This window comes from Rhinoderma darwinii, chromosome 12 (genome assembly GCF_050947455.1).
Source record: "Rhinoderma darwinii isolate aRhiDar2 chromosome 12, aRhiDar2.hap1, whole genome shotgun sequence".
Lineage (NCBI taxonomy): Eukaryota > Metazoa > Chordata > Amphibia > Anura > Rhinodermatidae > Rhinoderma > Rhinoderma darwinii.
The window spans coordinates 44,589,884-44,734,062 of NC_134698.1; the positions used below are offsets into that span (position 1 = coordinate 44,589,884).

General features: G+C 42.0%; 1 long non-coding RNA gene across 2 annotated transcripts; it reads right to left on the reverse strand.

Moving 5' to 3' along the window:
- Nucleotides 1-25,377: 25,377 nt before the first annotated feature.
- On the reverse strand, nt 25,378-86,274 carry LOC142664547 (uncharacterized). 2 transcript variants are annotated; one of them, XR_012851311.1, is made up of 5 exons: nt 86,041-86,274; nt 85,739-85,925; nt 66,232-66,374; nt 65,275-65,379; nt 25,378-25,553 (listed from the first exon to the last, which is right to left on the reverse strand). It is a non-coding gene; the product is annotated as an uncharacterized LOC142664547 (long non-coding RNA). The 2 variants fall into 2 exon arrangements; XR_012851310.1 differs by lacking the exon at nt 25,378-25,553 and adding an exon at nt 57,168-58,221.
- Between the last annotated feature and the right edge of the window lie 57,905 nt (nt 86,275-144,179).

Below are 144,179 nucleotides of genomic sequence, written 5' to 3' on the forward strand. Positions count from 1 at the left end.
AGGGAGTGAAGGGGCAGGGCCCCTTAAATAGTCCAGAGTGATTGGGGCTAATTTAAAATAAAATTTATGTGCGTGCTGGCCCTTTAAGGGACAGTGCCGAGCGGAGCGGAAGCAAGTGCTGGCGTCTCCTAGGAAGGAGATGCAGGCGAGCACTCACAGATCCATGCCCGCGGCTACTATGTGTACAACCTAAAAAGGCAAAATTAAAGGTCTCATATAAGTCTTGCAAAGTCAATATTCCATGTTCTTGCAATTGTTTAGAGATAGATAAGGTATAGCATCTTTCAGAAATTCTAAATGGGCTGTTTTAGTGAACATCATGTGTTTTTGGGAGTCGAGTCAATGAGTTGTTTCCAAGATTTATCAGAGGTTGTAATGGAAGAAAGGTAAGATGAAGGGAGAGCCAAATTCTACATTGGCGCCAACAACCTAGACCTCAACGAAGCATTGCCACTGAAATTGCGTTCTATTTCTACCCAGAGTTTATCTGTGTTTCTGTGCCACCAGTCTATGATCATCAATAAATTCTAGTTCTACACCAAACCATACTCTAAGACAAAAATCACACGTACGTGTTTGTATTGTGCGAGTAAAAAATGCAGCATTTTTTTGCGCGTTGCAGTTCCGTGTCTCATAAGTATTTGGTGCGTGGCTGCGTGATTTACACGCATATGGCATCCTTATGGCACGCGGTTTAGATGCTTAGAAACTGCAATGAATGTGGTGGTTTTATTTTTTCCCTTCATTTATTTAACAACTGTAGCGCGAATCACGCGCGGCACACGGAAGTGCTTCCGTGTGCTGTGCACGATTTTCATGCACCCATTGACTTCAATGGGTGCGTGATGCGGGGAAAACGCTCAAGTATAGGACATGTCGTGAGTTTTATGCAGAGGACACACGCTGCGTGAAAATCACGGAATGTCTAAACGGCCCCATTGACTTACATAGGTCCTTGCGACGAGCGTGATTTTCACACTCGTATCACGGACGTTAAATACGCTCGTGTAAATAAGGCCTAAGTTAGAGATTAAAAGTTCAAACGGAATACAGCAACATTCCAGGCAATATACATTTTGTTGCTTGATCAGCAATTCCAACTATGTTGCAACCATCCTCCTCAGGGTAAACTAAAACAATAGCGCAGACAAATGCAATAAGACGTAAATTTGATTGTTCTGTTCTCTTGTATTTCACCTTGATCTGATGGAAGCCTTAGGCTACATTCAGACGAGCGCGTACGCTTTGCGCACGTAAAAAAATGCAGCGTTTTTCCTACATTTCATGTCCGTGTGCGATGCGCATTGGCATCAGTGTGCTTTGCGTGTGGCATGCGTTTTTCACATCTGTCCAAGCACAACTTTTGTTTTTAATTTCTCTACTTTTCTATGTAACTGATGCGTGAAACACGGACATCCCACGGATGTCGTCCGTGTGCTGTCCGTGGTTTCATTTGCCCATAGACTTCAATGGGAGACTAGGTGCACAAAAATGCACCAATATAGGACAAGTGGTGAGTTTCACACAACGAATACTCGCATGGCTGAATAGGCCCATTGAAATAAATGGGTCCGTGTGTTGTGAGTTATTTCAACGCACAGCACATGGACGAGTATAACGCTCATCTGATTGAGCCCTAATGGGTATGTTCACACATAGAAAAAGAAGTGGATGAAAATTATGGAGCTGTTTTCAAGGGATAACAGCCTCTGATTTCAAGGCGTTTTTTGAAGCTAAAAATGAAGGTTTTCTTCATTTGCAGTTTATTTTGAGGTGTTTTTCATATTGTCAGGCTATGTTCACATGCTGAACAAAAAACGGCTGTAAAATATGAAGCTGTTTTCAAGGGAAAACAACCTCCGATTTTCAGCTGTTTTTTATGCATCAGGCAATTTTTGATGCGTTTTTTACGGCCGTTTTTGAGCTGTTTTTCTATTGAGACAATGCGCTTCTTTTGTACGGGGCACGTAAAAAAAACGCCCCGTGGATACGAAACGCCAGTTTTCCCATTGAAATCAATGGGCAGATGTTTGGAGGCGTTTATATTTTTAGCCATTTTTCGGGGTGTTTACATTCCCCAGTATTGGGGATTTTGTCAATTAGTGAATCCTGAGGAAGATGGTTGTAACATAGTGGAATTGCTATTCAAACAATAAGAACACTTATATTGCCTACTAAACCTAAAGCAGAGATCAACCAAAAGACCCCCTCTACCATAACGAGAGCAATCCCATATTTGTAACCAATATGTAGGGGGAGGTATATAAATTCCTAATATTAGACAAAAATAACAAATAATGTCATTTAGCTCAAAATAGAGAATAATAACCTATAACGAAACAGAGACTATGACGCTCCAAAAATTATAAAAATATAATTTTTTATTAGATCCAAAAATATAAAAACACATATATCTCAATATAAAATTCAGAGATGACTAATCACTGTGTGGTAGTGGACACCAAATAGCAGCAATTAATAATACATAAAGGTATAAAAACCTACAGATATCATGTACATGGGTACAAAGGAGGAGGTTTAAAATGTAATGTAAATAACATTTGGTAAACTACAATCATATATGGTGTCACACCCCGTTATATTGCCTGTAAGGTTTCTAGATTCATTTTGGACTTTTAACCTCTTACTTATACAGAATGGGTTGGTGTAGCGCAAGGGATTAATGATTGTGTTTAGTAAGCGCTACATACTAGCAATTTACTGTCTTTTTTTTATGTATCTATATTTCAAACACCTACAACACTCTATGCAAACATTCACATAACATATTTTGGGGTTTTCCAATCTTGGCTTCAATATGAATGTAAATCACTCTGGCATAGAAATCCAATTAAAAATCGTACACTTTCGAGATACAATATAAAGTCCTGACCCCATCGCACATACAAAAGATTTATTCTTTTGCTTTTTTCCTATCTGTTTATTAATCAATAGATAGCAGGTGTTCTCGAAAGCTGCCTTTGAATTATCACTCTCATCATTGCTGATCAATAACCATGCTTGCGGTTTACTCATAGACAAATAAGTTTAGGCTCCTTTGCCATAGTAAAGTCTTCATATTTGTATTAGCCCAAAAGCTAGAGTCCTTTTACAGGCAAATATGAAAGGTAATTAACATCACACAGATGTGAAGGAATGGAGTCGGAATGAAATGAAAGACTGAGCGGCAGTAATGCAGTTGCCTTATAAAGGAACCCTAGTGTTCTTCAGGATCAACTTGATGGGTGATACTTTGACCTAACATCTGATCTTTGAATAGAAAATACAGCTCTCTTGTGAAGATAATGAAGAAGCAAAATGAAACACAAGTATTAATTACTGTCTCTGTGTGCGGCATTGTACCAAATCCAATCATACAGAGGCCACCAAAACAATGCAGCGCTGGCTTGGAAGAAAAGGATGGCATGGAAAAAAGAAGTTATTATCCGACTAATGTACTGCCATTATCTAAAGAACGATAGTGACGGAGCTGGCTGAAAAGCCTTAAATACAGCATGCTACAATGAGATTATCCGATGCAGTGCAGGACACCAAAAGCACAACTATGGGAAAAGAAAAACAATGTAATGGCTTAAAGTATATTCTAGTGGAAAATGCAGGGAAAGGAGCCATTTGTTTAATTCCTTGTAATCACGGCTGCATTAAAATATCTTTATGGCTTATAATTAATCACCTATCTTAGTTTGCCGGATCTTGACATCTGTGCATTCATTTTATCCTGAAGACATTTGTGCGCTGTCTGCAGGGTGGATCATAAGCGTAATTAGAAATCGTCTTGTTTTTCTTGTTAAGAGTGTGTTAATGTATTATATCAGGAGATTGCAGAGCCTGAATGCCCGCAGCGTATATGTCACTGATTGCAGAAAACCCTGACTAACTTCAACTTAACAAGTATTTTGCTTAAAAGATCAAAAGTACATGGATACAATTTCACTTTGGTCAGAGACGGTTCTTACATTGTTTGATCAAGTGTTTTATCAAAGAATTAGGTTGTAAATGAAATAATAATGACATTTGTGGTGGTAAATTTTATGCTGCCAAGAAAATAGAATATGTCGTTACAGTTTAGTGTGGAAATACTGGGGATGGTGAGGAAATTTACTGTGGTATTAAAAACTGTAGTGTATCTTTCTACTGATCTGTTGGGTACAAAATGCTGATTCTCCTCCTTCATTTTTACCCTTAGGGGAACCCTGGGGTGATTTTTTTTTCACTGTGGCCCCCGTTTGGAAAGAACCCTCATTAACCCCTTCCCTCTTTGGGCACTTTTGACCTTCCTGACAGAGCCTCATTTTTCAAATCTGACGTTTCACTTTATGTGGTAATAACTCCGCAATGCTTTTACCTATCCGAGCGATTCTGAGACTGTTTTCTCGTGACACATTGGACTTTATGTTACTGTCAAAATTTGCCCGATACATTCAGTATTTAATTGTGAAAAACACCAAAATTTAGCGAAAAATTGCAAAAATGAGCATTTTTCTAAATTTAAATGTATCTGCTTGTAAGACAGGCAGTTATACCACACAAAAATTTTGCTAATTAACATCCCCCATATGTCTACTTTAGTTTAGCAGTGTTTTTTGAACATCATTTTATTTTTCTAGGACGTTACAAGGCTTAGGACTTTAGTAGCAATTTCTCACATTTTCAAGAAAATTTCAAAATGCTATTTTTACAGGGGCCAGTTCAGTTGTGAAGTGGCTTTGAGGTCCTTAGATATTAGAAACCCCCAATAAGTCACCCTATTTTAAAAACTGCACCCCTCAAAGTATTCAAAACAGCATTTAGAAAGTTTCTTAACCCTTTAAACATTGCGCAGGAATTAAAGTAAAGTAGAGGTGATATTTACAAATTTCATTATTTTTTTGCAGAAATTCATTTTTAATCCCTTTTTTTTTTGTAACATAGAAAGTTTTACCAGAGAAACGCAACTCAATATTTGTTGCCCAGGTTCTGCAGATTTAGGAAATATCCCACATGTGGCCCTGGTGCGCTTATGGACTGAAGCACAGGCCTCAGAAGTAAAGAAGCACCTAGTGGATTTTGGGGCCTCCTTTTTATTAGAATATATTTTAGGAACCATGTCAAGTTTGCAGGGCTCTTGCGGTGCCAAAACAGTGGAAACCCCCACAAGTGGCACTATTTTGGAAACTACACCCTTTGAGGAAATTATCTAGGGGTATAGTGAGCATTTTGACCCCACTGGTTATTTGCAGAAATTTTTGGAATTAGGCAGTGAAAATGAAAATCTAAATTTTTTCAAAGAAAATGTAGGTTTAGCTAATTTTTTCTCAATTCCACAATGACTAAAAGAGAAAAAGTGCCACCAAATTTGTAAAGCAATTTCTCCCGAGTAAAACAATACCCCACATGTGGTCATAAACGGCTGTTTGGACACACAGCAGGGCTCAGAAGGGAAAGAGCGCCATTTGGCTTTTGGAGCTCAAATTTAGCAGGAATAGTTAGCAGAGGCCATGTCGCATATGCAAAGCCCCTGAGGGGCCAAAACAGTGGAAACCCCCCACAAGTGACCCCATTTTGGAAACTACACCCCTTGAGGAAATTATCTAGGGGTATAGTGAGCATTTTGACCCCACAGGTTATTTGCAGAAATTTTTGGAAGTAGGCCGTGAAAATGAAAATCTACATTTTTTCAACGAAAATGTAGGTTTAGCTAATTTTTCTCAATTCCACGATGACTAAAAGAGAAAAAGCTCCACCAAATTTGTAAAGAAATTTCTCCCGAGTAAAACAATACCCCACATGTGGTCATAAACGGCTGTTTGGACACACAGCAGGGCTCAGAAGGGAAAGAGCGCCATTTGGCTTTTGGAGCTCAAATTTAGCAGGAATAGTTAGCAGAGGCCATGTCGCATATGCAAAGCCCCTGAGGGGCCAAAACAGTGGAAACCCCCCACAGGTGACCCCATTTTGGAAACTACACCCCTTGAGGAAATTATCTAGGGGTATAGTGAGCATTTTGACCCCACAGGTTATTTGCAGAAATTTTTGGAAGTAGGCCGTGAAAATGAAAATCTAAATTTTTTCAAAGAAAATGCAGGTTTAGCTAATTTTTTCTCAATTCCACGATGACTAAAAGAGAAAAAGCTCCACAAAATTTGTAAAGCAATTTCTCCAGAGTAAAACAATACCCCACATGTGGTCATAAATGGCTGTTTGGACACACAGTAGGGCTCAGAAGGGAAAGAGCACTATTTGGCTTTTGGAGCTCAAATTTAGCAGGAATAGTTAGCAGAGGCCATGTCACATATGCAAAGCCCCTGAGGGGCCAAAACAGTGGAAACCTCAAATTTAGCAGGAATAGTTTGCAGAGGCCATGTCACATTTTCAAAACGCCTGAGGGGCCAAAACAGTGGAAACCCCCCACAAGCGACCCCATTTTGGAAACTACACCCCTTGAGGAAATTATCTAGGGGTATAGTGAGCATTTTGACCCCACAGTTTTTTTGCAGACATTTCTGGAAGTAGGCAGTGAAAATGAAAATCTACATTTTTTCAAAGAAAATGTAGGTTTAGCTAATTTTTTCTCATTTCCACGAGGACTAAAGGAGAAAAAGCTCCACAACATTTGTAAAGCAATTTCTCCAGAGTAAAACAGTACCCCACATGTGGTCATAAACAGCTGTTTGGACACACTGCAGGGCTCAGAAGCGGCATTTGACTTTTGGAACTAGGATTTAGCTGGATATGTGTGTGGACACAATGTTGCTTTTGACATAATAAAGGGGTTAATGAATTATGAAATTACTAATTTATGGATGTATGGTACTCTTTGAAGCAATCCTTGATACACAGGCCTGGTTTTTCGGGGCAGGTTTCACAGTGGTAAATAGTGTCTTTTCTTATTCCCCTTTTGGAACACACTCTGCACCTTTTTTGTGTCCTTCCCTTCTTTGCAATTTGTGGCACTTCATTGGGGAAATGTTGCCCTGGTACAATGCGTGGAGTATCGCTACCAGCAGATGTGCTTGGGCCCTCCCCTGCCTGGTTCCCAAATAGACGTGCCTTGATCACCACCTCTTGGAAGTTAAGGAATGTCCCTGTCCGGCCTGCACATCGGGATAGTACGTAAGCATTATACATTGCCATCTGTACAATGTGCACGGCCAGCTTTTTGTACCATGTCTTTGTTTTCCGTAGGGCACTATAAGGCTTCAGTACTTGATCAGAGAGATCAACCCCGCCCATGTACTTATTGTAGCCCAGGATGCAATTTGGCTTCTGGGTCACTGTGGTGGTACCTCGTTCAGGGACAGGGGTGCTGCCGCTGCCATCAATTGTGGTCAATATAAGGACATCCCTCTTGTCCTTATATTTGACGAACAGCATGTTCTCGCTGCATAGTTCTCTGCTCTCACCCCTTCTGAGGCTTTGGCTAAGCAGTGTTTTAGGGAGGCCTCTCTGATTTTTGCGCACAGTACCGCATGCTACAGTACTTCTGGCAGAAAGGCACTTAAAGAGTGGGATGCTGGTATAGAAGTTATCGACGTAAAGGTGATAACCCTTGTCCAGCAATGGGTGCATCAAATCCCACACTATTTCCCCACTAACTCCCAGGACGGGGGGGCATTATGGGGGTTCAATAATAGAGTCCTTCCCTTCGTAAACGCTAAACCTGTGTGTATACCCAGATGTACTCTCACACATTTTGTACAATTTAATTCCATACCTTGCCCTCTTATTGGGCAGGTATTGGCGGAATTTAAGCCTCCCCTTAAAATGAACAAGGGACTCGTCTATGGAAATATATTTATCGGGGGTGTACACTTGTGAAAATTTGGTGGAGAAATGATCAATGAGTGGCCTGATTTTAAAAAGACGGTCAAATGTGGGGTCGTTCTGGGGCGGGCACTGTGCATTATCATTATAATGCAAGAATTTTAAAATGGCTTCAAAGCGAGTCCGGATCATGGCCATGCGGTAAATTGGGGTGCTGTACAAAATATCCGCACTCCAGTATTGCCTAAGCTCTGGCTTCCTCACTAGTCCCATATGCAGCACAAGGCCCCAAAATGTCATCATCTCCGCTGCATCTACTGGGGTCCACCTAACAAATGATGAAGTGGGGTTTTGGGTTAAAAATTGTTGGGCGTACAGATTCGTCTGGGCCACCATTAAATTAACAAACTCCTCAGAGAATAAGACCTTGAAAAAGTCCATTTCTGTGAGGCCTTCAGTCTCAAACTGAATTCCTGAGCTGCCTATAAAATCAGGAATTTGAGGCTCATAATTTTCGGGGAGTGGAGTCCACACGGGTTCAATCATTGGGGTTGGCTCAGCTGCTCTCCTGGGTCGCCTTTGGGGGGGTTCCTCATCACTGGAGGAGGAAGAGGAGGAAACTAAAAGGAGTGGGGCATATTCTTCCTCTCCCTCGCTGGCCGACTCAGTGTCAGAGGCAATGATGGCGTATGCCTCCTCGACTGAATACATCCTTCTGGACGATTGAGACATTTTGATTTATTACAGGGGGTTGTGTGGTGTTTTTACACGTGTAATCAACTTTTATTTTTACACAGGGGGGTGTGTGTATGTGTGGTGTTTTTACACGTGTATAGTGAACAGAAATTAGAAGATAAGAAAGAAGAGAAGAAAAGGAAAAAAAATATATAGAATTTACTGTACGATCGTCAGTTAGAAAAAAACAACTGAACGTCCGTCAGTAACTGACGCTATCTATTACTAAAAAAAAACTGTAGTCTAACTAACTTGCTACAGCAAAACTAGGTTCTAAAAATTTACTGGACGAATGTCAGTAAAAAAGCAACTGAACGTCCGTCAGTAACTGACGCTATCTATTACTAAAAAAAAACTGTAGTCTAACTAACTTGCTACAGCAAAACTAGGTTCTAAAAATTTACTGGACGAACGTCAGAAAAAAGCAACTGAACGTCCGTCAGTAACTGACGCTATCTATTACTAAAAACAAACCTGTAGTCTATCTAACTTGCTACAGCAAAACTAGGTTCTAAAAATTTACTGGACGAACGTCAGTAAAAAAACAACTGAACGTCCGTCAGTAACTGACGCTATCTATTACTAAAAAAAAACTGTAGTCTAACTAACTTGCTACGCACACTATGGAAAGCTGCGGGTGAAAAAAAGACCTAAAAAAACCTGCGTAAAAAAATTACCACAGATGCTGATAACTAATCAGCAGTTTGTAGCCGCAGGTTGCACACAGATAGATGGTGCAAATTTATAATTGGAAAAAAATGACAACAATAAAAAATTCCTGGACCAAAAGTTGAGCACAAATGCCGATCAGTGATGGCGGTCACTGATCAGCGCTCAGCGGTCACAGGACCCACACAGGTAATTGGTGTGGGTGAAAAAAAGGCACATAGAAAGAACCTGCGGGAAAAAAAAAAACACGGATGCTGATCAGTGATGGCGGTCACTAATCAGCACTTCGTGGCCGCAGGGCGCACGCAGGGAAATGGTGCAAATTAAAAAAAAAAAAATCCTGCGCCAAAAATTGAGCACAGATGCTGATCAGTGATGGTGGTCACTGATCAGCGCTCAGTGGGCACAGGACTCGGACAGGGAGGGGGTGGGGTAGATTGGGACAGGGAGGGGGTGGATTGGGACAGGGAAAGGCCCAAGGGCAGAGACAGGCCCAAGGACAGGGACAGGGCCAAAAAAATCTGTCTGATCACAAAAAAAAGCAGACAGAAGCAGCAAAAGGGCTTTCTTATTTTTCACACAGTAGTGCAGGATGCACTACAAATTACAGAAAATCCGCAGCAGACACACTCTCAACCGCTCTGCACGCTGCCTCAAACTGGAATGGCGGCATGCAGAGCAGTGTCGATGTACACAACACTGCCTGGTGCACTGATTGGTCAGTCGTGACAGACCGACCAATCAGATCGCTCCTAGAGGTGGCATCACTGCCACCTCCCTAGGTGACGTTGGTGGCGATGGGTGTTGTCTTAGACAGCACCAATCGCCACTGTCTAACTGTGCCCTGTGACTCCAGGGCGCAGTTTTAACAAAAATCCCTGCTATTGGCCGGTCAGAATTGACCGGCCAATAGCAGTGATCGCCGATGCGGGGGGGCCAAAACGGCACCCTGGGCAAGTAGTAGAGATGGCCTGCTGTCATGGACAGCAGCCATCTTTACTTTGTCACGGTGCAATTAGCACCGATGACCGTTTCCCGTTGCACCGTACATATACGGCGCTTTGCGGGAAGCACCTCCCGACAGCACCGTATATATACGGCGGATGTCGGGAAGGGGTTAAATGGTAGGTCTGTTTATCCTCTTACCGGGTGCTTTGTTGCCAAACTATCTCCAACATTATGTCACGTGTCCGCAATGTGGATACAGGCTGATAGCAATAGCGGAATGGAATCAGATGGAAACAGGAATCTTTGCAGGACACAACTAGTTTGCTCCAACGTTGCTCAGGCACCTAGTGGATTGTGGAGGTGCCTTAAATAGCACAGGAACAAAGAGGGATTGGTGAAAGAGTTTGGCCCTTTAGGAGGCAGCCGGAGCGACCTGGACGGGGAGCAGAACCAGGCCCTAGTCAGGGAAGTTTTGGGACCGCCGTCAGGAGCAGCGCTCGTTCCCGGTTTTACACACTGGACTACTGAAAAATGTATGTTTTGCTATACTATATATTAATTTATTTACTTAGTTCTTTTTTTTCTCTCTAAAACTTCTGGGCACTGACTAGGAAAAGAAAGACAAATTGAGAATGGTGGATAATTATTCTGTAAGCCAACCTTGTCAGAGTGAAGCAATCTGTAAATCAGATGAGCACAATGGTCTCTTTAGTCTGTGTAACAGCCTGTACTATTGAAGAACACCCATTTTTCTGTCTGTCTTATTCTGTTAGAGAACTGCTGAGAAAACCCACCAGAGAGTCCCTTAATTAAGAGGGGGCAGTGTCACCCATGATGGATCACCTTAGTACCAGAGCTTGACGTTCACTCTTGCAAAAAAAGTGTTTTTCTAATGATTTATTTGCATAGGCTCTGATCAACAACTCAGTTTTCCAGTGTTTGTTCTTTGCGCTGAACAATTCCTTAGCATATAAGGGTTTACCTTCATTATTAAAAGGATTTTGTTATTTCTATTTCCAAAAAGGAGATGTTACTTCCGCTTGCTACAGATCCAAGTATGTTATATCTTTATACAGTTAATATTATCATTAGCTAATAGACACCTAAATGTATTAAAAGGAAAGTGCACTTTATTATATGAAAATGCCCAGCCTAGACTTCTACTGAAGCCCCCCACTGTGTTGTGTTATGTGGCACACTTAGTCACTATGTGGAACGAATGGAAAGCCGAGACCCACATTTTGTATGTGACTTAAAGGTACTTGTACTAATACCCATGTGATAAAAATAGAAAGTAATTCCATTTCCCTTCACCTCTTTACTGCCACAGGGGACTAATACATTAATGGATTCAACTAAGTGTAAGAGTAGTATATTTTCTAAAAGGAGGGGAAGCAAAGAGGAAGATGTCCTGCTGTTAAGACAGATAGTAATTGAAATAATGAAGATATATCTAAGTATACCTGATTGTAAAGTAAATGGCCAGAATATACTTCTGTATTGGTGGAGATCTTGCTCGGGTAAATGACTTGTGCACCTATATGTCAAATTCATGTCGCTGGTATCGGGAATGTGTAATTAAAATGACTAGAAGAGGGGGCGTGGCTTGGACTGCAGACCGAATGGTTGCATAAGCTCGGAGCTCTGGTGCATCGGAGCTAACTCATCGACTTTAAACCGACTGACAGCGGCCAAACTATCTTCCAGACCAGGGGAAAGCTTCTATTTCTCTGACGGCGGGACCAAAGATGGTGCCGCTGACTCTCCTGTACTGACTGCAAAGGAGTGGGACCGCCCTTCTTCACCCCAGAGATGTGCGACAGAGTGTACAGGTATGCCGGCTGACGTCCCTGCTGTACTGCACAATAGCCAATTCTCCCTGAACGGAGATTGGAACTCACCAGCCACGACACCCTCTGCTAGTGTGCCCTTGCCCAAACGAGGGGACCCGGCTTCCTTGACACACGAGCCCGCGACCGTAGGAGAGAGTGTGTCACCTGCCTCTACTCCTAGCAGCTCTCAGTCACCAGTCTCTAGTCCAGTGAAGCAGCGTCCGAGGCTTTCAGATCCTGCTGAGGAGGAGTGGAATACTGTATCTCAGGATGCCTCAGACACTTTCACCATGTTTCAGACATCTGACAAGATGGTGTCTGAATCTACCCTTAAGGCCATGCTTCTTGCACTGCGCAGCTCCCTTCATAAGGACTTCACTAGAGTCATTTTGCTATTTCAAGCCACAATATCGGAGCTGGGGGACAGGGTCTCCCATGTGGAACACAAGCTGGACTCTTTTGCATCGGCTCACAATGAGGTGGTGGACTCCCACAATTCTCTAGAAGATAAATTCTCCAAACTACAGGCCAAAATGGTAGATTATGAAGATAGAAATCGGAGAAACAACATTAAATTCAGGGGGATACCAGAAAACGTTCCCTCTGTGGACTTGCAATCCTACTTGAAAAAAACGTACTCAACGTCTGCTGCCGTCCTGTGCTGAATATGAGCTTAGTATTGATAGAGCACATAGAGTTCCTAAGCCCAAAAATCTTCCGGACTCAGTGCCTAAAGATGTATTAGCCCGATATACATTTTTTACTACTACGGACCGTCTTATGGAAAAAGCAAGAAAATACCAGCCACTTGCAACGCCATATGCCAACGTCAAACTCTTTGTAGACCTATCCGCGGCGACTCTTCAAGCAAGGCCGGACTTGGCACATATCACTTCTCCACTACGCAAACATGCCATTGCCTACAGGTGGGGTTTTCCCACTAAGCTCCTGATCAATCGTGCTGGTGCCATCCATGTCGTCTCGTCTCCTGAGGAAGGTATTACCCTTCTGAAAAGCTGGAATATCCAAGTGACGCACCTGACTTCCACTCCTAGGGTTGGATCCCCTCTGCGTCGTCTGACCAAAGAGTGGACTGTAGTCGGTGGTACCTGATCCTTCGCTGATTTGTTTACATTACTTTTGAGTGTGGACCGAGCACCAAGTATTGTTGATTCTAAATTGTTCTTTTTCCCCCGAACTATTGGTTCATTCTGATACCAAGGCACTACGGTGCGGTAATGTATGTGCTCTGTTTCTGTAAAATTGTTTTATATATCTGTTCTAGTTATGTTGTGTTCGACCTGATATGTACTAATCTTCACTCACCTAGACATGGTGTTCAACTTCATATTACTGTGCAACGGGTAACTGGATCCCCTACATCTTGCCTAGTGCATAAGCATACAAAGCACACCTCCTACATACGATCACATGGCCCTTAAGTTCTTATCACTTAACGTAAAAGGCCTCAAGAGCCCCTTTAAGAGATCCACGCTATGGAGAGAACTGACGCAACAACAATGTGATGTTGCGTGCATACAAGAGACCCACATCTCGAGTACAGGGCAGTCGAGACTGAGCCACAAGGCTTTTCCTACCATCCTATACTCTTCATTTCCTAAGAAAAAAAGAGGGGTTCTTATTGCATTCCGTAGCACTCTCGCTATTCAGATTCATCAGTCGGTGGTAGATCCGCTCAGCAGATATATTATAGTACATTGTTCTATTAATGCAGTTGAATATGCTATTGTAAACCTGTATGCTCCCAATTGTAACCAACATAGCTTCTTGAACAAACTACTAAAGAAAGTAAACACCATTAAGAAAGGCCTGTTGGTTGCTTATGTGTGGTGACTTTAACGCTATTTGTGATCCATTGCTGGACACCTCCTCATCCTCACCACCACAGAGAAACACAATTGACACGTTGAAACAGAGAGAGAATCTGTACGATATATGGCGTCTACTCCATGATAGTGAAAGGGACTTTACATATTATTCAGCTAGGCATAAGTCATACTCCCGGATAGACATGTTTTGGATAGATCAAAGGTTGATAGATCGAGTGTCCTCAGCCGATAAAGGTACGATCCATTGGTCTGACCATGATCCTATATCAATTACATTAACGGAGCAGTTCCCTCGAAACCAACTGATTCCACTTCCAATTATCGACCCATTTCCTTATTAAACGGTGATGTGAAAATATACGCTAAAATACTAGCTAACCGGTTATTGTCTATAATCCCCCTCCTTGTTAAAAATGATCAAACAGGCTTTGTACAGGGTAGACAGGCTTCAGATAACACCAGAAGACTCCTCTCCTTATTGCAGATAGTTGAGAAGTCTCTATCTCCCGCTGCATTCCTCTCCCTGGACGCGGAGAAGGCGTTCGACAGGGTGAATTGGGATTATGCTTTTTCTGTTTGGATGAGATTTGGGGGCCCAATATATTCTGCAATTCGGGCTTTATACTCCAACCCAGCTGCTAGAGTCTATGTAAATAGCACCCTGTCGGATACATTCGATATAGCAAACGGTACTAGACAGGGGTGTCCTCTCTCCCCAATATTTTTTATTTTGTCCATTGTACCCCTGGCAGAAATGCTTCGAAGTTCCACTAATATATCTGGGGTTCGGGTGGGTGGGTCCACACATAAAGTAGCATTGTTCGCAGATGACGTCATGTTGGTGTGCACAAATCCCCTAGCCTCTCTTGCTGCAACCTTTGATGTGCTGGACCAATATAGTCGAGCATCATATTATAAATTGAACAGGGACAAATCTCAGATTCTACCCATGCATGTGTCTCCGCACCTTCTCTCAAGGTTGAAAAGTAAATTTGCATTGGATTGGCGTAGGGGGGGAAATTTCTTACCTTGGCATTAATTTGACCTTCCCTTCCAACAAGACCTACCAGAAAATTTTTCCCCCAATGTTGGCGGTCCTACGTGAAGACATTTCCAAATACTCTAAATTTATCATACCCTGGTTCGGGAGGGTGGCAGCGTATAAAATGCTGATTCTTCCTAAGTTCCTCTATCTCTTTAGGACCCTACCGATTCACATTCCACAATCCTTCTTTTCGCAAGCTCATAGCATGCTTTTAAAATTTGTGTGGAACAACAAACATCCTCGTATTGCGGCGGCACTCCTTACTAAACATAGGAGGGTTGGGGGCCTTGGGATGCCTAGTCTCAAAGACTATTATAGGGCCTGTATTCTGGACCAGATATCCTTTTGGTGGAAATACCCTGGGGACAAACAATGGGTGGATATTGAGATGCATATCAGTGGGTGCACATCATTACAGTCCCTTCTGGTGAACACTCTATGGCATCGCGTGAACGAGCCCACATGCCTTACTTCAATCACAATAACCAACAATATATGGCTTCACTTCATGTCTACATCCTCACAAGACTCGCGGGTCCCGCTAAAACATGTTCCTCTATCCTTCCTGGAAGATCAGATCCTGTATCTTGATCTATCTAACTGGAGAGATTTGGGTATTGGCTCAATACATGATCTATATGACAGTCATGACACACTACATTTCCAAGACCTTAGGACTAGATTGGGCCTCTCTGGTGGGGAATTCTATAGGTTTTTACAGGTGAGAGATTTACTCCAGCGTTCTGTCCCCAAATCCAATTGTGTTGCGGGGGAAGTTGTTCGGCATCGTTTCCTCTCGTAGGAAATGTAAGGGGATCTCGTTTTATTATAATGTACTAGGGGAGAAGTGTGAATTTACTAAAACTGCTGCCATGCTTAAGTGGGAAAGGGATTTGGGGTTGTCCTTTACTGATGACCAATGGAGGAGAACATTCCAATGTGTGTATAAGCTGTTTAGATGTACCTCATTCCAGGAAGCAATCGTTAAGACTAGCATGAGATGACACTTCACTCCCTCCAGAGTTCCCAGCAACCTGTGTTTTCTGTTGGAGGAGATGTGGAGACCCAGGAACTCTATTGTGAACTTGTCTGACAATTAAACCATTATGGCTAGCGGCCCATCATGTAGCACAATCGGTTACGAAACAAAGTTTTCCCCTTACACCAGAATTGGCATTATTGCTAATAGGCATAGGAGACTTCCCGGGCACCGCGCGGATGATCATTGCACATATCTTTATGGCTACCAAACTAATCCTAAGGAGACATTGGAAGTCTAATGCTCAACCTCATGTGCAAGAAATTATTAATTTGGTCAACTCGATCTGTATGCATGAAAGAATGATCGCATCTCAGCATCTCCAATCTTTCAAATTTAAGAATGCTTGGTCCTACTGGGTCCAGAGTTCGCATTATAGGGAGTAGGAGGTAGTTGCTTGGGTGGTACCCTTTATTCCAAACGAGAGGAGTCCTGAAATGAGGTGGATGACCGGCGGTACTTGTTTTATGCCGGGCGGGTGGGCGTCTCTGATTGGTCTTGACTTCTCCATGTCGGGGTCATACAAGTGCTCTGGCCTGCATAGTTTGAAGCCAATATGTCAATGTATTGATGATGATCTGTATGGTGTCAAACGTCAGCACATGTTATGTCATTGGTACTTCTGTTTTCTGTGTTATATTCGCTTATTGGTTATGTGAATATTGTTATGTTTATGCATATCTTCAAAATAAAAACAAAAATTTCGTGATTTAAAAAATGACTAGAGGAAACAGAATGTGAAAAAAGACCAAAACCATGTGCAAATCTTTGAAAATACATTGAACAGTAGCTTCTAGCTAAGTGATGGCATCCTGGGTCTGAGTGGCCTAAAAGCTCCTGTGTCACATAAAAAGACACAACTATTATAGTTGGAGTCCTTTTTTTCACCAGATTTTGCATTGCGACTTAGAAGCTTCGCCCTTATTCCCAATGCAATGCATGAAGTTACGCCTCTAGTCTTCACTTACTGTATCTTAGTGTATCATCATTGTGGAAAAGAGCACTACACATATTATGGAGTGTACTGACACTCTATACTCTTCTAGTCTTCTCTACATTAGGAAACCTGTTTTTTGTACACTAGTGAAGTCCACTTTTTTCCTAATTCTTCTATGGAGTGAACAATGAAATAACAATAAATATATATTACTATATATTACAAAAACATGTCTAATACAAGTATTTGGCATTTCTTTAATGCTTTATTTTACGGTTGTGTCCAGTTGTTACTTTTCAGTAAATGGGAATTTATGAATTCCCATTCCCACATGGCTTAGTGAAAACTGTCTAGAGGGTCTCATCTGGATTGATCTAGGTAACTTTCCTCACTGACTTCATTGGGGAAAAAACACAATGGCAAATCCCTGCTTTGACATGCAGTACATCACATGTTATCTACAAAAATGAACAATTCTCGTGAACAGTGCTATAGGAGTCGCAGCGGTCGCAATTGCGACCAGGCCCTCAAGACATAGGGACCCTGCACCACATTTATCAGTAGTTACTGTAGTAACTGGGGCCAATGTAGTAAACTACACGGGCCCCTATTACTACAGTAACATCTTATAATTACCCTCTTCGATCCTTAGTTGGGTCCAGGTGCAGTGCTGAGTCATGAAGCCTTTCAGCATCACAACATTATGTGCACCACACACATTGTGACGCTGAATGGCATCAGGACCCCCACTGCGCCTTGAGCCAAAGAGGACCCGACTTAGGAGCCACGAGGGTAAGTATTAGAATACTGTCTGCTGAGGCTCTGTATCTAAACTTATCATGTGTGATACTGTCTGTTGGAGCCCTGTATCTAAGCCCATTATGTGTGATACTGTCTGCTGAGCCACTGTATCTAATCCTATCCAGTGGTGAAGATTTAGGGGACTATATACAAATAAAACATCATTTAAGACTTTCGCAACACCACTGGCTGCTAGTGCTGCACCGATGGGTCACTTAAGAGACCCAGCAATGCTATTGGCCATGGAGAGAATTTTTTAGGGGCCCAAGTAGAACTTTTGCTCCAGAGTCCATGAGCTTTTAGCTATGCCCCTGCTAGGGAAATTTCCCAGAACGTTTACTTTAATTAAAAATTAATCACTAACTACAGAGAAAAGCACAGTGGAAAAAATGTTTTTGTTCTTTTCTTGGTGCGATAATAATTTGGTTATTAACAGCAAAACTGTCACCCATGTGTGATTCCAGCCTTGAATTGGCAACACAAAATTCTATCAGCAATGAAACGTCTTGTGGAACCTGGATATAACTGTGGCCTCCTGTAACAGCTGTTACTGCATCCACATTGAATTTATCATTGCTGCTTGTTTAGTTCTGACACAGCCTCAATGACAAAAAAAAGAAAAGACATTAAGATAAAATAGATTTCTTTGTTAAAAATATTATTTTACAGCATAAAACCTATATATATATATATATATATATATATTATTATTAAGGGCACAAACTGTTGTATGACATATTCAAATCTGGATTTTAACTGGTACTTTTTTCTCTCCAGTGCGTAAAGTTTACTGATAGCAAAGCTACTGTCATATAATGCAGAAGGAAAAAGTCTACTAAAATGTAATTTTATTTTACATCCTATCCTATCTATTTATCTATTCCTGCAATTTCCAATTCTATTTCTTTCTTTTGTGTTATTATTTGCTCATTTGCTTTGCTTACTTGTCATTTTAATTGTTTGTTACTTCTCCATTTATAAATATTATTATGTAGTATTATTACCTTATGCCTGTCTATCTATCTATCTATCTATCTATCTATCTATCTATCTATCTATCTATCTATCTATCTATCTATCTATCTATCTATCTATCTATCTATCTATCTATCTCATATCTATCTATCTATCTATCTATCTATCTATCTATCTATCTATCTATCTATCTATCTATCTATCTATCTATCTATCTATCTATCTATCATCTATCTATCTATCTATCTATCTATCTATCTATCTATCTATCTATCTATCTATCTATCTATCTATCTATCTATCTATCTATCTATCTATCTATCTAAAACCAAAGGATACCTTGAAAAAAACATATTTATATATAGGATATACATGAGCTTGTTGAAAGCAGGAATGTTTTTATATATTAAAATGTAAATGACAAAACAATGAATCCTATCACATGGTCATTGGAATCTTTCCTTCAGAATGTCTACTTTATAAAATTAGAATAATACCCTTAGAATGCAGATTTGTGGTCCAGATAACACCTGTTTCTGTTGACATTGACAGCTGTGCAGAGATCTAATCCTGCGGGTGTTCCAGCTCAGACTGATGCGCTAAGAGGCAGGCAATGAATCAGTAACTCATTCATGGCCAGAAAGGATTATAATACCTCCACAAATGGGAATGAATCGGCGTCATCAGAGTAAGTCCTCAGTTCTCCCTATGTCTCAAACTCAAGAAAATGAAAAAACAGAATCATATATAAGGACATTCTGTCCTTCTTTTTCTATGTACTTCAAAAGAGGAAAGTCATAAATTGTTGGCCAAAACACAGAGATAAACCTTATTATAAAGGGTTAAATAAACCACTATAATATTGTATCTCCCTCATAATAGATATGCCTAATTTATTCTTCTCAAGGTCGCAGGGTGACCGTCACCATAAAAAAAGAACAAGGTATGGATAATCGATGGTGTGTTACAAGAAGAACAGTGGATGCCAGGGACAAGGCATGGGAGACGTAGACAAGGAGCTGCATAGTTTTGTTTTACCTGACAGACTCAATAATCACGGGAAAAGCTTAACTGATGACACTTCATTAGCATAATGAGAAGAAGCTGGGAAAAGGGGAGAGACGATCTATCACTACGCAGATCACGTACACGCACATATCTACAGCTCAGCTTTACTATCACATTCTCTGTTTTTGTTCAGCAGAAACATTAATTTTCCTCAAAGCTGCCTGTGACTCGCTATGAATATGTCTGCGGTTATTACTCTGCATTGTAATAGCCTGAAGAGAAGCAGTTCCCTTACATTTTAGTGTCTTCATCTACAAAAAATTCTCAGGAAATTTTTTGGGGGATCATGATAATAGATGATGAATAGAAAGACTAAGAAGCGATACATAAATGCAGACATCATGAATTATGATGTAATGGAGATTTAAAGTGATAGTTAAATATACATGTAGTCCCTTGGAGTCATTGTGCTTTTATACCCCTCGGTACATATTTGCAACAACATAAACTCAAAGTGGTAAAACAAAAAAAAGAAAACCTCTCTACTTACACGTATCCGTTAAACGGATGCCTGTGGTGTATGCCATACAGTAGCATGTCACCCATAGGTTCCAATGCTAAACTTATACTGCACTGTAAGTTTTTTGCAGGATACAGTGCATTGGAATAGTGTAGTCTACTACCCTATTCCATCCTGTAAAAAAAAAAAGTATACCGACTTATAATAACCTGACGGCAGCCAAAAGGACACTCTCAAGGCCCCTCATCAGGCTAGGGAGAATTATAGACACGTTTAGCATTCACGCTAAATACGCATTTTACATTCGTACTAAATGGACATTACAGACATAGTTGCATAGTTATTAGGTTGAAAAAAGACACATGTCCATCAAGTTCAACCAAGGCATAGGAAAAAAGGGAAGGGATGAAACAAAAACTCAGTGACAGGAGCTGATATTTTTTAATTCTAGGAAATTATCTAACCCTTTTTTAAACTCATCTACTGTCCCTGCTGTGACCAGCTCCTGCGGTAGGCTATTCCATAGATTCACAGTTCTCACAGTAAGGCCGGATTCACACGAGCGTGTGCATTTTAGGCGCGTGTGTCATCCGTTTATGCTGTGTGTCTGCGTTTTTTACACGTGTATGACTTTTGGTTTCTCTCCATAACGCCAGTCTACAAAAAGGCACCCTTCACAAACACATGCTTGATGTGTGCACATGTTCTCTTAGTGTTTGCAGCTTGCAAAATACTTTGGGTACTTTACAGTGCTTACAGGCTTCTTTTCTCCGACTCAAAATTATGCCGTATACTCTGCTGGGCCGTGTGCTGCTAGCGTGGATGGTTTCTCGGCGATTTGGCGAGAGCCGTCCCATGCTACAGGACCAAACGCGGAGAAGAGGGAGGATTTGGGTTCAACCTCTTGTGGCACAACGCACCTCCAAAGGCCACTTTCATATCCTCTATGATGACCTCCGGCGTCACCCAGAGAAATTTAGGTCGTTTTGCCGCATGTCTGCGGCCACGTTTGATATTCTGCTGGAGGAGATTCGTGCAGGAATCACCTACCAGGACACAAACATGCGGCGCTACATTTCCCCAGAGGAGTGACTCCTAGTGACCTTGAGGTATGTGTGTTTTATACAATTAGTGGTTACAGGATGGTGTGTGGGTGTCATGTCCTACATAATTGTTGTTTGGTTTTTGTGTTTTTTTCTCACCCATGTAGATTTCTTGCAACAGGAAATAGTTACCATTCCTTACATTTTGAATTTCTTCTGGAAGTGAGCACCATTTCAGGCATTGTGACATCCACCTGTGTTGTGCTGTGGCAGAGATTAAAGACCACAGTGATGCCTCAGCCCACGGCAGAACACTGGCTTAGTATTTGCGAAGATTTTAGTAGCGGCACCCAATTTCCTCATTGTATTGGTGCCCTAAACGGGAAGCACATTCGTGTGAAGAAGCCCCCCCACTCTGGCTCCAGATACTATAACTACAAACAGTATTTTTCCATCGTCTTGTTGGCCTTGGCCGACAGTAATTATTATTTTACAATAGTAGGCGTTGGGTCGTATGGAAGCTCTGCTGATGCACGCATATTTCGCTCATCCAGAATGGGCCATCTTCTTATGAGCAATCAACTTTCTTTGCCTGAACCGACCATCCTCCCTGGCTCCAGCGGACCACCATTCTCATATGTCATCATTGTAGATGAGGGTTTTGGCCTGACAAGCCAAGTAATGCGTCCATTTGCAAGAAGGGCTTGGATGACCGTAGGCGCATCTTCAATTACCAGCTAAGCAGAGCTCGAAGATGTGTTGAATGTGCGTTTCGCATAATGTCACACAAATGGAGGGTCTTTCTCACAACAATGCAAATGACGCCGCAGAATGTGACCCGTGTCATACAAGCGTGTGTAGTTCTTCATAACTTTACACGCATACATGATGCAAGTTTTGATGCCGAATATATCCTAAGAAATTCAACCACATCAACCATTGTGCGGCCAATTCCACTAGGGAGGGAACAAACATCTGGTATCCGAGTGCGTAAAATACTTGCAGAATATTTTGACAGCCCTGCTAGAGCACTACCATGGCAGGACGATTCATTGTAAACGGTGGCATAGTTCTGAGTATTCTCAAAATAGATCATTAGTGACCCCAATGTATTTTGTTTTGGGGGGGATTGTAGTATTAGGGACTCGCAATACATGAGGACCCTTGACGTGGGTTGCGAGCTTATATCTTTTGGGGTTTCGATGTAGTATTTAGCAGCCAAACACATAATTGTATGTGAAGCACATTGCCAATCCCAATGTTCTGTAATACAATCACAACTGTCCTTTGTGCGTCAAATATGATAGCACTGCACGGCCGCATAGAAGTCGATTTTGATTCGAGCAAAACCCCAACAGATAAACTAATACCTCAATTATGGCGTGCAACAATATTGGGCCCTGTCCACCGTGTGGAAACGTTACACAAGGACATGATTGACAAAGATAGTGAAACCAAAGAAATTTAGGAAAACACACACACTTTTTTGCTAAAACAAAACCAGACTTTATGTTGATGTCACACAAAATCAGAACATACAACATATGCTAAACGTAAGAGAAAGCATCACACCAACATGATGCACATTCGCAAAGAATTAACCCAAACAGGCCTAAATTATAACATCAACTATTATGCAGGCACAGCACTACAACTCCTGATATCGATGAGGCGGTGAGGTGTAGCTGGCCATTTCAGCACCACTATGCTGTCCATGGGCCTGCAGAGAATGTTCCTTAACAGCATAGTGGTGCTGATGCTGCGCCTGATAGCCGTGATGTGGGGCCTGAGGAAAGCTTTCCACCGCTCGACTGTAGCCAGGGAAATGTCGCTCACGCCCCGGCACATGACAAGGAGACATACATGACGCCATTGGGTGATAGTAATGTTGGCGTGCCAAGGGGGTGGCAGGCTCGGATGGGTCAGGTGCATTGAAGGCCACTGACGGCTCTGGCAATCCACGGCAATGCTCAATTGCGTTGAAGCACTGGCGTGGATTGTTTGGAGGTGTGGCACTGTTAATCAGGGAGATAATGGAGGACTGGAGGCGTGCCATCCTATGGTCGGGTACCTTCCGCAGTAACGGGGCAAAAGTGCGGTCAAAGGCGTCACAGGCGTCCTCATCTGCGCAGCGCCGCAGGTACTCCAGTACCCTTGTGTCCACTTGTTCACCTGCGGAACCCATGTGGCTGCGCCTGCGCCTGCCTGCTGCGGTGGTTTGACGACGCTCGTCTGGTGGCACCTGTGGTTTACTGGATGCTTGTGGGGCTGGTTCGGGAGCTGTCGGCTCGGGTGTTAAGGGCAGCAGGGGATTTGCATCTTCTGGTGCGTGCGGCTCTTCATGGGCAGGCTCCTCTTCTGTGTCTTGGAGATTGTCACTGCTTCTATAATACAAATGTAGAGTGATTAGTAACATTGCCAAAAGGGACAAACACCCTGTTTGGATTAAATGACATGTGAACACAGACATTTCTTAAACGTACAGTATGATTACTTACGGTCGCATCTCCATGATGTCCTTGAGGAACATGAGCTGCTGGGTGTACATGTAGTTCCGTTTTTTGCTCGCCCCATCACCACTTCGGCCTCTGGCCCCATATTCCCGGCAGAATTGATCCCGGGTGCTCCTCCACCGGGTCTTCACATCATCTACTGTACAAAGGATGATAAAAAAAAATGTTCAGTCATGATGTTACAGAACACAAATCTCTACTTGTTGTAAACTTTGTCATTCCGTTACACACCAACATACATTACAGAAGCTCAATGATGCTGTGACACAGACGCTACGTTGGGCATTTGGAAAATTTTAACACAAGGACACACTACAGCATGTGGGTTTTACATAACATCTGTAAAGAAATGTACTTACCAATGATCTTTCTGTCGCGTGTGTGGCGTTTAGCCCACTCCTGGCTGAAGAGCGTCTGCGCGATGTGATCCTATGCCACTTCTATGCCAATGCGGTCGTGGTATGCCTCTGCCCGTGTGTCCCACAACTCTGGCCTCTCCTGGACAAGGCAGATCAGTTTCTCCACGTCACAAACCCTAGGCATGGCTGCAGTTGTCCGTGTCCAGCTCAGTATGTGCCAAACAAGTGCAAAGCAACTTCCTGGTTTGTGCTTGTTTGGACAAGTTTTAAAACTCATTTACATACACTTAAACAAGTCTTGCGTGAAAAACGCATGTCCCACGGAAGTGCTTCCGTGCCCCACGCACCCATCGACTTCAATGGGTGCTTGATGCGTAAAATACGCACAAAGAATGAACATGTCGTGAGTTTTACGCAGCGGACTCACGCTGCGTAAGAATCACGGACTGTCTAATATACGCCAGTGCGAGGCGCGTGAAAATCACGCGCATTGCACGGACGTATATCACGTTCGTCTGAATAAGGCCTAAAGAAGGCTTGTCACCTCTGCAGATTGAACCTTTTTTTCTCCAGACGGAGGGAGCACCCCCTTGTCTTTCGGGGGCATTTTACATGGAACAGGTTTTCACTATATTACTTGTATGGGCCATTAATATATTTATATAAGTTAATCATGCCTCCCCTTAGTCGTCGCTTTTCAAGACTAAATAGGTTTAATTATTTTAATATTTCCAAGACGCCGCACAAGCACACTAGTAAGGAGGAACAGAATGGATGATAAAATGAACACAAGAACTAAGCACATCAAAGGTCATGAAACAACCAATGAAAGGAATGGAGATGCAAAAAGCATCCCCTGATACTTAAATATAAAACCTACGTAGCTTAGTGCAGTCACTATTATGCAGAAAAGCACACTAGTACAGACAGAATAAAAGTATATATAGAGAACCATATACTAATATAATAAATAAAAAAACACCATTACAGTATAATTCAATTTACATTATATATAGGAACAAATATACATACAGTGTATAAACAAGGACATGCAATACAATGCAATGTTATATAACATGTCCATTCAGTGCAAAGTAGACATGTTATAAGAAGTATATTCATAATGAAAGTGTATAAAACAGTACTAAAAGCAACAATACAGTCAAATGTTAGTGCATATTATTAGCATAAAAATGATATATTTCCTAATAAAACACTTAGGGAAATAGCAGTGTATAATACTAAAAAGGTGAACACGCAGTGAGCGAAAATTATAAGAAATAATAATAACAAAGAAGGAGTGAACAAAGTATGAATAGTCTAAACCCAAATATCACTATATAAAGTATAAGACCAAATATAATGATCTTAAAGGAATATCATCAAGTGAAGATGTATCCAATGGTGGATGGTAATATATTTATCAAAGTCCTGTGCCATCTTCATCATACACGTATAGAAGAAACAAATTTGCACAAAAGAGAGGAGTAGGAGCCATGTTGAACTTGTATGGATCTGTGGGACATAAATAAAACAAATACAAAAATTAGTGAAGTTAAAAGTATATAAAACCAACTTAAAAACACAATTTTCAAAAACTTTGGTATTGGTGATATGGAGCATCAGTAAAAATAGATTATATCGATCAAGCATAAACTTACAAGGTGGTTATAAATATTTGGAGAAAAGGGAGCTATAGAGGAAGAGACCACAATCAGTATCATATTGTCACAATACAAAATATGTTGTGATAAAACATAAGACTTTTTAGCTATAGGAAAGGTGCAAAACAAATTTTTTAATTTAATCCTTTAGTGCAGGGGTCTCAAACTCGACCCGGTAAGTGGGCCACATATATAAAAAATGGGAAGTTGACGGGCCGCATTACTTTCAAATTTGATACAATACAAAATTATTGTTAATCAATTAGTTATTTGAACTACTATACTATAATACTAATACTACATTACTATAATAATACCGCTAGGTTTAAAATGTGTGAGATTTCTCCAAATGCTTATTTCAACAATCCAGTTTTCCAGTTTAAGTGTCGCTAAATGCAGTCCGGCGGCTCAGTTGGCAGCGTCTGGCAGACACACATGTCAAGATTGGGCAGCCCCTTTTTAGATAATGCCACAGTGCCCTCTGTAGATAATGCCATAGTGCCCTCTGTCGATACTGTCACAGTGCCCTCTTTAGATAATGCCACAGTGCCCTCTGTAGATAATGCCACAGTGCCCTCTGTAGTTGCTGCCACAGTGCCCTCTGTAGATGCTGCCACAGTGCCCTCTGTAGATGCTGCCACAGTGCCCTGGAAATGCTGCCACAGTGCCCTTTGTAGATGCTGCCACAGTCCCTCTTTAGCTGCTGCCACAGTGCCCCCTGTAGCTGCTGCCACAGTGCCCTCCGTAGATGCTGCCACAGAGCCCTCCACAGATGCTGCCACAATGCCCTCCGCAGATAATGCCACACACACCCCAAGTAGATAGCTCCATTGGTGCTCCCTCTAGGAGTGGAATCCCCAGCCAGAGCGTTACCAACGCTTTGGCTTGGGATTCCTCTGCTGTTGGAGCCTCTGAAGTCACTGTCCATACACTGTGACTTCAGGGGATTCTCATGGACGGGAATGTGATATCAGGGGCAACTACAGAGCCGGTTTCCCGGGCAGAGCACTAGTAGGCTCTTCCTGGGACTCCAGCAGTGCTCCTGACATCACTGGGACTCCTGCTCTGGGGAAACGCTTGACATCACTGTTGATGTATGGACAGCGATGTCAGGGAATTCCACAGAGTCCCGGAGCAGAGCCGATACTAGCGCTCTGCACGGGACTCCAGCTCTGGGGAAGCCCAAGACATCACTGTCAATATGAGCACAGCGATGTCAGGGGATTCACCAGATTCCCGGAGCAGAGCCTGTACTAGCGCTCTGCTCGGGACCTCGCTCTTGGGAAGACCCTGAGAGCACTGTCCATATATGAACAGCGATGTCAGGGAATTCCACAGAGTCCCGGAGCAGAGCCAATACTAGCGCTCTGCACGGGACTCCAGCTCTGGGGAAGCCCCAGACATCGCTGTCCATATGTGGACAGCGATGTCAGGGAATTCCACAGAGTCCTGGAGCAGAGTCTGTACTAGCAGCTCTGTGTCCCACGGTCCGTGTGCTTGAGACCCCTGCTTTAGTGCAAGCAGTATCAAGTATATGAATCCATCTGGCCTCTTTCTGGGACAAAATTTGCTTCCAATCACCTCCCCAACCATTGATTAGTACATGATCAATCCTCTTACCTGCAGATGTTTACTGTTGCAGCTATGATGTATCTTAAAATGCCTAGGTAGAGTCTTCAACTTCGATAGACCCGTTTCATTTTCTGCTGCTTCGATATCCAAGACATGTTGCCTCACACGACATCTTAATTCGCGTGAGGTTAGTCCGACATAGATTTTATCACACGGACAAGTCGCATCGTATATTACACAAATTGTGTTGCATCCAATGGAATGTGTGATTTTAAATTCTTTGTTACTATCTGAATTGAGGAAAATAACAGGAGTTGTCACATTTGGACATTCAACAGACTTCCCACAAGGATTGCAGCCCCATTTGGGGCACTTTGTCCCAAAGATTTTACCCGGGACCTTACCTGGATAATAACTCCGGACCAATAGATCTTTCAAATTCTTTGATCTTCGAAATATATTAGAGACAGTACCCTTGGTATATATCGATTCAATATCTCATCTGTGTGTAAGATATCCCAGTATTTGTTAACCCCTTCCCGCTCCTGGACGTATTATTAGGTCATGGTAACCATAGCGTTCGCGCTCCATGACCTAATAGTACGTCACAGGAGTAACGGCTGTTTCGGCCGTCCTCCCGACACATACAGGAGCTGTGACAGCTGCTGTCTCGTACAGCAGCTGTCACAGCTCCTACAGCGGGGACCGATCGCTGTGTCCCCGCTGATTAACCCCTTAAAAGCCGCGTTCAATAGAGATCGCGGCTTTTTAGGGGTTAAGCTACCATCGCCGGCCTGCTACACGATAGCGGCCGGCGATGGTGACTATGGCAACCGGACACCAAACAATGGCGTCCGACTAGTGAGTAGCTGACAGCTCTAATACACTGCCCTCAAGTCCCCTAGTGGGACAAAGTAATAAAGTAAAAAAAAGTTTAAAAAAGATGTGTAAAAATAAGAAAATAAGCGTTTTATAAGTAAAAATCCCCCTTTTTCCCTTATTAGTCCTTTATTATTAATAAAAATAGATAAATAAACAAACAAACTATACATAATTGGTATTGCCGCATCCGTAACGGCCTGAACTACAAAATTATTTTGTTATTTATCCTGCACGGTGAACGCCGTAAAAATAATAATAAACCGTACCAGAATCACAATTGTTTGGTCACTTCACCTCCCAAAAAATGGAATAAAAAGAGATCAAAAAGTCGCATATACCTAAATGGTACTGATTGAAACTACAGTTCGTTACGCAAAAAATAAGTCCTCACACGGCTTTATTGATGGAAAAATAAAAAAGTTCTGGCTCTTAGAATAAGGTAACACAAAAAGTGAATGATTTTTTACAAAACGTATTTTATTGTGCAAACGCCATAAGACATAAAAAAACTATAAACATATGGTATCGCCGTAATCGTATCACCCCGCAGAATAAAGTGAATATGTCATTTATAGCACATGGTGAACGCTGTAAAAAAAATAGAATAAAAAAACAATAGTAGAATGTTAAGGATCTGCCAGGCACAGCTTCTGTATCCACGCCCATAGGTAATCAGTCTGCACCTGCTTCTATGTCTGTGAGACTGACTCCATCTTCCACCACTCAGGATGGCAGGCTTAGGAGTGGGAGAGCCTATCACAGCCTGGCCAGACGGAGCTAGCTCCCGCCCTCTGTCTATTTATACCTGCCTTTCCTGTTCCTCCTTGCTTGTGATTCTTCTCTGTTTGTTTCCTGGCCCTGCTGCAGCTTCTTGAACTACTTGTCCCTGCTTCGTATTGACCCTGGCTTACTGACTACTCTCCTGCTCTGCGTTTGGCACCTCGTACTCTCCTGGTTTGACTGGGCTCGTTTACTACTCTTGTTGCTCACGGTGTTGCCGTGGGCAACTGCCCCGTTTCCCTTTGTTCTGTGTTTCCTTGTCTGGTTGTCTGTCATGCACTTACTGAGTGTAGGGACCGCCGCCCAGTTGTACCCCGTCGCCTAGGGCGGGTCGTTGCAAGTAGGCAGGGACTGAGTAGCTGGTAGATTAGGGCTCACTTGTCTGTTTCCCTATCCCTGTCATTACATAATCACAAGCCCATATACCTACTCTACCCTGGTCCCTCACACCACTATGGACCCCCTTGAGACCCTGGTTCAGCAAATGCAGGGTCTCTCCCTACATGTCCAGGCCCTGGCTCAGAGGGTCAACCAGCCTGTTGCTACCATGGTAGTGCCCCTCACCTCACCTCTTGAACCCCACCTCAAGTTGCCTGACCGGTTCTCAGGGGACCGGAAGACTTTTCTCTCCTTTCGGGAGAGTTGTAGGCTCTATTTTCGTTTAAAGCCCCACTCCTCAGGTTCTGAGAGCCAGCGGGTGGGTATAATTATGTCCCGGCTCCAGGAAGGGCCCCAAGAATGGGCCTTCTCCTTGGCTCCTGACGCCCCTGAACTTTCCTCCGTTGATCTTTTCTTTTCTGCTCTCGGACTCATTTATGACGAGACTGACAGGACTGCCTTTGCCGAGAGTCAGCTGGTGACCTTATGTCAGGGTAAGAGACCTGTTGAGAAGTATTGCTCTGACTTTAGGAAGTGGTGCGTAGCTTCTCAAATGGAATGACCCTGCCTTAAGGTGCCAGTTTAGGTTGGGTCTGTCGAACGCCCTGAAAGACCTGCTAGTTAGCTATCCCTCTTCTGACTCCCTAGACCAGGTTATGGATTTAGTGGTACGACTTGACCGACGTCTCAGGGAACGACAACGTGAACTTTTATGTGTTTTCTCCTCTGACTCCCCCATGATGCCTCCCGAGGTTCCGTTGCTCCGTTCTTCCACGGAAGACTCGGAGGTACCTATGCAACTTGGGGCCTCCGTGTCCCCCCAACAATGTAGAGAGTTCCGCAGGAAGAATGGTCTCTGCTTCTATAGTGGGGATGACAAGCATCAAGTGAACACCTGTCCTAGGCGTAAGAATAAGCAGCCGGAAAACTTCTGCGCCTAAGTGATCATCGGGGAGGTCACTTGAGCGCACAGGTATTTCCCGTAAATATGAAACGTAATAAAATCTTGCTTCCCTTTCAGGTCTCTTTTGGTGGTAGGTCTGCTACCGGCAGTGCCTTCATGGATTCAGGGTCGTCTGCTAATATCATGTCTGTGGAATTTGCTATGTCTCTAGCTATGCTTTTGATTGATTTGCCTAAACCTGTCCCGGTAGTGGGTATCGACTCCACTCCTCTTGCTAATGGTTATTTTACACAGCATACCCCTGTTTTTGAACTCCTTGTTGGCTCCATGCATTTGGAGCAGTGCTCTGTACTGTTGATGCAGGGATTATCGTCCAATTTGGTTTTAGGCCTTCCCTGGTTGCAGTTGCATAATCCCACGTTTGACTGGAATACTGGGGATCTTACCAAATGGGGTAATGAATGCTTGACGTCATGTTTTTCTGTTCATTCTATTTCACCCCCTGAAGAGGGGAAGACGCTACCTGAGTTTGCTCAGGACTTCGCTGATGTTTTCTCTAAGGAGGCCTCTGAAGTGTTACCTCCTCATAGAGAATATGATTGCGCTATCGATTTGGTACCAGGAGCTAAGCTCCCTAAGGGTAGGATATTTAATCTCTCTTGTCCCGAACGTGAAGCCATGAGAGAGTATATCCAGGAATGCCTGGACAAGGGTTACATTCGCCCCTCTACTTCTCCGGTAGGTGCTGGCTTCTTCTTCGTAGGGAAGAAGGATGGTGGTCTTAGGCCATGCATTGACTACCGTAACTTGAATAAGGTCACTGTAAGGAACCAGTATCCCCTTCCTTTGATTCCTGATCTCTTTAATCAGGTTCAGGGGGCCCAATGGTTCTCTAAGTTTGATCTACGGGGGGCGTATAACCTTATCCGCATCAAAGAGGGGGATGAGTAGAAGACTGCGTTTAAAACGCCCGAAGGTCATTTCGAATACCTTGTCATGCCCTTTGGGTTGTGTAATGCTCCCGCGGTCTTCCAGAATTTCATAAATGAGATTTTAAGAGATTACCTGGGGGTATTTCTTGTAGTGTACCTTGATGACATACTTGTGTTTTCCAAGGACTGGTCCTCCCACATTGAGCATGTCAGGAAGGTGCTCCAGGTCCTTCGGGAAAACAAACTGTTTGCGAAGACCGAAAAATGTGTGTTTGGGGTGCAGGAGATACCATTTTTGGGTCAAATCCTCACTCCTCATGAATTCCGCATGGACCCCGCCAAGGTTCAGGCTGTGGCGGAATGGGTCCAACCTGCCTCCCTGAAGGCGTTACAGTGCTTCTTGGGGTTCGCTAATTATTACAGGAGATTTATTGCTAACTTCTCGGTCATCGCTAAGCCTCTTACGGACCTCACTCGCAAGGGTGCTGATCTCCTCCACTGGCCTCCTGAGGCTGTCCAGGCTTTTGAGGCCCTTAAGAAGTGCTTTATCTCGGCCCCGGTGCTGATTCAGCCCAACCAAATGGAGCCATTTATCGTGGAGGTTGACGCGTACGAGGTGGGAGTGGGGGCTGTCTTGTCCCAGGGTACCAGGTCCCTCACCCATCTCCGTCCCTGTGCCTACTTCTCCAGGAAGTTTTCGCCCACTGAGAGTAACTATGATATTGGCAACCGCGAACTCTTAGCCATTAAATGGGCATTTGAAGAGTGGCGCCACTTCCTGGAGGGGGCTAGGCACCAGGTAACGGTCCTTACCGACCACAAGAATCTGGTTTTCCTAGAATCGGCCCGGAGGCTAAACCCGAGACAAGCTTGATGGGCGTTATTTTTTACCAGATTCAATTTTTTGGTTACCTATAGGGCTGGGTCTAAAAATATTAAGGCTGATGCACTGTCTCGTAGCTTCATGGCCAGCCCTCCTTCGGAGGAAGATCCTGCTTGTTTTTTGCCTCCAGGTATAATCATTTCCTCTATTGATTCTGATTTAGTCTCCGAAATTGCTGCTGATCAAGGTCCAGCTCCCGGGAACCTTCCTGAGAATAAGCTGTTTGTTCCCCTGCAATTCCGGCTAAGGGTACTTAGGGAAAATCATGACTCCGCACTATCTGGTCATCCAGGCATCCTGGGTACCAAGCACCTCATTGCCAGAAACTATTGGTGGCCTGGATTGCCTAAAGACGTTAAGGCCTACGTCGCCGCTTGTGAGGTTTGTGCTAGGTCCAAGAATCCCAGGTCCCGACCAGCGGGCTTACTACGTTCTTTGCCCATTCCCCAGAGACCTTGGACCCATATCTCCATGGATTTTATCACCGATTTGCCTCCATCTCAAGGCAAGTCGGTGGTGTGGGTTGTAGTAGACCGCTTCAGTAAGATGTGCCACTTTGTGCCCTCAAAAAACTACCCAATGCTAAGACTTTAGCTACCTTGTTTGTCAAACACATCCTGCGTCTCCATGGGGTCCCTGTCAATACTGTTTCAGACAAAGGGGTACAATTTGCTTCTTTGTTTTGGAGAGCCTTCTGTAAAAAGTTGGAGATTGATCTGTCCTTCTCCTCTGCCTTCCATCCTGAAACTAATGGCCAAACCGAGAAGACTAATCAGTCTCTAGAACAATATTTAAGGTGTTTTATCTCTGACTGTCAATATGATTGGGTCTCATTCATTCCCCTCGCCGAATTTTCCCTTAATAACCGGGTCAGTACCTCATCCGGGGTCTCCCCCTTTTTCTGTAATTTTGGGTTTAATCCACGGTTCTCCTCCCGGGAGATAGAGGTCGTTCATCGGGAACTGTGCACAGTCTGGGCCCAGGTTCAGAAGAACCTAGAGGCGTCCCAGAGCATACAAAAAACTCAGGCAGATAGAAGACGTTCTGCTAACCCCCTGTTTATGGTCGGGGATCTGGTGTGGCTATCGTCTAAGAACTTGCGCCTTAAGGTCCCGTCCATGAAGTTTTCTCCCCGGTTTATAGGGCCGTACAAGGTCATTGAAGTCCTCAATCCTGTCTCCTTCCGACTGGAATTGCCCCCATCTTTTCGAGTACACGACGTGTTTCATGACTCCCTCCTTAAACGCTGCTCCCCATCCTTGGCTCCTTCGAGGAAACCTCCTGTCCCCGTTCTCACCCCTGAGGGGGTAGAATTCGAGGGGGCCAAGATTGTGGACAGCAAGATGGTCCAAGGCTCCCTCCAGTACCTGGTCCATTGGAGAGGATACGGGCCTGAGGAGAGGACGTGGGTACCCGCCCGTGATGTTCACGCTGGGCTATTGGTCAGGAGGTTCCACCTTCGTTTCCCCAATAAACCAGGTCCATCTAGAAAGGGTCCGGTGGCCCCTCATAAAAGGGGGGGTACTGTTAAGGATCTGCCAGGCACAGCTTCTGTATCCACGCCCATAGGTAATCAGTCTGCACCTGCTTCTATGTCTGTGAGACTGACTCCATCTTCCACCACTCAGGATGGCAGGCTCAGGAGTGGGAGAGCCTATCACAGCCTGGCCAGACGGAGCTAGCTCCCGCCCTCTGTCTATTTATACCTGCCTTTCCTGTTCCTCCTTGCTTGCGATTCTTCTCTGTTGGTTTCCTGGCCCTGCTGCAGCTTCTTGAACTATTTGTCCCTGCTTCGTATTGACCCTGTGTAATGACGGGGGTAGGGAAACGGACAAGTGAGCCCTAATCTACCCGCCACTCTGTCTCTGCCTACTTGCAACGACCCACCCTAGGCGACGGGGTACAACTGGGCGGCGGTCCCTACGCTCAGTAAGTGCACGAGACAAACAGACAAGGGAACACAAAGCAAAGGGAAAGGGGCAGTTGCCCACGGCAACACCGTGAGCAACAAGAGTGGTGAACGAGCCGAGTCAAACCAGGAGTGCACGAGGTACCAAACGCAGAGCAGGAGAGTAGCCAGAAAGCCAGGGTCAGTATGGAGCAGGATCAAATAGATAGAAGCTGTAGCTGGGCCAGGAAACCACACGAGAAGAATCACAAGCAAAGGAGGAACAGGAAAGGCAGGTATAAATAGACAGAGGGCGGGAGCTAGCTCCGTCGGGCCAGGCTGCGATAGGCTCTCCCACTCCTAAGCCTGCCATCCTGAGTGGTGGAAGATGGAGTCAGTCTCAGAGACATAGACTCAGGTGCAGACTGATTACCTATGGGAGTATCCACAGAAGTTTTGCCTGGCAGATCCTTTACACCCTGGCTTACTGACTACTTTTCTGCTCTGCGTTTGGTACCTCGTACACTCCTGGTTTGACTCGGCTTGTTCACTACTCCCCTGCTCTGCATTTGGCACCTCGTACTCTCCTGGTTTGACTCGGCTCGTTAACTACTCTTGTTGCTCACGGTGTTGCCGTGGGCAACTGCCCCGTTTCCCTTTGTTCTGTGTTTCCTTGTCTGGTTGTCTGTCGTGCACTTACTGAGTGTAGGGACCGTCGCCCAGTTGTACCCCGTCGCCTAGGGCGGGTCGTTGCAAGTAGGCAGGGACTGAGTGGCGGGTAGATTAGGGCTCACTTGTCTGTTTGCCTATCCCTGTCATTACAAGAATTGCTGTTTTTTAGTCACCACGCCATCTAAAAATAGAATAAAAACTGATCAAAAAGCCACATGCACCCCAAGAAAACTGAATTCCTCAAGGGGTCTAGTTTCCAAAATTGGGTCACTTTTGGGGGGTTTCCACTGTTTTGGCACCACAAGACCTCTTCAAACCGGACATGGTGCCTAATAAAAAAGAGGCCTCATAATCCACTAGGTGCTCCTTTGCTTCGGAGGCCGGTGCTTCATTCCATTACCGCACTAGGGCCACATGTGGGATATTTCTCAAATTCCAGAATCTGGGCCATATGTATTAAGTTGCGTTTCTCTGGTAAAACCTTTTGTGTTTTAGAAAAAAATGGTATAAAAAGGATTTTCTGACAAAAATAAATATGTCAATTTCACCTCTACTTTGCTCTAAATTCCTGTGAAACACCTAAAGAGTTCATAAACTTTCTAAATGCTGTTGTGAATACTTTGAGGAGTCTAGTTTCTAAAATGGGGTGTTTGATGGGGGTGTCTAATATATAGGCCCCTCAAAGCAACTTCAGAACTGAACTGGAACCTAAAAAAAAAAAAAATGAGGCAATACTTTGCTTCTCCTAATGAGCATTGCATACTCTAAGACGACCCCAGTTTTGACCATTTGTATAAACGCAGACCCCTATTGGACCGTTTCAGTGCCCGGTTTTCCCAAGCATACACCCCCGAGAATTGTATTTCAATTGATGAGTCCTTGGTACATTTTAAAGGGAGGCTTCAATTCCGCCAGTACCTGCCGGGTAGGAGGGCAAGGTATGGCGTGTAGATGTATAAGCTGTGCGAGAGTGCATCAGGGTATACCTACAAATTTAGGATATATGAAGGGAAGGACAGCAGTGCTCAGCCCCCAGAATGCCCCCCCTTACTGGGAGTTAATGCAAAAATTGTGTGGGATTTGGTGCACCCACTGCTGGACCAGGGTTACCAACTCTACCTGGATAATTTTTATACCAGCGTCCCACTCTTCAAGTGCCTCGCTTCCAGAAGTCCTGCGGCATGCAGCACTGCTAGAAGAAATCTGAGAGGCCTCCCTAAGACTCTGCAGGGCAAACACTCAGAAGCGGTGAGAGCATGGCACAATCTAGCAGCAACATATTGTGTGTCATGTACAAGGACAAGAGAGATGTCACACCAGTACCCATGTACGAGGTACCAGTACAGAAACCCCCAAACCAGACTGCATCCTGGACTACAATAGGTACATGGGAGGGGTGGTCTTGTCAGATCAAGTCCTGAAGCCCTACAGCGCCATGCGGTGTGGTATAAGAAGCTGGCCATGCAAGAAAAATGTTATTTGCAAATTTCACCTCTACTTTGCTTTTATTTCTGTGAAATGCCTAAAGGGTTAAATAATCATTCTAAATGCTGTTTTGAATACTTTGAGGGGTCTAGTTTTCAAAATGGGGAGTTTTATGGGGGTTTCTAATACATAGGCCTCTCAAAGCCACTTTCGAACTGAACAGGTACCTTAAAAAAAAGGCTTTTGAAATTTTCTTAAAAATATGAGAAATTGCTTTTTATGTTCTAAGCCTTGAACCGTCCAAGAAAAATAAAAGAATGTTCAAAAAATGATGCCAATCTAAAGTAGACATATGGGAAATGTGAACTAGTAACTATTTTGGGTGGTATAACCGTCTGTTTTACAAGCAGATGCATTTAAATTCTGAAAAATGCTATTTTTTTATACATTTTCTCTAAATGTTGCAATTTTTCTCCAATAAACATTGAATATATCGTCCAAATTTTACCACTAACATAAAGCCCAATGTGTCACGAGAAAACAGTCTCAGATTTGCTTGGATAGGTTTAAGCATTCCGATGTTATTACCACATAAAGTGAAATATGTACACATGACGTCCAGGCTGGATTTCATGTGTATTCATTATCAGGACACTACAGTAATGTTAGGGTTTGTGTATGTAGCTTCACATAGTGATATAACTATATCGCTAGTGCAGTGTAAATGAATGGAGAGGAGTGCATGATGCCGATTGGTCAGCGTCATGCACTCCTCTGTACAACGCCCACTTGGTCGAAAGTAAAAGTACGCCCACTTGGGCATTAAGAAAGCTCATTAGCATAAACTTAAATCGCTCCTAACTTTGTGAAAAAAGATTGTTTTATTAAATGAAAAGCATTACTGTCACCTACATTAAAGCGCCGATCTCCTTATGTAGGAGATAGGGCACTTATAATGTGGTGACAGAGTCTCTTTAAGGCCAAAACAAGGCTGCGTCCTTAAGGGATTAAGCGCTGCTCTCAATTCACAACATCTGTAATTATATGTCAGGTTGTTGTTTAACAATTCTCCTAGGCATCAATAGGTCACCCCGTTTTGGGTTTTTTATAACCCTGTCTTCTTGACCATTCACTACAGCCACGGTTGTCAAAACACCTCCTGAGTTCAGTGTCTTGGTTTTCAAAACTACAGTTATCAGAGCAGATTCTTCGTATTCTCAAAAATTGACCTATAAGTATAGTGTTAATCAAATTAATCAGATGAGATGAATCGGCATGTAGAAGGGCATTCACTGAGGTGGACTTCCTATGTACATCAGTTTCCATTTTGTCCATCGTTGGTCACATGGAATTGTACATCTAGGAAATCCATCTTAGTCGATATATATCAAGATAGGGTAAGCCGCGCCCTCTGTTAGATGTCTCCACTCCTCCAGAGCCAATTTGATGGCCAGTAACTCAATAGAGTAATTGCGCTCTGAGGGAGAAAAAAAGTCTAGAATAATAGCCACATAATACTGCCTTCCCTTTGGAACCTGGAAGGATATCCTCTGGCATGTAGACTGAAGTGGATCTGGCACTGGTTCAGAAATCCTCTGCAGGTACTCACTTCTCCGTCGTAGCGAGGAGGTAGTGGTAGCGAAAATTGGGAGTCGACACCCGTACAAACAGGAGGTGTAGTAGGAGGAACAGCTGGAGCAACAGTAACAGGTGCCGTGATGGCTGCAGCTTGCGCATCCAGTCGCTGTGCAATGGAGTTCACTACTAGGAGGAGTTGGTCTTGTCGCAACTGAAGGTTTTCGCAGGTCTGTCTGCATGGCTTGTGACGTCGTCATGGTCTTGGGTTGACCATGGCCTGAGCGTACCGTCACGATCCGTGGGTATGTGGACCCACTAGGCCACACCGCCATAGCTGAGTAGCAGCTGGCCAAACAACAGTCCTAGTACAATAGTACCTTTAATAGTCCAGACAGTAATGGAGGCTCGGCACAGATGAACTTGTAGACACTAGACGTGGTGTATATCAGCAGGCTTGACCGGTGGCAGAACACGACTCCAACAGGTTAAGGCAAAGGAACAGATATAGCACAGGATTCAGGTAGCAGGGCACGGGAACAACGGGAACAGGATAACACTAAGGGACCATTTGCTAAGATTAAAATGGATAAACACAACGCTCAGGAAAGGAATGAAAGGGCAGAGCCATTTTTACAGTCCAGGGTGATCATGGACTAATTACAGATCCTACCCATGTGTGTGCACTGGCCCATTAAGGCCGGACGAGAGCGTGTGCGCGCACCCTACGGGAACCAGGGCACTGATGCGGAAGTGAGTGCCAGCGTTTCTCAGGAGGGAGATGCCGCCCGGCACTCACTCGTCCATGGCCGAGGCAGGTAAGAATGACCGCCCGCAGCTGTGGATGTTACACTGCGTAGCATGCTATATACGTTTGTAGTTCTTCTCTTAGAATACCCTCAAATATTTAACATACCACAGATGTCAAACTTACTGTACGGTAGTTACTTGATTCCACCTTCTTACCCTTCATAAATATTGGTACCAAATCAGCCGTCCTCCAATCCTGTGGTACTGATAATGTAAAGCTGGGTTCACACGACCATGTTACGTCCGTAATGTACGGAACGTATTTTGGCCGGAAGACCCGGACCGAACACACTGCAGGGGGCCGGGCTCTTAGCATCATAGTGATGTAAGACGCTAGGAGTCCCTGCCTCTGCGTGGAACTACTGTCCCGTACTGTAATCATGATTACAGTACGGGACAGTTGTCCTGCAGCGAGGCAGGGACTCCTAGCATCGTACATCACTATGATGCTAGGAGCTCGGCCCCCTGCACTGTGTTCGGTCCGGGTCTTCCGGCCGAAATACGTTCCGTACTTTACGGACGTAACATGGTCATGTGAACCCAGCCTTACAAGAGAGTCTAATAGGATGAGAAACCATGATCTTTGCATTACACAGCTCAATTCTCTTAATACCCGTGGATGAATGACGTCTGGGCCGGGGGCTTTATCAATATTTAATTTGCTCAGACGCAGCTGTACTTCCTCCTGTGTTAAGTAGGTAATATTGGGTGGGAAATCTTAATTATTGTCCTCCTAATAAACCTTGCTGTACACTGGATATTCCCTTTTAAAAGACAAATTCACTGTTGAATGTTAAGTTTAAAGGGAAGTTTGTATTAGAAAATTGTATATACAAAATCAATATAATATATTCCTTATCTATAAGCCTAATATAGGTAATCTGATCAACAGGTTGTCTCTTTAACAGAAAACACATATTCGTCGGCTAGCAGTGGTCAAGGGAATAAAAATTATCCACAGCTTCCGTGCTCTGTTATTGGACTAGGCCTTCCTAAAATATTTATAGGGGTTGTTCTAATTGGAGACCCTTCATATGAAAGCTGCGCTGGTGATCAGCTACAATGGGTCTGACTGTTAAAACCCCCAGCCACCAACTGTATTATTTTGGGCACACATTTTGCTGCATGGGAAATGTAGTATTCCATGGTGCCCATTCAAATGAGTCAGTAAACATGTAATAATTGATCGTGCCTGCAACACGGCTTCATCAGTGACTCAGGCTGCTGCCCTGTATCTCCCTCATGCTTTTATACTAAAACTCTGTACTTGGCTACTGTGTATAAGCGCAGGTTCTGCTCAAGAAGTCAGTGCATGTTGATATGGTTTTTCTTACAACATTAATATAACCTACGAGGAACTAAACCTCCAGTGAGAAAAAAACAACAACCGGGTAATTGACATATAAATACTAAGCCATAAAAGTCACAGTAAGGGAGGAAACCTGCGGGGAGACAGAATGGCACACTATGTTATTGTATGTCTAGTGCAGGGGGTGATACATGACACATGGTGCACTGTGTCATGCACCACCCCATCCGGCCCTGCACTAGCCATGACATACCATATATTTCGGACTATAAGACGCAGTTTTTAGCAAGAATAAATCTTGCTAAAAAGGCCCTGTGTCTTATAGTCGGCAATCAAGGGACCCGGCATCACCAGACCCCCTGACCGCTCCTTACTTAACCCCTTCCCGAACCGTGATGTGCCAGCACATCATGGAGCGGGGAGGGGACGATGTATGGAGCAGGCTCATTTGCGGAGCCCACACCATACACTGCAGGTGTCAACTTCTGACATGCTGCATTAACGGCCAGGAACAGCGATGGCACTGTTCTTTAACTAGTTAAATGCCGTGATCAATAGCGACCGCAGCAATTATAGTGGTTTTCCCATAAATGTCAGATAGATGCGGGTCCCACCTCTGGGACCCGCATCTATCTCTAGAATGGGGTCTCCTAAACCCTGTTCTATCTTACCCGGCTCCGCTGTCTTCTGGCCACTTCCTGGTTACATGGTTGAGCTATGGAAACAGCGTAAATCGCTATGTAACTCCCATAGAACTGAATAATAGTTACGGAAACAGCTTAGCATGCTACGCTGCTTCTGTAACTGCCATTCACTACTATGGGAGTTATGGAAACAACGTAGCTCAGCGAGTTACGCTGTTTCCGTAACTCATCCATGTATTGCAGTGTATTGTACCAGCGATCTAATGATCACTGCTTCAAGTCCCCTAGGGGAACTAATAAAATGTGTAAAAAAAAAAAAGTTAGATACATTTTCAGGAGTGTAAAAAAAATTTGAAAGTAAAAAAAAAAAAAACCTTTTCCCATTTTTTTTGCACAATATAAAAATAAAAAAATAATAAGAAAATTGTATCGCTGCATCCGAAAAAGTCCGAAACTATTACACTATAGCATCATTTGACTCACACAGTGAACAGCGTAAGAAAAATAAATTTAAAACCCCAGAATCATTGTCTTTTGGTCACCATAGCGCTAAAAAGTGCTAAAAAAAATCGTATGTACCAAAAAATGGTGCTAATAAAAACTACAGAAGGTCCCACAAAAAATAAGCCCTCACACCGCTCAAACGTTATGGTTACGTTAAGTTATGGCTCTCAGAATGTATTTTTTTTTACCCAATAGTTTTTTCTTTGTATAAGAAGTAAAATAATTTTTTTCCTATTTTCTGTTGTCTAAAACCTGGGTGCATCTTATAGTCAGGTGCGTCTTATAGTCTGAAAAATACAGTACTGTATCAGTTGTGCACCTTTTATTAGTTGCTACTATTATGTGTCATTATGTCATGTCATAATTTTTATGTTGTTCTTGTATCCCTGCCGTCTGTTTAATGTGGGACAGTGAAAAAAGAAAGATGATAAACCCATGGCCATTTCCATGGGATGAAGGACCATGGAAGAAAGTAGTTAATCTACATTGAAATGCTAAATTAGGTATTTCCAAGTTTAAATTCATGTATCTCATAAGGACCGTTTTTTTCCCCTACACTTGACCTTCTTGGGGTGAAGAAACTTTTTTACAATATTGTGGTTTGTTAGGGAATAGGGACTCCTAAAATTATTTGGCAAACATCTAGACAGAATTAAAGGAGCATATCAGATGCCATTTCATTTGGTCTTAGCTGATATATTACAATTTTTCATGAATATTGTATCTGGACAACTATAAAATGCACACAAACTAAGAAAGCAGTAATAACTAATTCATTTTCCCATAAGGAGACTTATATTTAAAATTTCAAAAGGTATTTACAGACTCTGGATCCCACCCCCTTCCTACCTTCAGATTCCCTAAACTTTTTGAGTCTGTCAGGCTTCTGCGGGTATAAAAAAAACGTGATACCCCGCTCTCCCTGAACCCTTCTGGACTGATGTCCTGCACCCTCTACCTTCCCCTCTAAAGAAGTTACTGTCTAAAACTTATTCAGACATAATTCTCTGTGAAGCCCCCAGCAAACCCGGCTATATGCTAGCTTGGGAAATGGAACTTAATATGACCTTTGATGACCATGAATTGAAACAGATACTTTGCAGCTCCCATGCGTTCAATAGATGTGTTTGAGTTTATATGAGAACTCATTTAAAACTGTCACCCGATGGTATAGAACCCCTGAATTCTTGTTTAAAATAGGTTTCATTACTAGTGACCTATGCTGGCATTGTAATAGAGAGACTGGTGTTAGTACGGTTGAAAAAATACAAACAGTGGATATAAAAAGTCGACACACCCCTGTTAAAATGCCAGGTTTTTGTCATATCAAATAATCAGTACAAGATGAATCATTTCAGAATTTTTTCCACCTTTAATGTGACACATAATCTGTACAATTCCATTGAAAAACAAACTAAAATCATTTAGAGGGGGGAAATAAAAATAACAAAGCTACAATAATGTGGTTGCATAAGTGTGAACACCCTCTTATAATTGGGGATATGGTTGTGTTCAGAATTAGGCAATCACATTTAAACTCATGTTAAATAGTAGTCAGTACACAGCTGCCATTATTTAAAGTGATTCTGAGTAACCCCATATAAAGTTCATCTGTTCTATTAGGATTTTCCTTACATTTTCTTTGTTACATGTGACAGCAAAAGCAACGGTCCGTAAAGAGCTTACAACACATCAAAGGGATCTGATTTTTGAAAGACATCAGTCAGGAGAAGGGTACCAAAGAATTTCCAAGGCATTAGATATACCATGAAACACAGTGAAGACGGTCATCAAGAAGTGGATTACATTTGGCACAACAGTAACATTACCAAGAGCCGGACATCCCTCAAAACTTAATGAAAAGACAAAATGATAATTGGTCAGGGAGGCTACCAAGAGGCCTATAGCAACATTAAAGGAGCTGCAGGACATTCTGGCAGCTACTGTTTGTGTAGTGCATGTGACAACAATCTCCCAAATTCTTCATATTGTATGTCTGGGCTGTGAGTTAGGGTGGCAAGACGGAAGCCTTTTCTAACAAAGAAAAACATCCATTTGTATATTTGTTCCTATATATAATGTAAATTGAATTATACTGTAATGATGGTGTGTTTTTTTATTATATTAGTATATGGTTCTCTATATATACTTTTATTCTGTCTGTATTAGTGTGCTTTTATGCAGAATATAGACCGCACTAAACTTCGTAGGTTTTATATTCAAGTGTCAGGGGATGCTTTTTGCATTTCTGAACCTTTCATTGGTTGTCACAAGACTTTTGATGTGCTTAGGTCTTGTGTTAATTTTATCATCCATTCTGCGCCTCCTTCCTCTTCTACACTAGTGCGCGTGTGGGGTGCTTGGCCGCTCCCCCATTTGCATCTCCCTCCATCTTCGTGGTGGGGCGGGCATCTGGGGATGGCGGCCATGCTGTTATGATTGGCGCGTTCCGGGCAGCTGACCATGCTCCCACTAGCCTGCCCATCCCTCATTGAGGGAGGGACCTGTGTGATTATGGTAAGCTGCACCTGGTAGATGTTTGCTACGCAGCCTCACAGACTCATGCCCTCATAACCTTACATAGTGCTATGATGAGAAGTCTGCCAGTGGGATTACATCTTGTAGAACTTTGAGGTAATTTATTACCTATGTTACCAGCTGTATGTTTTGTCATTCATTGGTGGGTTGTGCTTTATATACCCATACATTCTTGACCTTTGGTATAGCCCCCAGAAGAAGCTATGTGCGAAACACATGTTGGGATTTGGATACCCTCATAGCTTTGGTCTGTATGCCTTCTTATATAGTTTTTTTTTGTGATCTGGCTCTCATCATATAATATAAACTCCTTTTTTTGGATGTTTTCTTTTCCATTTTTTACTTTATGATATATGTACCAGTTCCCATATGCACTATTTGCACTTTATTATATAAAGCTCTTGGACCCGACCTACAGTATGTGGGGATACTTCTTCATGGGTAATGTTACTGCTAATGTACTTGATTTTGTCTCTCAATAAAACATTGTTTATTTTTCTCTAGAAATGTTTCATGTGTGATTTCTTGTATAGGTATTCATATGTGTATGTCACACGGCTCATTAAGTTTGCTATAAGCATGTATTGGTCTAATTGTCTCAGTTGGTGTCACACTAATGTTTTGTAAAGTGGTAATATTATAGCCTTGTCCCGCGAGTCCATGCCTCTTTTAATGCACAACAATATTTTGCTGGTCTTAGAAGCAGCTGATTAACATTGCATGCTGTTATTTAGTTTATGATCTACAAGTAAACCCAGATCCTCCTCAACAAGTGACTTTCCCAGTGTAGCTCCCCCTAGGACATATGATGCATGCAGATTGTTGGTACCCAGATGCATAACTTTACACTTATCTACATTAAACCTCATTTGCCAAGTGAATGCCCAAACACTCAGTGTGTCCAAATCGGCTTGTAATTTATCAACATCTCCCATAGACTGAACTATATTACATAGCTTGGTGTCATCTGCAAAAATAGAAACAGTGCTATTAATCCCATCCTCTATATCATGATGTGAACATGGTCTAACTAGCTGCCAATTATGCATTAGATAGGAATCCAAAAGAATAATGCAAAACTCCAACATGTTTGAATTTTCAACCATGCATATAGATTTTGAGCTAAGCTTACAGAAAATTGTGAGGTCTTTGGAAAGTAACCAAATGACTATGGTTTTTTTTTCTGTAAAGTTCAGAATTTACTTCAGGGGTCTAATATGTAGTTACATATTATGATTGAAAAACAAGGCACAAATCTGTCAAATATTCAACCAGACATAAATCCACCCTAATGTATTGCTTCACGGAGGTTAATCCAAATCAAGGCAAAGGCAATATCCCTATGAGATGACAATGTATCCTAATGGCAGGGAAAACAATATTCCTTAATAATTTCTTAAATGGAAATCACAGTTAATCACTGGATCAATCATCTATAAATTTATATTTGTTGGGATATGGAGCTTAGTCTTAAAAAAATGTGGGTGTGTTGGGCGGAATTGACAAAGATTAAGCTATGAATAATGATAGCATCTACAGAAATACAAAATTGTGCTTAGTCTAATATAAATAACTGGATATAGGAAAAAAATGCAACTACAGAAGATCGCTCAAAGCTCTCAGGCCTCTCTCATTGCAGAAAATATATAGATGCTAGAGACAATCTGGCATAGAGTAGTTTTGCATATTTTTGCATAAAACAAATGAGGGACTCTGAAATAACATGCAAAAAATATTTCTTAAAAGGTCCTAAAGAAAAAAACAATAAACTAGAAGTGGGAATGTACACAAGATGCTTAAGACCAATAATCAAAAGAAAATAACAATACTACAATAACTTACAGAAAAGTTCTAACAGGGAATAAGCCTCCATGTGAATCTCCCTGTGGCTCTCTCCACTTATGCAGCATTAAAATAGACAGCTGCCCTTGTTCTAGGACTAGGGAACAACAGTTATCTTGCTGCCTTACTGGTGCTGGAACAAAAATACTGCAGGTGAGTATGAATATGTGAGGTCAGCACGTAAACTAAAGGAGGCATGATGTCGGTCCGCATGACAAAAGGAAACTTAATATTTTTTTTACTTTAAAACCTTTTTCCCCCTAATGTGGTCTGCTCATTCCCTGATGAGTCTAAGTATGAGATGTGTAGGTACCGTAGCATAGGGGCAGTACTGTAGCATAGGGGCAAGAGAGGGTTATTCAATGGTACATCTCCTAAACTGAATGTGAGCGAGGGACTCACTCACAACAGGTCAGTTACCTCTCTACTAAGTCTCTGATTTACCTTTTACAATCTGACTTCTGTGCTTTACATACTCCTGAAACTGCATTAACTAAAGTATCTAATGATATATTGTCGGTCAAATACAATGATCAGTACTTCCTTCCAGATCTATCAGATCTGTTATGTTCTGGCTTCCCTCCTGTCTTTCCTAGCTCACTCTACGTCCTCTCCACTTCCTCTCTCTGTTGGGTTTCTCCGAGGTTCAGTGTTGGGTCCCTTGCTCTTTTTTATTCTACACAATTCCAGTCTGGCATAAGCAGTTTATAAGCAGACTATAAGCAGGTTTTGTTTCCAGTACCAACTTCATGCTAATAACACTTAACAGTCTTTTTAAAACTGGGCTCCTATTATCTCCTTTATCATCTTCTTCACCTAAACCTGATAACTTCATCCCCGTCTATAGTACCACCATCCTCCTTAGACATTAGATCCGATGTCTTGGAGTTATACTTGACTCTGATCTGTCCTTTCACATTCAATCCGTTGCCAAATCCTGTCACCTTCACCTAAAAAAGATTTCTCATATTCAGCCCTACCGCAACACTGACACTGCTAATACACTAATCCAGGCCCTAAACATTTCTGGCCTAGACTACTCTAACTCGTTTACTAACTGGCATTCCACTAAGCAAACTGACTCCACTTCAATCCATAATGAATGCAGCAGCCAGGTTGATATTTCTGTCTAGCAGTTATACTAACGGCTCGGCTCTCTGTCACTCACTAAAGTGGTTACCTGTTTCTCACCCTAAATTCAAAACTCTCCTCCTAGTCTACAAAGCTCTTCACAATGCTGCACATTGTAAATCTCAACTCCTAGGGTATGTTCACACGCAGTGACCAAAAACGTCTCAAAATACAGAGCTGTTTTCAGGTGAAAACAGCTCCTGATTTTCAGACGTTTTTGTAGCAACTCGCGTTTTTTGCTGCGTATTTTACAGCCGTTATTGGAGCTGTTTTTCAATAGGGTCAATGAAAAACGACTCCAAAAACGTCCCAAGAAGTGACATGCACTTCTTTTTCGTCTTTTTCATCTTTTTGACAGCGACGCGTAAAATTACACCTCGTGGGAACAGAACACTGTAAAACCAATTGCAAGCAATGGGCAGATGTTTGTAGGCTTATTAGGGGCGTTTTTTTTCAGGGGTAATTCGAGGCGTAAAACGCCCGAATTACATCTGAAAACACTGCGCGTGAACATATCCTAATACCAAACCACTCAGGCTTTCCCCTCAGTCAATGACCTAGGAGTCTCTTTATATTTTATTACATCCTCTTTATCCCATCAGCAGGACTTCTCCCATGCTGCACCCATTCTGTGGAAAGCACTGCCCTTGGCCATTAGACTTGTTCCTAACATTTCTGGTTTCAAGCATGCCTTGAAAACTCATTTAGTCTACGAGTCCTATGTCACACACCCATACTTCATGACCCGTATACAACCTGACATGGTCGCAATTATGGAAACTCTACCCTGTACTCAAATGTTTGCCCTATCACATTATATTCACGTCAGGTGCATTACATTTAGCAACATTAAATTTCATCTGCCATGTTTTTGCCATGCTTCTAGCTTATCTAGGTCTTTCTGTAATATTGTATAATCAAGCTGAATTTTAAGTATCCTACAAAGTTTTGTATTGTCAGAAAAAAATTATATCAATCCCATCCACAAGCTCAATAATATAGAGATTAAAATTAATTAGGCCTAACACCGATCCCTGCGGTACCCTACTACTGACTTCAGCCCATTTTGAGTAAGTACCATTTATAATGACTCTTTGTTTTCTGTCCCTTAACCATTTCTTTACCCACATGCATACATGGTCATCCCAGTCCCTGCCTCTATAGTGTCAGAACAAGACTGTTGAGTGGAACAGTATCAAATGCTTTTGCAAAATCCAAATACAGATATAGCCATCTTTAACTTGATTCTGAGGACTTTCTGCAGCGTGATATCACATAACAAAAGCCATTGAAAAGTCATTGAAAAAGTCAAGATAAGAGATCTAGCTATTGTTTATTTAATGCATTAAAAGTCAAGATAAAGACGACTACATCTGTAAATCACATCAGCCACATGACCAAGATCCAGATTTGCACTTACCTCCTCATAGAAACCCAGCATGTTAGTTAGGCATGACCTGTTTTTCATGAATGTTACAAGAGATTCTAAGAATATAGAGGATGAGAAACCATGGTCTGTGCATTACTCAGCTCAATTCCCTTAATACCCGTGGATGAATTCCGTCTGGGCCGGGGGCTTTATAAATATTAAATTTGCTCAGACGCAGCTGTACTTCTTCCTGTGTTAAGTCGTTAATATTGGGTGGGGAATCTTTATTATTGTCCCCCTAATAAACCTTGCTGTTGCAAAAATAAAAGTTGCTGTATGCTGGAGATCCCCTTTTAAACCACAAATTCACTGTTGAATTTTAAGTTTAACCCCTTTGTCGTAAGTATACGCCATGGAAAGCGAGTGCTTCCCGCAAAATGTTGTATACTTACGACAAATGGATGGCACCGGCTCAGAAGCTGAGTCTGTGCCATTATCCCCGGATGTTAGCTGTATCTTACAGCTGACACCCTGCTGTAATGGTGGGGACTGAAGTTAGCTTAGATCCCCACTATTAGCCCCTTAAATGCAGTGGTCAAAAGCGATGGCTGCATTAAGGGGGTTAGCAGCTCACATAGGTAGTGCAATGTATTAGAATTTTTTTTTTACAGTTTGACCTTCAAGTCCCCTAGTGGGATTAAAGAAAAGTGTAAAAAAAAGTGAATAAAAAAGTTGGAAAAAATATAATAAAAGTTTCAAGCAATAAAATAAAACACAATCGCCCTTTTTCACTTATCAAGTCCTTTATTATAGAAAAAATAAATAAACCATACATATTTGGTATCGCCGCGACTGTAACGGCCTAAACTATAAAAAATATGTTATTTAATCCACACGGTGCACGACGTAAAATAAAAACGTAAAAAACAATGTCAGAATTTCATTTTTTTGGTCACTTTGCCCTACTAAAATTGAAATAAAAAGTGATAAAAAACGTGCATGTATCCAAAAATTGTACATATAAAACTATAGCTCGTCTCACAATACATCAAGCCCTCATACAACTCCATCAAGGAGAAAATTAAACCGTTATGGTTCTTACAACTTGGCGACAGAAAAAATACATTCTTTTTACAAATGTAATTTTATTGTGCAAATAGTTGTAAAACATAAAAAAGTGCTATAAATTTGGTATCGCCGGAATCGGACTGGACCGCAGAATAAAGTTAACATGTAATTTATAACGCATGGTGAACGCTGTTTAAAAAAACCCTAAAAAAACTATGCCAGAATTGCTGTTTTGTGGTCACCTTGCTTCCCAAAAAATGGGATAAAAAGTGATCAAAAAGTCGCATGTACCCCGCAATGGTACCAATAAAAATTACAGCTCATCCCGCAAAAAAAACATCCCTTATACCACTACATCTATGAAAAAGTAAAATTAGCTAAGGCTCCAATAAGTCAGGAAATAAAAATATGCGGTTGTGCACGCCGGAGGGGAACATTTCTTCTGTTTCAAGAGGCGATTTATCGGGGCCCTAAAATTAGGGAACCAGGAAGGCGAGGGCCCAGACATATCTGCTGGAAGCGAGGGTGCCCATATTATACAAGGACAACACTTCCCAGCAAAATTCCCCAAGCTGCAAAGGTGCCGAGTGTGTACAAAAAGGGGGATAAGATAGGACATCATTTATCAGTCTGTGCAGAAAGGATTGTGTCACAGCGTAACACACATCTATGGATTTATTTATTTATTTTTTTACCCCATTATTATACCACCTGACTACATACTCTGCCTGTTTACATGGACCCCCACATTATAAACTGAAATACCAGTAATACTCCAAACAAAACTACTACCAAGCAAAATCTACGCTTCATAAGCCAAATGGCGTTCCCTCCCTTCTGAGCCCTACAGTGTACCCAAACAGCAGTTTACGTCCACATATATGGCCCCGTCATACCCTGGAGAACCCTTTTAACAATTTTTGGAGTATGTGTCTCCAGTTGCATAAACTGGGCATGACATATTTGCCACTGAATTGGCATATCTGGGGAAAAATTGTTTTTTTTTACTTTGCACAATCCGCAGCGCATTCATTTATGGAAAAGACCTGTGGGGTAAAAATGCTCACTACACCCCTTAAAAAATCCCATTTTCACTCTGCAACATTGAATGCACACTCATTTCTGGAAAACCCCTGCGGGGTTAACATGCTCGGTACACACGTAGGTGAATACCTTGAGGGGTGTCGTTTCCAAAATAGGGTCACTTCTGGGCGTTTCCACTGTTTTGGTCCCACAGTGGCTTTGCAAATGCGACATGGCCTCCGTAAACCATTCCTGCTAAATTTGAGCACCAAAAGCCAAATGGCGCTCTTTCCCTTCTAAGCCCTGCTGTGTGTGTAAACAGCCGTTTATGACCACATGTGGGGTATTGTTTTACTCGGGGGAAATTTCTTTACAAATGTTGCTTTTTCTCCTTTAGTCCCTGTGGAAATGAGACAAAATTAGCTAAACCTACATTTTCTTTGAAAGAATGTAGATTTTAATTTTCACAGCCTACTTCCAATAAATTCTACAATAAACCTGTAGGGTCAAAATGCTCTCTATACCCCTAGATAATTTCCTTGAGGGGTGTAGTTTCCAAAATGGGGTCACTTTTGGGGGATTTCCACTGTTTTGGCACCATAAGACCTCTTCAAACCTGACATAGTGCCTAAAGTATATTCTAATAAAAAGGAGGCCCCAAAATCCACTAGGTGCTCCTTTGCTTCTGAGGACTGTACTTCAATCCATTAGCACGCTAGGGCCACATGTGGGATATTTACGAAAGCTGCAGAACCTGGGCAATAAATATTGAGTTGCGTTTCTCTGGTAAAACTTTGTGTTACCCAAAAAATTGATCAAAAATGAATTTCTGCAAAAAAAATTACATTTGTAAATTTCACCTCTACATTGGTTTAATTCCTGTGAAACGTCTAAAGGGTTAAGAAACTTTCTAAATGCTGTTTTGAATACTTTCAGGGGTGATGTTTCAAAAATTGGGTGACTTATTGGGGGTTTCTAATATATAAGGCCCTAAAAGCCACTACACACCTGAACTGGTCCTTGAAAAAATAGCCTTTTGACATTTTCTTGAAAATGTGAGAAATTGCTGCTAAAGTTCTAAGCCTTGTAGCGTCCGAGAAAAAAAAAAGGATGTTCAAAAAACAATCTTAAGTAGACATATGGAGGATGTTAATTAGCAACAAGTTTGTGTCATATAACTGCCTAACTTACAAGCAGATACATTTAAATTTAGAAAAATGATAATTTTTTTAATTTTTCACTAAATTTTGGTGTTTTTCACAATTAAATACTAAATGCACCAAGCAAATTTTAACAGTAACATAAAGTCCAATGTGTCACGAGAAAACAATCTCAGAATCGCTTGGATAGGTAAAAGCATTCCGCAGTTATTACCACATAAATTGAAACGTGTCAGATTTGGAAAATGAGGCTCTGTCAGGAAGGTCAAAAGTGGCCAAAGCGGGAAGGGGTTAAAGGGAAGTTTGTACTAGAAAATTGTATATACAAAGTCACTATCATATATTCCTTATCCATAAGCCTAGCATAGGTAATCTGATCAACAGGTTGTCTCTTCAACAGAAAACACATCTTCGTCTGCTGGCAGTGGCCAAGGGAATAAAAATTATCCAGAGCTTCCCTGCTCTGTTATTCGACTAGGCCTTCTCCTAAGGTATTTATAGGGGTTGTTCTATTTGGAATCCCTTCACGTGAAACCTGCCCTGGTGATCGGCTATAATGGGTTTGACCACTGGCGTAGCTATAGGGGTCGCAGCGGTCGCAATTGCGACCAGGCCCCGGAGCCAGGGGGGCCCACGGCCCCCCGCACCACATCAATAAAAAATTGCTATAGTAACTCAGGCCGCGGGCCCCTGTTACTATAGTAACATACTTTACTTACCTTCCTGGTTCCGGATCGCAGCGGAGGTCCTGACGTCAAGGGCTGTGCGCAGCGCATGACGTCACAGCGCTATGCGCCGCGCACAGCATCGAGACGACAGAACTCCCGCCGCGGCCGAAGAGGAAGGTAAGGTTAGCCCTGACTGGCGGGGTCCGACTCCTGATTTGCGGGTCCCGGGCGACACATCAGCTATTGATGGCCTATCCTGTGGATAGGCCATCAATGTTTAGGGACTGCACAACCCCTAAGCCTACGATGTAGCAGGCTTAGGGGGCCCATGAGACAGGATCACAGATTGTGTGATCCTGTCTGCTGGGCCCTGTATCTAAGCCAATCACATGGTAGGCTTAGATACATGGCCCATGTGTGATCCTGTCTGCTGGGCCCTATATCTAAGTCAATCACATGTTAGGCTTAGATACATGGCCCATGTGTGATCCTGTCTGCTGGGCCCTGTATCTAAGCCAATCACATGGTAGGCTTAGATACATGGCCCATGTGTGATCCTGTCTGGTGGGCCCTGTATCTAAGCCTACCACACTGTAGGCTTAGATACATGGCCCATGCGTGATCCTGTCTGCTGGGCCCTGTATCTAAGCCAATCACATGGTAGGCTTAGATACATGGCCCATGCGTGATCCTGTCTGCTGGGCCCTGTATCTAAGCCTACCACACTGTAGGTTTAGATACAGGGCCCCAGCACACAGAAATCTTATACTGTATAAGATTACTGTCTGCTGGACCCTGTATCTAAGCCTACGTTGTGGTAGGCTTAGATACAGGGTCCCACAGACAGTATCACACATGGGCTCTGTATCTAAGCCTAACACATGTGTTGCTAATCATTTTTTGTGTGTTTTCTTACAGGTTCGGTCGTTGGACTACGACGGATTCCAGGACTACTTAGATGACAGCTGGTTAATGAGGTTAATGAGGGTTGTGTGGGTTTTTTTTTTATTTCAATAAAATATTTTTTCTATGTCTTTGTGGTTTTTTTTAAACTATATTACTACCGCCTTAGTAATGGCCGCCGGCTCATTGACGACGTCCATTGCTAAGGCAGGGCTTAGTGTTAGCCGGTGCAGAGGCGAACACTAACCCCCTTTATTACCCCGGTACCCACCGCCACCAGGGGTGCTGGGAAGAGCCGGGTACGATCCAGTACCTGACCATCTGTAGTGATGGTCGGCCACTGGGGTGGCCGCAGGCTGGTATTATCAGGAGGGGAAAGGCCAAAAACAGTGGCCCTTCCCACCCTGGTGATGCTAGGCTGCTGCTGCTTTATTGTATCTGGCTGGCTATGAAAAATGGGGGGGACCCCACGTCATTTAAAAAAAAATAATTGGAAAGAACGATGTGGGGTCCCCCCCAATTTTCATAACCAGCCAGATGCAACACAGCAGCAGCAGGCAGCATTACAAGGGTGGGAAGGGCCACTGTTTTTGGCCTTCCCCAGCCTAATACTACCAGCCTGCGGCCACCCCAGTGCCTGCCCGTCACTACAGAAAGTCGGGTGCTGGTTCGTACCCGGCTCTTCCCAGTACTCCTGGTGGCGGTGGGTACCGGGGTAATAATGGGGGTTAGTGTAGCCTCTGCACCGGCTAACATTAAGCCTTGCATTAGTAATAGAGGTTGTCAATCAGCCAGCGGCCATTACTAAAGCGGTGATAATAAAGTTTAAAAAGATACAAGCACATAGAAAAAATATTTTATTGAAATACAAAAACAACCCTCATTAACCATTTTATTGAGAATAAAAAAAACGCCGTCATTGAAGTCCTCGAATACGAAGTCCAACAACCGAACCTGTAAAAAAAACACAAACACACAAAAATAATCAGTAACACATAAAGAAGCAAAATTATTATTCTTACCTATCCTGGGTCCAGCGCTGGAGCCGCAATGTCAGCGAGCTGTGCCCTGTATCTAATCCAATCATGTGTGATACTGTCTGCTGAGCTGTGTATCTAATCCAATCATGTGTGATACTGTCTGCTGGGCCCTGTATCTAATCGTATCTTGTGTGATACTGTCTGCTGGGCCCTATATCTAATCCGATCATGTGTGATACTGTCTGCTGAGCCACTGTATCTAATCCTATCATGTGTGATACTGTCTGCTGAACCACTGTATCTAATCCTATCATGTGTGATACTGCCTTCTGAGCCACTGTATCTAATCCTATCATGTGTGGTACTGTCTGCTAAGCCACTGTATCTAATCCTATCATGTGTGATACTGTCTGCTGGGCCACTGTATCTAATCCTATCATGTGTGATACTGCCTTCTGAGCCACTGTATCTAATCCTATCATGTGTGATACTGTCTGCTGAGCCACTGTATCTAATCCTATCCATAGTTTATAGGGTCGTAGTGCTATAGATATACTATGCTGTCTCCTATACACACATTTTTTTTTGGGCGGACACATATGTATTGGGGCTATTTCCCCTGACATATTAAGCCCTGAGGGTATGTTCACACGGCAGCGTCCATTACGGCTGAAATTACGGTGCTGTTTTCAGGAGAAAACAGCACCGTAATTTCAGCCATAATGGCATGTGCAGGCGTCTTTCGCTGCATCCATTACGGACGTAATTGGAGCTGTTTTTCTATGGAGTCCATGGGAAACGGCTCCATTTACGTCTGAAGAAGTGACAGGAACTTCTTTGACATGGGCGTCTTTTTTACGCGCCGCCTTTTGACAGTGGCGCGTAAAAAAAAATGACCGTCGGCACAGAACATTGTAAGACCCATTCAAATGAATGGGCAGATGTTTGCCAACGCTTTTGAGCCGCATTTTCGGACGTAATTCAATGCTAAAACGCCCGAATTACGTCCGTAAATAGGGTGTGTGAACCCAGCCTTAGTGACGCCCCCGGCTGCTAGTGCTGCATTGTTGGGTCACTTAGGAGACCCAGCGATGCAGCTGAAAGCTGCGGACCGTCGGCCATGAGAAGTTTGCGGGGGGGTTTGACTGTTAAAACCCCCAGCCACCAACTGTTTTTGGGAAGCTGGGCACACATTTTGCTGCATGGGAAATGTAGTATTCCATGGGGCCCATTCAAATGTAATAATTGATCGTGCCTGCAACACGGCTCCATCAGTGACTCAGGCTGCTGCCCTGTATCTCCCCCATGCTTTTACACTAAAACTCTGTACTTAGTTACTGTGTATAAGTGCAGGTTCTGCTGAAGTTCACCAAAAAGTCAGTGCCTGTTGATATGTTTTTTCTTACAACATCAATATAACCTACGAGGAACTAAACCTCCAGTGAGAAAAAACAACAACAGGGTAATTGACATATACATACTAAGCCGTAAAAGTCACAGTAAGGGAGGAAACCTGCGGGGGGGGGGGGGACGACGACAGAAGGGCACACTATATTATTGTATGTCTAGTGCAGGGGGTGCAGGGGGTGATACATGACACATGACACATGATACATGACACATGGATTCTTTCTTTGGTGCTCTGTGTCATGCACCACCCCATCCGGCCCTGAACTAGCCATGGCATAGTGTATCAGTTTTGCACCTTTTATTAGTTGCTACTATTTCGTGTCATTATGTCATGTCATAATTTATATGTTGTTCTTGTATCCCTGCCGTCTGTTTAATGTGGGACAGTGAAAAATAAAAGTTGATAAACCCATTTCCATGGGGATGTAGAAACATGGAAGAAAGTAGTTAATCTACATTGAAATACTAAATTAGGTATTTTCAAGATTGAAGGCATGTATCTCATAAGGACCTTTTTTCCCCTACACTTGACCTTCTTGGGCTTAAGAAACTTTTTTACAATAATGTGGTTTGTTAGGGACTCTTACAATTATTTGGCAAACATCTAGACATAATTAAAGGAGCATATCAGATGCTATTTCATTTGGTCTTAGCTGATATATTACCATTTTTCATGAATATTGTATCTGGACAAGTATAGAATGCACACAAACTAAGAAAGCAGTAATAACTAATTCATTTTCCCATAAGGAGACTGACTTTAAAGACAGAAGATTGACACCCGTCTAAACTTTGGCCCCACGTTTCCCTCAAATAAAGACTCAACTACCATTATGGTGTAAGGCCATAGCAGCCATATTTATTAACAAAAATTCTCATAAATAACTTTTGCATAAATAACTTTACATAAAATACAATGTAAAATGACAGGTAATCAACAAAAACATCCTAGAAGGTATTACCCTATTCTATCTTCTCCATTTTGGGGGAAAAACGATCCTTAGAGGCAGTCTCCATTTTTTAACCCTTACCCTCCAAGTAAGGTAAAAACTCCTTACCCCTAGTCGTCCACACCAGGCCTAAGGGCACCGAATACAACTATCCAACTATTCCTGGGAGACTCCTTCCCCCAGGACTCCATTCGTTGTATTACAGCTTAAAGTCAGATACACGGCCCGTTTTCGTGCATCTGACCATAACCTTTCTGCCTCCAAGGACCCCTTCTCCCCGCTACTAACCTACTGCTATGATAAAAATAACCCCTTACTTGTACTGGGCGGGTGGGCGGGAACTGCTCTTCACTGGTACCAACTGAGGTACAATCCCCTTACCACCTCCTTTATATAACCCATCCCAGGCCCTACCCATACCCCCATCTAGTGGCCAAAATTAAATATTGCAGGCCTCCATCACTAAAATCCCACTATTCCCCATTAATGATCCTGCTACTTCTCCCATAGTCAAGCCGCACTACGGTTTCACTCAGCTCCATTGCTCTCCTTATATTTAAAATTTCAAAAGGTATTTACAGACTCTGGATCCCACCCCCTTCCTACCTTTAGACTCTCTAAACCTTTTGAGTCTGTCATGTTTCTGCGGGTATACAAAAACGTTGTAAAAAGATACCCCGCTCTCCCTGAACCCTCCTGGACTGATGTTCTGCTCCCTTTACATTCCCCTCTAACAAAGTTGCTGTCTAAAATCTATTCAGACATAATCCTCTGTGAAGCCCCCAGCAAACCCGGCTATATGCTAGCTTGGTAAATGGAACTTAATATGACCTTTGATGACCATGAATTTAAACAGATACTTTGTAGCTCCCATGCGTTCACTAGATGTGTTTGAGTTTAGGAGAACTCATTTAAAAATCTCACCTGATGGTCTAGAACCCCTGTTTAAAATTGTGGGCCCGCACAAGATCCGCACGCTCATCTCCTGAAATACTCTGTGCTGCTGTGAACTCTGCTCTTACCATTACGTGGTGACTTGCCAATCATGTGAAGGTGTTATTGAGGACAGGAGTGGAGGAGAGGTAACAGACAGAGCTACGTAATGGTAAGAGTAGAGTTCACAGCAGCACTGAATCTGCACGCTCATCTCCTGAAATACTCTGTGCTGCCTTAAACTCTGTGGACAGGTCAGGATCCTGTTTCTTTTAAAGGCTGCACTGTAGCGCAGCCTTATATAGTGGATCGAGCTGGTTCCCCAGCGGCATTTAAAAGAAACAAGATCCTGACCTGTCCACAGAGTTTAAGGCAGCGCAGCACAGAGTATTTCAGGAGAGGAGCGTGTGATTGGCTGCAGAGGCCGGTGCAGCCTGTGATTGGCTGCAGAGGCCGCTGCAGCCTGTGATTGGCTGCAGAGGCGGTCACGTGGGATGAAGCGTCATCCCTGGAGGCCGGCCTTATGATGTCATCCTGACGTGCGTGACCGCCACTACAGCCTGTGATTGGCTGCAGTGGCGACATGGATGAAATGTCATCGCTGGAAGCCGGACAGGAGGAATGTAAGTATGAACGTATTTATTTATTTTTTTATTACATTAAAATTGTATTTTCCGCGCGCCGAGCATGTACTGTCAAGGTTGCTGAAAGGGTTAGTGCAGCCCATTAATTCTATCAGCACCCTGGACAGTACCATGCTCGGCGCACGGAAATTACAGGTTCGGTCCGAATCGATCTTTTTCGTGAAATTCGGCGAACTAGCCAAACCGAACTTTTCATAAGTTCGCTCATCTCTACTAGTGACCTATGCTGGCATTGTAATAGAGAGACTGGTGTTAGTACGGTTGAAAAAATACATAATGTATGTCCATCAAGTTCAACCAAGGAATGGGCGAAAGGGAAGAGATGAAACAAAAAATTCTACACATTAACATAGGGGCTGATATTTTTTTGTTCTTGTAAGTTGAAGAAGGCAGAATAAAGAAGGCTTGTCGCATCTGGAGATTGAACTTTTTTTCTCCAGACGGAGGGAGCGCCCCCTTGTCTTTTGCGGGCGTTTTACATGGAACAGGTTTTCACTATATTTCTTGTATGGGCCATTCGTATTTTTCTATAAGTTAATCACGTCCTTCCGTAGTCGTCTCTTTTCAGGGCTAAATAGGTTTCATTATTTTAATCTTTCCTTATAACTTAGAATCTCCATGCCCCTTTGTACATTAAACCTCATTTGCCAAGTGGATGTCCAAACACTGAGTGTCTCCAAATATGGCAGTAACTTATGAACATCTTCCATAGACTGAACAATACCGCATAGCTTGGTGTCATCTGAAAAAATACAAATAGTGCTATTAATCCCATCCTGTATATCATTAATAATTACAGATGTAGCCAAGTTTATCTTGACTCTGATAACTTGCTGCAGCGTGATATCACACAACAAATGCCATTGAAAAAGTCAAGTTAAAGATTCTTGCCACTGTGTATTTAATGCATTAAGAGTCACGATAAAGATGGCTACATCTGTAAGTTGAATAATAGTGGTCCCAGCACTGAACCCTGGGGTACACCTCTTATAACCGGGGACCATTCAGAGTAGGAATCCTTGACCACAACTCTCTGGATACGGTCCTTGAGCCAATTCTCAATCTAATTACAAACTATTCTTTCTAAACCTATAGTCCTTAATTTACCCATTAGACGTCTATGACGGAGAGTGTCAAAAGCTTTTGCAAAGTCCAAAAACACAAAATCCACAGCGGCCCCTCTGTCTAGGCTTCTAGTCACCTCTTCATAAAAACAAATCAGGTTAGTTTCACAATTTCTATTCTTCGTAAATCCGTGCTGGCTGTCACTTGTAATACTATTTTTTGTCATATACTCCTGTAGATAGTCCCTCAAACATTTTCCCCACGATGGATTTTAAGCTTACTGGTCTATAATTACCCGGGGAAGAACCAGAGCCCTTTTTTAAAATAGACACCACATTTGCCCTGCGCCAGTCCCTTGGCACTATACCAGTCACTAGAGAATCTCTGAATAATAGGAACATAGGAACAGAGGAACAGAAATAACTGAACTAAATTCTTTAAGAACTCTAGGGTGTAACCCATCTGGTCCCGGGGCCTTGTGCACATTTATTTTATTTAACTTTAATTGGACCATATCTACATTCAGCCAATTCAGTATATCAACTGATACATTAACAGCACTGGCACCGCCTACATCAGCTGCTCTTTCTTCTGTTGTATATACAGAGCTGAAGAACCCATTTAGTAACGCTGCCTTCTCTTGATCCCCTGTGACCAACTCCCCGTTACCATTATCTAGGGGTCCTACATGTTCAGACCTTGGCTTTTTTGCATTTATATTCTTGAATAATTTTTTGGGATTTGTTTTACTATCCTTGGCCACCTTCCTTTCATTTTGTATTTTTGCTGATTTTATTATTTTTTGACAGATTTTATTAGGCTGGCTATAATTTACAAAGGCTACAGCTGTACCCTCAGATTTGAATTTTTCAAATGCCCTTTTTTTTTGTCATATATTGCCCTTTTACAGAAGGTGTAAGCCATGTGGGGTTTAATTATAGTCGTCTATACTTGTTACCTATAGGAATACATTTTTCACTATAATTATACAAAGTAGAATTTAAGATCTCCCATTTATCATTTGTACGATTATTTTACAATAGTTGTTCCCAGTCTATATCCTGAAATGCAGGCCAAAATAACGAGTCAGCCGGGCAAGCAAACAATAAAATGGGACCATTCTAACCTGTATGATTCATGTTTACTTCTGTGGCATCCCTTGGGCAAATGCCTGCCAGGTTCTGTTTACATTCGATTTTTAGGATCCACCAACAAAAAACAAATGTTTATGGGCAGCTTAAATAGATCTCTGTTATACTCTATTCTAACAAGATATGACAGAAGGGTCCCAATGAACACTAATGGATCCCACTGATAATATGGTTTTCCAGTGTTTGGTATGGTATGAATTGTTCAGTCTATGGAAAAAGAATAAACAAAGGCACACAAAGATACAACTACAACTCACGGCAGTCCAAGTGGAGAGGGACAGGGGTTCCCTATTTTAGTGGTTGGCGGAGGTACAAGCAGATGGACACACAGCAATCTAACATTTATCACTAATACTATGGATAGTTGATAAGTGTTATTGTTGGTTAACCCCATTAAAAATATTCATGGTGTAATGATTGCTTCATACAAACCATGTAGTGCTCTGTGATTACTATTAATGTGTGTGCGTGTGTGTGTGTGTGTGTGTGTGTGTGCGCATGTGTGTGTGTGTGTGTGTGCGTGTATGTGCGTATTTGTGTCTGTATCTGTATATGTGTCTGTATGTGTATATGTGTGTGTGTATGTTTGTGTGTGTGTGTATGTTTGTGTGTGTGTGTTTATGTGTGTGTTTATGTGTGTGTGTGTGTGTGTGTGTGTGTATGTGTGTGTATTTGTGTGTGTGTGTCGTCGCACATTTATTCCTTGAGGCATACTCAGTCGCATATCTCAATGACTTGTGATGGTTTGTAATTAACACTAGAGGGTACATTACTTTGAAGGATAATGGAATTTTATGTTGGGTTATTAAGAGATTCGTGTTGTCTGCGGATCACTATAAATTTAGTAGAAACATATTGTAATTATTCACATGTTTTATGCTATAAATGCTAGAAAAAAATAGTGTTAAAACATACTAGAAATAGTGGAGTGTGCAAAGCAGCAATGAACTGCAGCTTCTTCTTCTCCTACTCATCAGGGTTGTGCTCCCAGTGATAAACTTAATATGTATCACCTCAAGGAAGGATTAGAAATATATTGAAAGATATTAAAAAATGTTAAAGGCTCATGCACACATCTTAGCTGTGTGTGCGGGCCCTGTACGGCGGTACACAGAGTCCCTGCTGTATTACCTGTAGGCATTTTGTGTGCCTTTGTATGATGCCCCTATGAAGCACCTTATTCTAAACTAGAAACAACACCTCAATAAAACAGCATGGAGTGGTACTTGCCGCCATTTTTTTTTATTTGTGCCCCCACATTAAATCGCTGGGTCACGGAGGTAGAGTATGGACCCATAGCAGGCTATATAAGTCCTATATGGGAGATATTTTTTCCAAATAAATGTGAACTTAAGAATAAGCTACAGCTATGAGGGGGGGGGGGGCAGAAAATGAGAAGTAATCTTAGAGAGTTTTTTTTTAACTTAAAGGGAGTCTGCCCTTAGTTTTGTCCCTCCTAAACTGCGGACACCACTAAATAGCTATAGGGAAAATCAGCGCCAACAAACCTCTATTACATATCTTAGTTCCTTCAGAAGTGCAAAAAAGTACTTTTATTCTATGTGCTGTTCCATTGAGAGCTGTCAGTCAGCTGCAGAGTGGAGGGGGATGGGGTTATAGTTAAGGATGCCAGACACAGCGGATACTTGCAATCTAATCTGCATACAGCGCATGAGAGAAAAAAAGTACTTTTTTTACATTTATAGTAGAAGAAAGATATGTAATAGAGGTATGTTGGGACTGCTTTCCCTTATATCTAACTAGCCGCATCAGCGGTTTAGGGGGGACAAATCTGATGACAGACTCCCTTCATGAGAGGATAGCTGGGATCAGTCTTCCAGCTAATATAGGAAACAAATAAACAAGGAACACTGAATTTAATATTACATAATGTAGACACATGTTTATTCTATATTCCACAGTCACCGGTTAGAAATATTATTTAAATATATTGAAAAGAGACAGATTACATGGACCCCTAATGCGTTTCTATCTGTTATTGACGTTCAAAAATTAAAGGAAGTATGTAAAATGCAGATATTTTTTAGCAAGATACATCCTCCGCAGCAGAGAATTGTTCAGTGTTGTGTATGCCCTAGAAACGCTCACATACCAAACAGCTGCAGTCATGTGTTACATTAAACTAGATATAGTGCCGCAAGGAAGGATAATACCAGATTCAAGAGTGTCATCAATGTGTCATGAAGCTATAAACCCTTCCTGTATAGAACTTCAAAACATATCTCTGATGACCACCTTGGCCTCATTTTTCTTTCCTGATTACTGGCGGGTGTATTAACCAGGAGGTCATTTTAGTTTCAGGCTGTATTTCTGTCATATCCTCAGTTCTCACTTGATACTCACTCGTCTCCTGTCTTCATACATGATATTTGTGAGAGAGCAAAGACACACGATATGTGTAAAATAAGATGCTGCTTTCTATCTCTTCCAAGCACAAATCAGTCAGGACTTTCAGTCTTTCCACAACTACCAGCTTGTCCACTTGATCCTGGATGGCAGGCAGAGCCGCAGCTGGTACTGACTTTATGCACCACGTTCCCAAATATGTTCCCTTGGGAGAAACAGAGGTTTTGTGGAATGTCAATTACAGAGCCAGGACCAGTTTATGTCGCCAGAGGAGCTATGATTAATTGTACACTTGGTGCTCTTTAGTTTAAGTAAGATTCCCGGGCCTGTGTTATCAAGGGCAGATTCAGGTCGCCCGGAGAATATCTAGAGAAGGATTTCTTTAGTTGCTTGAGCTATACTTAGGAATACTATTTGTCCTGCAGGTTTTATTTCATTAATTCTTTTTTACTGATCACCATCTGAGAACCAACGGTTCACATTTTATGACTAGAGCACTCTAGTTATCATGATAATCTATTTCACCTGCTCAGAGCCTGTTCATGCAAATACATATAATACTATTGCATTATATATTGTATATTTTGCAAATAACCCATAGGACTAGAGATAGAGAATAGAATGAAATTCATCTGTACAAGTTTATTTTAAGAAGGGTCTGACTTTCTTTTTAAGAATGTCTGCATTAACAGACCAGAATAATTATATATTATTAAACTGGCCATAAACATTTGATAAACTCCGGCGAACCTGAAAATTTCTGTGTGATCAGCCGACTTCTAATGTGAAGGGCGTGTTCGAGGAATCTGGATGCGGTTTATTTTGTTCCTTTCCCTATTGAAATAAACATGCGGACTTGTCCTGGCTGGGCATGTTTATGGTGGAGTTGGGTGAAATAGATGTTGGCTGAACAAGCATTCAGTCAACAGATATTGCATGTGGAGAAAGTAGGAGAAGGAAAATAATTAAAGATTCAAGTCAAGAAGTGGAGGATAAGATGCTGGTTAGAGAGGGAAAGAGAGCAGGGATGAAAGGATTGTCAAACAAAGTAAATAAGTAGGATGGAAAGATAATACAAAAAAATATATATGTATATATATATATATATATATATATATATATATATTGATGCAAGAGCTTTCAGAAGACAGTGGTGTCGACTTACTAGATACATAATCACTTCTAAATATGGTACACCAAACAATGAGTATTAATATTTAGTTACAAAGTTAGATTTAACCGTATTAGTGAATTAGTCTGGTGTTCAGGTGATATAATGTAACTGTTAGAGCAAATATATATAAGAATCCAGAAATAGAATGATAGCCAGTTAGCGTCCACCTACAGAAAAAAAATAGCAGAACTGCTGCTGGCTATCCCCCCCCCTCCCCCATACCATAAGTCTCCCGGTTATAAAGTCAAGAAGCTGCTCAAACCTTGGACAAGAGTCAACACAGCAAGTACTTCAGAATGGCATCTGTCAAAAAGGCTACTGGATGACCAAGTCTCGCTCACCTGCTATGTAAGATATGCAATATGACTCTGGAATATCTAATGTAATTGGACATTGTTATACAGTACATAGTATATAAATGTGATCCTCTGTACATCTCAAAGGAATATACTTGCCATAGGGACTGAAATAGGACTGCATATCAAGACTCAATGTAAAATAAAAAAAATGATGTTAAACTTTCTTGTCATGGTGGATCCAGGGCCTATGAGAACAGTAGGCATGTGCCTATACATGGCCCTGGTAGAAGTGTATCCGCTGAAAGGAAGACAATCTGTGGCTACAGGTTCCTGAGATCCAGTACTGAGTAGAGCTGTAATACTATATGTATTTTATAACTATGATAGAAGATCCAATATCACATTTTAGTAGCTCATGATACGAATTTATCACCCTTTTATTCAGTATATATTTACTACTTCAGTACATACATTACTTCAGCAAGCTTGTATATGATGTATATATATATATATATATATATATATATATATATATAGTCAAATGCAAAAACACCCCCCCCCCCTTTCCCACATGCTTACTGGAAAAAATTTCAATTCCCTTTATATGCTCATGTGTAACAGTTCACAGCCTTTGAAATTACATTGAATGTTCTTACTATAATTACTCTGATGTAAAAAATGATGAGACAGCATTCATGATAAGGTTTGTCTGTTCAGATTCTTCCCTTAATTATTAAGATATAAAATAAGCAGTATTTAATGTGGAGCAACCCAAGTCTGCTAGTGTGCTGTCCGTCCTAAAAAATTACCTAGCTACTTTATTTGCACTAAAATAAATATCAATTTACATAGTATTATAGTAAAATGTAGTAATTCATGCCAGGGGTTATCAAAAACCTGCATTGTAGTATAATATTATTACTGAACATGCATGACAATAATAATAATAATAATAATAATAATAATAATAATAATAATAATAATCTTATTTTTTCATATTTTATTTAATTTTTACTACTATTAATAATAAAAATATTCAATAATATTGATGAAAAAGGCTTATCCCACCTCCAAAAATATTTCCTATGCAAAAACACGATACTATTTTAATTTATTTAACTCTTATAGTTTTGTTTTTAGTGTTTTCGACAGTAGAATTTTATCTCTGACAATTACTAATGTTACATTCAACAAAAAAATATTTAAAATCTGTTCAATTTCGAAAATTATTTGTTTCAATAAAATGGAATTCGTATGTGTGCACTTGTTTTCTTTAGATTTACTTCTTAAATACAGTCATAAAAAACACATGCTACAATCAACATAAACCGCTCGCCCGTATAACTCTATTTTTCTTTTCTGTCTTGAATATTTATTGCGAATATATTAAAAAATTCTGCTCATCTGCCCTAATTTCCCTTATTTTATATTTGCTAATGGTCTGCTATTTTTGGTTAAATCCCTGTTAGACTGAGGGGTGTCTTTAATGTCATTTCAGGATGAGGTTGGGGTACAGTATGCTTCTATATTATCCCAGTTTTGAGATCAGGGAGGATGCCATACATGAAATAAATATTATCCAGGTCTATCTGTTTTTTAGTACATGTCACGGTTACGTGATGCCAGCGCTAGACTCAAAATACAATTTACAAAAGACTTGGCATCTTTCTAAATTGCTGTTTGCATTGCATCTTTAGCCTAAATGAAATAACTCTTTCTTGGAAACTTCGCATTTTTACCTTGGACTTCTTGTGCCTGAAACTATTTCATTGTCAGTGATAATTTAATATAACATTCTCTCCGTAGCTCCGAGTACATTGAATACATTGTCTTGCTCCAGACATCTGCATGAATACGAAAGAGATTTATTTCCAGCATAATCATGAAATGGTGGCAGCATAATATATATGTTACTCTTGGATAAGGAACAAAAAAACACAGAACCTGATTTTCTAATCCTGGAGTTGTCAATGATTTCAGGTAGGAAGATAAAAGATAGTAGACTAGTGAGAAAAATATATATGGGATTTAAATAGTTTATTCGTCTGCCACTGTAAAGACAGGGAAATAGATAGTGTGGAAAAATTAAAGAGCTTTAAGAAATAGAATGGAGTTAGTCCAAAGAAACATGTAACATACAGTAAATATGAGTCTTTAAATATATGACCAATATTATACATCATCTATAATTCATCGTTCACTTTACATGGCTTAAGAAGATATAATATAGTATTACAATTAAACGATGGTAGTAAGATTGTCATATATTTCAGATAATATATAGCTATATGGTGCCATAACTTTGCATTATATATGCAAGACACACAATGGTGATCAATCTATAATAATTATAAATACATGAAATTTAGGAATTACGTGTGGCAAAAGCATCAGCCAAAATAGATGTTTATATACTTAAAAGTACGTAAGTGAAAATGAAAATACAATTCTTAAGTGGGTTGTATATGTTCATGCGAGTACTGTCTATAAAGCAGGGCGTGTATATATCCCTGCTGTTGTAATATTCACCGCATTGAAAAGCGTTCTCAGAGAGGAGATCTCAGGGGCCAGTACTTAGACACTGATTTTATTTTTTTGTATCTGCATCAGCACCAATTGTCCATGAAGAGAAACTGTCTGGATGAAATACATACATAGATTTTACATGTATACCTTCTCTTAATCCAATATCGTACCTTATATGTGAACTGCTCTGCATGTAGGAACTGTGCGGATGTGGATAAGAACAAACCCTGTAAATAGTGGCTGAACTACAGCCATTGCAGATTTTGCAGTCACTCCGGGCCCCTGGTGCTTAAGGGGATTGAACATCTCATTGCTGCATAAGAGAAAAGCAGTACTATAAAGAGGTAGTACAGAGGGGTGATGTCTTATGCATATTTCAGTTTTATAATCTATGTAGATCCTATACATTGCATACAATGGGACATGAAAGGACTCTGGTCCAGATGTTGCACTTAGGATCAGGAGCTGTCAACTACACCCCCGCCTGTGTTCGAGTAGGGGCCCCTGCAAATATCCTCTCATGGAGGACTATCAAATATTACATCAATACCTATAAGCTCCAAGCCAGACAGAAAACCTGTTTCTGCAATAACATCCATATATATCAACACTGGAAATAGAATACCTATCAAGACATATATAGACAATAAATCTAGAATGTAAATCACCAATAGTACAAATATAGCACTAGCCAATATATCAAAAAATATCTTTATTAGAATATATAATAAAAACACATGTAGACCATCACACAAAATATAAACAACAACACATAATAAAAATGTGGTAATGGTATGAGGAGTCACAATGCATCACATTAAATATACATGTGCTAGGGCGGTATAATATATAGACAAACACTATACAATAGACACCTCTTAAATTACCATTATATAGATACATAAACACTGAATAGGGAGTATAGGTATTGAATTGCATGGGGCAATGTACTGCCCATTGTTAAAACGGGCAGCACACTGGCGAGAAACACGCTCATGTGAATTGCTTTGGACTGGGGTTCCTTGGGCCCACCAGAGGAGATGATTCTGAGGGTGCATCCTCCATTGATATAGAACATGCACATGTCCACTTTTCATTTCATCATAGTCCTTGTTGTTATCATTGCGTACACAGGACATATCATCAAGGTCTAATAGGTAATTTGTGAATCATCGCTTAAGAAATAGACCCTAGTGGCAAGTGATTGGCTCCAAAGAGCTCGTCTTCTGCCAGATCTTTAAGGCCCACAATTGTGTTAAAGCCTGGGCCGGACCACCGGAGGATCCTCTGGTTCTCTGTTAGGCTTGTCCAACCCTGCGTGTGAATAAGGACTGTGGACCTGCAGGGAAGTTATGCAGGTGATTATCAGATTGCTTTTGCTTGGATAATAAATTTATGTCAGCAAACTACTTTGAAATAATTGTTTTTATGTGGTGTGAGGGTTTAGCATCAGGAGAGGTTGGTACAGCGGTTTCTTAGTAGCCAGAGACAGGGACACCGTGCATTAAAGTTCATAACAGGGCTTTGCCTGTGTTTTATTCTTGTCAAAGAAACAGCCTCTTGTACAACAAGGCAAAATACAAAATAAATCCTGCTCGTCTGAGCACTAACTAAACAAGATATTATCTAACTATACCAAGTGCCTTCCTACCAGGCACTGGACACAAAGTAACACAGGTCTTTACTCACATAGAATACAGGCTACTCCAGACATAGTAGTCTCCGGTCTGAGTCAGGGGTGAGACTCACACACTGTGTCTGCACCTTTTTATACACAGGCTGCAGGTGCAGCTAATTGAGCAGCAGCCTTGTCCTACAAACAGAGATGGACTAGGGATTGGGGAACCCACCCTGCTCTTCCCCAATCCAACTCCAGGCCCTTTTTCTGGCTTTTCCTTAAGCCGAGATTGTAAAGCTAGAGCTTTCTATTGAAAAAAATACTCATTCCCTGGAGCCTAGGATACATATGACAGGATTCTAGGGGAAATGTACCTTCCCTCAATGACTTTACCTGTCACTGTCTCACAGTGGCTATAACGGTAAAGCTTTACTTTAAAATTAGAATTGTGTCAGATTAATTTGTAGCTTGGGTGTAAAAATAAGAATGTGTAATCCCTGTTTGTTTTTTTGTTGATTTTTTGAGAGTAAGGGATACAAAGATTTTAATTTGCCAATACATGTTGAAACCGGATTGTCATTTTACTCAGGTTACTTTTTTCTTATTATTGTCACCAGAAATGTATTTAACAATCAGGGGTATTGAGTGCAGCATTTTTGCCCTTAAGCAATTGTAAACATTTATACAAATACTCTTTTAAAAGCAAAGCACGTACAATGCTATGCAACTGTAATATTTGATAGAGAATATCTATCTAGACATATATAGACAATAAATCTAGAATGTAAATCACCAATAGTACAAGTATAGCACTAGCCAATATATCAAAAAATATCTTTATTAGAATATGAAATAAAAACACACGTAGACCATCACACAAAATATAAAAAACAACACATAATAAACATGTGGTAGTGGTATGAGGGGTCACAATGCACCACATTAAATATACATGTGCTAGGGCGGTATAATATATAGACAGACACTATACAAAAGACACCTCTTAAATTACCATTATATAGATACATAAACACTGAATAGGGAGTATAGGTAAAGAGGTGAAACCACGATCAAAGATCCAAAATCATGTCAAATACCAACCCATATTTTGCATGTTTGCCCCTCAATAAGACAAAGCACAGACCATGACCAAACACCCCGACGCACATTTCGCCGTCAGCTTTTTCAAGGGGTAATGGTCAGTGAGGAGTCTTGGGCTTAAATAGGAGGAACAGAATCATGTGTTCCAATCAGGAAGTACCCTGTGTATCACAACCAGGTGTAGTATAAACGAGTCATATTGGATTGAAATATCTTGTGAGTAGCTCACATGTAAAAACATGCAGCGCCGCCATGATCACATCCCCCCGAAACAGCAGTGAGGCAGAGGACACATATTCATGTGCACCCGTATCACCAAACGGTGCCAGGGGGAGGGAAAAACAGGGCGGCACATACACAGCATACAAGTGCCTGCGGCCATTTGAAGAGAGGGCAAAATTGCCAGAATAATACATACTAGTTAAACTTGTTAGCACAGCGCTGCCATGATCTCGTCACCCCGGAACAGCAGGGAGGCGGGCACCGCATATCCATGCGTACCCACATCTCCATGCTGCGCCGGGGGGAGGAGAGCAGGGTGGCGCATACACGACACAAGCGCTTGCGGCCATTTTAAGAAAGAGCAAAGTTGCCAGGACAATGCTTACTAGTTGATATCATTAGCACAGTGCCGCCATGATCCCCTAATCCCGGAACAGCAAGGAGGCAGGCAACGCGAATCCATGCATACCCACGTCTCCACACTGCGCAGGGAGGAGCGGAGCAGGACGGCGTGAATATGTCACAAGGATACATATGGTCATATTGCATAAGGGCAAAATTTGCCCATAGTATACATATTGAGCTCTCCATACGAACGTAAATATCCACCACTATAGGTCAAGATAAAGGAGAAACACAATATATCACAAACAAATATGAATAAAGGTTTTACAAAATTTTCAAGGGACATATAAAAATTGATTAGACCACATATATCAAAATAGACTATTAAAAAAACATCATCTTTATCAATATAATATTTGTGTATGAAAATATATCATCATAACTGTATATGAATACATCGAGCATCCTCAATTCTAATGAAATCTTTTTTTCACAGAGGTGGAGGTTTGTATGTTAAGTTTTCATTGCCACTTATCCACGTGTGGTCACGATTTGGGTATTTTTATTTTATATATATTTTCTTTTGATTCACTTTATTAATTTTTACTTTATATATTATATTATTATTATTAGATTTATATACTTTTTATGACTATATGGAGAATTCTCTGAATTGAGGATCCTCGATGTATTTATATACAGTTATGATGATATATTTTCATAGACAAATATTATATTGATATAGATGATGTTTTTTTAATAGACTATTTTGATGTATGCGGTCTAATAAAATTGTACATGTCCCTTGAAAATTTTGTATTTGTCTGTGACATATTGTGTTTCTCCTTTATCTTGATCTTTACGTTCGTATGGAGAGCTCAATATGTATACTATGGGCAAATTTTGCCCTTATGCAATATGGCCATATGTATCCTTGTGACATATTGACGCCGTCCTGCTCCGCTCCTCCCTGTGCAGCGTGAAGACGTGGGTATGCTTGGATTTGCGTTGCCCGCCTCCTTGATGTTCCGGGATGACGGGATCATGGCGGCGCTAATGGTATCAACTAGTAAGCATTGTCCTGGCAACTTTGCCCTTTCGTGTATGCGCCGCCCTACTCTCCTCCCCCCGGCGCAGCATGGAGACGTGGGTACGCATGGAGGATATGCGGTGCCTGCCTCCCTGCTGTTCCGGGGTGACGAGATCATGGCAGCGCTGTGCTAACACGTTTAACTAGTATGTATTATTCTGGCAATTTTGCCCTCTCTTCAAATGGCCGCAGGCACTTGTATGCTGTGTATGCGCCGCCCTGTTTTAGACCTTCCCCCGGCGCCGTGTGGTGATGCGGGCGCACATGAATATGTGTCCTCCGCCTCCCTGATGTTCCGGGAGGATTTGAACATGGTGGCGCTGCATATTTTTACATGTGAGCTACTCACAAGGTATTTCAATTCAATATGACTCGTTTATACTACACCTGGTTGTGATACACAGGGTACTTCCTGATTGGAACACATGATTCTGTTCCTCCTATTTAAGCCCAAGACTCCTCACTGACCATTACCCCTTGAAAAAGCTGACGGCGAAACGTGCGTCGGGCTGTTTGGTCATGGTCTGTGGTTTGTCTAATTGAGGGGCAAACATGCAAAATATGGGTTGGTATTTGACATGATTTTGGATCTTTGATCGTGGTTTCACGTCTTTACCTATACTCCCTATTCAGTGTTTATGTATCTATATAATGGTAATTTAAGAGGTGTCTTTTGCATAGTGTCTGTCTATATATTATACCGCCCTAGCACATGTATATTTAATGTGGTGCATTGTGACCCCTCATACCACTACCACATTATTTTTATGTTTTTTTTTTTATATTTTGTGTGATGGTCTGCATGTGTTTCTTATTACATATTCTAATAAAGATTTTTTTGATATATTGGCTAGTGCTATACTTGTACTATTGGTGATTTACATTCTAGATTTATTGTCTATATATGTCTTGATAGATATTCTCTATCAAATATTACAGTTGCATAGCATTGTACGTGCTTTGCTTTTAAAAGAGTATTTGTATAAATGATTACAATTGCTTAAGGGCAAAAATGCTGCACTCAATCCCCCTGATTGTTAAATACATTTCCGGTGACAATAAAAAGAAAAAAGTAACCTGAGTAAAATTACAATCCGGTTTCAACATGTATTGGCAAATTAAAATCTTTGTATCCCTTACTCTCAAAAAATCAACAAAAGAACAAACACGAATTACACATTCTTATTTTTACACCCAAGCTACAAGTTAACCCGACACAAATTCTAATTTTAAAGTAAAGCTTTACCGTTATAGCCACATAAAAACAATTATTTCAAAGTAGTTTGCTGACATTCATTTATTATCCAAGCAAAAGCAATCTTATAATCACCTGCATAACTTCCCTGCAGGTCCACAGTCCTTATTCACATGCAGGGTTGGAGGGGCCTACCAGAGGATCCTTTGGTGGTCCAGCCCAGGCTTTAACACAATTATGGGCCTTAAAGGTCTAGCAGGAGACAAACCCATTTGGAGCTCTTTGGAGCCAATCACTTGCCACTAGGGTCTATTTCTTAAGCGATGATCAACAAATTACCTTATTGATGATATGTCCTGTGTACACAATGATAACAACAAGGACTATGATAAAATGAAAAGTGGACATGTGCATGTTCTATATAGATGGAGGATGGGCCCTCATCTCCTCTGGTGGGCCCAAGGAACCCCAGTCCGAAGCAATTCACAAGAGCGTGTTTCTCACCAGTGTGCTGTCCATTTTAACAATGGGCAGTACACTGCCCCATGCAATTCAATGGGGCTATTCGCACATCCGTGTTTTTTCACGCAGCGTGTGTCTGTTGCGAGAAACTCACTGCATGAACATGTACGATTCTGGTCCATTTTTGCGGACCAGACTTACCTATTAAAGTCTAAAGCATGACATCTGTGTGTTGTCCATTTTTCAGGCATCATTTGCTAAAGAAATGCAGGGAAAAAAAGAAAAACACATACTACAAAAATAGATGACACACGGAAACTACACTGACGAAGCACAGACAGTATTATGCATGAAAAACTACCCATTTTTCACAGACGCAAATTGAACACGCTCGTCTGACTAAGGCCTTAGTATGTGATATCTATAATAAAACAAAAAAAATCAGGAGAAATTGCAAGCTTTCTAGACTGCTTTGGTCTCTTCATAAAGCGCAGTGTAATATAACATCGGAAAAGTCACATATGTATACACAAAAGGACAAAAACAAGGTCTAGGGTATGAGACAAATGATAAGAAGCAGAAAATTTAATTTGAGCAAGGAGAGTAAAAGGCTGAAGCATTAAATTGTTGAAGCAGTTCGTAGATAAGAAATGTGAACGTTTTATTGTCCTCTGATTAAGGTCTGGTCTATAGTTGTCATGCCCTCACTAAGTTTATGAAGCATATTCCTTGTGATGGATGTAAAATGACATAAATCCATGCGATGCAACATTAATTTTGTTTTGAGTGTGTCAAACTTTGATATGAGTTTTTACTCCCTTCTCTGTCTCGCTGAGACCTTATAATATCATGTTTGTAATGTTGTGTTTAAGTCTACAAAAACGTTATGCAACAGGTACTCCTGTCCTTGGCTATGTTCACATGACCGACATGGCCAAAATTCAGAAATCCGAGGCTGACCCTGCACGCAGATTAGCTCCATTCAATGCAGATATTGTGCATGTGACTTCCCAGTGCTATTTTCGTGGCAAGAAATAACATGTCACCTCTTTTTTTTTCAGCGAGGCAGTTTGCAATTATGCCTGCTGAAGAATGGATCTGTTTTCAATTGAACTCAATGGGAGGATTTTTACAAGCGGAAATTACGCTAATTCTGAAGCGCAAAACACGTTGGAATCAGCATAAATTTTCCCTTGTGTGAACAAGGCTGTTTAGTGTTTTACTGGAACGGTAATGGGAGATGAATTGGCATCAAAATATGCAAATCTTTTTAGGGAACAACTCCAGTTCCATCAGGTATTGAGCCAACTATCGATATGTAGATAATACCTTAATCATTTGGACTCTGGTGTTTTTGTACATTCGTTTTTCAGTGGGGTGCTTTGTGCAGAAATACTTACCGATCCTCACATCGTGTTCTTTTTAGGTCGAGAACCGCCCACGTGATCTTCACTCTGACTTGTCTGGAATCACTGTGCTATTTAGAAAACCGTAAGTCAGGCTCTTAATGCATTTATATGGGAGCCAGAACGAGGCTCCGAACGAGGACCCGAAAATGACACGATGCGGGGATCGGTAAGTATTTCTGCACACAGCACTCCAATGAAACACCCATGTACAAATGGAGGGGGCAATAAAAGAAAAAAGTGGAGTGCTTCTTTAAAACTAAACTACTCCTATATTGAATCAACTTCCTGGTCACATTATAAAGTTACAGAATAACCCAAGAGAGACATCACTGTACTGGAGCTGAACACACTGCAGGGAGCCTAGCCTTATAGTTATGTATGACGCTAGGAGTCCCTGCCTCGCTGCGGGATAACTGTCCCGTACTGTAATTATGTTTTCAGTATGGGACAGTAGTTCCACGGAGAGGCAGGGACTCCTAGCATCGTACATAACTATGATGCTAGGAGCCCGGCTCCCTGCAGTGTGTTCGGTCCGGGACTTGCGGCCGAAATACGTTCCGTCCTTTACGGACCGAATATGCTCGTGTGAATCCAGCCTAGGAGTTCAGACAGTAGCAGAGGTTTTGGCACAGATAGAAGTTGACGTGGCAGATGACGACAGACGTGGCGGATAATACCAGACGTGGCATATGACAGAAGGCATGCCAGCTGACAGCAGATGTGGCAGGTGACACCAGGCGTAGCAGATGACAGCAGGTGTGGCAGATGACAGCAGATGTGGCAGATGATATACACGACTCCAACTAAAGGCTTAGATCCAGGAGACAACTCAGCAACAGGATACTGGAAGCAGGATACGAGAACACTGGGAGCATGATGCAACTAAGGGACCGTTTGTAGTACTAACATGGGTAGACAACAACGCTCAGACAAGGAATGGAACGGCGGAGCCCCTTTTATAGTCCAGGATGATCTAGGGATTTTAATAGGGAACTTTTAGTTTGCACGCTGGCCCTTTAAGGCCGCACCTTAGCAGCTAGTCCAGGGCAGAATAGCCGCGCAAGCTGGCATCTCCTAGGTGGAAGATACCTGGCAGGAGGCCAGGAGTCTGCGACCGCGGCCGTCCGACAGAGGTGAACGGCGGCGGTTCGCGGCCGCATCAGTTACAGGTCACACATATCGGACTTGGTTTTGACCCCCACAATGTAAACTCCTTTCTATAGTTCAAGTCATATTTCTATACCCTTTCTATAGTCCCTGGGTCATGTTTCTGGAGCTGCCCACCAGTTCATTAGGCAAATTAGGTGTTTGTGAATAAACAGTGAGGTAATAAAAGGTGGGAGGACCATAATTGTGAAATGGGTAATTTTCCTTCACCTCTTTATAATCCCTTAGTCCGGGATGAGGAAATATCCATTTGACCATCTTTTGACGTTGCAGAGACCAGGTCTAGGTGTTAAAGTTGATGTTACGTTATCTCAAAAGGACAGCTCTAAGCTCTGGTTTCTGCAATAAACTATGTTCCAGTACATCCAGAACTTTCTGGACAATATGGTTAAATCCATGGGTTTATTGAACTTACTCAAGAAATTAACCATATTGTACCCAGTTACAGTATTTACAAACATATCACCTCTTTTATTACAGGGGCAGTTTTCACTCCATACAAAAAAATCAACTCAATTGTCTACTTTGAAGCTATTATACACAACAGCAAGTGTTCCAACCCAACAGACAGATGCCTTCGCTTCTTTAAAAGAACATTTTTTAATCAGATCTACCATCCAAGAACAATGGCAAGTATAATTTTCTGAATTACTAGCATACCGAGGTGTGAACTACCCATCCACTACTACAACTACTACATCCAATATTACACAATGACAACCATTTCCAAACCCGCTCTTCTGTGTTATAGGAATATGAGTAACATCGTAATCAAAGGTTCGATGTCCCCTCCGAGTAAAGCAGAACCATTTTGTTGCAATGAGAAAAAATTCAAAACCTTTGAAGGTGAAACAGGACAGAAGCTCAGGACAGGAATTAATTGTCATACAATAAAATAAAAAATTGATCTACAAAACATTTTTGTAGCCTTTTAGTGGCTATCTGGTTTCAATAATCTTTTCTTGTTAGAATTGTCCTTTAACAATAGTCAGATCACAAAGTGTTTCCCTGCTGGGACCTCCAGCGATCAGTCGTAATCTGTGGTGAAACCTCGCAGTGTTTAATTTCAGTGTTAAGTGTTCAATTTCCCTGCTGCGCCACCACAGGGCAAATTAAGCATTACAAAGAGCCCTTTCAAATTAAAGCAGATCTGTCATCCGACTATGTTGCCCTATATAAGGACAGCAGGAGTGTGCACTATAATTGTTTTCCTAAATCACTTGTATTACCGATTCTGCTTTGAGCAGCAGCACAAATTAAGTAAAGTCTATTCAGCCGGCTGCACATAACTGCAATAGGAGAAGGAGCGTCCTGCTAGTCTCCATGGCTACCGTATCCAGAATGACTTTTAGCACTTTACGATTCTGTAGCGCTGGTGGCCGTTCTGGATTCAGGAGCCATGGAGACTAGCAGGACGCTCTGTCTCCTATTGTGGAGGTATAAGCAGTCGGCAGCACAGACTTTACACAGTCTGCGCTGATGTTCTAAGCAAAATGATTACAGTGCACACTCCTGCACCCTCTTGCACCCTCCTGCAACCTCCTGCATACTCCTGCACCCTCCTGCACACTCCTGCACACTCCTGCACCCTCCTGCACACTCCTGCACACTCCTGCACCCTCCTGCACACTCCTGCACACTCCTGCACCCTCCTGCACACTACTGCACTATAATAATTTTTCTCTGAAAGTGAATGTACGCTTTAAACTTATGCTTTTTATCACTTGTCTTTTTGTATTTACCCCCTTCACGCAAAATCACGTAACTGTACGTGATGAGGGTTAAGGGGAAATATGGAACAAGCTCACAGGCTGAGCTCGCTCCATACACAGCGGGTGACGGCTGTTACTCACAGCTGACACCTCACTGCAATGAGCAGAATCAAAGTTCACTTTGATTCCGCCAGTTTAACACCTTAAATGCCGCGATCAATCGCGACCGTGACATTTAAACTGTTAGAATCAGGGGGGTGCCCCCTCAAACACGCGATCGCGCCCCCCCCCCCCCCCGCGGCACAATCGGCTATACAACGTTTGCTATGGCAGCCTGGGGGCCGAACAAAAGCCCCCGAGTCCGCCATCTTTGTACTCCATTGAAGCTCTGCCTCCGGCAGGGCTTCAAAGAGACTGTCAGAATCACGATATACTGCAATACATTAGTATCGCAGTATATCATGCAAGCGATCCAACGATTGCTGCTTCAAGTCTCCTAGGGGGACTAATAAAAAAAGCAATAAACAGTTAAATAAAGATTTTTGTTATGTTCCAAAAACAATAAATTATTAAAAGTTAAAAAAAAAAACCTTTTCACATTTTTCCCCTAAATCAATGTTAAGAAAAATAAAAGTTAACATAACTGGTATTGCCGCGTCCGTAAAATTCCGAACTATCAGAATATAGCATTGTTTAACCCGCTCGGTGAATGCTGTAAAAAATATACATATAAAACACGCAAATTGCAGTTTTTTGGTCACCTTAGCGCTCCAAAAAAATGAAATAGAAAATGATCAAAAAGTTGCATATACCCCAAAATGGTATCAGTGAAAACTACAGCTCGCCCCGCAAAACTTAAGCTGTCACATTGCTAAATTGATGGAAAAATGAAAAAAGTTATGGCTCTCAGAATATGGCGACACAAAAGTTTTTTTTAATTTAGCAAATGGTTTTATTTTTTTAAAAAGTGGTAAAACATAAAACAAAACATAAATTTGGTATCGCTGTAATCGTATCAACCTGTAGAATAAGGCGAATATGTAGTTTTTACCGCCTGATGGACGCCGTAAAAACAAAACCCCCCAAAATATGACGTAATCGCAGTTTTTTTGCCCAATTTTTTTTCAGCTTCCCAGTACATTATGCAGTACAATAAATGGTGCCATGAAAAACTGCAACTTGTCCTGGAAAAAACAAGCCCTCGTATGGCGATATAGACGGAAAAATAAAAAAATTATAGCTTTTGAAAGGTGGGGAGAAAAAAACAAAAGTGAAAATTTGAAAAAGGGCTGCGTCCTGAAGGGGTTAAACATGTGCCCCTTTAGATGTTATGTTTTAACAGTGCTGATTTAGGGCTAGTTCACACAGAGTATTTTGGTGCTGTTTTTGACGTGGAAACCGCATCGGAAACAGCGCCAAAAAATGCCCGAAATCGGTAAAGGATGCTCGCGGGAAAATGAAGCGACATGCCCTTACTTCGGGTGTTTCCATCTCTGACCTCCCATTGACATCAATGAGAGGCAGAGATCGCGTTTTTCGCAGCAGTTTTTGCCTGCACCGCTCAATGGCCACGGGCGAAAAACGCAGTGAAAAACGCAGAGAAAAAACGTGGCAAGTGATCTGCCGGAAGGACAAAATCTGATTTTCCACCTGCAAAAAACTCTGTGTGAACTAGGCCTAAGAGAATTTTGATTTATTTTAGTTGGGCATTAAAAGGTACACTGAGAACATTTTAACACCATCCAGCATATTGACGTAACTGCACGTCCAGGCGAGCAGTTAGGGTATGTGCACACACACTAATTACGTCCGTAATTGACGGACGTATTTCGGCCGCAAGTACCGGACCGAACACAGTGCAGGGAGCCGGGCTCCTAGCATCATACTTATGTACGATGCTAGGAGTCCCTGCCTCGCTGCAGGACAACTGTCCCGTACTGTAATCATGTTTTCAATACGGGACAGTCGTCCTGCAGAGAGGCAGGGACTCCTAGCATCGTACATAACTATGATGCTAGGAGCCCGGCTCCCTGCAGTGTGTTCGGTCCGGTACTTGCGGCCGAAATACGTCCGTCGGTTACGGACGTAATTAGTGTGTGTGCACATACCCTTACATTGTGCACCTTGACATGCAGTTATGTTTGCACTTTAAAAGTTCCCCGCTGTGTGGTGCTACACCGCAGCGGCGGTTAACTGCACAGGGTGTCTGTCCTGGTCTTCATGTTGCTGGACAGTGGTCCATCGCCACTGCTTTTGGCAATTAACCCCTTAAATGCGGTGATCAATTGCGATCGCCGCATTTAAGGGTGTTGTAGCACATTGGAATCCCCTGTGATACGTTCTGAGGGGGTGGGCAATGTTTGGCATGGCCCCCGGGTCTACCATGTACGGAAGAATATGAGGACCAGTCTCCGGCTGGTCCTCATAAGCTTCCTGTCAGTGTGACGTTGACAGTTAGAATACATTACTCTACATAGGTATTGTAATGTATTCTAGCAGCGATCAGTGCTGCAGGTCTCCAAGTTCCCTGGTGGGATGGGAAAAAAAAGTTAAAATTTTTTGGGGAAAAAAGTGGAAAAATAAAAGTTATATGTTAGAAAATAAAAAACTGCTTTTTTTACTATAATAAGTCTTTTATTATAGGGGAAAAAATGAAAACATTTTAAAAAATACACATATTTGGTATCAAATAACGACCCAAATTATAAAACTGTAATGTTATTTTTCCTGCGTGGTGAACACCGCAAAAAATATATCTAAAAAAACAATGCCAGAATCGCTATTTTTTGGCAACCACACCTCCCAAACTATAGAATAAAAAGTGATCAAAATGTTGCATGTACCCCAAAATAGTACCAATAAAAACTACAACCCATCCCGCAAAGAACAAGTCCTTATACAGCTTTTTTGACTGTAAAAAAATAAGAAAGTTATGGCTCTCAGAATATGGTGACACAAAAAATAAATGATTTCATAAAAAAGTGATTTTATTGAGGAAACGCTGCAAAACATAAAAAAAACTATATACGTATGGTATCACCGTAATCGTATCGACCCGCAGAGTAAAGTAAAATTGTTATTTGTAGCCCATGGTGAACACGGTAAAAATAAAAGAATAAAAAACATTGTCAGAATTGCTGGTTTTTGGTCACCTTGCTTGCCAAAAAATGAAATAAAAAGTGCTAAAAAAAAATGCATTATAGCCATAAATGGTACCGATGAAAAATACAAATTGTCCCGCAACATTTATCAGTGCGACACTGTCAACACATCTGCGGATTATTGTTTATTTATCCCAATATTATACCCTCTTATAATGCCCTGATGTACCCCGACCAAATGCCGCCAGTGGCGTAGCTATAGGGGTCGCAGCGGTCGCACTTGCGACCGGGCCCCTAAGCTTGGGGGGCCCACGGGCCCCCGTTGCCATACTGTACACTTCCAAAAAAAATCTTCTGTGCCGTAAAGCCGGCACTTCCTGGTTACGGTCACATGGTACACTTGGTGTACCATGTGACCGTGTTGTCACGTGACACGTCTTCCTGACAGTGGAGTGGAAGAGTGGGTGCCGAGGACTCCAGGTGAGCTGCAGTCTGTGTTGTGTTGTAATGTATTGTGATGTAATGTGTTGTGTTGTGATGCCTTGTAATGTATTGTGCTGTTTGCGGTGGAGGCGTTAAATCACAGCCCCCCCTCCTCTCTCCACCGCAAACTTCACAATACAACACAATACAGTATAGTACACATGACTATGAGAGTGGGGCGGCAGCTGTGTAATACAGCCATTGCCCCGCTCCTGAGTCCTGACATGTGCGCGCCGTCAGCATGATGTGATGCGGCCGGCGCTGCACTAATGATCTGCGGCACTGAAGACAGAACATGGCACCCCCATGTTCTGTCTTCAGTGCCTGAACCACCGCTCATTAGTGCAGCGCCGGCAGCATCTCCTCATGCTGACCGCGCACGCACTTACTGTCAGGAGCGGGGCAATGACTGTATTACACAGCCGCAGCCCCGCTCTATAACGGCGGAGATCAGAGGAACCTCTCATCTCCGCCGCTATTCTCCTGAATTCTGCAATCAAAGCCGACTGCAGCATTCAGGGGAAAATGAGAAGAGGGGGATGCCCCTGGATCGTGTCACAGGGAATTCCTGTGACGCGATCGAGGGCCATACCATATATGGGCAGACACCCCTGGGGTCTATTGAAGGACCCCAGGGCTGTCTTACCATATTTCCTGTTAGGGCATACTGAGGTATGTCCTAACAACTGCCTGTGTGCTATCTGTCCACAGGGTAATGTACTGGCATATATCTGATATATGCCAGTATATTAAAGTTTAAAAATAAAGTAAAAACAAAGTATGTTAAATAAAAAAAACACACATTCATCTTTTTTACAATAAACATTAAAATAGGTCTCAATACATAAAATATACACATATTCGGTATTGGCGCGGCCGTAATAACCTGCACAACTATATTTTTTGCATTATTTGTGATGTGTACTCTGTAAAAAAATAAAATAAACTGCTTTCTATCACTTATTGTGAGGCACGAGGTGTGATGAATTTAACCTCCATGTGCCTCACATTAATAGTAATTAACCCCATCATGTACCTCACACATTAACCCATTATGACTGAGAAACATGACGGGATTAATTACTATTAACGTGAGGCGCATTCAAAATTCATCATCACACTTCGTGCCTCACATTAGAAAACGAAAGAACTTTTTTTTTTTATTACTGTAAACGAAGTATCGGTATCGAAGTTCAAATTTTGGTATCGTGACATCCCTACACTGTGGGTCGCGTCCCCCTGGGGGTTCGTGTGAAGACCTCCGGGGGTCGCGAGTCACTCACCGAGGTCCCGGTTCCATTCAATCCTGGAGCAAGGAGCTGACATCTCCTTGATCCAGCATTCACTGTGCCCTGAGCGGCTCGACGCAGGCAGGCGGGATGTAGCGACATCATCGCGCCTGTCTGCGCTGAGTCACTCATAGCACAGACCGGAGGAGGCGAAGGATCCTGCACCCGGCGTGGGAACGGGGATAGCTAAGTAATTATGCTATTTTTTTTATTATGCACATATGGGGGCATTATACTGTATGGGGGGGCTGATATTGTGTGGGGGGCATTATACTGCATGGGGGCAGATATGGCATGGGGGCTGATAAGATGGGGGGCATTATACTGAATGGGGGCTGATATGGGGGAATTATACTGTATGGGGGCTGATATGGGGAGCATTATACCGTATGGGGCTTTTATGGGGGGGCATTATACGTTATGGGGCATTATACTGTGTGGGGGCAGCGATGGGAGCATTATACTGTGTGGGGGCATTATACTATGGGGGCTGTTGGGCAAAGCGTCTGGGCATAGGCACGCACAGGGGTCTGATGATAATGATGATGGTGGTGTTGGGGAGTGGTAGGGGGGCCCAAGCTGAATTCTTGCACCCGGGCCCATGAGCCTTTAGCTACGCCCCTGAATGCCGCTCCCTCCCTTCTGAACCCTACAGTGTGACCAAACAGCATTTTACGTCCACAGATGTGGCATCGCCATACCCGAGAGAACCTGATTAACAGTTTATAAGATAATTGTCTTCAGTGACACCAACTGGGCACAACATAATGTGCACTAAAGTGGCATATCAATGGAAAATTGCAATTTTCACTGTTCACATCCACTGCGCAATAACCCCTTCGTGCAACACAACGTAATAACACATCGTGGTGCAGGGGGTGATGTATGGAGCGGGCTCACACGCTGAGCCCGCTTCATACGCTGCGAGTGTCAGCTGCTTATTACTGCTTACACCTGGGACTAACGGACCGGAACAGCGATCGCGCTGTTACAGAAGCCTGTAAAAATGACAATATATTGCAATACTATACAAATAGTATTGCAGTGTATTGTACCTGTGATCTAACGATTGCTGGTTCCAGTCCCCTAGGGGGATTAATAAAATGTGTAAAAAAAAAAGTCAATAAAGTTATTAGTCAAAAATGTTTACATTTTAAGTCCAAACAACCACCCCTATTCCCATTTTTCCTCTAAGGTAATGTAAAAAATAAAAAAAATTAACAAAATTGGTATCACTGCATCCATAAAAGTCTGAACTATTACAATATACTATTATTTAACTCGCACGGTGAATGCCGTAAAAAATAAAGCGTTTTGGTCACCTTAGCTGTCAAAATAATTGTAATAAAAAGTGATCAAAAAGTTGCATGTACCAAAAAAATGGTACCAATAAAAACAACAGTTGGTCCTGCAAAAAAATAAGCCCTCATACCGCTTAATCCACGGAAAAATAAAGAAAAGTTATGGCTCTTGGAATGTGGTGAAACAAAACAATTTTTTTTTAACAAATTGTTTTTTTCTGTGTAAAAGTTGTAAAATTTGAAAAACCCTATAAGAATTTGGTATAACCATAATCGTATTGAGCTGCAGAATAAAGTTAAGTTGTTGTTTTTACCGTACGGTGAAAAACGAAACCTAAAAAACAATGGATGAATTGCAGTTTTTTTCCAATTTCAGCCCGCAAATAATTATTTTTCAGTCTACCAGTATATTATATGGTACACTAAATGGTGTCAATAGAAACTACAACTCCTCCAAAAAATAAGCCCTCATACCCCTCACCATTGACATAAAAAGAAAAAAAGTTATGGCTCTTGGAAAGGGGGGAGTGAAAAATGAAAATGAAAAAGCAAAAAATGTATCAGTCCTGAAAGGGTTAAAGGGTAACTAAATATTCAACAATCTTCTGACATGTCATAGTGACATATCAGAAGTTTTGATTGGTGGGGGTCCAAACACTGAAATCGTTATAACAAAGCGGCAGAGGCGCTCGTGTGAGTACTGAGCAACTTAGTTTCTGTTCAGCTTTTTTCCGGAAAGCCGATGTAGCGGTGTACGGGCTGATAGACTTTCTATTGAGTCCGTACACCGCTACATCGATTTCCGGAAAAAGCCAAACAGAAACAAAGCGTCTCAGCGCTCACACAAGCGCTTCTGCCTCTTCGTTTTAGCGATAGGTGGGGTCTCAGTGCTCGGACCCCCACCAATCACAATTTCTGACATGTCACTAGGAGAGGTCAGAAGTTTGTTGAACGTTTAGTTACCCTTTAATTAATTTCTAATGAAAAAACATTTATGACCACATTTTGGGTTAAGCCATACTCGGGAGAAATTGCTTTACAAATGTCTGGCGGTTTTTTCTCCTTTATCCTTCGTGAATATGAAAAAATGCAACATTTTAGTGGAAAAAGTGTTGATATTCATTTTCACGGCCTAATTCTAATAAATTCTGGAAAATACCTGTGGGGTCTAAATGCTCAGTGTACCCCTAGGTAGATTCCTTAAAGGGTGTAGTTTCCCAAATGGGGTCACTTTTGATTTGTTTCCACTGTTTTGGTTCCTCGGGGGCTTTACAAATGCGACATGAGACCCAAAAACCATTCCAGCTAAATTTAAGCTCCAAAAGCCAAATAGCGCTCCTTCCCTTCTAAGCCCTGTCATGTGTCCAAACAGCAGTTTAAGACCACATATGGGGTATTGCCATAATTGGGAGAAATTGCTTTACAAATGATTGGGGCTTTTTTTCCTTTATTCTTTGTAAAAGTGTAAAATGTAAGATTTTGATTTTCACAAACTAATTCCAATAAATTTAGCAAAAAACCTGTGTGGTCAAGAGTTTCTCTGGTAAAATCTTCTGTCTTAAAGAAAAAAATGTATTACAAATTAATTTCGGCAAAATAAATTAAATTTGTACATTTCACCTCTACATTACTTTAATTCTTGTGAAACACCTAAAGGGTTAAAACACTTTCTGAATGTTGTTTTGAATACTTTCGGTTCAGTTTTTAAAATGGGGTGTTTTATGGGGTCTTTCTAATATTTAAGGCCCTCAAAGACACTTTAGAACTGAACTGGTCCCTAAAAAATTGCCTTTCGAAATTTTCTTGAATAGGTGAGAAATTGCTGCTAAAGTTCTAAGCCTTGTAACATCCTAGAAAAATAAAAGAACATTCAAAAAACGATGCAACATGAAGTAGACCTATGGGAAATGTTAACTAGTAACTATTGTGTGTGGCATTACTATCTGTTTTACAAGCAGATACATTTAAATTTAGAAAAATGCTAATTTATGCAAATGTTCACAAAATATTGGTGTTTTTCACAAATAAACTCAGAATTTATAGACCAAATTTTTCCACTAAAATAAAGTACAATATGTCAAGAGAAAACAATCTCAGAATCACTTGGATAGGTAAAAGCATTACAGAGTTATTACCGCATAAAGTAACACATGTCAGATATGAAAAAAATCGGCTTTGTCCTCAAGGCCAAAACAGGCTTAGTCCTGTAGGCTGTAATCTCCACTATTGGCTAAGATTATAATATAGTCTTACACATATATCAAGAGTCTCACAAAAAAAAACAATTACAAATAATAACATAACAGTTAAAATAGGTGATAGCGGGGGAAAAAAGGAGATACACAAAAAGTCAAAGTAAATATCATCCTAAATTCTTGCAATCATCAAAAGAGTAACTTAGTACATTGGGTTTAAAAAAACTTGCACAATCCATACAGTCAATAGAAACTCAAAAAGAATGCATTTATGCCTTTACACATACTATGAATAATGACCAGACATGAATATTGACGCAATATATAAATCCTGTAAATAAATATCATTATTAACATAGGCTTAATAACCTATACACACACACACTAATATGAAGTCTTTAAAGGGAACCTGTCACCAGAATTTCACCTATTGAGCTTTACATATCTCTCGCAGGCCGCTGCTATCAAAAGTTCATTGCCATTATCCTCTCTCCTAAACTCCTCCTCAGACTGTAAATAACGGCCTGCAAACATTTTGCACCTTTTATCGTAATAATCCGTTGTCCCGTTGTGCGTACACACCAGAAGAGGACATCAATGCACAGGCGCAGTATTTTGTGTGCTGGGTAAAGGCGAGGAGCTGTCCATCAAAAGTAAGGAGGCGGGAAAAACTCGGAAAGACTTGAGGAATGAAGATTTGACTCTTTTCAAACGAAGATCTGACTCTTTTCAAATGAAGATATGACTCTTTTATGCTCATTTGCATACAGTGTGGAACACTAAAAAGCTGAATACTAAAGCTACAGAGCCAACTAAGAAGACAATTATAGGTTATATAGAAATGATTTTTCACCCACTACCACTCGGTAGTGCTGGTTTAATAGGTCAAATGCTGGTGACAGGTTCCCTTTAAGATTAAAAAAAAGAATTAAAAAAAACTAAGCAAATATAAACTGCAGCACCAACAATACAAAGCAAGGTTTATACCTTAGTCATGGTGGAACAAGGAATGGAAAAAGGTTCACAGTCCAACTCTTGTTTTTACGATCCATGGTGTCAGATAATAATATTATATTAACTTAACTCTTTATGTCATTTCTAATATTTTTCAAATTGAATCCAAAGGTGGAGCATCACTAAGCATGAGTGCTGTAAACCACAGAATTGACATAGCCTATAATAGAAGAGGAACATGTAGTGATAACCCTATGTTAGCTGGTTGAGCTGGTGACCCCTGATCATTAAGATTATCTGACATTATTCTTTGTAAATAAATTGTGCCAACCTACCAGTATTCCACTATTTTGGGTTCAGAAGATCATTTGAGCCTTTGCTTCCGTTAAAACCTCTCATATGTCATATGTGCTCTTTTCTTTATAAAACCATCTGTGAGAGACCATACTGTTCTAGGACAGAAACCTGAAACACTGTTAAAAGAACATGCCAAGTTCCATTCTAGCCTGCTCCTATCTGACAGTACTATGTCGTTGAAAAACTGCAAGCTACATACATACTTTAAATAATTTTATAACCTTAAAAAAAAGCTGTTTCAAAGTTTACGCTTAAAAGTATGAAAAAAATCAAATCCTGTCGTTAATAAAAGTAAGATACTTTCTTTTCAATGGCCATGAGAATATTATACAAATATTCAATAAACCTTACAACTTGAGGCCAATTGGCAATATATTACATACACAGCTTCCATAGAAGCTTCTCCAGAATATATAAGGATAAAAGTGTTTTCCATAAAAGCAAGTGACAACTTACACCATTCTGTAATGACATTAAAACCACTGACAGGTTAAGTGAATAAAATTGATTATCTCATAACAATTACACCTATCATGAGGTCGGATATACTAGGCAAGTGAACAGTCAGTTCTTTAAGTGAGTTTGGGTTGAAAGCAGCAAAAATGGGCATGTGTAAAGGCCCTTTTACACTGGCCAATTATCGTGCAAACGCTCCTTCACAGACTCGTTCCCGATAATTGCCCCTTGTAAACAGGGCAGCGATCACCAATATAAACGAGCAAACGCTCATTCATCTGCTGATCGTATCGTCTTAAAAGTGAAAAATATTATCGTTGTCGGCAGCGCATGGAGACGTGCTGCCGACATGATACAAATGTATGGGGACGAGTGATTGTAGTAACGAGACATAGCTCCTTGTGAAAGGATCAAACAAGCGCCGATCAACGATCTGTCTTGTCAATCGGCGCTCGTTTACACGGCCCAGGATGAGTCATGTAGGAGGACCTTAAGATTGGTTAAGTGTAAGGATCTGAGATGAGACAAGATCCAAATCATATTGGCTAGACGACTGGGTCAGAGCAAATCCAAATCGGCAGGTCTTGTGGGGTGTTCCGGGTATGCAGTGGTTAGTACCTGCCAGTGGTTAATAAATTAAAGCAACTCTCCTCTTCAACCGGAGTTACAGGGGAAAAACGTTGTGTACAAGAAAAAAAAAATGAAGTCCCCCAAAGTACTTTTCTGACCTTCGATGGACGGACTATAATAATAAAAAAAATGAAATAATTAATACACATAAAATATCCTCCCCAAAAAAAAGTTCCCCATGCCAACCATTGTCGTAAGGCTAGCCCTGACCCAATTACCCTAAAATAGACATAATACATCCAAGTTTCTGGCAGACAATGACGATCACAAATACAAGGTCTATTTAGGGTAACCCTATATTAACACTAGAAAAAATTAGCTATAAATTGAAAAAGCATAATATTTTACTATTATTTTTAAACAATAAGCCTAAACATTTTAAAATATCAAGAAGTATATGTATAACATTTTATGAAAAAAGAATCCTGCATTGTTTATGAATTGTTTTTTTTTTTTTTTTTGCAACATTCCAGTTTCTAGCCCAACAAATAAAAAAGTTCTAGACATTTAACTAATGCATGACAAAAATGGCTAAACGGTGTCTGGTCCTGAAGGCTCAAAATAGCCTGGTCCTGAACCGGTTAATTCTTAGTCAAGAGGAAAACAGATTTGCATTGATGCAGGTGGATTTGTAAGCTGTCAATATACTAAAGATTTTTATTTTCTCTGCAGCTTTTTGTAATATTGTTGTAGCTGTAATGTCACCTGTCACTGTGTAGTCTGGAGCTGCCACTACAATTTTTGTAATGTAACTGCAAGATCTAGTGTATTGTATGTCTCTTCATAATGATAAATATTTAGAGAAATGAATACATGTGGACAATATACATTGCTAGTTACTTCTGTTCTGTGTTGCATGTAATCCCAATTGTATTAGAGCAGTTTCCAGGACTATAGGCTAATTGGAATAAATTAAATGTTCCGGCAATGTATAAGGCGGCAGCTTCGTACTAAAGTGGCCACTGAGAAATTCAGTACACCATAGGCCCTGAATAGTTCCGTAAACTTGCCCCCTTCTTCCCCACCGAAACCTGCCATGACATGTTTTTAGTCAACACCACCTTTTTGTGCTAACAGGTTTAATTCAGGTTAAACAGTAAGCCCTAGTTCTGCTTGTGTGAATAAATTGACAACTGGATGATACCATTTATTTTATCTAAGTGCTATGTCCCTACACAGCTTGACAGTGTCACTGACTGTATTAGACTGTGGAGGGACACATCCTTCTGACTAGAGATGAGCGAACTTATCAAAAGTTCGGTTCGGCTAGTTCGCCGAATTTCACAAAAAAGTTCGGTTCGGACCGAACTAGTTCTGACCGAACCTGTCACTTACGTGCGCCGAGCATGCTACTGTCCAGGGTGCTGATAGAGTTAATGGGCTGCACTAACTCTTTCAGCAACCTTCACAGTACATGCTCGGCGCGCGGAAAATACCATTTAAATGTAATAAAAAAATAAAAATTATACGTTCGTACTTACTTTCCTCCTGTCCGGCCTCCAGCGATGACGTTTCATCCCTTTCGCCGCTGCAGCCAATCACAGGCTGTAGTGGCGGTCACGCACGTCAGGATGACGCTTCATCCCACGTGACCGCCTCTGCAGCCAATCACAGGCTGCAGCGGCGACATGAATGAAACGTCATCGCTGGAGGCCGGACAGGAGGAAAGTAAGTATGAACGTATTATTATTATTTTTTGGCATGTATGTATGTTGGCATGTATGTATGTATGTATATCTGTGCATGTATGTTTGCATGTATGTTGGCATGTATGTATATATGTGCATGTTTGTATGTATATTTGCATGTATATATTTGCATGTATGTATTTTTGCATGTATGTTGTCATGTATGTATGTATGTATGTAGTCATGTATGTATATATGTGCATGTGTGTATGTATATTTGTATGTATGTTTGCATGTATGTTTGCATGAATGTATGTATATTTGCATGTGTGTATATATATATATATATATGTATGTATGTTGTCATGTATGTATGTATGTTGTCATGTATGTATATATGTGCATGTATGTTGGTATGTATATATGTGCATGTGTGTATGTATGTATATTTGCATGTATGTATGTTGTCATGTATGTATGTATATATGTGCATGTATGTTTGCATGTATGTTGGCATGTATGTATACATGTGCATGTTTGTATGTATATTTGCATGTATATATGTTTGCATGTGTGTATGTATGTTTGCATGTATGTATGTTTGCATGTATGTATGTTGTCATGTATGTTTGTATGTATGTTGTCATGTATGTATGTATATATGTGCATGTATGTATGTTTGCATGTTTTTATTTTTGCATGTATGTTTGCATGTATGTTTATATATGTGCATGTATGTAATTATGTTTGCATGTATTTATGTTTGCATGTATATTTGTGCATGCTTGTATATATGTATGTATGTATCTTTGCATGTTTGTTTGTATGTATGTATGTTTTCATGTGTGTGTGTATGCATGTATGTATGATAGTTTGCATGTATATATGTCTGTATGGCCATGTATGATACTGTCTGCTGGCGCCCTGTATCTAAGTCAACTTCGCGGCAGGCTTCTATACATGGTATAACAGTCAGTATCACACATTAAACTGAATCTAAGCCTACAACATGTTTTATTTCATTATTTTATTTTTTTACAGGTTTGGTGTTTGGACTACGTCGGTTTCGAGGACTACTTCGATGACGGTTTTTTTTCTACAATAAAATGGTTAATGAGGGTTGTGTTGGGGGTGCTTTATTTCAATAAAATATTTTATCTATATCTTTGTCTTTTTCTTTTCAAATTTTATTATTACCACTTTAGTAATGGCCGCTGTCTGAGTGACAACATCCATTACTAATGCGAGGCTTAGTGTTAGCCGGTGCAGAGGCTAACACTAACCACCATTATTACCCCGGTACCCAAAACCACCAGGGGTGCCGGGAAGAGCCAGGTACCATCCAGTACCCGACCATCTGTTGTGATGGTCGGGCCCTGGGGCGGCCGCAGGCTGGTATTATGAGGCTGGGAAGGGCCAAAAACAGTGGACCTTCCCACCCTTGTAATGCTAGGCTGCTGCTGCTGTGTTGTATCTGGCTGGTTATAAAAGTGGGGGGGGACCCCACGTCATTTTTTTAAATTATTTATTTATTTACATTTTTTTTTTAAAAAAGACATGGGGTTCCACCCAATTTATCATAACCAGCCACATACAACACAGTGTTATTAGCCTGGGAATGGACAAAACCAGTGGCCCTTCCCACCCATGTAATGCCAGACTGCTGCGGCCTTGTATATGGCTGGTTATTAAAAATGTGGGGGACCCGTCTATTGCTAAATTTGTTAAATTCCAAAAAAAAACGACGTGGGGGTCCCCCCCATTTTTATAACCAGCCCGATACAACACAGCAGCAGCAGCCTAGCATTACAAGGGTGGGAAGGTCCACTGATTTTGGCCCTTCCCAGCCTCATAATACCAGCCTACGGCCGCCCCAGTACCCGACCATCACAACAGATGGTTGGGTACTGGATCGTACCAAGCTCTTCCCGGCACCCCTGGTGGTGGTGGGTACCGGGGTAATAATGGGTGGTTAGTGCTAGCCTCTGCACCGGCTAACACTAAGTACCGCCTTAATAATGGACGCTGTCAATCAGCCAACTGCCATTATCTAGGCACTAATAAAGTTTGAAAAAAAAAACACAAAGACAATTCTTTTTTATTGAAATAAGAAATCCCCAACAAAACCCTCGTTAACCATTTTATTAAAATTTGAAAAAACGCAGATCTACGCAGTAGTCCAACGAATCGTAGATGTAGTCCAATCGGTACATCAAAATCTGCAACAACATAAAAAAACAGTTATCAATGTGAACAATACCAATACTTCTACTCACCTACACACATATATACACGCACACACAAACAAACAACCATACACAGACACACACATATATACACAAACACAACAAGATATACACACACACATAAACAGACAAACACACACATATACACGAACTCACACATATACAAACAAAAACACACATATCCAAACACACACACACACAGTTATACACACATACACGAACACATATACAAACAAAAACACACATACCCAAACACACATATACACAAACACACCCATATATACACACAAACACACACCCATATACACAAACACATATACACAAACACACCCATATATACACACAAACACACACCCATATACACACATATACACATATACAAAAACACACACAAACATCTACACACAAACATATACACAAATACACCCATATATACACAAACATATACACAAAACACATATACACAAACACACCCATATATACACACACACATATAAAAACAAAAACAGACAAAGTCACATACCCAAACACACATATATACACAAACACACACATACACAAACACGGTTTCTTTTAAATGCTGCTGGGGAACCCGCTCGATCCACTATATACGGCTGCGCTACAGTGCAGCATTTAAAAGAAACAGGATCCTGACCTGTCCATAGAGTTTAAGGCAGCACAGAGTATTTCAGGAGATGAGCGTGCAGATTCAGTGCTGCTGCGAACTCTGCTCTTACCATTACGTAGCTCTCAGTCTGTTACCTCTCCTCCACTCCTGTCCTCCAGAACACCTTCACATGATTGGCAAGTCACCACGTAATGGTAAGAGCAGAGTTCACAGCAGCACAGAGTATTTCAGGAGATGAGCGTGCGGATCTTGTGCGGGGTGGTGACTTGCCAATCACGTGAAGGTGTTATTGAGGACAGGAGTGGAGGAGAGGTAACAGACTGAGCTACGTAATGGTAAGAGCAGAGTTCACAGCAGCACTGAATCTGCACGCTCCTCTCCTGAAATACTCTGTGCTGCTGTGAACTCTGTTCTTACCATTACGTAGCTCAGTCTGTTACATCTCCTCCACTCCTGTCCTCTATAACACGTTCACATGATTGGCAAGTCACCACCACGCACAAGATCCGCACGCTCATCTCCTGAAATACTCTGTGCTGCTGTGAACTCTGCTCTTACCATTACGTGGTGACTTGCCAATCATGTGAAGGTGTTCTTGAGGACAGGAGTGGAGGAGAGATAACAGACTGAGAGCTACGTAATGGTAAGAGCAGAGTTCACAACAGCACTGAATCTGCACGCTCATCTCCTGAAATACTCTGTGCTGCCTTAAACTCTGTGGACAGGTCAGGATCCTGTTTCTTTTAAATGCTGCACTGTAGCGTAGCCTTATATAGTGGATCGAGCGGGTTCCCTAGCAGCATTTAAAAGAAACAGGATCCTGACCTGTCCACAGAGTTTAAGGCAGCACAGATTATTTCAGGAGATGAGCACGGGCAGCCGTTCGTTTTTCCCAGCCGTGCTCCCATCATGCACACGACCGTAAAAACACCCGTTATTGCGGGTCGTAATTACGACCCGCAATAACGGGCTCATAGACTTCTGTTACCCACGGGTACCTTTCCGTATTCTCACGGGAAGGTGCCCGTGCCGTTAAAAAAATAGAACATGTTCTATTTTACGGGCCGTGCTGCTATAATTATAATGACAGCACGGTTCGCAAAAGCGGCCAGCTGCCCGTGGCCGGCCGGCCGTGCTCGTACTTACGAGTCGTAATTACGAGCACGGCCCGTAAAATAAAAAAATAGAACATGTTCTATCTTTTTAACGGCACGGGCACCTTCCCGTGAGAAAACGGGAAGGTACCCGTGGCTAACAGAAGTCTATGGGCCCGCTATTTCGGGTCGTAATTACGACCCGTGATAACGGGTGTTTTTATGGTCGTGTGCATGAGGCCCCGTAATGATGGGTGGCTACAGGTGTGCACCCGTCATTACGGCAGCGTTGCTAGGCGACGTCAGTAAGGGTATGTGCACACACACTAATTACGTCCGTAATTGACGGACGTATTTCGGCCGCAAGTACCGGACCGAACACCCTGCAGGGAGCCGGGCTCCTAGCATCATATTTATGTACGATGCTAGGAGTCCCTGCCTCTCCGTGGAACTACTGTCCCGTACTGAAAACATGATTACAGTACGGGACAGTTGTCCTGCAGAGAGGCAGGGACTCCTAGCATCGTACATAAGTATGATGCTAGGAGCCCGGCTCCCTGCACTGTGTTCGGTCCGGTACTTGCGGCCGAAATACGTCCGTCATTTACGGACGTAATTAGTGTGTGTGCACATACACTAAATAGTCACTGTTCAGGGTGCTGAAAGAGTTAACTGATCGGCAGTAACTGTTTCAGTACCCTGGACAGTGACTACCGATCACAGTACCTGTAAAAAAAAAGACGTTCATACTTACCGAGAACTTTCTGCTTCCTCCAGTCCGGTCTCCTGGCCGTTGCCTTGGTGACGCGTCCCTCTCGACATCCGGCCCGACATTCCTTGATGACGATGCAGCCTTGTGAGCGCTGCAGCCAATCACAGGCTGCCGCGGCCTCTGCAGCCAATCACAGGCTGCAGAGGCCTCTGCAGCCAATCACAGGCTGCCGCGTCAGAAAAGGTCGGACTGGAGGAAGAAGAGGGACTCGTCAACAAGACAACGACCGGGTACGTATGAAATGCTTTTTATTTTATTTTTAATCAGCAGCCTCTTTTCTCTATCAGTGATTGATAGAGATAAGTGGCTCCCGATTTGTATAATGTTTTTGACCGGGTTCGGTCAAAACGGGTTCGGCCGAACCCGGTGAAGTTCGGATTCGCTGCGAACCGAACTTTACCGGAAGTTCGGACCGAAACCGGGTTCGGTTGTCCCGGTTCGCTCATCTCTACTTCTGACAAGGGGAATAGTAACATCAAGTTGTCAATCAGGCCTTAGCTACACAGAGACGTTTTATAAACTTTTGTGGAATACATGGATTTACTAAAACAGACATGTTTGGAGTGGTGACAGCTGCTCTATAAATCCAGTGACTCACAGGTGATGTCTTCCCTGATTGTAGACATTATTTATCCTTTTTTTCTCAATCTGCCCTAAACACCCCATTATAACTTCTCCTGACAACTACAGAGTTTACTGTCGAGCCATACAGTATTTGGTCCCATTGCTTCTTCAGCCATTCCCTGCATCTGTAGCAACACAAGTAAATTCAGACCCAACACCCCTAAATTAATTCAGATCCCAGAGAAGACAACTAATTTAAGACCCCAGACCAGACTCATATTTACCATCCTCACTCCTGGGCTCCTCTTCAAGTCCACTGGGTTGCACTGGGTCTTGACATTGTCCAGCATGGACCTAAGGAGCAAGGAGGGTGTGTATTACTGGCTGTTATCTATTGGATTATCCAATATCTAATGGCTGATGTAAGAAAAAAGATGCAGTGGCCAATGTTCCCTCTAAGTTTGTGGGGCAGTTAGGGACCTGGACAAGGTTCCCTCTATATTAGGTGATCCAAAATAGCAGTAAATAATTATTGCTGTATAGCGCCAAATATTTAGCTATAATTAACCAGGGTAGTTAATAGATTTATAATAAAATCAATGGGGTCTAAGGCAGAGAAGGGGTTAATGTCTGCAACTCTGTTGATCTAGGGCAGTTAACGCCTGCATTTCTAGTGCATAACTTGTCTCTCTTTGCTGTACTTCAAAGTTGGGAGGTATGCTGGCTGTCTATACCAGAGAAGGGGTTACAGTGGTCTAGGGTAGAGAAGGAGTTATTATAATCATTCCTGGGGGTCTAGGGCAGAGAAAGGGTTAATAACACAAGGGCAGTTAAGGGGTTTATGTCAGCATCCCTGGTAATCTAGGGCAATGAAGAGGTTAATAACACCATCCGTGAATGTTTATGACAATGATGGGGTTAATCCCTGCATTACTGGTGCTCTAGGGCAGAGTAAAAATCAATGCCCTATCCCTAGTTGTCTAGGGCGGAGAAGGGGTTTGGTGAACACTCCGCTCTATCTCTAGGGAGAGCTCAGAAAGGCAGGAGCAGACTATCCCTGAGCTGGGGAAGAGGGTGTTGGTGTGTCGGGCAGCTTAAAGGGAAGACTGGCATATTAAATTATGGCCATATTATAATCCGCCACTGAAAGTGGGCCCACACATTTACAAATTCTGATATTTCCAACTCCAATAAGCTTTATGTCACAGTTGTAGGGTATGGGGTGAAAATAAGACCAAAGGATGATGGGTATATTTTCTGCTGCCTTGTTGCTGGTCATTCATGATTAGTACTGTACATATACTGATGCAGACTGGATGACAGATAATTGGGGGGGGGGGGATTATTTAAGACTGTTTCATACGCCAGTCTAAATAAAAAGAAAGTTGGAGTAAGATGCGACACATTTATTAGGAGGCAATCACCTCTTTATAAATGTGTTGCATCTTTTGGCCAACCGTGCGCCACATTTGTGGGGCAACGACTGCGGCCATATGGCATCTGTTCCCCCTTCCCATCAAACATAAAACAAAAAATAAGCATACTCACTCCACTGCTCCTCTTCTTCCCTCTGTGTCCCCTCCGGTTCCCTCAACGTCATCAGTGCTGCATCACATACAATGTCCTGAGTCGTAACATGCTGAGGAAGCAGGAGGAGACAAGAGGACCGGGTTATAATAGATTTGTCGGCTGCTGTGGGCCCGCCCCTTTTAAGAAGGCTCTTCCCCCTCATCACAAAAGTGACAGGGACAGTGTAAAAAGGCTCTTTTGCGTTATTTGTGTTGATAAATTCTTTTTTATTTTTCCTTCTTCTGTTGGTCAATATGAAATGACTGCTAACAGCATCTCAATATGATTTACCTATAAATAACACAGCCTACACACATATGTACATTCCTAGGTGAAGATTAGTTACTTCTAGGACCCTGATGAAAATCTGCATCAAAACCGCAGGTAAATTATATGTTCACACAGGGCGGATACGCTGTGTAAGAGTACGCAGCATATCCATCTTGGAATCCTAAGGGTATTTCGGCCGAAAAAACCCACTTAATTGTGGGGCAGATTTTCAGGTGGAATCTCTGTGGCGGAAACACTGCTGAAAAATAAATTTAATACTTACCCTGCTCTCTTTTGTCATAGCGTCTCTCTGTTGTCCGCCATGTGATTGGCTGCAGCAGTTGCATGGGATGAAACGTCATCCCAGGAGGCCGGCCTGGACAGAGAACAGAGGAATGCATCTCTATGACAATGGCCGGGGATACGTTTTTTATTCATTTTAAACCAAAAAAAGGCATTTGGTTTATTTCTGATTTTCTATATTTGCGGATTCGCACCTTTTCTGCCACAAAAATAGCAACATTTGCTATTTGTTGTGGGTTTTACCTCTCATTGAATTTAATGGTTGAAAACCCGAAAAAGATGAGCAGCGAGTCTGCAGCATAAATTGACATGCTGCGGATTAAAAAACCATAGGTCAATTTATCAACGGTTTCTCAGCAGATTTTTTCCGCAGTATGTGGCTGAGCTTTGTTCAATTCTCATCTACTCTGCTGCTATTATACTATGCTGCAGGTTTTATGCAATGAAATCCGTTGCTGAAAATCTGCAGAGTTTACACTGCGTATGAACATACCTAGACAGGTAATTCCACAGGTGAAATCTTCACTTAATAGTGCTTTCTGATGTGTTTTTAGGTGCAGTTTTTACATTTTGATGCGGAAATAGGTGCAGTTTTTATGCTGCGAATTTTGGTGAGGTGTTTTTTGTATAAACTTGTCAGATACAATTCTGAGATTGAAAGATAAATTGACATGCTGCAGAGTTTAAAATATGCACCGCATTTCAATTTACACCGTGTTCCAAATTATTATGCACATTGGATTTAAGTGTCATAAACATTTAATTATTAGTTTTTCAATTAAACTCATGGATGGTATTGTGCCTAAGGCTGGGTTCACACGACCTATTTTCAGACGTAAACGAGGCGTATTATGCCTCGTTTTACGTCTGAAAATACGGCTAGAATACGTCGGCAAACATCTGCCCATTCATTTGAATGGGTTTGCCGACGTACTGTGCCGACGACCTGTCATTTACGCGTCGTCGTTTGACAGCTGTCAAACGACGACGCATAAATTGACTGCCTCGGCAAAGAAGTGCAGGACACTTCTTTGCAACGTAATTTGAGCCGTTCTTCATTGAAGTCAATGAAGAGCAGCTCAAGATTACGGGCGTCAAAGACGCCTCGCATAATGCGAGGAGGAGCTTTTACGTCTGAAATGACTAAGCTGTTTTCTCCTGAAAACAGTCTGTCTTTTCAGACGTAAAAGCCAAATCTCTTGTGCACATACCCTTAGGGCTCTTTGGATCATTGTAATCAATCTCAGACACCTGTGATAATTAGTTTGCCAGGTGTGCCCAATCAAAGGAAAACTACTTAAGAAGGACGTTCCACATTATTAAGCAGGCCACGGGTTTCAAGCAATATGGGAAAGAAAAATGATCTCCCTGCTGCCGAAAAGCGTGAAATAGTGCAATACCTTGGACAAGGTATGAATTAATTGGATATTTCAAGAAAACGTAAGCGTGATCATCGTACTGTGAAAAGATTTGTGGCTGATTCAGAGCACAGACGGGTTCGTTCAGATAAAGGCATAATGAGGAAGGTTTCTGCCAGACAAATTAATAGGATTAGGAGAGCAGCTGCTAAAATGCCATTGCAAAGCAGCAAACAGATATTTGAAGCCGCTGGTGCCTCTGGAGTCCCGCGAAACTCAAGGTTTAGGATCCTCCAGAGGTTTGCAAGTGTGCATAAAGCTATTATTCGGCCACCCCTAAACAATGCTCACAAGCAGAAACGGTTGCAGTGAGCTCAGAAATACATGAAGACTAATTTTCAAACCGTGTTGTTTACTGATGAGTGCCGTGCAACCCTGGATGGTCCAGATGGATGGAGTAGTGGATGGTTGGTGAATGGCCACCATGTCCCAACATGGCTGCGACCTCAGCAAGGAGGTGGCGGAGTCATGTTTTGGGCTGGAATCATGGGGAGAGAGCTGGTAGGCCCCTTTAGGGTCCCTGACGGTGTGAAAATTACCTCTGTAAAGTACGTAGAGTTTATGACTGACCACTTTCTTCCGTGGTACAAAAAGAAGAACCGTGCCTTCCGTAGCAAAATTATCTTCATGCATGACAATGCACCATCTCATGCTGCAAAGAATACCTCTGTGTCATTGGCTGCTATGGGCATAAAAGGAGAGAAACTCATGGTGTGGCCCCCATGTTCCCCTGACCTCAACCCTATTGAGAACCTTTGGAGCATCCTTAAGCAAAATATCTATGAGGGTGGGAGGCAGTTCACATCAAAACAGAAGCTCTGGGAGGCTATTCTGACATCCTGCAAAGATATTCAAGCATAAACTGTCCAAATACTCACAAATTCGATGGATGCAAGAATTGGGAAGGTGATATCAAAGAAGGGGTCCTATGTTAACATGTAACTTGGCCTGTTAAGTTTTTTTTTATTGAAAGAGCTTTTGATTTCTGTAAATATGACCTCCTGATGCTGCAAATTCAACAAATTACCATTTTAGTTCTCTTTACAACCTTTAAAATGTTTTGATCTCTGTTGTGCATAATAATTAGAAAAAGTGCATTTTGATTTTTTTACTTCTAAAAAAAAATCTGTTATCTTTAGGAGATTTGTTCAATTTGTCCAACGGTTGATGGCTTGAAGATTATACTGACTGTCATTTGCATCGACTATTTAGGAAAATCAGCGAAAAATAACATTTGCATAATAATTTGGAACGCGGTGTAGGTAGGTGCGGAAAAACTCTGCAACGTGTAGACAAGATTGACATCTAACTTACTTTGCTGGTACTGTATAACACTGCGGATCTGCCGCCAGAAGATCTGGCAGCAACTCTGCACATATTACGCATTGTGTGCATGTGGCCTTACATATTTTTCTGTTGCTTGCACAACCTCTTGGCTAGGCTACTTTACACCAATATTTTGTTCCAAAAAAAACGCTAACATCTTAATAAATCTGGTGCATTTTACAATTCTTATTCATGACCCTTTTTCTAGACACAGAGCGTCTGGTAAGGTGTAAAAAATGTCTAAAACACATCATGTATTTGGCACGTGGCAGGTACGCCAGTTTTTTTGCCACAACAGGAGCCAGAATTCTGGCACATTTTGCTTTGTATATCTTCTCCAGTGTTGTTTTTTTTCTGCAGAATACATAGTTCTAGAACACTATAAAACATTTGCTGTCAGAATAAATTGCACAAATAAGCTGTAAATCCATAGCAACCAGATACTATCTTTAATCTTTTTAGTGGAGTGTTTATCCCACTGACTGCTGCAATTCTTGTCTAGCAGTCATTCACATGTATAAGTTATCTCATATGGGTATTTTGGTTGCAGAACATCAGAATAGTCTGATAAGAAGTGCCATGAGGCCTCCTCAACATGACTGGCAGCCATGCCATATGAACTTGAAGCTAATATGAAAACTTAAGCCTATAGAGATACTGTATTAGTTGTGTTTTCATAAACATTTGCATTGTAATGATTATATTACAATTTCTGTACAGCTTCAAAAATAGAACGTAGCTCCTATTTTTATTTAGATAGTCTACATATTCAGCAAATGTCAAATCATGCATCTTTGCAATATATCTACGTTACCTTCTTCTCAGTTTGTTTGTTTTTTTGTTTTTCATTCTGTGCCCATATGGAAATAATCAGCAAGCTTCTGTTTACAGATCTGTTATTGTTATTATTTGTCTCTATTTAGCACTTTGAATGCATTGTTGTGAATGAACTGTAAGGGGCGGTTATGGTTTTCCATTTAAGAATGATCGCAGAATTTAACGGCTGAACAGGAGGTTTTTTCACAATGGTACAAACGCTTGCTGGTTACAAACACACTGAGTGGCACAATAAGCTTATTGAAACAAAACACTTGAATGTTGTACAACTCAATTTAACGTTCACCCTACCGGGGCCAGGAGCCTGTGCATTACTCCACAAGACCACCATGGGTGAGGTTGTGCCTGAAGTGCCTGCCAACTTTGGTCCATCCTTCAGTGTCCTTGTGGGTCTTTGGGAGGATGTCCCCTGCCACAAACTAGCAGGCCTAGGTGTTTCTTACAGGGTTGTACCAGTCACATTGTTAAAATCCATCCAGGGCCTCTGTGGGCCCTTAACTCCTTAATGACCCGGCCAAATTTCGTCTTTGCATTTTCGCTCCTTCCTCTGTTTCCAAAAGCCATACATTTTTTATTTTTTTCGTCGACATAGCGGCCTTGTTTTTTGCAGGACAATTTGTAGTTTTTCATGGCACCATTTAATTGACCATATAATTTACTGGGAAGCTGAATAACACAATTATTTGTGAGGTGAAATTGGCAAAAAAACAGCGATTGCAGCATTTTTTGGGGGGTTTCATTTTTACAGCATTCATTGTGTGTTAAAAACTACATGTTCACGATATTATACTGTTTTTTTTTCCATATTTTGCCACTTTTATATGTAAAAATAATTGTAAGAAAAAAAATGTTGTGTCTCCACATTCTGAGAGCCATAACTTTTTATTTTTTCTCCACCGGAGCTGTGTGATTGCTTATTTTTCTGCTGGACGAGCTGTAGTTTTTATTGGTACCATTTTGGGGTGGTACTTGCGACTTTTTGATCACTTTTTATCCTATTTTTTTAGGAGCTAAGATGACCCAAAAAACAGTAATTAGTGTTTTAATTTTCTTTTTTTAGTGTGCTTAATAATAATATATTGTAATAATTCTGACTTTTATGTTAATTTTTTTTTTTAACATTACATTAGGGGAAAAAAAATCTGAAAAGTTTTTTTTTTAACTTTTAAAAAAAATGATTTGGTACATTAACACCTTCGCACTCAGTGACATACTGTTCCGTCATGGTAACCATAGCAGTCGTGCTCCATGATGGAATAGTACGCCACGGGAGGAACGGCCATATCGGCCATCCGCCCGACACATACGGGAGCTGTGACAGCTGTTGTCTTGTACAGCAGTTGCCGCAGCTCCTACAGCAGTGACCGATTGCGGTGTCCCCGCTAATTAACCCTTTAGAAGCCGTGTACAATAGCAATCGCGGCCTATTAGGGGTTAAGCCAGGGGTGGGATCCGGCCAGTTCGCCTCAGTTCTCCCGAACCGGTTGTTAAAATTACAGCCGGTTCACAGAACCGGGTGAAGTGGGAAGCCGGAGCTGGTCCCCTGCACTTAATTGTATTTGCGTTCTTAGGACATGGATACAATTGACTTCACCAGCGCTGACCTGGCGAGGCACATGATGCCTCGCCATTCAGCGCTTTAGTGATGATGCAGTCGGCGATGATGTCATCGCGCCGCTGTATCATTCCGCTGGAGGAGGACTGACGCCACTGGAAGAGGACTGGCGCCGCTGAAGGACGGAGCGGGAACGGGACAGGTAAGAATTTTTTTTTTCCTTCTACCGTGGGCAGCGTTGGGGGCCTTATCTATGGGGGAAAATACAGGGAACAGTAACTACAAAACTACAGAGGACTATATAGGGAACATAAACTACAGGGGACAATACATAGGTAACAGACAATACATAGGTAACAGTAACTACAGAGGACTATATAGGGAACAGTAACTACAGGGGACTATATAGGTAACAGTATCTACAGGGGACTAAAGGAACAGTAACTACAGGGGACTATATAGCGAACACTAACTACATGGGACTATATAGGGAACACTAACTACAGGGGACTATATAGGTAACACTAAATAAAGGGAACTATATAGGGGCCCTTTTCTACAGGGACCGCCACAGGGGGCTCTATCTACAGGGAACGCCACAGGGGGCTCTATCTACAGCGAACGCCACAGGGGTCACTACCTACATGGGGCACTATACAGGGAACGCTACAGTAAATGCCACAGGGGGCACTATCTACAGGGAACGCTACAGTGGGCCCTGTCTGCAGTGAACGGTAGATGGGGCACTATCTACAGGGAACGCTACTACCTACAGAAGGCTCTATGGGGAGCACTATCTGCAGAGGGCTCTATGGGGAGAACTATCTATAGAGGGCTCTACTAGGAGCACTGTAGCGTCCATGGCCGCGGGCCGTCGGGTTTACTCACCTCCCGACGCCCGCAGCCATGGATCCGTGAGCGCTGGTCCCCATCTCCCTCCTAGGAGACGCCAGCGCTCACTTCCGCTCTATTCGGCTGTGTCCCGTAGGGTGCGCGCGCACGCTCGCGCCCGGCCTTAAAGGGCCAGCGCGTGCAAATAGGAAGTCGTCATCATCATCAACCACCACGATTTCCTGGTCTATAAGAAGGCCCCAGACCTTCTAATCCTTGCCTGAGCGTTGTTAGTCTATCCCAGTCTGTCTCGCAAATGGTCCCTTAGTGTTTCCCGTTCCAGCTGTTACCCGTTCCTGTAATCCGTATTGTTCCAGTTCCTGTGCCTACCAGCGTTGGAGTCGTGTCTTCTGCCACGTCCAGTGTCTTCTGCCACGTCCATTGTCTTCTGACACGTCCAGTGTCGTCTGCCACGTCCAGTGTCGTCTGCTTCATCGCATACTGCCCGCCACGTCTGGTGCCACCTGCCGCACCAGCCTCCATCCTTGCTGTAGCCACAGCCAGCGTCTGGACTATTTCAGGTACATAAGCATTACTGTCTGCCATTGACTTTCGCATAGACTGTGACCTGGTCAGCTGCCTCCCCGCTACGGCGGAGCGGCCTAGTGGGTCCACATACCCTGTGTCCATGACAAGCACTATCTACAGTGGGCTCTATTAGGGGCACTATCTACAGGGGGCTCTATGAGGGGCACTATCTACAGGGGGCACTGTGTGTGGTGCATTACTTTACAGTGTTTGACACAATTTTATTCATGGGCACAGTGTATGGTACTATTATAATCAGGGGTACAATGTACGGTACAATTATAATCAGGGGTACAGTGCATGGTACTATAATATTCAGGGGCACAGTGTGTAGCACTATTATATTCGGGGACACAGTGTATGATACTATATTATTTAGTGGCATAGAGTGTGGCACCATAAGAATTTGCTCTTCGTTTATAGTTGCAGAAATGTTGAAAAAGTGAGCTTCTGAAGACATCTGATTGAGCAAATTTACCCATTTCCGCAGAAATGGATCATGGCCAGGAGGCATCATAGAGCTCTGGACCAGATGGAAAAGTAAAGAGAAAAAGAACGAATCTGAGAAGTTGTCATCGGTGAGTCACTAAATGTAAATGTTTATTATCCCTGTGACTGCTCAGTACTGTAGTCACTGTATGATCTGCAGCGAGATGATGTGTGTATCGTTCTTTTTTGTGAAACCGCAACTGCCAGTATATCCTTACCATCATTCTGGTTATACTGGGAGCTGTAGTTTTATTCCGTACAAACTTATATGGCAGAGATTAAACTAAATTTGCTAATTATCTCTGTACTGAGCTGTATTTGTACTGGTGCTGTATATATGTACTGAACTTTGTTCTGGTGCTGTGTATATGTATATATATATATATATATATATATATATATATATATATATATATATATATATATACTGAGCTTTGTTCTGGAGTTATATTCATCATAACAACCAAGCTCAATACATATATACAGCACCAAAGAGAAGCTCCAAATATATATAAAACTCCAGAGCCAAGCTCCGCATATAAATACAGCAACACAACAAAGCTCAGTACATAAATACAGCACCAGAACCAAGATCAGTACATATATACAACATCAGAGCAAAGCTCAGTACATATATACAACATCAGAACCAAGCTCATATACAACTCCAGAACCAAGTTCAGTACATAAATACAGCACCAGAACAAAGCTCAGTACTTAAATACAGCATCAGAGCAAAGCTCAGTGCATATATACTGCACCAGAACAAAGCTCACACATATATACCCACCAGAACCGAAATACAGCCCCAGAACCTATATATCAGAACAACCAAGCTTAAAACACACACATGTGTATGTATATATATATATATATATATATATATATATATATATACATACTGAGCTTGGTTCTGGTGCTGTATACTAGCCCCTCAATGAATTTGAATATCAAAAAGTTAATTTACTTCAGTGATTTTATTCAAAAAGTGTCTCTCATATATTCTATAGATTCATTACACACAGAGCAGCATTTTATTATTTTAATGTTGATGATTATGGGAACAGTTAATGAAAACCCAAAATTTAGTGTCTCAGAAAATTATAATATTATATAAGCCCAAAAATTATTTTTGATACTGAAATGTCGTCCTACTGAAAATGATGTGCAGTATCTGCCCTCAATGCTTGGTTGGGGCTCCGACTCTGCATGAATTACTGCATCAAGGTGGCGTGGCATGGAGGTGATCAGCCTGTGGCACTGCTGAGGTGTTATCAATGCGGCGTGGCATGGAGGCGATCAGCCTGTGGCACTGCTGAGGTATTATCAATGCGGCGTGGCATGGAGGTGATCAGCCTGTGGCACTGCTGAGGTGTTATCAATGCGGCGTGGCATGGAGGCGATCAGCCTGTGGCACTGCTGAGGTGTTATCAATGCAGCATGGCATGGAGGCGATCAGCCTGTGGCACTGCTGAGGTGTTATGGAAGTCCAGTTTGCTTCATCACTGGCTGTGGAAACTTCACAAAGTAAATTTTGCATTTCATTTGGAAATCTCGGTCCCAGAGTCTGGAGGAAGAGTGGAGAGGCATCAATCCAAGTTGTTTGCGGTCCAGTGTGAAGTTCCCAGTCAGTGATGGTTTGGAGAGCCATGTCATCTGCTGGTGTTGGTCCACTGTGTTATATCAATTCCAGAGTCGTGCAGCGTCTAGCAGGACACTTCATGCTTCCCTCTGCTGACAAGCTTTATGGATAGGCTGATTTTATTTTCCAGCAGGACTTGGCACCTGCCCACACTGTCAAAAGTACCAGTACGTGGTTTAATATCCACAGTATCACTGCGCTTGATTGGCCAGCAAACTCGTCTGACCTAAACCCCATAGAGAATCTATAGGGTATTGTCAGGAGGCAGATGAGACACCAAACCCAACAATGCAGACGAGCTGAAGGCCACTATCAAAGCAACCTGGGATTCCATAACACCTCAGCAGTGCCACAGGCTGATCGCCTCCATGCCACGCCGCATTGCTGCAGTAATTCATGCAAAAGGTGCTCCGACCAAGTATTGAGGGCATATACTGTACATACTTTTTAGTAGGACAACATTTCGGTATTAAAAATCATTTTTTAAAATTGGGCTTATATAATATTCTAATTTTCTGAGTGATTTAAATTTTGGGTTTTCATTAACTGTTACCATAATCATCAACATTACAAGAAAAAAATGCTGGAAATAGATCACTCTGTGTGTAATGAATATATAGAATATATGAGAGACTTTTTGAATTGAATTACTGAAATCAATTAACTTTTGATGATATTCTAATTCATTGAGAAGGACTAGTATATATACTGAGCTTTGTTCTGGTGTTGTATATATGTACTGAGCTTTGTTCTGGTGTTGTATTTATGTACTGAGCTTGGTTCAGGTGTTGTATATATGTACTGAGCTTGGTTCTGGTGCTGTATATAAGTTCCTTACTTGGTTCTGTTGCTGTGTATATATATATATATATATATATATATATATATACTGAACTTGGTTCTGGTGTTGTATTTAGGCACTAAGCTAGGTTTTGGTGCTGTATATAAGTTCCTTACTTGGTTCTGTTGCTGTATATATGTACTGAACTTGGTTCTGGTGTTGTATTTAGGTACTAAGCTTGGTTTTGGTGTTGTATATATGTACTGTACTAATCTTGGTTTTGGTGCTGTATTTATGTACTGAGCTTCGTTCTGGTGCTGTATATATGTACTGAGCTTTGTTCTGGTGCTGTATATAAGTTCCTTACTTGGTTCTGTTGCTGTATATATGTACTGAACTTTGTTCTGGTGTTGTATTTAGGTACTAAGCTTGGTTCTGGTGCTTTATTTATGTACTGAGCTTGGTTCTGGTGCTGTATTTATGTACTGAGCTTGGTTCTGGTGTTGTACATATGTACTGAGCTTGGTTCTGATGCTGTTTATATGTACTGAGCTTGGTTCTGATGCTGTTTATATATACTGAGCTTTGTTCTGGTGCTGTATATATGTACTAATCTTGGTTCTGGCGCTGTATTAATGTACTGAGCTTGGTTCTGGTGCTGTATTTATGTACTGAGCTTTTCTCTGGTGCTGTATTTATGTACTGAGCTTGGTTCTGGTGCTGTATATATGTACCAAGCTTGCTCCTGGCACTGAATCTGTGCATTAGCCAGAAGAGTTGTCGCGGCTTACTGTGCACACCACACTGTTCTCCACCCTTCTCATATGCACAGCCTAACTAAATGGGCTGAGCACGCTTAGGATATTGAATGTGTGCATATAGGCCTATACGTAATGGGTGAGTTTAGTATAATGTGTGGGTAGGTCTGTACGCTTATGTAATTATATACATAGTGTGGCAATCCACACTAAAGCATTCTGGACAGGGAATTTCTGTATTTAGTGTCCACTTTAATGTAGGGGGTATTTGGAATATTGTAATTGTTTTATTTTATTATTAGAATCATTTTCAATAGCGCGATACACCGCAAAACACCGTGACCGCCCCCCGCAGCACGTATGTCTTCATCTGAAAAACAGGGAACCTGTTGTTAAAAATTTGAATCCCACCCCTGGGTTAAACTACCATCGTCGGCCCGCTACACGATAGTGGCTATGTACAACGCCCACTTGGTCATATAATAAAACACGCCCAGTTGTCCATTGAGAAACTCATTAGCATAAAGCTAATATAGGTCATAACCGTAAAAAATGATCGTTTGTCTAAATAAAAAATACTGCTTTAATCTACATTACAGCGCCGATCACATCATGTACAATATAGGCCACTTATAATGTGGTGACAGAGACTCTTTAAGGGGTTGAACCCACTAGGTCACTACCTTTCATGAAACTTACTTCCAACCACTTACAGTTGCGTATGAGCCTGCCTCTTGACTCTCTTCATGAACATAGTCTCAGTCCTTGTAAACAATGGGTATCGCCTCTCAAGACCCTTTCACCTTTTAGCTGGAACTGCAGCAATCCAGAAGTACACTCATAACAGTATTTGACACAGTTCAACTCTAACTTCTCGCAGAAAAATATTCTCTTCAAATAGACCAACTCTAACGTGACACAGGTTGACTTGCAGTATATCATGCAACCCTTTAATTTTGCACGGGAGGAGGGATACTCTCTCTAATTGCTCAGCTTATCCTCCAAGAGCCCGTAGAACTCTTTCTCTAAATTTCTTCTAACCTTACATGACTGAAACACACAAGTCACTTCACAGACCACACGGCAGCCACTCTCTAGATATTTACTATTCACTTACTGTTAGTTCCCTTTGGGTTGGGGTCTCACACAACCCACTCTAAATCTGCTGCTGCTCCTCCCAGGGTGGAAGACCTCCACAGTCTAACAGACGACAGCTGACATTTAGCTCACCGACTGATCTTCTGTGACCTCAGTCTGGCCCAGCTGGGTACTTCTGCTCTTACACTTGAAGACCTTTGAAACTCTGCAACAACTTCAGCAGAAGCACTGAGCAGCTTTTACTCAGACGAACTGTCACTTGCTACAACTTCCAGCCTACAATACACTTCTCGATGTTCAAGCCCCAGCCTACTTTATTTGCATGTCAACGAGTTGTTCCTCAGGCACGTAATGTGGTTTCACTGCACACATCCATCAAACACTGCCCTTAAAGGGATCCTATCACCAGCATTTTAGCTATAAAGCCAGCAATACCTGGTGAAAGTGGGTGAAAAATCATTGTCATTTAAGCTATAAATATGTTCTAAGTAAGCTCTGTAACTTTAGTATTCCGTTTTTCAGTGGTCCCACGCCGTATGCAAATGAGCAGAAAAGAGTCAAATCTTCATCTGAAAAGAGTCAGGTTTTCATTCCTCCAGTATCTCAGAGTGGACTCCACCTCCTTCTTTTTGATTGTCAGCTCTTTAGCCAGTCAGGGCTGGACAGGTGGTGGCAGTGGGCGTGGTTAAGAAGCTGCATCCCAGAGGGAAAAATAATTACCATAAAAGGCGGGAAAAGTTTAAACGACAATATTTACTGACAGAGGAGGACTTCAGGAAAGAAGAGAACAGGAATGAACTCTGGACAGCTGCGGCCATTGAGGGGTCAGGCGAGTTTAACAGGTAAGATGTTGATGACAGGATCCCTTTAAGAACACTGCCCTCTGTCTTCACCTACCAGCATTGTGGTGTGGCACGGTGCTTCAGCGCCACAATGCACACACCTACATCAGCGTCGGCTCTTCCTTGGCAGTGCTGATGCTGGCACCTATTACTACAAGCTGGCACCAAGAAAATAGCATTCCTGCTGCCCATCTATTGTGAAAGGAAAAAGTGGCGCTGCCACATATCACAAACTGCCAGTCCACAAAACCTCGGACAACAAAGTGCACAGTAGTGAGGGACACAGAACACACTACACATACATGTCAAATATACAAAACAGTCACAATAAAATGCCAGTACACATTTTCATTGAAATGGTATACCCACAGTCTTTGACGTAAGAGGTATACAATATTCACCCCCCCCCCCCTTACAAAATGTGGATCTGATTGGCATGTTAACATGTCAAAACCCCCCTGCAGCCAAAATAACACATTTGGAAGAATGAGTTAAAAAAAAAATTGTTATGATACAGAGCACTACTGGGACTGTAGACATGCAATATAAGACCGACCTGTGGATTAATTCTACAGAGCCAATCAAAGATAGGGAAAAGTATCAGTCTAGGCAAAACAAATCTTTTGCCTGGACAGCGCCTTTAAGGCTGAGTTCACACGGGGAGGATACGGTGCGTAAAAGCATGCAGTGTATCCGTCCGCCCTGCGCGCCACAGGGAATTCCGGGTGAAAATTGTGGTGCAGTTTTTCGCCCGGAATGTCCGCTGCGGAAACTGCAGAACTGCCAGCAGGCCGGCCGTGATTGGCTGTAGCGGTCACATGGGATGAACTGTCTTGCCAGGAGGCCGGCCTGGAGGAAGAAACACAGACTCCTGGGATTGTATAAGATTTTTTATCGCTGCGAATCCCCCGCAAAAAAAAAACGCAACTGCTATTTGTTGCGGGTTTTACCTCCCCATTGAATTCAGCAACAAATAAGCAGTGTTTATGCAAATACAATTGACATGCTGCGGAATAAAACTCGGCACCACAGGTCAATTTCTGAGCGTTTTTTCCGCTCAGTATTTACGCAGCGTGTGGATGAGATTAGTTTTATCTCAAATATTGCAGCTCTTGTATTTGCTGCAGATTTTCCGCAACAAATTCCGTTGCAATAAATCTGCAGTATTTACGCAACATGTGAACTGACCCTAATTGTTTGGGGCTGCATAGTTTCTGTATAATCATAGCTCTAGTTAATATAATATAAAGTGATGCCACCTCCGGGGGGACTGGTGCAGATGCACCCATTGCACTATGGTTAAAGAGACTCTGGCTCCAGGGGGGTCATGTTCCCAAGCTTTTGCCAAAGTCCAGTTCATACAGTCCTTTGGCACTTTGCGATCGGTGTATTTCTGAATTCAGTAACATCAGTAGATGGGTGAGAATTGTACTTTTGGTCCATACTAAGTAAAATAAAATAAATGTGAACAAGGCTTCGAGACCAGATGGGTTATACCCAAGGGTTCGTAAAGGACTTAGTTGAGTTATTTCTGTCACCCTGTTCATAATATTCAGAGATTCTCTAGTGACTGGTATAGTGCCAAGCGACTGGCTCAGGGAAAATTTGGTGCCTATTTTAAAAAAGAGAACAATGGGCTGATGACATCCACCTATCGTAAACCAACTGCAGGTAACACCTTGTTGTATGCAAGCAGTCACCCCCCCCCCCCCCCAACAGATAAGGGGAATCCCGGTGGGTGAGCTTATCAGAATTAGAAGGAACTGTTCAAATTTTGAAAAGTTTAAAACTGAAGCCATGGAGTTGTCTGAGAGATTTCAATCCAGAGGCTATTCGCAAAAGATAATAAAACGTGGATATAACCGATCTCTGAGAATGGATAGAAGTGAATTTCTTGAAAGGAAAAAAAGAGTACCTAAAGATGACAGGGTCCGTTTTATATCTAGGTATGGGTCCCACTGGGAGATTTTACGTAACCTCATGCTCAAGAATTGGTCACATCTGACACTGAATCCTAAAATTGAGACCTTAGTTGGTTCATCACCGAGTATGGTCTCAAGAAGAGCTCCAACCCTCAAAGATATCTTGGTTGGTTCTGAATTTAGGAGAAAAACGAAGGACAATCAAGCCTGGCTTAAAAATTTACCAAAAGACATATTTAGGTGTCTAAATTGTTCTTATTGTAAATATGCCCTCAAAACAGACAAATTCAGTGATGCTAAAGGGGAGAAGGAGTTTCGAGTACAAACTTTTATTAACTGCCATTCTTGTATGGTGGTATACTGCATCATCTGTCCCTGAATAAAATGTATATAGGGAAAACCATACGCGAACTCCAGATGCGTATTAGTGAACATGTATCAGATATAATAAAAGGTGAAATTAAGAATCCGCTGGCAGTTCACTTTAAAATTCATCATCGCCAATCCCCTTCTGGCTTAAAATATATGGGTATCTATCTATTACCTGATGATAGGAGAGAGGGAGACAGAAATAAAGTACTTTTGCAAAAGGAGACTGTGTGGATATACAGTACACACTGGGCACATTGGCTCCAGGTCGCCTTAATAATGAAATTAAATTTAATATGTTTCTCTGACATTATTCTTATTCTATCATCTGCAGGGTTAATTTAGGTTTGATGATTGTGTACCGGTGTCTAAACCATTCCCTGTTTCTCTTTTTATTTTACTTTATTTCTTGTCCTCCTTATCTGATTAATACTGACCGAACAGTTTTTTTCACCTGTTTGGATTTAATCCTACTCTGAATATCAATATCAGTATTTGGGCTCATCACTGGATAAAAGCCCCAACTATAATGAATTTAGTTTAATTAATTTGGACAATTGGGTCTATCCTGTTCTTTTAGTTTTTTGATATCTTTGATTGAGAAATATGACATCTTCTGGTCACGATGGTGACATTAATATCTTACGGATAGTTCCATTTTGGGAGTCATATCGGTGATTGCTTCCCCTAAGGTGGTGACCCTTCCGTTGGCTGCTTTGGGTATGCGGTTGGTCTTCCATTTGTTTTTGTTGTGGGCTGTTGTTTGCATCCCCCCCCCCCCTCAGGTTGATGGGGACCCGATCTGGGACGGCAATTTTGATTTTCCTTGACTGGCTCCGTATCGCCTCGGGGGGCGTTTGGCTGTCCACTGCCCCCTTCCATCCCATCTGTGTTGGCCAGGCGCTGCCTAAAGGTAGCTTTAGCGGTGGATCCCCTACTGTGGGGCATTGAGAGAAGTTGCACATAAGTTACATCAATTAGCTATGTGCCATTTTTTGTTTATTTTATTCTTATTATTTTTTATATTTTATATTTTGATTTTTATTTTATTTACATTTTTATTATTCCTTATATTTATTTAATATGTATATTCTTTTTCTTTTTTGCCCCCTGGTTTGTTTTGGAGCATCTATACACAAGCAGAAATAGAGTCTCCACTATATGTGTAACAATTCTGTTTTGTATTTGATCTTGTGAATAGAAGACTCTATTATGTAAGATCTTCAAGTATGAAGAGGTCCTGTAATAGTCAGGAATACGACTATATCCTTGACTTTAAAAATAACCTATAATTGTCAAAGGGTTATTTTCTTTATTTCAGTTCTCATTAACTTACATACAAAAAAATTTTTATGCGATAAATACATATGTACATTTATTAAACTCTCCCATTTATAAGTATTAACTTAACGTGATTTTGTGGGATATATAGATACATGTATTTGCATGATAGGTTAGTTTATACAATGTTTCTTTGAAAATGCCTTTTGTTTTGATCTACATATGGAGTAGTATTACCTACTCAAAGTGGACACTATATAAGGTGTGGATACCGGGATGGCTATGACGGCACTGAGGAAGTCCCGGAGGGGATGAAACGCGTTAGCCAATCAAACTTTTATCTTAGACGTGCGTGTTTGACGTCACACGCTGTGTACCTGCTCTGGAGCTGATTTCATGCTGGGTCATGGTAGCCCGGTCCTGTACTGCACCTAAAGACGCGATGTATGGGTGGACATAGATCAAGCCACGAGGTTTGTGCTGCATCGTGCTGTCGGGTGAGGAGTGCCAATAACTTACCTCTCCTATTGATCCCGTTCTGAAGGACGTAACTGGGACTTATCTTGCACCTCAATCTTTGAGATATGGGTGGATGTGCACTTAGCCACGTGGCTTGAACTGGATCATGCCTTTTTTGTTTGGGGAGTTAAAGAGGCTCTGTCACCAGATTTTGCAAGCCCTATCTGCTATTGCAGCAGATTGGCGCTGCAATGTAGATTACAGTAACGTTTTTATTTTTAAAAAACGAGCATTTTTGGCCAAGTTATGACCATTTTTGTAGTTATGCAAATGAGGCTTGCAAAAGTCCAAGTGGGTGTGTTTAAAAGTAAAAGTCCAAGTGGGCGTGTATTATGTGCGTACATCGGGGCGTTTTTAATACTTTTACTAGCTGGGCGCTCTGATGAGAAGTATCATCCACTTCTCTTCAGAACGCCCAGCTTCTGGCAGTGCAGACACAGCGTGTTCTCGAGAGATCACGCTGTGACGTCACTCACAGGTCCTGCATCGTGTCAGACGAGCGAGGACACCGGCACCAGAGGCTACAGTTGATTCTGCAGCAGCATCAGCGTTTGCAGGTAAGTAGCTACGTCGACTTACCTGCTAACGCCGATGCTGCTGCAGAATCAACTGAAGCCTCTGGTGCCGGTGTCCACGCTCGTCTGACACGATGCAGGACCTGTGAGTGACGTCACAGCGTGATCTCTCGAGAACACGGCTGTGTCTGCACTGCCAGAAGCTGGGCGTTCTGAAGAGAAGTGGATGATACTTCTCATCAGAGCGCCCAGCTAGTAAAAGTATTAAAAACGCACCGATGTACGCACATAATACACGCCCACTTGGACTTTTACTTTTAAACACACCCACTTGGACTTTTGCAAGCCTCATTTGCATAACTACAAAAATGGTCATAACTTGGCCAAAAATGCTCGTTTTTTTAAAATAAAAACGTTACTGTAATCTACATTGCAGCGCCGATCTGCTGCAATAGCAGATAGGGGTTGTAAATCTGGTGACAGAGCCTCTTTAAGGACATCTCTCTCCCACAATAAATTCAATTTTGAATAACGTTAGCTGCTTTTCAAGGGATCACTTTGCCTTTCCATTCCGGCACACACTAATAAGCTCCTTGTACCATCACTGATGGACGACTGTTCGGCCGAACTAAAAATCTGTTTAACATTCCTATCAATGGGGCCCCTTGATCATGTCTGGAAATAGAGAAGTACATTTGGATCCATGTGCATATATTATTGTACATATTGTATTCAAACCTTTCTTACAGCATTACTTAATACTATGCAAATTATTCACATATATAAGTCTGCAAATTTTGGCATTTTGGATTTAGCAGTATCTATTGTGATATATCCATCTCTTCAGCTGATCTCTTATGGTTTTTAACCAACTGTATTGAATGTCATAGAGTGTTTAGCTTGTTGAAGTAAACGGAATTTACTTTACCTTTTAATTAATAAATAATTTTTGTAGTCACTTTGATACTAATTTGTCTTACCTAGAGTGTGCTTGTTTTGTCCATTGATCTGTTTTGTTTTGTTATTGTCATATTTTTAAAAAAGGCTCTAGGTCTGCCCCGGGTAAATATAGACCAGTAAACTTAACATCCATTGTGGGAAAAATGTTTTAGGAGCTCTTAAGGGACTATGTACAGAAGTATGGGACAAAAATAGTATTATAAGTAATAGCCAACACGGATTTACTAAGAACAGAAGTTGTCAAACCAACCTGATTTGTTTTTATGAAGCAGTAAGTAGAAGCATGCACAGGGGGGACGCTGTGGATATAGTGTATTTGGGCTTTGCAAAGGCTTTTGACACTGTCCCTCATAGACGCCTAATGTATAAATTAGGGTCTATAGGTCGCTGACCGCCAGCATTCCCCTCTTACCGGTAGCCGAGACCGCAGGACTCTGGATCTTCGCCTGCGTCTCCTTCCCCAGAAACGCTAGCATGCTGTAAAAGATCTGCCAGGCACAGCTTCTGTGTCAACGCCCATAGGTAATCAGTCTGCACCTGCTTCTATGTCTGTGAGACTGACTCCATCTTCCACCACTCAGGATGGCAGGCTTAGGAGTGGGAGAGCCTATCACAGCCTGGCCAGACGGAGCTAGCTCCTGCCCTCTGTCTATTTATACCTGCCTTTCCTGTTCCTCCTTGCTTGTGATTCTTCTCGTTTGGTTTCCTGGCCCTGCTGCAGCTTCTTGAACTATTTGTCCCTGCTTCATACTCACCCTGACTTACTAACTACTCTCCTGCTCTGCGTTTGGTATCTCGTACACTCCTGGTTTGACTCGGTTTGTTCACTACTCTCCTGCTCTGCGTTTGGTACCTCGTACACTCCTGGTTTGACTCGGCTCGTTCACTACTCTTGTTGCTCACGGTATTGCCGTGGGCAACTGCCCCATTTCCCTTAGCTTCTGTGTACCCATGTCTGTTTGTCTGTCGTGCACTTATTGAGCGTAGGGACCGTCGCCCAGTTGTACCCCGTCACCTAGGGCGGGTCGTTGCAAGTAGGCAGGGAACGAGTGGCGTGTGGATTGGGGCTCACTTGTCTGTTTCCCCACCCCCATCATTACATAATCACAAGCCCATATACCTAGTCTACCCTGGTCCCTGACACTACTATGGACCCCCTTGAGACCCTGGCTCAGCAAATGCAGGGTCTCTCCATACAGGTCCAGGCCCTGGCTCAGAGGGTCAACCAGCCTGATGCTACCATGGTAGTGCCCCTCACCTCACCTCTTGAACCCCACCTCAAGTTGCCTGACCGGTTCTCAGGGGACCGCAAGACTTTTCTCTCCTTTCGGGAGAGTTGTAGGCTCTATTTTCGCTTAAAGCCCCACTCCTCAGGTTCTGAGAGCCAGCGGGTGGGTATAATTATGTCCCGGCTCCAGGAAGGGCCCCAAGAATGGGCCTTCTCCTTGGCTCCTGACGCCCCTGAACTTTCCTCCGTTGATCTTTTCTTTTCTGCTCTCGGACTCATTTATGACGAGACTGACAAGACTGCCTTTGCCGAGAGTCAGCTGGTGACCTTACGTCAGGGTAAGAGACCTGTTGAGGAGTATTGTTCTGACTTTAGGAAGTGGTGCGTAGCTTCTCGGTGGAATGACCCTGCCTTAAGGTGCCAGTTTAGGTTGGGTATGTCGAACGCCCTGAAAGACCTGCTAGTTAGCTATCCCTCTTCTGACTCCCTAGACCAGGTTATGGCTTTAGCGGTATGACTTGACCGACGTCTCAGGTAACGACAACTTGAACGTTTTTGTGTTTTGTCCTCTGACTCCCCCATGATGCCTCCCGAGATTCCGTTGCTTCGTTCTTCCACGGAAGACTCGGAGGTACCTATGCAACTCGGGGCCTCCGTGTCCCCCCAACAACGTAGAGAGTTCCGCAGGAAGAATGGTCTCTGCTTCTATTGGGGTGATGACAAGCATCAAGTGAACAACTGTCCTAGGCGTAGGAATAAACAGCCGGAAAACTTCCGCGCCTAAGTGATCATCGGGGAGGTCATTTGGGCGCACAGGTATTTCCCGTAAATATGAAACGTAATAAAATCTTGCTTCCCTTTCAAGTCTCTTTTGGTGGTAGGTCTGCTACCGGCAGTGCCTTCGTGGATTCAGGGTCTTCTGCTAATATCATGTCTGTGGAATTTGCTATGTCTCTAGCTATGCCTTTGATTGATTTGCCTAAACCTGTCCCGGTAGTTGGTATTGACTCCACTCCTCTTGCTAATGGTTATTTTACACAGCATACCCCTGTTTTTGAACTCCTTGTTGGCTCCATGCATTTGGAGCAGTGCTCTGTACTGGTGATGCATGTGATAAGTAGATGTAGAAAAGTAGGATCTATAACGGCGCTGCTACGTGGTACAAGTCGATGGAAAACAAGGAGTCTCTTCTATATTGCAAGAATATTTATTGTAAAGGTAGCAACGCGTTTCGACGCCGAACTGGCGTCTTCATCAGGCATAATATGTATTAAAAAAGCTTGGTATATATACACACCACTGGGTTTTGATTGGCCCAGTTCAGACGGAACAGTGATGGAAAAAACCGCCAAAACATGGTGGGTCAAAGTTCATGATAAAATCAATATAAAATAACAGCATAGCAAAGTTGATAGTATACTTAAAAGTTAAAAGAAGGGACATATGATCGGGTGTCACATTAAAATTCAGAACAGACGATGTTCTAAGAAAATACATATCAGGAGCGGAGTCGCAACAGGTATGGATGGAAACATGTTCAACACATAGAAAGACATAATAACAGTGGGGGCGATAAGGATTGGTTCGCCCGTCTACTGATAGCGACATTAACCTAACAGTATTTTGTGTATTTATTGTATCGAGTGGTATATACAATGAATAAGGTTCTATTGGTAAACACGGGCCGTAGTCAAGGAGATCATCCTAAACTACGGAGGCCGAGGAGGGCCAAACAGGGCGGTGGAACGCATAATGGCACGCAAACCGCGAGGACTCGTGTGATCCGCTACTGAAGAGGAGAATGAGTGAACCAGCTGTTAAAAACATGTAAGTAGACACAGAAAAATTATCCTGATGTGTGTATAGGGAATGGTTAGTTCACATGTAGTTATATTTAAAAGATTTTTCTAGAAGTAAGCATTAAGGTAATTTAGAGTGGGTTCAACCCTTTAGAATTTCTTACATAAAAACATAGAAGATTACTTGTTGGCAATAGTTGTTAAAGTTGATACAATGGATTTGGTTGGTAATAAGAATTGGGAAAATACCTTTTCATACGGAAAGGAGTCCTCTAGAGACGGATCTCTATGAAAACATAAGATCTTGTAATGGGGGACTCTTCACAGGAGTATTGGTTATTAGATCCCGGAGTACCTGGGTATTGAGACCAGAGTCTAAAGGGGAAAGAACCGCTTACATCCATGAGTGTTAGACCGTAATATACCGTAATGTATATATGCGGTCGTTGAGAGATGTTTACTTGATAGATCTCAATAAGAACATCATATAGGTCTTTAGTGGTTTGTATGTACGTCCAGTACATCGTGTCAGTTAAAGGGACAGGAGAAAGGGAACTTTGAGGAATTGGTCAATAATAATAAGGTTAATCCAAGGCAGACTCTGCGATGTCATTCATGCCTCCTGGGTGTAGTGTGTTCATTTTAAATATCCAGAAGTTTTCTCTTTGTTTCAACGTATTGAACCTGTTGGGAACATCTGTATGGATGTGTTCAATCGGTGTGATTCTAATTTCACTGAATTGACAGTTATGTACCTGAGCAAAGTGACGGGATACGCTGTGTTTCAGCAAACCAGTGTTGACGTTAAAACGATGGTTGTTGACACGGGTTCGTAGGCATTGGGTGGTCCTACCTATATATTGCAGTTGGCATGGACATTCAATTAAATAGACGACATATGAACTGCCACAATTGAGAAATGTTTTAATTGGGAATGTTTCATTGGTGACTGATGATGTATACGTATGCTTTTTATGGTTAATAATGTTGCAACATAGGCAGCGTGGGTGACCACATTTATAGGACCCTTTCAGCTCAGAGAGGAAATTTGTATGAGGTGTTATCTGTTTCTTAATTCTGCTGGGGGCTAGGATATTTTTAAGGGTTAAAGACCGCCTAAAGGTGATACTCGGTTTGGCTGGAACCAAGTCTTTCAAGTATGGGTCATTCTTTATGATGTGCCAGTGTCTGTCTAAAATAGCTCTAATTATTTTGCTTCCCTTGTTGTAGGTGGTGATGAAATTGGTGTTGTAGTTCTTGTTAGGTTTGGGCTCCTTAGGGGGCGGGTTAAGGCAGGAATCTTGAGATAATTCTGTAGCCTTGCGTCTTGCACCTTTTATAAGATTTTGAGGAAAATGTTTATCTTTAAACCTTTTCTCAAGGACATTGCATTATTTTTGGTAATATGCATCTGTGCTACAGTTCTCCCCTAACTTAATTTCATCTGACATTTTGTTTCTTAACCCATTAGAGGACTTTAATCCACCTCAAGGGTACACTACCACCAATCCCAACACGGATTTAGCCACCTCTGCGCTAGATTATACCTATGCGGCAACATGTTTTTTAGGACTTCCTTCACAGTTAGTCAGGCCCCCGTTAACCCCCACGATTATGAGTCAAGACATCTTGATCCTGTTTATCATGAGCCCGAAAGCCCAAACGATCACCAACTTCTTTCCAAAGATACAAAAGATCTCTACGAAAAGAAAATTGGCTATAGACCTAGAGGACGGAGAGGAGGAAAAAACCGTAGAAAATCAACACCCATCCCTCAGCAAAAAGAGGAACCTGGTCCACCAATAAAATTGTTTAACCTATCATCATACGTTCTAAATACCCACGAAAATAGCCTACTAAATAGAGGTCTTTCCTTTTGCCCAACAGCATCAATTGACAACTTCGAACTGTTCATGGACCTTAATAGGTTTATAAGGAAACTTACCCCCACTAGACATTTTTCCATGGCTAAATACACTACCAGTTCAGGACCCAACAAAGAACTACCTACGAACAGTCCTTCCCCTAATGTCATCCCGGTAGAGGTCCACCCCAAATCCATGTTTTATCCAACTTATCACCAAGGCCCCATGTTGGAAACCTTTTCCACCTTGGTAAACAACGAATTTAGGTCAATTGGCACACCATCGCACTACCCAGATAACCTAACCTTACATGAAAGAAGAGCTTTGAAAACCCTTCAGAAAAACGTAGATATTGTCATCCGCCCGGCAGACAAGGGAGGGGGCATAGTCATCCAGGATAGAACCAAATACCTGGGTGAAACTATGAGAATTCTGAGTGACACCTCCTTTTATCAAAAACTTACCACCAACCCACTCCCAACCTATATACTCAAATATCAGAACCTTATTGAACTGGCCGCCGTGGAAGGATTACTTACCAAAAAAGAAAAACGTTTTCTGTCTGTTCCATTTCCAAACATGCCCTTCATATACCACTTACCAAAAATACACAAATCACTCACAGATCCCCCTGGACGTCCGATCATCTCTGCGATAGGCTCACTTACCAGTAACCTGTCTCATTTCGTTGACCTTCACCTCCAACCCCTTGTACTTACCCTACCATCATATCTAAAAGATTCCACACAACTAATCAGAGACTTGAACAACCTGAATATTGACCCTTCCACATCCCAAATCTGTTTTATGACAGCGGACGTAACCGCCCTATACAGCAACATTCCTCACAATAAAGGCATAGAAATAGCTCATTCATTTCTGTCATCGAACACTCTAATTCCCGAACCACATGTCCACTTTCTAATTAATTGTATCAAATTCATCCTTCACGATAATACTTTTAGCTTCAATAACAATTTCCATAATCAGATCAAAGGATGCGCGATGGGCACCAGGTTTGCACCAGCATATGCAAACCTCTATATGGGAGCCTTTGAAAAAACATACATTCATGGCATACACCCATTTAAAAACAATATACTGTTATACAAACGCTATATCGACTACTTATTTCTGGTATGGAGAGGCAATAAGGAAGATGCCTCTCAGTTCATTGAGACTTTAAATAGTAATAATTACGATTTAACATTCACACATACTTTTTCTCCCATCTCCATAGACTTTCTAGACCTTACAATTGGCTATGATAGCGATCACAACAAATTTGTCACCCGAACACACTTTAAATTAGTAGACGTGAATAGTTATATCGATTTTAGAAGTGCCCACTACCGCCCTTGGCTCAAAAACATACCTTTCGGACAATTTAGGAGAATCAGAAAGAACTGTAGCACAGATGCATATTACCAAAAATAATGCAATGTCCTTGAGAAAAGGTTTAAAGATAAACATTTTCCTCAAAATCTTATAAAAGGTGCAAGACGCAAGGCTACAGAATTATCTCAAGATTCCTGCCTTAACTCGCCCCCTAAGGAGCCCAAACCTAACAAAAACTACAACACCAATTTCATCACCACCTACAACAAGGGAAGCAAAATAATTAGAGCTATTTTAGACAGACACTGGCACATCATAAAGAATGACCCATACTTGAAAGACTTGGTTCCAGCCAAACCGAGTATCACCTTTAGGCGGTCTTTAAACCTTAAAAATATCCTAGCCCCCAGCAGAATTAAGAAACAGATAACACCTCATACAAATTTCCTCTCTGAGCTGAAAGGGTCCTATAAATGTGGTCACCCACGCTGCCTATGTTGCAACATTATTAACCATAAAAAGCATACGTATACATCATCAGTCACCAATGAAACATTCCCAATTAAAACATTTCTCAATTGTGGCAGTTCATATGTCGTCTATTTAATTGAATGTCCATGCCAACTGCAATATATAGGTAGGACCACCCAATGCCTACGAACCCGTGTCAACAACCATTGTTTTAACGTCAACACTGGTTTGCTGAAACACAGCGTATCCCGTCACTTTGCTCAGGTACATAACTGTCAATTCAGTGAAATTAGAATCACACCGATTGAACACATCCATACAGATGTTCCCAACAGGTTCAATACGTTGAAACAAAGAGAAAACTTCTGGATATTTAAAATGAACACACTACACCCAGGAGGCATGAATGACATCGCAGAGTCTGCCTTGGATTAACCTTATTATTATTGACCAATTCCTCAAGGTTCCCTTTCTCCTGTCCCTTTAACTGACACGATGTACTGGACGTACATACACACCACTAAAGAACTATATGATGTTCTTATTGAGATCTATCAAGTAAACATCTCTCAACGACCGCATATATACATTACGGTATATTACGGTCTCACACTCATGGATGTAAGCGGTTCTTTCCCCTTTAGACTCTGGTCTCAATACCCAGGTACTCCGGGATCTAATAACCAATACTCCTGTGAAGAGTCCCCCATTACAAGATCTTATGTTTCATAGAGGTCCGTCTCTAGAGGACTCCTTTCCGTATGAAAAGGTCTATTCCCAATTCTTATTACCAACCAAATCCATTGTATCAACTTTAACAACTATTGCCAACAAGTAATCTTCTATGTTTTTATGTAAGAAATTCTAAAGGGTTGAACCCACTCTAAATTACCTTAAGGCTTACTTCTAGAAAAATCTTTTAAATATAACTACATGTGAACTAACCATTCCCTATACACACATCAGGATAATTTTTCTGTGTCTACTTACATGTTTTTAACAGCTGGTTCACTCATTCTCCTCTTCAGTAGCGGATCACACGAGTCCTCGCGGTTTGCGTGCCATTATGCCTTCCACCGCCCTGTTTGGCCCTCCTCGGCTCCGTAGTTTAGGATGATCTCCTTGACTACGGCCCGTGTTTACCAATAGAACCTTATTCATTGTATATACCACTCGATACAATAAATACACAAAATACTGTTAGGTTAATGTCGCTATCAGTAGACGGGCGAACCAATCCTTATCGCCCCCACTGTTATTATGTCTTTCTATGTGTTGAACATGTTTCTATCCATACCTGTTGCGACTCCGCTCCTGATATGTATTTTCTTAGAACATCGTCTGTTCTGAATTTTAATGTGACACCCGATCATATGTCCCTTCTTTTAACTTTTAAGTATACTACCAATTTTGCTATGCTGTTATTTTATATTGATTTTATCATGAACTTTGACCCGCCATGTTTTGGCTGTTTTTTCCATCACTGTTCCGTCTGAACTGGGCCAATCAAAACCCAGTGGTGTGTATATATACCAAGCTTTTTTAATACATATTATGCCAGTTCGGCGTCAAAACGCGTTGCTACCTTTACAATAAATATTCTTGCAATATAGAAGAGACTCCTTGTTTTCCATCGACTTGTATCACGTAGCAGCGCCGTTATAGATCCTACTTTTCTACATCTACTTATCATATACCAAGCGGTTACCGTTGGAAACCGGCCCGGATCTGGCAGCAGCACTAGTGGACCTATTCTGCGTATTACCTATGGCTAAATGGTGAGCATGGTTTTCTTATTCCTTCATCAGCCTACCCTATTGATTTGCACTATGTGGCGCCGTGGTTTTTGCTCTTTCTCTCATACTGGTGATGCAGGGATTATTGTCCTCTAAGGAGGCCTCCGAAGTGTTACCTCCTCATAGAGAATACGATTGCGCTATCGATTTGTTACCAGGAGCTAAGCTCCCTAAGGGTAGGATATTTAATCTCTCTTGTCCCGAGCGTGAAGCCATGAGAGAGTATCTCCAGGAATGCCTGGCCAAGGGTTACATTCGCCCCTCTACTTCTCCGGTAGGTGCTGGCTTCTTCTTCGTAGGGAAGAAGGATGGTGGTCTTAGGCCATGCATTGACTACCGTAACTTGAATAAGGTCACTGTAAGGAACCAGTATCCCTTTCCTTTGATTCCTGATCTCTTTAATCAGGTTCAGGGGGCCCAATGGTTCTCTAAGTTTGATCTACGGGGGGCGTATAACCTTATCCGCATCAAAGAGGGGGATGAGTGGAAGACTGCGTTTAACACGCCCGAAGGTCATGTCGAATACCTCGTCATGCCCTTTGGGTTGTGTAATGCTCCCGCGGTCTTCCAGAATTTCATAAATGAGATTTTAAGAGATTACCTGGGGGTATTTCTTGTAGTGTACCTTGATGACATACTTGTGTTTTCCAAGGACTGGTCCTCCCACATTGAGCATGTCAGGAAGGTGCTCCAGGTCCTTCGGGAAAACAAACTGTTTGCGAAGACCGAAAAATGTGTGTTTGGGGTGCAGGAGATACCGTTTTTGGGTCAAATCCTCACTCCTCATGAATTCCGCATGGACCCCGCCAAGGTCCAGGCTGTGGCGGAATGGGTCCAACCTGCCTCCCTGAAGGCGTTACAGTGCTTCCTGGGGTTCGCTAATTATTACAGGAGATTTATTGCTAACTTCTCGGTCATCGCTAAGCCTCTTACGGATCTCACTCGCAAAGGTGCTGATCTCCTCCACTGGCCTCCTGAGGCTGTCCAGGCTTTTGAGATCCTTAAAAAGTGCTTTATCTCGGCCCCGGTGCTGGTTCAGCCCAACCAAATGCAGCCATTTATCGTGGAGGTTGACGCGTCCGAGGTGGGAGTGGGGGCTGTCTTGTCCCAGGGTACCAGGTCCCTCACCCATCTCCGTCCCTGTGCCTACTTCTCCAGGAAGTTTTCGCCCACTGAGAGTAACTATGATATTGGCAACCGCAAACTCTTAGCCATTAAATGGGCATTTGAAGAGTGGCGCCACTTCCTGGAGGGGGCTAGGCAACAGGTAACGGTCCTTACCGACCACAAGAATCTGGTTTTCCTAGAATCTGCCCGGAGGCTAAACCCGAGACAAGCTCGATGGGCATTATTTTTTACCAGATTCAACTTTTTGGTTACCTATAGGGCTGGGTCTAAAAATATTAAGGCTGATGCACTGTCGCATAGCTTCATGGCCAGCCCTCCTTCGGATGAAGATCCTGCTTGTATTTTGCCTCCAGGTATAATCATTTCCTCTATTGATTCTGATTTAGTCTCTGAAATTGCGGCTGATCAAGGTTCAGCTCCCGGGAACCTTCCTGAGAACAAGCTGTTTGTTCCCCTGCAATTCCGGCTAAGGGTACTTAGAGAAAATCATGACTCCGCACTATCTGGTCATCCAGGCATCCTGGGTACCAAGCACCTCATTGCCAGAAACTATTGGTGGCCTGGGTTGCCTAAAGACGTTAAGGCCTACGTCGCCGCTGTGAAGTTTGTGCTAGTTCCAAGACTCCCAGGTCCCGACCAGCGGGCTTACTACGTTCCTTGCCCATTCCCCAGAGACCTTGGACCCATATCTCCATGAATTTTATCACCGATTTGCCTCCATCTCAAGGCAAGTCGGTGGTGTGGGTTGTAGTAGACCGCTTCAGTAAGATGTGTCACTTTGTGCCCCTCAAGAAACTACCCAATGCTAAGACGTTAGCTACCTTGTTTGTCAAACACATCCTGCGTCTCCATGGGCTCCCTGTCAATATTGTTTCTGACAGAGGGGTACAATTTGTTTCTTTGTTTTGGAGAGCCTTCTGTAAAAAGTTGGAGATTGATCTGTCCTTCTCTTCTGCCTTCCATCCTGAAACTAATGGCCAAACTGAGAGGACTAATCAGTCTCTAGAACAATATTTAAGGTATTTTATCTCTGACTGTCAATATGATTGGGTCTCCTTCATTCCCCTTGCCGAATTTTCCCTTAATAACCGGGTCAGTAACTCGTCAGGGGTCTCCCCCTTTTTCTGTAATTTTGGGTTTAATCCACGGTTCTCCTCCGTTTCACCTGGTAGTTCCAACAATCCCGAGGTAGAGGTCGTTCATCGGGAACTGTGCACATTCTGGGCCCAGGTTCAGAAGAACCTAGAGGCATCCCAGAGCATACAAAAAACTCAGGCAGATAGAAGACGTTCCACTAACCCCTTGTTTATGGTCGGGGATCTGGTGTGGCTATCGTCTAAGAACTTGCGCCTTAAAGTCCCGTCCAAGAAGTTTTCTCCCCGGTTTATAGAGCCGTACAAGGTCATTGAAGTCCTCAATCCTGTCTCCTTCCGACTGGAGTTGCCCCCATCTTTTCGAGTACACGACGTGTTTCATGCCTCCCTCCTTAAACGCTGCTCCCCGTCCTTGGCTCCCTCGAGGAAACCTCCTGTCCCCGTTCTCACCCCTGAGGGGGTAGAATTCGAGGTGGCCAAGATTGTGGACAGCAAGATGGTCCAAGGCTCCCTCCAGTACCTGGTCCATTGGAGAGGATACGGGCCTGAGGAGAGGACTTGGGTACCCGCCCGGGATGTTCATGCTGGGGTATTGGTCAGGAGGTTCCACCTTCGTTTCCCCAATAAACCAGGTCCACCTAGAAAGAGTCCGGTGGCCCCTCATAAAAGGGGGGTACTGTAAAGGATCTGCCAGGCACAGCTTCTGTGTCAACGCCCATAGGTAATCAGTCTGCACCTGCTTCTATGTCTGTGAGACTGACTCCATCTTCCACCACTCAGGATGGCAGGCTTAGGAGTGGGAGAGCCTATCACAGCCTGGCCAGACGGAGCTAGCTCCCGCCCTCTGTCTATTTATACCTGCCTTTCCTGTTCCTCCTTGCTTGTGATTCTTCTCGTTTGGTTTCCTGGCCCTGCTGCAGATTCTTGAACTATTTGTCCTTGCTTCATACTCACCCTGGCTTACTGACTACTCTCCTGCTCTGCGTTTGGTACCTCGTACACTCCTGGTTTGACTCGACTCGTTCACTACTCTTGTTGCTCACGGTGTTGCCGTGGGCAACTGCCCCATTTCCCTTAGCTTCTGTGTACCCTTGTCTGTTTGTCTGTCGTGCACTTATTGAGCGTAGGGACCGTCCCCAGTTGTACCCCGTCGCCTAGGGCGGGTCGTTGCAAGTAGGCAGGGACTGAGTGGTGGGTGGATTGGGGCTCACTTGTCTGTTTTCCCACCCCCATCATTACACATGCTCTGCTCTTTCCTCCGGCCGGTGCCGGTAGGGTGAGCGTGCTCATTCCCTGTCTTAAAGGGCCAGCATGCGCACCAGATATATTGCTCCCAACATATCCCAGCACACGCTGGACATTATAAGAAACTCTACCTATTTCCTCAGTGCATTAGCAATGTTTTTTCTAACCTTGTGTTAGTCTGCAAATGTTCCTATATCCAGTATCCGTGTCGAGTCCAGTATCCAAGATGACTTCAGTATCCGTGTCATGTCCAGCATCCGAGATGACTCAGTATCCATGTCAAGTTTACTGTATCCGAGATGACTTCAGTATCCGTGTCCGTGTCAAGTCCAGTGTCCATGACGATTTCGTATCCGTGTCCGTGTCAAGTCCAGTGTCCATGACGACTTCAGTATCAGTGTCCGTGTCAAGTCCAGTGTCCGAGATGACTTCTGTATCAGTGTCCCATGTCCGTGACGTGTCTGATAATCCAGCACAAGCTAGCTTCCGATAATCCAGAACAAGCCAGCTTCCGATTATTCGGCACAGTCCAGCTTCCGATAATTTGGCACAAGCCAGCTTCCGATAATCCAGCACAAGCTAACTTCTGATAATACAGCACAAACCAGTTTACGATAAACCAGCACAAGCCAGCTACTGGTAATCCAGCTCAAGCCAGCTATACAGGTACTCTCGTCCAAGTGACTGTTATTCATATTTGTTTGGCCAGCTGCCACTCCGTTACGATAGAGTGGTCCAGTGGGTCCAGTGACAGTTTGCTCATGCCATGGATTCCGCTGGTCAACCCAAAACGACAGTTCAAGCCATGAAAGAGGACATGCGAGGTCTCCGATCACACCTCTGCAAGCGGTTAGTTCCATCGCCTGGACTTTGCTTCTGTTGCACCCCTGAAAACCTCTCAAGTTTCTGTTCCTTCTACTTATCAAGCGTCATAGCTCAAGTCAGTTCGGGGTCCGGAATTTCTTTGCCAATTCGTTACCATGGAGATGCAAGTACCTGTCGAGGCTTCCTCAACCAGTGAAAAACCTCGCCAAAACAAGAGGGCGAGATTTAATTAAGTATTGAAAGTATGAAAAATCTTTATTATAGCAAAAAGCTAAAAAACATGTTAAAATGCAGACGATGCGGACAGAAATAACTGTCTGTGGCTATACAATACTAGTGTTAAAACGACACCACAAGATCTTAAAACATTTATTAAATCTCCAAAAATACAATGCAAATGCTTATATAGTATGAAACACTAGTAAAACATGCAGTTGTTTATATGGAAAACACTAGGCAAACAACCATGATGATGCACATTATATGCAAAAACAGTAGGAGTAGTTACACGGAAGAAAGAAGTGTAGGATCTAAGGTAAGATCACCTATAAATGTTCTAATGCAATAAAGCCAAGGCCCTCATCAGTAAGATGAGGGCCTTGGCTTTTAAAGATAAAGTTTTTAACTGTGTCTGCATTCATTTTAGTTTTGTGTTTAGTTTATATTTCTAGATACACTTTTTTTCTATCATGCCGATATCTTACGATGTGAAAAAATTCTGGACTTCGAAGTACAAGATGACCAATACCCTTTCCCTCCCCCTGGAATGCAAGGAAAAAGAATATCCTATATAATGATGATGGGTCTATATATTTCTGTGATGATTTGATCATGTGATTTTCTTTTGTGTACCTGTCTTCATTTCCCCCCTCAATCCTCCTCACTACTTTTTAATTAGTTATTATTATATCTTCACTTTTAGTTTCCGTTTTCTTTTTATATTTTGCTAATTTTCACTTTTTCTACTTTTAGTATTCTTATAATAATTTTGAACCCTATACCTATCACTAGACGTATAGCGACCATTTTTTGAACCTGCTGTTTGCAATTTACTTGCACTGTTGTAACATCACTTTTTTATACATCTGTGTTGCTTATTCTGCTTTATTATTTGTGTTTATCACACTAGCACTTATTACGAATCTGACCGTACTATTGTTCATCAGAACATGTACAGTAGCGCGCGCCATTGATGGGGCTTTTCATTGGTCCATTAACTATCAGCTGATACAGATAGTCCGGTATTTAAACCTTGTACGAGCAGTTTAAAGTCACCCCTTGAGAAAGATATTAACGCGAAATGCGCATTGGCGCGCTTGTCTGGCATACCTTCACCACACCAATGGGTAAGACATCATTATTTAGCTATAAACATGTGGCTTAATGTCCGAAAATAGGGGCTTTCTTCCTCATGACCCAGTATCTTACTGATGAGGGCTTTGGCTTTATTGCATTAGAACATTGATACGTGATCTTACCTTAGATCATACACTTCTTTCTTTCGTGTAACTACTCCTACTTTTTTGCATATAATGTGCAACATCATGGTTGTTTGCCTAGCGTTTTCCATATAAACACCTGCATGTCTGCCTTGTGTTTCATACTATGTAAGCATTTGCAGTGTATTTTTTGGAGATTATTTCAATGTTTTAAGATCTTGTGGTGTCGTTTTAACACTAGTATTGTATAGCCAAAGACTGTTATTTCTGTCTGGATCTTCTGCATTTTAACATGTTTTTTAGCTTGTTGCTATAATAAAGATTTTTCGTACTTTCAATAGTTAATTACTCCTCGTCCTCTTGTTTTTTCATATGTATGTACTGTGCCTGCAAGGGTCATTTTGTGCGCCACTGTCCCCAGAAGCCAGGAAACTCTAGCACCTAGGGTTGACAGGAGAGACTACCCTAGGTGGACTGATGCCTTTTGCAAAATTCTCTCCTAAACTCTCTATTCCTGTAACAATCTCCTCAGTAGAAGAATAACATTCTGTTTCCGCTTATCTGGACCCTGGAGCGGCTGCAAACTTCATTCATCAGGTCTTAGTAGACGTCTCTACTTGCCCACGACTCCTCTGGAGAAGCCCCTAGAATGAGCTTTCGTGAGTGCTCAACCTTTGCCCAATTCTCTCCATCACAGAAACTTTGAGGTTACAAGTGGGTGTTCTACACTCTGAACAAATAGCCTTCTATGTTCTTCCTAGGGCTATTAACCAAATCTTGCTACAACTACCATGGCTTCACCAACACACTCCTGTCCCCGACTGGAATTCCGCAGAAAGTCTCCAGTGGGGAACCCGATGTCTACACCGCTGTCTGCTGCAATTTCATCCTGTTCAATCTCTTGTGCCTCAGTCACTCGCTGGTCTGCCTCCACAGTATGCCTGTTATACAGATGTCTTCAGCAAGAAGGAGGCTGAGGTCCTGCTTTCCCATTATCGTTATGACTGTCTGATTGAGTTGTTTCCTGAGACTTCACCTCCTCGTGGATGAGTTTATCCTCTCTCTCTGCCTGAAACCCAAGCCATGTCGGCATACATCAAGTAGAACCTCAAGAGGGGGTTTATCAAGAAATCTACAGCTGGAGCCAGATTGTTTTTCTGTAGAAAGAAAGATGGATCGCTCCGCCTTGTATCGCTTATCGTGGTTTGAACCAAATCACTGTAAAAAACAAGTACCCCTTACTGCTGAGCTCTTCAACAGAATACTTGGGGCGAAGATTTTCACAAAGCTGGATCTACGCGGAGCTTATAAATTGATACATATCCGCAAACAGGGGCAGATTGGCCATGTACTTCGGGAATTTTCCCGGTGGGCCGTCTGCTCCACTGCTCAAAGGCCACTCTCCTGTAAAGTCCTGCATATATCTGTGTATGTGGGGACTGAACTGTGACATAAAGAAATCTCCACATACACAGATGTATGCAGGAGCCTCCATGCATGGTCTTCTTGTAACAGTGATTTCAGGACCTTTGAGAACATCATGTGACTATCACATGATCAAAGGTCCTAAACCAATCACTGCAACTTCAAGACTCTGGACACAGGAGAGAAGAAATCTTGAGAAAGGTAAGTGATAAATTAAATGTATGTACTGTATATATATATGTGTGTGTGTGTATATATATGTGTGTGTGTGTTTGTATGTGTAGCGTCCATGGCCGCGGGCCATCGGGTTTACTCACCTCGGGACGCCCGCAGCCATGGATCCGTGAGCGCTTGTACCCATCTCCTTCCTAGGAGACGCCCACTTCCGCTCCGTTCTGCTGTGTCCCGTAGGGTGCGCGCTCATGCTCGTGCCCGGCCTTAAAGGGCCAGCGCGCGTACATCAGGAAATCATTATCATCAACGGCCCATGATTTCCTGGTCTATAATAAGGCCCCAGCCCTTCTGATCCTTGCCTGAGCGTTGTTAGTTAAGTCTGTCTTGCAAATGGTCCTTTAGTGTTTCCCGTTCCAGTTGTTACCCGTGCCTTGTTACCTCTTCCTGTATCCCGTGCTGTTCTTGTTCCTGTGCCTACTAGTGTCGGACTTGTGTCACGTCCTGTGTCATCTGCCAGGTCCGGAGGAATTTGCCATGTCTGGCGTAACCTGCGGCTTCTGTGCCATCCGCCACATCTTGTGTCATCTGTCATGACCTGTGTCATCTGGTACGTCCGGAGAAATTCGCCACGTCTGGCGCAACCTGTGTCATCCGTCACGTTTGGCATTACCTGCTGCACCCATCTCCATCTCTAACAGAGCTGTGGCCACTGTCTGGACTATCCAGGTACCCTTATGCGGGACATTGTGTTTCTGGGTTTCCCTATTGTTTGGCCAGCTGCCTCCCCGCTACGGCGGTACGGCCTAGTGGGTCCACAAACCCGCTATGTGACAGTATGTATGTGTGTGCGTGTGTATACATGAGTATGTGTGCATATGTGAGTTTGTGTGTATATATGGGTTTGTGTGTGTTGTATATGAGTGTGTGTGTTGTATATGAGTGTGTGTGTTGGTGTGTGTGTGTGTGTGTGTGTGTGTGTATATGAGTGTGTGTGTGTATATATGAGTGTGTGTGTGTATATATGAGTGTCTCTGTGCATGTGTGTATATACAGTGAAGGAAATAAGTATTTGATCCCTTGATGATTTTGTAAGTTTGCCCACTGTCAAAGACATGAACAGTCTAGAATTTTTAGGCTAGGTTAATTTTACCAGTGAGAGATAGATTATATTTAAAAAAAAAAGGTGTGTGTGTGTACATATATATGAGTGTGTGTGTATATGTGTGTGTGTGTGTGTGTGTGTATGTATGTATAAAAAAGGTGTGTGTGTGTGTGTGTGTGTGTGTGTGTACATATATATGAGTGTGTGTGTATATGTGTGTGTGTGTGTGTGTGTGTGTGTGTGTGTGTGTGTGTGTGTGTGTGTGTGTGTGTGTGTGTGTGTGTGTGTGTGTGTGTGTATGTATGTATATATACAGTGAAGGAAATAAGTATTTGATCCCTTGCTGATTTTGTAAGTTTGCCCACTGTCAAAGTCATGAACAGTCTAGAATTTTTAGGCTAGGTTAATTTTACCAGTGAGAGATAGATTATATTTTTTTTTAAAAACAGAAAATCACATAGTCAAAATTATATATATTTATTTGCATTGTGCACAGAGAAATAAGTATTTCATCCCCTACCAACCATTAAGAGTTCAGCCTCCTCCAGACCAGTTACACGCTCCAAATCAACTTGGTGCCTGCATTAAAGACAGTGGTCTTAAATGGTCACCTGTATAAAAGACTCCTGTCCACAGACTCAATTAATCAGTCTGACTCTAACCTCTACAACATGGGCAAGACCAAAGAGCTTTCTAATGATGTCAGGGACAAGATCATAGACCTGCACAAGGCTGGAATGGGCTACAAAACCATAAGTAAGACGCTGGGTGAGAAGGAGACAACTGTTGGTGCAATAGTAAGAAAATGGAAGACATACAAAATGACTGTCAATCGACATCGATCTGGGGCTCAATGCAAAATCTCACCTCGTGGGGTATCCTTGATCCTGAGGAAGGTGAGAGCTCAGCCGAAAACTACACGGGGGGAACTTGTTAATGATCTCAAGGCAGCTGAGACCACAGTCACCAAGAAAACCATTGGTAACACATTACGCCGTAATGGATTAAAATCCTGCAGTGCCCGCAAGGTCCCCCTGCTCAAGAAGGCACATGTACAGGCCCATCTGAAGTTTGCAAATGAACATCTGGATGATTCTGAGAGTAATTGGGAGAAGGTGCTGTGGTCAGATGAGACTAAAATTGAGCTCTTTGGCATTTACTCAACTCGCCGTGTTTGGAGGAAGAGAAATGCTGCCTATGACCCAAAGAACACCGTCCCCACTGTCAAGCATGGAGGTGGAAACATTATGTTTTGGGGGTGTTTCTCTGCTAAGGGCACAGGACTACTTCACCGCATCAATGGGAGAATGGATGGAGCCATGTACCGTTAAATCCTGAGTGACAACCTCCTTCCCTCCACCAGGACATTAAAAATGACTTGTCGCTGGGTCTTCCAGCACGACAATGACCCGAAACATACAGCCAAGGCAACAAAGGAGTGGCTCAAAAAGAAGCACATTAAAGGGAATGTGTTGCCAGAAAAACATTATTTTTTTTTTTTTAATTAAACATTTAGTGTGTAGGTGATTAAACATTGTTCACATTTTTTTTATTTTTTTCACGAGTCAGGAAATATTATAAATTAGATTCTAATTTATAATATTTCCCATTGCTGGTCACTAGATGGAGCTATTCCCAAAATTGCAGCATTGCAAAATTGGGTAAAAAGCCCTCACTCTAGTGAGCTCTCAGCATCCCCCCCTCCTTTATCCTGGCTAGTGCCGGGATAAACGAGGGGTTTGAACGGTCTAACCTCCTACACTGTGTGTCGCCATTTTTTGAGCTAACACACAGTGTAGTAGGTTTACATACAGTAGTAAACGTACACAAACACGAACATACATTGAAATCTCTTACCTGCTCCTGCCGCCGCGGCTCCCTCCGGCCCGTCCGCTCCGTCTGCTGCCGCTGGTCCAAGTGCACAAGTCCGGAAGCATTGACCGGAAGTAGTAATCTTACTGTCCGGCCGCGACTTCCGGTCCACAGGAAAATGGCGCCGGACGGCGCCAATTTCAAATTGGACTGTGTGGGAGCGGCGCATGCGCAGTTCCCACACAGACGGTTTACACAGAAGTGGATGGGACGGGACCCGTTCGCAGTCCCTATGGGACTGTGGCTGCCGTATTCCATGTCTGTATGTGTCGTTAATCGACACATACAGAAATGGAACAAAAAATGGCAGCCCCCATAGGGAAGAAAAAGTGTAAAAATAAGAAAAAGTAAAACACAAACACACATATAAATATAAACGTTTTTAATAAAGCACTAACATCTTTAACATATTAAAAAAAAAATTGTGATGACACTGTTCCTTTAAGGTCATGGAGTGGCATAGCCAGTCTCCAGACCTTAATCCCATCGAAAACTTATGGAGGGAGCTGAAGATCCGAGTTGCCAAGCGACAGCCTCGAAATCTTAATGATTTACAGATGATCTGCAAAGAGGAGTGGGCCAAAATTCCATCTAACATGTGTGCAAACCTCATCATCAACTACAAAAAAACGTCTGACTGCTATGCTTGCCAACAATGGTTTTGCCACCAAGTATTAAGTCTTGTTTGCCAAAGGGATCAAATACTTATTTCTCTGTGCACAATGCAAATAAATATATATAATTTTGACAATGTGATTTTTTTTTATTTTATTTTATATAATCTATCTCTCACTGGTAATATTAACCTAGCCTAAAAATTCTAGACTGTTCATGTCTTTGACAGTGGGCAAACTTACAAAATCAGCAAGGGATCAAAAAAATGCCAAATAGGAATCAATTGGAGGGGGGAGAGAGAGAGCCACCATGATAAGCGGCAACAAAGCAGTACCCCTGAGGAAGCCACTTGTTGGCGATACGCGTGGGGTATCTGTCTCCTTCTCCCCTAACGGACTTCATAGAGGACATGCTGATCTATGCTTACCTGATGCAACATTTTTGTTCTTTGATCATGCATTGCATGTCTGCTCTAGGGGTTTAGGTGAGCGAGTGGGGGTTACTATACTTGTTGCCGCTTATCATGGTGGCTCTCTCTCTCCCCCCTCCAATTGATTCCTATATGGCATTTTTTATGCATATTTTTAATGTTTTTAACCTCTGTTATGCATATTGAGTCTTGATTAATGAAATAAATATATTTTGGATATTCATATGGTCATTATATGACATTCTTTCATTGCCTCATACATACCCCTTCTTTTGTCGTTCAGCTTCTGTGTATATATATGTGTGTGTATATATGAGTATATATGAATGTGTGTGTTGATATGTGTGTGTGTGTGTGTGTGTGTGTGTGTGTGTGTGTGTGTGTATATAGGTGTGTGTGTGTGTGTATGTGTACATATATACGAGTGTGTGTGTGTGTGTGTGTGTGTGTGTGTGTATGTATATATACAGTGAAGGAAATAAGTATTTGATCCCTTGCTGATTTTGTACGTTTGCCCACTGTCAAAGTCATGAACAGTCTAGAATTTTTAGGCTAGGTTAATTTTACCAGTGAGAGATAGATTATATTTTTTTTTAAAAACAGAAAATCACATAGTCAAAATTATATATATTTATTTGCATTGTGCACAGAGAAATAAGTATTTGATCCCCTACCAACCATTAAGAGTTCAGCCTCCTCCAGACCAGTTACACGCTCCAAATCAACTTGGTGCCTGCATTAAAGACAGTGGTCTTAAATGGTCACCTGTATAAAAGACTCCTGTCCACAGACTCAATTAATCAGTCTTACTCTAACCTCTACAACATGGGCAAGACCAAAGAGCTTTCTAATGATGTCAGGGACAAGATCATAGACCTGCACAAGGCTGGAATGGGCTACAAAACCATAAGTAAGACGCTGGGTGAGAAGGAGACAACTGTTGGTGCAATAGTAAGAAAATGGAAGACATACAAAATGACTGTCAATCGACATCGATCTGGGGCTCAATGCAAAATCTCACCTCGTGGGGTATGCTTGATCCTGAGGAAGGTGAGAGCTCAGCCGAAAACTACACGGGGGGAACTTGTTAATGATCTCAAGGCAGCTGGGACCACAGTCACCAAGAAAACCATTGGTAACACATTACGCCGTAATGGATTAAAATCCTGCAGTGCCCGCAAGGTCCCCCTGCTCAAGAAGGCACATGTACAGGCCCATCTGAAGTTTGCAAATGAACATCTAGATGATTCTGAGAGTAATTGGGAGAAGGTGCTGTGGTCAGATGAGACTAAAATTGAGCTCTTTGGCATTAACTCAACTCGCCGTTTTTGGAGGAAGAGAAATGCTGCCTATGACCCAAAGAACACCGTCCCCACTGTCAAGCATGGAGGTGGAAACATTATGTTTTGGGGGTGTTTCTCTGCTAAGGGCACAGGACTACTTCACCGCATCAATGGGAGAATGGATGGAACCATGTACCGTCAAATCCTGAGTGACAACCTCCTTCCCTCCACCAGGACATTAAAAATGGCTCGTGGCTGGGTCTTCCAGCACGACAATGACCCGAAACATACAGCCAAGGCAACAAAGGAGTGCTTCAAAAAGAAGCACATTAAGGTCATGGAGTGGCCTAGCCAGTCCCCAGACCTAAATCCCATCGAAAACTTATGGAGGGAGCTGAAGATCCGAGTTGCCAAGTGACAGCCTCGAAATCTTAATGATTTACAGATGATCTGCAAAGAGGAGTGGGCCAAAATTCCATCTAACATGTGTGCAAACCTCATGATCAACTACAAAAAATGTTTGACTGCTGTGCTTGCCAACAAGGGTTTTGCCACCAAGTATTAAGTCTTGTTTGCCAAAGGGATCAAATACTTATTTCTCTGTGCACAATGCAAATAAATATATATAATTTTGACTATGTGATTTTCTTTTTTTTTTTTTTATATAATCCATTTCTCACTGGTAAAATTAACCTAGCCTAAAAATTCTAGACTGTTCATGTCTTTGACAGTGGACAAACTTACAAAATCAGCAAGGGATCAAATACTTATTGATCTTCACTGTATATATATATATATGTGGGTGTGGGTGTGTGTGTGTGTGTGTGTGTGTGTGTGTGTGTGTGTGTGTGTGTGTGTGTGTGTGTGTGTGTATATGAGTGTGTGTATGTATGGTGTATATGTGTGTGTGTGTGTGTGTGTGTGTGTGTGTGTGTGTGTGTGTGTGTGTGTGTGTGTGTGTGTGTGTGTGTGTGTGTGTATGAGTGTGTATGGGTATATATTAGTGTGTGTGTTTGTATATATGAGTTTGTGTATATGTGTGTGAATATGTGTGTGTATATAAACATGAGCGTGTGTGTGTGTGTGTGTGTGTGTGTGTGTGTGAACACACGTGAATAAGTGCCAAGTGAACAATTAATAAATTAATATACAAACCTCCACCTGTGTAAAAGAAGATTTTATTGTTATCCTAATAAAATACATTATAAGATGTCCATTAGATATATGGATAATTAATAAAATAATGAAATTATATAAACTCCTGCTATAAATCTATATGTATGTTACATAACATATATTAATCAAAAGGTCTTTCCTCTTATCATAATTTTATGTAACATACATATGTGTAGAGTATAAAATTAGTGTATGTGTGTATATTTTAATATTAGGCATATATTAATCTCCTCCATATGAATAATATATATATATAATTATATATTATATATATATATATATATATATATATATATATATATATATAATATATATCCAGATTGAATAGCCATAGTTGAGCCATTAAGAAATTTTAATTATAAATAAATGTATTAAGTGCATATAAATAATTGTAATATGTAACCATACATACTACATGAAAAAAGAACCCCCGAAAAAGCTGACGATGGAAATATTTCCAATACACCATATATTGCAATACCACAGGTCCAAACAGAGATTCAATAGACCACATAAGCTAGTCAACACACATCTGCTGGAACTTACAGAGTATAAAGAAATCCATTTCAAATTCTGAACTGTATCCAACGAAATCCATCCAAGGTATCGAGAATCAAATAACGCCAATATCGGTCCCACCTATGACCAAAGATGAAAAATAATTTCTTTAAGATGAGTCAGTAACCCAATATTCACCCATAAGGATACTCAGAAGAAATTTTGAAAACCACAAAAGCTTCATCTGTACCTCAAAACATATTCCTCACTGACATTAAAAATAATTGTATAGACAGGACATTTACAGATACTGCAGGAACCCATCTTAAAAAAAATGATGCAAAGGACATCTTTTCATTCAATCCATAAGGAGAACTGGTCTTTAATTTGATAATCCACTTACATTCAATACGTTCCAATTTTCGGAAGGTGTCACCACCATGAGATCCAATGATGACTTTGTCTATACCGCAAACTTTTAGGTCTTGCCATCTGTTCTTGTGTTGTTCTCGAAAATGCCTAGGAATAGGTTTCAATTTATCAATCTTCTCCCAATCATTACAGTCAATTGTTCCTGCTTTCTTAATGTCCCTCACGTGTTCCTCAATTCGTATTCTCATCTCCCTTGTGGTCATCCCCAAATATGAGAGACCACAAGGGCAAGTCACCATATACACCACACAATTTTGAAGAGCTTCTGATTATCAGAATCAGAGAATGCATTTGTTTTTACAATCAATTGGCAAATAGAACAGTGACCACAAGAGAATGAACCCCAATCAGGTCCTTAGAGCCAAAGAGATAAGTATCTGATTTTGGAGCACTATAAGGCCTCGTGCACACTTTCGACACCGTTTTCACTGCCGTTTTTGACGGATCCGTGTGCCCGTTTAAGCGGCCGTGTGCACTCCCATGTGCACTCCGTGTTTCCGTTTCCGAGCGCCGAGCATGGTACTGTCCAGGGTGCTGAAAGAGTTAATGGGCTGCACTGATCGGCGGTAACTCTTTCAGCACCCTGGACAGTACCATGCTCGGCGCTCGGAAAATACAATTTTAATGAAATAAAAAAAATAAATAAATAAGTTCATACTTACTTTCCTCCTGTCCGGCCTCCAGCGATGACGTTTCATCCATGTCACCGCTGCAGCCAATCACAGGCTGTAGTGGAGGTCACGCACGTAAGGATGACATCAGAAGGCCGGCCTCCAGGGATGACGCTTCATCCCATGTGACCACCTCTGCAGCCAATCACAGGCTGCAGCGGCCTCTGCAGCCAATCACAGGCTGCTGCATCAGAAAGGAAGGTCGGACTGGAGGAAGAAGAGGGACTCGTGACTAAGACAACGACCGGGTACGTATGAACTGCTTTTTATTTTATTTTTAATCAGCAGCCTCTTTTCTCTATCAGTGATTGATAGAGACAAGTGGCTGCCGATTAGTGTAATATTTCTGTAACGTATTTCTGCCCGCCCGGCCGTTGCTAGGCAATGGCTCTGTCACACACGGACGGCACACGGATGCCTTCCGTGTGCCTTCAGTTTTTTTGACGGCCCCATTCACTTGCATGGGCCTTTTCGTCACGGAATCTCGGACCAAAGTAGGACATGCTCTAGTTTGGATCGGAACGGAGCAACGGGACCGTCAAAAAAACTGAAGTGTGCATGGCCCCATTGAAATGAATGGGTCAGGGTGCTAGCCGTCAGAAAAACGGCTAGCACCCTGAAGAAAAACACTGAAGTGGACATGAGGCCTAATGGCTACGAACCAGATAATCCCTCAAGGTTTTGCTTCTTTTGGCTGTCAATTGTGGTCTCAAAGGAAGACATTTTTTGAGATCATGATCAGATAACAAAATTGGCCAAAAACGAGCCGCAATTTCCCTCATTTCTGTCCACTGCGTATTATACGTAGTGATCAATCTTACCACAGGATCTGGATGCTTTCGTTTATATTGAGTCAGAAGATTTTTCTGGTCAGTTGTACATGCTCTTTGATATTCTTTTTCAATATCTCGTCTGTGGTAATCTATGGAATAGCTGACCGAGGGAGCTGGTCACAGCAGCAACAGTAGATGGCTTTAAAAAAGGCTTAGATAATTTTCTAGAATTAAAAAATATCAGCTCATATGTCAATGTCTAGCGATAGATAGATAGATAGACAGACAGACAGACAGACAGACAGACAGACAGACAGACAGACAGACAGACAGACAGACAGATAGATAGATAGATAGATAGATAGATAGATAGATAGATAGATAGATAGATAGATAGATAGATAGATAGATAGATAGATAGATAGATAGATAATTTATCTAACTATCTAAACTTGGCTATAGCTACTGTTTTGGTACAATCGTAATGACATATACTGCTTTAAAAATAGTATATAATAACTCATCATTTTCCTGTGTGGCGTTCGATCAGCTCATCAGGGTCCTCCTCAGTGTCCTCTTTTCTTGGCTCATAAAATAAGTACATGCATTCCCTGTTCCGTTTTTTTCCCAGCTGGCATGTTTGAAGTCACATGTTTTTGCCTGAGTGTGTGAATCCCTGCAGGGTATCGCCCGCGGCCTGCATACCACAGAGCTGTACAAGTGAAGAAATTTCAAAGCATCCTCACCCCACTTAATAATTCATAAGCTTTATCTGCTGAAGAACACTTTGTATTAAACAGCAAGTAAACAAAAGGCAGCACAGGCAAACCTCTGTGGCAGCTCTGCTCGACTCTGTAGCTCAGGTTATTGGCAAGATCATTTTTAACTCATGTACTTTCCAACTACAGCATTGGTCTTGACATGGTGAACCATATTATATGTTAAGCAGACCATATGGTACACCTGCTATTGTAAACTCAAGTCCATGGTTGCCAAGATTCTCATAATTTATGTATGTCTTAGTTTTATCCACCTGCTTTCTAGTCTTAAGACTTTCACCTTATGTTTCAAACTTCTTAGAGCCATACCGAAGGGGGTTCCATTTCTTCCCATGTTTAATCAGAACTCTCTTAAGCTAGTCACATAGCATTGACCAAATGAGCCTCTATTCTAGGGAGTACGTTGGAATATGTATAGTGGCGCCCTCGCTCCCCCATCGGCGTCCTGCTCTTACCAACTCCTGGCGCCATCCTCTCGCTTCTTCCTGTTCGGTACTTGGCGCCCACTCTTGCACGGCGCACTCCGCTGGGTGCTAGCATGTGTGCGCTGACCCTGCTATTCTTAAAGGGCCAGTGCGCACCAAATTTGGAATCACCATTGGACTATGCTATAAAGCTCCTCCTGCTCTGGTGATCATTACCATTGGTTTCTAGTGAACCTGGTGTTCCTAGTCTCCCAGTTCTCCTGCTTGAAGCTCTTGCTATATTTAAATGTACCGACCTTCTGCCTGTTTCTTGCCATTCGTGACTGCCGCCTGCCTTGACCTACTGCTAGATTTTCTCAGTGTTGATACTCTTCCCCCTACCCAGACCTTCTGCTACATTATGCCGTGTTGAACCTCTGCCACCTGTCCAGACCTTAAGCTACTATACGTATTTTATTCTACCTCCTTCTATGCCAGCTGTCACCAAGGGAGACTACTCCGGGTATAGTGACCTAGGGTTCTCCCGCAGCGAAGTTCACATCCCCTTACAAGGGTTAAAGTGTGGGGACTGTGGGTTCCCTTAGACACCGCTCCCTGGAGCAGCACCTAGTCAAATCCCTTGGTGACAAGAAGGGTTCACACTGCCCCCTGCTGGCACTACTATAACCCAAACCTAGGACTATCCTTACAATATGTCACCAAAATAAATACAAATAGCTACATACTCTAGTAAACATTGTGGAATATCACTCGTAAATTGGATTGGCTAGTAGGAAAAACTAGCCATAGCCAAATACAAAATAAAGAACCATTGACTAAGGTCTGCAAAATCCAAAGGAAAGAAAGCAAACAATTACAATCAGAGCAGACGTCGGCCATTGGTCTCTTGACTGTTTTTTGTTTTTTTTAGGGGGAATAATCTGAGGGGTAAATGTGCAATAGCAGTTCACTTTAATGGGTGATGAGCTGCAAAACCACACACAGCCCATGTGTCACAGTCTCACCTGCTCCTAGGCTAGGCATCCGATCAGCTGATCGATCTGACCAGCCTACAATTTACCGAGACGCTGGATCAATCAGCTGTTATGCCCGGTGTTCACTCATATTAGGCAGGCCCCTATTTAAAGTGCCTCCTCCTGGCCTCATGTGCCAGTAATTGTTTATTCTACCTGGTTCTACTACTGCTGCAACTCTGCTAAGTACCTCTGTGTTTGGACTTCTCTGTTTGATTTCACTCTGAATATCCGTATTGTTTTCCCTGTGTGAATTCTGGCTTAGGTCTGGATTTCTCCATGTTGCTCTGTGTCTTTAGACTCAGCAATTACATTTCACTACATTTATCTATGTACTTCAGTAATGGAATTATCTCTGCTTGTCAGTTTAGTTTTTTTGTTTGAACCTTCTTGGTTTAATGTGGAGTGGATATTATTCTGCAGTATTTCTTACGTCTTTTCTGATTTACGTTTTCCTTGTATTGCTGGATTTACTATGTGCTTTATGGTTACCCTTTTGCTGTTATTGTACTGCTGAATTTCTTACGTGCTTTCTGATTTACCTTTTAGTTTTGCGGTACCGCTCTACTCGTACTGCCAGCCAGCAGCTCCCAATAGTCATCCTGATATTCCGTAGCTTCTAACTGAACTCGCTCACAGTTACTAGGAGGTTCCTGACAGTGAGATCGCTCTTATTAGGGTGGAAGTACCGCTGTAGGTAGACCACCAAAAAAGAGAGAAGATGCAGAATCAATGGGTGCCACCAAATGTATAACAGGAGAGTGGAGGAATCAATCACTCGAAAAAAGTTAAAAAGCATTTAATCCATGTACCATGCGTATTGAGGTCGTTCTGACCTCTTCATCAGGTACATACAGGTGCTCACAAGACTCAAATTTAAGCATCAGTCACACCCATTTTCATATTAAAAAAAGGTGACATGACGATATCAAAAAAGGACTTCAGAATAAGCAAGAAAAAACATCACAGAATAAAAACAAATATCAAATTGATAAATTACATGGTGTTGGTTACCCCAACTAAAACTATTAGCCATCAAATTTACCAATATCCAAAATATTTAAAATATTTGCATCAGAACCACTTATTGAAATCCCACATATAGATAGTTGAGACATTCAAAATACATATCAAATAAATGTATCCAAGATTAAGATCTTCCAACCTAAAAAAAATAAAACAATAATACTAACTCATCATATTCAGGGGTGTTTTGAAGTAGTGTAGACGAAAGCATGTAGGCAGAGAGGAGGCAGCAGTACATCAGACGCACGCAGAGCCCCGCTGAAAGTATGCAGCCACCCCACAACACATGCACGCAGGCACAGCACGACAAAACACTAGCACATAACCGCAAAGAAGACGCACACCATAAAATAGTGTGTGAATTGTGACACAAATGCATGTATCTGTAGATGTAACTCTGGTTTGTATGAATATAATTAATAAAGTGGACACATTATCCCTATCTCCAAGGTAAATTGATGGAATATACAACCCAAAACCGATTCACTATAATTACTTTGTTGTGATCATATCTGAGACTAATTATAAATTGCGTAATTGCGAGTGACTAACGTGTAGTTTCAATAGTCTCATTTAGACCATCGGGATATTGAATGCACAATTTTATCAATCTCCTTTATTGATTATCGGTGTGCTCCAGACTCTGCTCAAGAATGGTAAGCCAAAAATTAGAGTAATCCCTGTCATGTTCTAGACTAAAATGTCTCGAAACATCATGTTTTAAAATAGCGTTTTTGATGTTAGAGCGGTGTTTATTCATTATTGCCCTTGTTATTTGTATCGTCCTACCGACATAATGCAACTTGATGTCGCATTCCAGAAGGTATACTACGAAAGTATTAGAGCAATTAATGAAACCCTTAATGGTGAAGTATTTACCTGTTACATTAGATCGAAAGTTTATATTCCCAAGGTTGATCATGCCACAGCATACATTGTTACATGTAGTAGTTCGGCTCAGCTTGTGGAGATGACTAGGAGCTAAGATATGTTTTAGATTCCTCGCCCTACAAAAAGTTAAGTTGATCAGGCAGAATATCCTTCAGTAGAGGACTTCTTTCTACTATGGGCCAGAATTTATTTAAAATGGCCCTAATGTTGGAAGATCCAGAATTGTACAAAGTGATAACGTTATGTGTATTGTATAGAGGTCAGTGGTTTGCTTTTTGTTCTCACTAGCTCTATAATTTTCACTTTTTAAACAATCCTCCTGTGTTAGTTTCTTTATTGTATTATAGGCCTACAATGCATTCGGAAAGTCTTCAGAACCTTTCAATTTTTTCACATTTTGTTTTGCTGAGGCCATGTGCTAAAATAAAATAAAAATAATGTTTTTCCCCATCATTCTGCACTCAATTACTCATAATGACAAAGTGAAAACAGAATGTTAGTAATCATTGCTAATTTATTGAAAAGGAAAAACTTAAATATTGCATTGACATAAGTATTCAGAGCCTTTACTCAGTACTCAGTTTAACCCCTTCCCGCTCCTTGACGTACTATTACGTCATGGCAGCTGTATCGTTCGCGCTCCATGCCGTAATAGTACGTCTCGGGAGTAACGGCCGTTTCGGCCGTCCTCCCGACACATACAGGAGCTGTGACGCTGCTGTCTTGTTCAGCAGCTGTCACAGCTCCTACAGCGGGGACCGATCGCTGTGTCCCCGCTGATTAACCCCTTAAAAGCCGCGTTCTATAGAGATCGCGGCTTTTTAGGGGTTAAGCTGCCATCGCCGGCCTGCTACGCGATAGCGGCCGGCGATGGTGACTATGGCAACCGGACACCAAACAATGGCGTCCGGCTATGCCATAGACGGAAGCCTAGTGGGTCCTGACAACGTCAGGACCCACTATGCTTGCTGTCAGTGAGTAGCTGACAGTTCTAATACACTGCACTACGCATGTAGTGCAGTGTATTAGAATAGCGATCAGGGCCTCCTGCCCTCAAGTCCCCTAGTGGGACAAAGTAATAAAGTTAAAAAAAAGTTAAAAAAAGATGTGTAAAAATAAGAAAATAAAAGTTTTAAAAGTAATAAAAGTAAAAGTCCCACTTTTTCCCTTATCAGTCCTTTATTATTAATAAAAATATATAAACAAACAAATAAACTATACATAATTGGTATCGCCGCGTCCGTAACGGCCTGAACTACAAAATTATTTTGTTATTTATCCCGCACGGTGAACGCCGTAAAAAAAAATATTAATAAACCGTACCACAATCACAATTGTTTGGTCACTTCACCTCCCAAAAAATGGAATAAAAAGAGATCAAAAAGTCGCATGTACCTAAAAATGGTACTGATG